The sequence below is a fragment of the Rhinolophus ferrumequinum genome, chromosome 4, assembly GCF_004115265.2.
Source record: "Rhinolophus ferrumequinum isolate MPI-CBG mRhiFer1 chromosome 4, mRhiFer1_v1.p, whole genome shotgun sequence".
Lineage (NCBI taxonomy): Eukaryota > Metazoa > Chordata > Mammalia > Chiroptera > Rhinolophidae > Rhinolophus > Rhinolophus ferrumequinum.
Window position 1 is genome coordinate 69,232,005 of NC_046287.1, and position 132,428 is coordinate 69,364,432.

Here is a 132,428-nt window from a genome sequence, read left to right on the forward strand (position 1 = left end):
GTAGTTTATGTAAGATGCTAAAAATACAGTATATGATTGCTATAACGGTGTTCTAAGTGAAAAGCCCTAATGAGGACAACCTGAGTAGGTTAAATAGAGGTGATGCTGAACAGATGTCTAAACCCAATTGCCCGCAATGAGTACTGTCTAACCAAGTACAGTTTACTACTCATCAGTAAACTGTTCTCTGTTATGTGGGGAACACAGCCAGTGTGTTCAAGGGGCACTACCCTTACCATTCTTAATTCTTTTCTAACACTCTGAAGAATCTAGAATCTAGAAACACCAAGTAGGTATAGCTGGCTCCAGATAGAACTAGATAGCTCAAATGTAGCCAGCAGTAGCTGAGTTTAATAAGCGTTCATCTATATCCATTTACATAAACAACTTGCTTCAAAGAATGATTTGGAATTTTGTAGGATAAACTTGTTTGTGTCTATCGGAAAAAAAAATAGAGCCATTTATATGTATAAGGAAAGTTTGCAACTGCTGAGATGGTGTGTGTGGAAAAGCACTGAGGCCCAAAACCCTCTAACCCAGAGGGCAGCCACCTGGATTCAGTATGCCCATGGGCAAAGTTTCTCCAGCTCTGGACGATGAGGGCGTTGTAATATGTACTTTCCATAGTCCCTTCCAGCCCAGAGAGGCTGTAGTTTCTGAACACATCCCTGCCTTTTGATAATTTTCGAGGGGAAAACCAAGTACGCTGGGCCCACATTTGAAATCTTTAATCTTGTAATTAGCCCCCTGTGGGCCTGCCCCCAGAGGGGCGGTGTCTACATACTCATGCTTGCTTCTGTCTGGGGCCTAGGTGGGGTCACGGAGTTGGGAGAATCGGGGTTGCATGGCATCCTTGTCCTGAGGGGGCAGCTGTCCAGGGATGAGGACAAAGGGCGAAAGGATGCACTAGGTCCCAAGGGGCAGGAGAGGGTGAAAGGCGGCCCCGCGGGGTCATGTAGGTGGGTGATGGCTCTGGAGAAAGGTGGGCACTTGTGGATCACCATTCAAATGGAGGGATGAAAAAGAGGAGGGCGGTGAAATGGCGAGTCCTGCCAGGGAAGGCCACTCCCGAGCGCACCACCCCATCTTGGTGCCTTCGGATGGATGCCATTTCGGATCCAAACTCTTAGGTTCGTCTCCAGCTGGCACGAAGGGGCTTAGTAGTGGGTAATCAGCGCCCCCATACACTTGCTAGCAGTCCCTGCCCTGGTACTCTGGAGCAAAAAGGAGCCCTGTGCAGATCATGGCTCAGCCATCTGCCCGGGAGGCCTGGGGAGGCAGGCGGTCTGCTAGGTGAGGTGCGGTGAGGCAGGGGTGGAGGAGCCTTCGAGAGCTGTCTGGTCCCAAGGCAGCCATGAGCGGCGAATGCACGTTACCATATTACCCATCGGATAGCAGCGTGCAGGTAGCACAATGTTTAATACCTCCATGGGAAACGACAGCGACAACTGTACAGGGTGAGAGTGTTGTATCCAAGTGCATACCGGTCTTTGAGAATGACTTTATCCAGATCCGCAAAAGAGAAGTGATCGATGTACACACCGGGTGCAAATGGTGACCTTGAGCCTCGTATTCACCAGCCTCCCAGTATCTGATAGTATGATGCTGGCACAGCCAGCTGCATGCTGGGAGGAGCGTGCCCGATGTGGCCAAGACACCCAGGAAAACATCACCGGGCTTGCAAAAGACCTTGGAGCTAACTAGGCAGCGGAAGCCCAGAGGGAGACAACACCAAAGGACAGAAGTCACTCCCAACACCACAGGGCTGGAGAGGACGAGTGAACCCTAAGACCATCATCATTCTGCTCGGTAGCCTGCCACCACTGGGGGGGAGGAACAGGAGAAAGCCCCAGCAACACAGGGGACAGAGGATGTAACTCCTCCCCCATGAAAATGCCAGCCTCAGCCCCACCACAGAAGGAGGCTGTTAACTCACAAATTGGGAGGAGCCGAACTAGGACAAGTTCAGAGTCTTCAAGCAGAAATGGCTTGTCATGAACTTCAACGCCTGCCTTACTGCACACAGTGGAGAGGTGGACATTGAATCCAAGCCAGTGGAGGAGAGCAGGCAGCAGTCAGAGGAGGCCACCATGTACACAGAGTGCGGCAGGGCTGGGATGACTGGAACCACAGCTGAGACCAAGGAGACAGTAATTTTGAAGCCCATAAAAACTGGGGTTAAAACATGGAGACCTAGAGGTTTCCAGTTTAGCTTGCCATAGATTTAACTAAATAATTAAACAAATGAATAAAATACATTCTAAGAATAAAAAGAAACCATAAAGCACAATTCTAAGGCACATCTCCCTTGATCGCGAAATTCATGTGTCGGTGAGAAGAGTCTGTGGTAGGTGAAGGAAGACTATACCTGCCTTCACATGCAGTGACACGGGGATTCAATGGGCCTGTGCTGGACAGAAGAGGCATCTCTTAGCTTCTGTCTGACTCTGTTTGGGCTACTATAACAAAATTACCAGAAACCAGTGGCTTATAAACAACAAACATGTATTTCTCACAGTTCTGGAGGCGGGGAAGTCCAAGATCATGGCACTGGCAGATCCAGAGTCTGGTGAGAGCCCTCTTCCTCACCGATGACTGTCTTCTTGTGTCCTCACATGGCAAAAGGGGCAAGCAAGCTCCTTGGGGCTTCTTGTCTAAGGGCACTGACCAATTCATGAGGGCTCCACCCTGGTGACCTAATGACCGCCCAAAGGCCCCACTTCCTAATACCATCACCTTGGGGGTTGGGATTTCAACATATGAATTTTAGGGGGACACAAACATTCAAGGTATGGCACCTTCCTTTTCTCCAAAATGCACACATTTCATTACTTAGCCTAGGGATTGTCAAAGTGAAGTGGACTTAAGAATCACTTGGGATGCTTTCCGAAATGCCAATTCTTGGCTCTAGACAAACTGAACCTGGATCTCTTAGATTGGGACCCACTTGAGTGATTCTAATAAAGATGAGCCAAGATCTGCACTCAGAACATTGGTATATGGTCCGATTTAAGAACTGACCTTGAGTGTCAACAAGTAAGCCCTGCAGATTTTCAAGTAAATGTGCTCATTTTTTGGAACTATGTACTGTTTCGTTTTAATCATACCTACTGTAGACATTCATTCATTAATATTGGAATAAGAGCTTACTTTGCTAGACACTGTTTTAGGTGCTCTACTAGTTCAACCTTGTGATTTCTTGAAGATATTTTTTATAATGCTGCATACAGATCTACCTTATTTTTTTCAGCTGCTGCCTAGTATGCCATGGTATAGGAAAATGCTATATCACCATTCTTCTAAGGGAGAGGGGATGATTTGGAGAAGAGAGATGATGGCCCTCTTTATTCTTATTCTTTTGATAATTACCTAACAAGGTATGGGACGTGCACTGACTTTCCAAGACTTTGTAATGTTGCCAAAATATTAATATAAATATACATAAATATGCCATGAAATGTGTAAGAAACAATGGGTGGGAGAGAGATTGTGAAACAGTGGCTACGCAGTACATAAGAAAATTACAAATCATTCTGTTGTTTTTAGAGGGTATCTAAATTGGGAAACAGATAAAGTTAACCTTCTTCCCCTCTTAACCAATGACGGGAAACGAGCTTATAGGAGTGGAACAGCATACATATTTCAGGAGAGGAAATAAAAAATCTTATTGCCTCAAGACACCAAATAATTGCTTCTTTCTCACACTATTACCTTGTCCCATCCTTGTGTAGATTGCAGGGAAAGAACGTCTTTTAGCAAATGATAGCCACCTTTGGAAAATTCATTTGCTCTAGTTTTATATACCAAGAGAATGAGAGGTTTACAGTGTTGATATGTCTGGTATAAGGCCTAAAATTAAGGCCCAATATTATGTGCCACCTTGACCTGTGGTAAAATTGCAAGGGTCTTGAATGTCCAAATGGCAATTTCCCTTCCCCACTCTGCGCCTGTGGATGAGGTCCCTAGCCAAAAAACACTCCGTATCAAGGAAACCAATGGCAATTCCTACTTATTGTGGAGTAGTGAGTTTCAGTTCTCCGCCAGCCAATCAATCCTCTGAGGGAACCAGATGCCACCTCAGTCTCTTGATACTACAAAGTCTGCCACCCACAGCCCCTTGGTAACTCTGTGGCATGCAGTGTCCTTCTCTGGGCTGTGAGTGTATGTCACTAAGAAACCGCTGGGAATTTCATCTGTCCAATGCTGGGTGTCATGTGTGCCATCTCCATAACTCTAGGGCAGGAATCCTTCCCTCATCAACGGGATGAATAGCAGGTGATTAAAACATGTTTTATCCACCTAAATAGAATCATTAAAATAGAATGAACTTCTATATGTTTAAATAAAATAGGCTTGAGTGCAATTTTAGAACACATTAGAAATCAAGTATTTTTTCACCAATAACCAGACAGCCAGAAAACTCAATCTACTTGGACACTTTTTTTTTTTACTCAAAGCCTGTCCTTGTGAAGACTAGCAGTAAAAATATAAATGGTTGGTCAGTTGCATGGTGTCTGTGATGGCCGCAGATTATCATGGCCAGAGCAAGCCCTGAAATTAGAAAATACTGGGTGAAGGAAGGAGTCATCATTTCTCAGGAAACAAACTAAGCAAATATAAGAAACCGGGCCTCCACAAATTTATTTATGTGCGGGTTAGGACTGTGATCAACACCTATTGTTCACTTGACCAAAAATAAGAGCTAAGCTCCCGGGCTCACACAGGACATCAGACATTATGGCTCCAGATGAAAAATGTGAGTCGGGGGAGAAAAGGGAAGAGAGAAGAGGTATTATCAAGTCACTGTTCTCACCCAACTGCACATGCCAAACGGGCACAGGACCCCTTCACAATGTCTCCCCAGGAATGATTTCCTCCCCCTACTGCCAGATGGCAGGCAGTGAAGGTCCAGGTAGGCTGCGTAAAGATTATGTTACGTAAAGGATGACCTGGCAGGTGAGGCCAGCAAGCACCAGGGAAGAGGCCTTCGGCCCACGGAAGACAGTGCTGTGGGTGGGTGGCTGTTTCGGCCTGGGTCTTCTATTATCAAACTAGCTACCATGTATTAGCTACTAGGTGCCACACACTAGTACATTGTCTCCTTGAATCCACTTAATAATTTTTTGAGATAGATACTATTTCCCACATTTTACTAATGAGGAAATGCATTAAATAACTTACTCAAAGTTGTAGAGCCTACATTCAAACCAAGAGCCAAGGTTCTTAATGGCAACCAGGATGTGTCTGAGCATTTTGGAGAGAAGGGAGGAGAGAATGAAGCTACCGAAGACAATCAACTTCACGCGCAATGGTCATAAAGAGGTCTTGGCTTTCGTACAAACACAGACAGTTTTGTTTTAGGAAAAACAAGAAAACAACAACTAGGTGTCCCACAAGCACATATCATTGGAGACTCGTCCGAATACAGATGGATCCATGTGATAGGAAATGACAATCCAGGTAGAGAAGATGAAATAAATGCATATCCACATTCTCTTTCGATGCCACTTTCCAAATAGCTTGTAGCTTATCACACAAAGTCACCTAAGTCGTATTTCGTATGGTAGATAAAGCAGAATCCAAAGCATGCGTGCTCTGAAGGGCACTGATCAGCAGTCGTCACTGCATTGGTTGTGTTTCTCTCTCCTTTCCTTACATAAGCACATTTACATAACAGGCACAGCCAAATGTTAGGCTGATAGATGGGCATAGAGAAGTCCTGCGGAGCTCAGCACTTCGGGACAGCGCCGCCTTCTGGTGGTATCTGGCAATGAGAAACTGCTCACCTTGAAAACACACCTCCTGGAGATGTGTAGTTGCTTCATCTCCTTTTACTGCTTCTTTTGGGTTGATTGTAGCCTATCTTTAATTTCCATTTATTAACTAGGTTTTGATTTAAGGGATTATATTATAACATTCTTCAAAGCTTAAAAAAGGAAATGACCTGGCTGAATTCGTAATCACCTACTTAAAGGTCTTTTGTAAAAATTCATTGTTATAAATTTTAGATATAATGACTTATAATAGCATTTATAAAGCTTAACATTATTAGGTCTGAAGGATTCACTTGTAAAATAATACAGATTTGCTCATTGTATTACTTCAGAAAAGTGTTTATATTGACATTGAATCACTGTGTTTTGGAAATGCTATCTTACACTAAACCTGACCGTGGTGAGACCAGATTCCTTCGATCTCCTGCATCACGTCAGCACTTATTTTAGTTAGTATTTATATCCACTCTATAAATATATAATTATTTGTACATATCTGCTGTCTCGTTTCTAATTTGCTTTGACTCTTTTTTATTACATTGAAAGTGTTTTTTTTTTTCGTTTTTTTTTTCAGAGTGCATATATTTCTTCTTCCTCTCCACGCCTCAAAACTCCTGGCAGAATACTATGAACATTGTGAACACACACACACACACACACACACCAGAATGTTGTCTGACAGTAAGACTTTCAAGTCAATTAACAATCTGGTGCATGTGGAAATATCTCATAGGAATCAAACCTGAATGACGTCTTCCTGATACAAGCCATCTCTTGGGTAGTTTCTTGTCTTAGAGTAAAATATTTCCAACAACCTGTTTATCTAATCGAATAGTCACATACTCCTCTGAGGGACGTTAGAAGGAAATTCAACATCTAAACGAGCATTCATTTGTAAAAGATCTTACTATATTTTAGAGGCTGAAGGTAATTTAAATAGATAACCTAAAAAGAGAAAGCTAAAGCGAGAGGCTTTTATTTCAGATCAAAAGGAGTAGCTATTTGGAAAGTGTTGATTTGGGCAGAATCCCAATAGTGTTCTGATTAGGAGACAAAGGCAAGGGGTATTTATGAGAAAGGATAGGGTAACAATCACATCAGTAGAAGGAAAGCATTTTTATTGGTGCAGATTAGCTAACAGAGTGACACTAATTCTAAACAACGTCTTTAATTTTCAATCCTGTAGTCATCAGTCAAGTAGTCATAATATATGCTTTTTGCTTTTCCTTGCAAACAGGTTTTTGGGACACAATGTTACTTTAGGCCCCGTCCAAAGGTTATTTTGCCCTGTTTTAACATTCCAGAGGTTTGAGGCATAAAATGTGCAAGGCAGTTCCTCTGGGACTGCAGCTCAGACACCGTTTTAAAGTGGCTCCGTTTATATTATTTTTTACATTTTCCCCCTTTTGATCAAGCTCTTTCCTTGAAAGCGGCAGTGATCAGTTATTAAAAGCATCGTTGGTCCTCCATTGTCAAGAAGGCCCATTCCCGTGTGTCGTCTCCCACATTGGAGGGAAAGTGGTTTTCATTTTTCTTAGGAGGCTTAGGCCATATTTGAGCAACACGAGTGCCAGAATAGAGGAAGGATTTACCGTCATGTTTCTCGCAGGGCAAACATCTATAGTTTCTTGAGGTTTCTTATATGAAGTCTCATAGGCCTTAGTGATCATCTCAAACACGTTGAGGACCATTGTCAGGGCGGTGGGTTTGTTTTTTTTTTAAGGAGGGCGCAGCTCACAGTGGCCCATGTGGGGATCGAACCGGCAACCCCGATGCTACCAGCACCACCCTCTAACCAACAGAGCTAACCGGCCACTCCAGGTGGTGTTTTTATAACATTGAGCTAAGCAAAACAAAGAAGGTGGGGAGGAACACCAAACACTGGAAACTAGATGAAAATGGATAGTGAAAATGGATAATGATCTTAACTTTCTTCTTTGTGCTTCCCTGAATTTTTTCAGTTCTAATATGAACTTATTTTATACTCAGGAAAATAAACCATAAATGCTATATTTTTAAAAAATAATGCCTTCATCAATATTTTATAGGACAAACAATGTTACAGCAATGCCACAATTAATCATTCATTATTTAAGAACTATTTATAGAATATGTTCTAATGCCAGCCACTTTCTTGACACTGGAGGTACAGCAGTATCAAAGCAAAACAAAGTCCCTTCGTCGCTTGCACTTTAGAAAGAGGGAGAGAAAGATAATAAATATAAGTATACGTGATATCATTTGGTAATAATGTCATGAGGAAAATTAAAGCAGCATAAGAGATCAGGAGTAATGGAAATGGTAGGTGCTATTTCATAGGATGGCATTGTTTTACTTTTTATATTCTTGCAGAGAAGAGCATCTAAAACAGAACACTTGCAGCTTCTGTGGTCTTTCGATTCTTTACAGGAATTGGCAATAATCTAAGATCTATAAACTCAAGATAGACTTTTAATTATTGATGCTTATCAGACAGCTGTATTTTCATTTTAATACTGTAACTAAAATAAGGCTCAGCAGGAGAAATCCCCAGGTGGAGCAGATGAAACTTGAAGGTTTAAAAAATAACAACAACAACTCTGATTCTTGCGGATTCTTTTGTAATGAAAAGTGGTTTTAAACCACTTTTATTTACACTGCTGTCAAGTCCCCCTGCCTAGAGTAGAGAGCCCCACCCAGACCTACTGAATCAGAATCTTGTTTCAACAAGCTCTTCAGGTGATTCTGATGAAAGCTAACATCTGAGAACCACTGTCCCAGAGACTAGATGATCGAGTGTCCTCAGAGCGCGGGTACAGTTTTACCTTTTGATAATCACAACAGTAGTTGACGCTGACATTAAGAATCTTCTGATTGAATAGCTTTATATTAACTGTGCCAACATGAAAAATCGTATTTTGGAAACCATTCTTCCAAGTTCAATCAGTTCAAACATCAAAATAATTTCACAGAACAGATTGAATCATTACTTTGTTCTTTAAACAAAGCATGCAAGATACCAATAAAAGAAAATATATGAAAGTAAAGTGTCCTGATTGAGATTAAAGGGTGATGGTGGTGGACCTAGAACCTTACTTGTTGACCTCCCCATGGCCCTAAATCCTGTCCCTTAGGCAGCAGCCCCTAAGGCACCTCTCCAGAGATTCTGCAGGATACACTTTGAAAATCACTGGTTCTTAGACTAGTTATTTGACCCTTAATTACATACCGCCCTGGCCTCTTATCTTTTGGAATGTTTTTCTCATACTTCTGACACCAAATGTGTGGGTATTTTCCACACCAACAACGAGCTCTTCAACTCTCTGGACACAAGCTGGATGCACTACAATTTAGTTCAATTTTGACCCTAACTACCCGGAATTAGTGTTAGACTCCAAGGGTTAAGGGCCACTACCTACTTCAGTTGCCAGTTCCAAGTCTCTCAAAACGACCCCATTTCAGATGCTAATTGCAAGTCTCAGGTTGCCACCTACTTCTCTCCAACCAGCTATAAATCAGGGATTCCCAAAACCTCTCTTTAAGTTCAATAATTTGTTAGAACTACTCACAAAACTCAGAGAAAGACTTTACTTACATTTACCAGCTAATTATAAAGGATACAACTCAAGAAGAGCACGATGGAAGAGATTCCTATGGCAAGGTATGGGCGGTGGAAAGGAGATGCATGGAGCTTCCATGTGCTCCCGGGCATGCCACCCTCCCAGGACCTTGACGCATTTACCAACCTGTAAGCTCGCTGAACACTGTCGTTTATGGAGGTCCCATTGTGCGTGAGTAAATCATTGAACTCAACCTCCAGCTCCTCTTTGCTTTCCTGATGACCAGGAGTGGGGCTGAAAGTTCCAACCCTCTATACACATAGTTGGTTCCTCTGGCAAACAGCTCCTATCCTAAAGCTCTGTAGGAGTCACCAAGAGTCACTTTATTAGCATAACTTCAAGTATAATTGAAAGTGGTTTGTTATGAATAACAGAAGACACTTCTATCACCTCCATTACTCAGAAAATTTCAAGGGTTTTAGAAGGCTCTCTTTGGCAAAGTGACCTTTCAGTAGAATCCCAAAGGTTTTGAGGCAGAAACTGTAGGGATAACTAGGGAAAGAATGTCCCAAGAACAAGACTGGAAGTCCAAAGAACCTGAGGTGGGAGTGGGATCAGCATGGTGGAGATATAGTAGAGAAGTTAAAGAAGTAGAAACTGAGTGAGCAAAGGGAAGGAATGGGAGATGTGATCAGAATGGCAGGAAAGAGGGGGAAACCATGGGACGTAACAAAATCACATCACTGAGTAAGATGGGAAGCCTTGGAAGAGTTCTGGGAGAGAACTTCATCATGTGATTTTGATCTCCGGAGGTTATGCTAGCTGCCTTGTAAAGAAGAGACCTTGGTTCAGTGAGCGTGGAAGAAGGGAGACTAGTTGAAAGGCTACTGCAATACTCCAAGCAAGAAATAATGGACACTGGACTAGAATATTCAGATTTGGGATATATTTCACAATATGCTCCTTTGAAAAATCCAAAACAGCTCAAGGCGATTATAACAAAAGATTCCAAATGGGGAAATAAAATATTATCCCAAACTTCTAGGTCTTATTTGGGGGAAACTTTGCTTGTTTGTATACATGTTCAAAAAAGAAAAAAAAAAATTCTTCCTGGCATGGTAATTATTCAGGTTGGCAAAACACTAATCAGCAAATCTCACTTTTTTTCCCCATAGGAAAATTTTGTTTGTAGTTGGACCAAATTTCTGTTTAAATAAGGAGCCACTCTCATTGAAAGACAAGCTTTGTATGTTTTGTTACATGATGTCTTTTATTTTTGAAGCTCTCAACAATGTTTCCATAATTGCAAGTGGTCTAGGTTGATGTAACCTGCTCTATCATGTCGTTTTTGAAGTGCATTCGTATTTCCAGAGCACAGAAAGTACATAATGAGCATTAATGAGTCTTCCTGTGCAATTTTTAGCTCACTCCTGGCATTGATCAACTGTTATGCTTAGTGTGGTGAAACTTTCTTCCAGATTAAACCAGACTTTGGCCCTGAAGTCTGTTTTTCCAATGTCTATTAATCAGTTTTGCAAGCTGCCTCAAATTCTTCTTGGAGATAGACTGTCATAAATAAGTAAAAATAATCATTGGTTAGTCCGGAAGTGGAGACGTGCAAGCTGGTCTACGTGCAAGGCAGCATGACGGGGTCACATTCATGCATATGGGAAAGACTTATTCTTCCTTGTGGTCACATGGGTCATACTGCTTGTATATCACCCTCTTCTCAGTTTAAGGAAGGGTTGTACACAGATGTGATTAAGGTCTGTTATCAGAACAAATACATTTCATGAGATGTGAGCTGTCACTTCACTCTAGCAATGACTGGAGTTCATTGGTTAGGGTTTGTATAGACTGTTTTCATAGAGGGCCTGTATCTGCTATAAAGAATAGAATTTACAGGGGAAAAAATGATCGGGGCTTTTTAAATAGAGGTTTAAACTGGCTTCCTCACTCTTGGAGGGCAAATAAATTATATGGCTAAGGAGTATGTATATAAACATATATTGAGAAAATATTTGTACTTTGTATTAAAGTTATTGTGTGCTGTGTGTGTTCAAAATATATTTTTAAGTATTTCTAGAAGGAGAAATAATTTGGCTTATCTGACACCTCAGATAAAGAAAAAAAAGAACTGACCACAGGCCTAAGATTGGGAAAAGTCCATAAAATTTTAATGACCTGTGGACCAGAAGGAGAGGGCTAAGATCAAACTCACATTCAAAGCACTGTAGACAGCAAGCCACCGAAAGACAGCCCACCTCTCCCGTCCTGACTGGGAGTGTAGGACACTGGAGGTTTGAGGGCCTAATTCTTCGTGGAAGGTTTAACTCACTTGAATGCATACTGCTGATGAGAGAATTCTGTGAAACGAACCCAGCAAGGCAGTTGCCCCTTGCCTGTCAAGAATTAAGGTCGATGGCAGTATGTTTATGATCTTTGGTTAAGAACGTGAAGAACAGGAAGGTATGAAGGAAGAGAACATAGTCCAAGGTTCAGGTACAATCCCACTATAGCCATTACAAACAGAAGGCCACAAAACCCACAAATCCCTAAACATTAAGTGCTGCGTGGGTGTCTATTCTACACTAACCATATAAATAACAAATCATGTCAGGGGTTTTAAGGAGACTAGCCCTAGGATCTATGGAATGTAACTATTTTATCCAGAGATGAATCTTTTAATTTGAAGTAATTTAATTTGAAATATTGAAAGCAATCACCATAATATTTCACATACAGTATAACAACTTGTGTGTGTGTGTATAATTTAATAATTTAATAATTTCACAAGAATATGTTAATAAGTAATTAAACAATCTCATAGTTCAGACTGGGTCTTGTCTTTAAAAAATATAATTTCCAAAAACTAAATAGAAACCAAACCTTTTTTTAAAAAAACAGCATGTGGGAGGGAGAAAACAAAATAATAAAATGCCATGAAGGTGAAGGAGAGAAAAGCAAGCCCCTATATTCATATTTTTACAGACCCCAGAGAGCTCAAGACTTTTTTGAGCTCAAGACCTCTAGCACCCAGACTTTCAGTGTCTTGGGAACGCAGCTCAGCTCTGTGCAGACCAACACCTGGGGCTTCTCTACAGTCTCTGAAAACTTTAATGTAAGTTCTAACTAAGTTTGCAACTCTAAAAATCCACAAGTACAGCAAAGGCAGTTTTAAAGTCAGCCAGGCCCTACATATGCTTAGGGGTCTTCTTTTTAACTCTTGCTCTTAAGGGTAACACTCTGTAGTTGTTTATGTTCTTATATGGAAAAAGAACGTATTTTGCCAGAGAAAGACAAAAATAATGAACTGGATTTATGGCTAATTTCTCTCAATTATCTTTCTCCCCCAGACCTTAATCCGAGGGTATTCATTGCAATAATGTTTCAGTTCTAGAGATAGTTCCTAGAATTGCAAACACTACATAGGAAACAGATATTTTATTTTTAGGCTGCATGTCATAATATTCTAAACTGCCTTCTTCCATCAACAGCTGGGTACTACATTTCTGATGAGGAGGTGACTGAAGCAGTTACGGGATCGTGGTGATATTGTATCATTGTTGACTTCCGGATTTGGTGGCTGTCCTTTGGTTATGTAAGACAGTGCCTTGTTCCGGGGAAATGCATATTCAAGTGTTTATAGTTAATGGGGCATCGTGACTATGATTTACTCAAATGGCTCAGGAAAACAAAACAGCAAAGAGAGAGAATGCTATAAAATGTTAACGACTGGGTAATGAAATCAGGAAGTTTTTTTTGTATTATTCCTGCAACTTTTCTGTAAGCTTGAAATTATTTCAAAATAAAAAGCAAACCAAATAAAAAAGGGCACATTTTGAAGGCTATCCAACGGCCAAATTTTGGACTACCTGAAGCTCGAAAAAAAGGACTGTAATTGTAACCCAACGAATAAATAAGAATCCATGAGTCCACAATGATACTCTAAAAAATGAAGGAAGGAAGGTAAAAAAGAAGGAAGGGAGGGAGTGAGGGAGGAAGGTGTCAGGCCATATTTAGGCCAGGAACAGGAACCTGCTTATCTTAAAAACAATCTTGTCTTGCTTTGTACCTTGTACCTGCTGGCTTGTGTTTGCCTTAGGCCTGGAGAAGCCACCTGGAATGTAGAAACCATCTTATCCTGTCTTACTTTGTACTTTGCCTCCTAGGAGCTTGTGATTAGCAGGCCTGGGCAGGCCTGGGTAGTCTGGATGGAGGTCTGGGGGCCAGGGTGTGGAGTCCGGAGGGCTTGGTTATGCCCCAAAAACCCTTTGTTGCTAGAGAAAATGCAATGAAAACCCCCTGAAGCATTGAAGGGGGAACAACCTTGGTTACCCCCTCCTATAAAACTCCATACCCCTTTTTGCTTGGGGAGGTTATGGTCTTTTCTAGCCTGACCTCCCTCAGCTCAAACATGCCAAATAAATTCTAATAGGCCAATTTTGGTCTCCTGCGACTCATTCCTCTGGCAGTGCCTAACAGAGGAAGGAAGGAAGGAAGGAAGGAAGGAAGGAAGGGAGGAAGGAAGGAAGGAAGGAAGGAAGGAAGGAAGGAAGGAAGGAAGGAAAAGGAAGGGAGAAAAAGGAAGGCAGGGAGAAAAGAATTACTACCATCACAGGCTACTGATATGTCAATGTCTTAATCTACATTTTCTAGAGAAAAAAAATAAGCATTTACCTAGTCTTTCTGAGAGGAATGATAGTCATCATCAGTTGTTGAGTGAAAGAAATATTTTCTTTTCAGAAGAATGTCAGCTCGATACGTTGAAGAAATGATAGACTACAAATCATTTAGCAACCACCAATGAAATAATCAGTTATACAAGGATCATTAATGCATGCTGGCAATAAAAAAAAAATGTGTGTGTGCTCGTGTCTAAATACTAGAAAGAGTAAAATGTTAACAATATTGAACCTACGACGTGATTTTCTCTGGAATATTCTTTCAACTTCTTTGTATGTTTGAAAACCTGCAAACATACAAGAGCTTTTCCAGTAGCAGAGCCAGTCCATGTTTGACTATAGAAACTCAGTTCTGACCAGGAGATAATCCATTCCCTCAGCTATTAAAAGACTGTGGTATATGTATTACTTTGCTTTCCTCCTCAACCACAAAATACACATAATGGAGGGGATTTTCTGCTGTCTGCTGAATTTAACTACAGAGCTTAATTCCTAAGAGCTGCAAGACGATTTGCTTGGCAGGTAGGCTGAAGAATTCGTGAAATAAGAAACAACGGTGAAGCAGGGCCTGGCTGGCACCCCCATGGCAGAGGTCTGGAAAGGCCCCCGGGCTCACTTTTCCTTGACCAATTACTTACAATAGATCATCCCCCTGTGGCTTGAGTTCGGAGCGTCCCAGTCCCAGGTCCCTATTTTACAAAATTACCCTGAAACTTATGATTAATACCCTTCGGCTTATGGATCACAATCTCCATAGTCTAGTTTTCTTTCCAGGCTACTCCCATCATTGTTCGTGGGTTGCTGATGCGGCCACTAGAGAACCTCATCGCCAGAGGGAAGGCTCCATGCCGATACCTGGACCCTTCACTGTAGCCTCTGGAGGAATGCCAAGATTTCCCCTTAAATACTCTAAGCCTCTGAGGATGTTAAGGCCGTTTTTGAAGGTGTTAACCTGGCCTTCTCAGATCCCCGAGCTCTGACAATAAACTCATCCTGTAGCCCAACTCCTGTGTCGGTCTATTGGCGGAGCGGCGCAGGCAGCGTGAGCCCTAGACTCGTTGCCCTCCAGTTTCAGGGCATAGGCGATTCTGTTCTCAAGTTGCCCAGGTGGGTACCACTTGTCAACAGGTAGAGAATCAGGAATTTCTGAAACCAGAAATTCAATATGCAGTTGCACATCAGACTTGACATTTTAGAGTTGCTGTACTCGGATAATTGAATTTCTCCTTATTTTCTATCCTTGTTTATACATACCTGTCTCAAGAAACATCTGAGGAAATAGTTAACATTCGATTGTGTCTTGTAGTCATGGATCACCATTCTGGTCTTCTCTTCAGCTATGAACTATCTCCATGGTAGTAGGGGTCAAAGAGAACAGCATAACTCAAGTGCTGTCCTCAGATCAACAAATCCTCTCAGCTCATCTTCAAAGAAAATGCCCACTGTTTTTGAAGCCATACAATAGAAAGTTCTTACAGTAAATAAAATTATTTTTGCATAAACGTGACAGTGATTTTTAATGTTTCTATTCTTATTGCAAAATATATTTAAAGTGATTTTAATTATATTTAAATATCTTAATCAGATCATATATCTACATATGACATGAGATGACCGATCCTTGTGGATAAAAACAGATCTAACCCACCACAGCACTGTTTCTGTGGCCACACATCCCTCTGGTCCCTGGAGACTGAGGTCCACTTCTGTGACAGCATTTAGCAAACTGAAATGCATGGCTATTATATGCCCATCCATCATGGGCGCGCCGCAAACTCTCAGCTGGAATAAGCCAGCTCTGCAATCTTGTGCAGCAAAACTACCAAATGATGTAGGCGGAGCGCAGTCACTGAAAAACCATTTTGCGTTCAATTGTAACTTCCAGGGAGAGTTTGTTGGGGAGGCAGAACAAACAACTCTGTGAAAGACTTTCAAGGACGTCTGCTTTATACACATCAATCCTTAAAGTAATGGGTTTGGAGGAGCTTGAGTTTCAGCTTTCTACAACTGTTTAATTATGACTTAAGGGAGTGTGTCCAAAGTGAGGTACGCACCGCTGTGGTTGTGCATGAGAAGATTTACAGGAGAATCTATTTCTGTTTCATCTAAAAACATGCTGGAAAGGAAGCTTCCCTAATATTTTAATACACTGGTTGACATTGCTGCAATCCCTCCTGCTATACTTGTGGCCTATTGGACACCAAGAAGAACACACGGGGGGCGTGGGGGTTCTACCACACACACTCGAACACACATCTTCGGCTTTCCGTCTATTTGGATAAAACACCGTTTTGTTCGACCCAGTTAAGTTGGGTCACACATTGCCGATTGATGTGCGTGGGCATTTTGAAAGACAGTTAATATTCAAACAAATGTACAAATACTTCATATGCCCAGACTGAACAGTGAATCCATGATTCGATGTCACTTTCCAGTCACTCAGATCTAAAAAACTAAAGGTGGTAGAACTACTTCCCAAGGGGGTTGAGTAACATTTATTTCCCTAATCCACAAGCAGAGCTATACTAGTTTTGATTATAGTAGTTTTGAATTGTGCATGGTTCACTATATTTGGGCAAATTTCTATATAGATGGGACATATCCATGCTAACTAATTATAAGGACCAAGTGAGTCAGTTTCACCAAAATAACTGATTCATGAAACAATGGGAGCCCTGAAATCATGGTTCTCACTGGAAGAGATAGCAGGGCAGCCAGTGCCTTGAGAACGACAGGAGGCTGGGCCAGCTACCTTGGGAACCCTCAAACACATTTCAGGTGAGCTGAGCAGCTTTTGATTTTGACTGAGACACTTAAATCACTGCAGTTTACTTTAAACTACCCTCTGATCTAGGAATACTTTGGAAAGGCACATTTCTCATTCCAATCATTACGTTCCCCAAAATTTATACCCTGTATGACAGAATGTAAGAAAACAACTGCAAATTACCTCATAGCTGCTCTATGTATGGCACTGTGGTTAGTTTTACTCACGTTATCTATCTCATTATGCAACACTTCTAAAGACATTTTATGACTCTGACTATGCCTCATCTTAAAACAACCATGACTTAATGTCTTAATTCACATAAGCCAAACACATGTGCAGACTTTCTATTCTCTGATAACTACCATAAAGCCTGAGTTTTCTCTATGCAGATATTTCAGACGTGTTTCAATTATTCCAGTTTTTAATAGATTGCTAAATCTGCTTTCAATTTCTTCTACCCTAAGCTTTTCAAAATATAGTATATGGACCACCCTTCACTAGCACGGCCATCTCTCCAAATGAAGCCTAGCTCAGGGATGAGGTGAGGCCAGTGGTGATTCTCAGTGCCTGGGCCCTGCTAGGAGTGCTCAGAAATGCAGCTCAACACAAGTGGTAAATGCCATCTAAGCCATAGCCTGGTTTAGTAGGGACACTAGAGACTCACAGAACACAAATGACCTCATTGGAAAAATGTCTTCTCTGGAAAGAGGAGAGAGGTAAGTATAATGACCATTCAGGAGAACTGAATATGACCCTGTAGTTTGCTAAGTGCTAATATATTTATTATCTCTCACACTTGCAGGTTCTAGAGTCACCCAATCTGACACAATCCTGGTACCCCACTTACGATCTGGGTGACTTGGGCCTCTGTTTCCTCATTAAGAAAGGAGGGATAACAATAATATCGACTTCATAGCATTGCTATGAGGATTAAACAAATCATTTTTTTCTGATAAAGTGCTGAGAACATGTCAGTTATATAGTTAGCTGTCCAGGAAAATACTCGTGTTTCTCCTCTGCTGTATATTTCTACCTTATACTCTGGTCACCAACTGTGAGGGAGGGGTTTCCCACACTAAGTAATTCTGCCACGTTAGCTGGGTGTCCTAACAATTTAGTTCTGACACCATCTACCTGAAGTTAGCATCAGACCCTACAGGTTAAAGACTCAGTTCCACAGGACTGTCGCCCCTCTCTGCCCTCCTCAGACACCAACTGTAAAGTTGTCACCTGAGCTTCTGACTAACTGGCTATACATCAGAGGTCCCCGGGACCCTGTCTTTGGTTTTGATTAGTTTGTCTGAATGGCTCACGAACTCAGGAAACACAGTTTACTTACTAGACCATCCCTTTATTATTAAAAGGTGTAATTCAAGAACAGTCACATGGAGGACATGCACAGGGCAAGGTAGTTGGGAAGTGGTGCAGAGCCTCCATGCCCTCTAGGGGCACACACTCACCCCCAGCACTTCCCCTTGCTCACCAACCTGGAAGCTGTCTGAACCCAGTCCTCTGGGTGTGTTGGAGCCTTCATGATGTAAGACAGGCAAGTAAATCATTCGCTATCCTTGATTGATTCAGTCTCTAGCCTCCTCTCCCCTCCCAGGAGGTCTGGGGTTAGGGTGAAAGTTCCAACCCTGTAATCACTTGGTTGGTTCCCCTGGTAACCAGCACCCATCCTTAGGGGCTTTCCAAAAGTCACCTCATTAACAGAAACTCCAGTGCCATTGACAGCAGCTTGCTTTGAATAACAAAAGGCACTTTTTCCATTCTTTTCACTTAGAAAATTCCAAGGATTTTAGCCACTCTGTGCCAGGAACAAGGACAGAAGACCAGTACCATGTGTCGCCGAAAATAAGACCTAGCCAGACCATCAGCTCTAATGTGTCTTTTGGAGCAAAAATTAGTATAAGACATAGAATTATCTTAATATACGACCAAGTATAATGTAATATAATATAATATAATATAATATAAAATAATATGCTTTAATATATAATGTAATACTCGGTCTTATTTTAATATAAGATCACATTCAATATAATATAATATAATATAATATAATATAATATAATATAATGTAATATAATATAACCAGGTCTTGTATGTATTAATGTTTGCTCCAAAAGACACATTAAAGCTGATGGTCCAGCTAGGTCTTATTTTCGGGGAAACACGGCACATACTTCTTAATATGAGTCACAATATCACTTAAGCAGTCAACATATGTTGGTTATTTCAATCTAAATCCTCACAACAACCATAAGAGGTGGATAATATTATTTTAATTTTGCAGTTGAGGAAAGAAGCTCAGAGTTATTAAGCAATTGTCTTGGGTCATACAGCAAATAAGAGATGATACTTCTATTTGTACACAAAATCAAGTTTTTTTCTCTATACCACACAGCTCCTTGAGAAAAAAAAATACACGCTATAAATGAGAACCAAGCAGAACCTTATAGCAGAGAGAAGGCAATCTGAGTGATGTCTGACCTTCATTGTTGTTCTGGTCAAAGTATCTGGAAATCAGGTTTGATCTAAGTCCTTTTCAGAACAGAATGATTATGACAATGAATAGTGAGCTCTAAATTTTGAAGAGCTAATTTCTGAGATGTGGGAAAACATAATTATTCTTTCGAAGATATATAATAGTTATGTGTGCAATGTGACCTTGGAGTTTTAAGTTTAATCATAATAAAACTTCTATTCTTATTATTGTTTATATATAAACCAATTTACATATTTATCCCTTTTATAAATTACTTACTTCCTGTAAGCTTTTTTTTTCCTTCTGGTTTACTTCTACATATGCTTGTGTGACAAAGACTAGAAAAACTAAGGGTTTTTTTTTTTTTAAGACTTATAGATGGTTTACTTCTATAAGCAAAGAATCTATTGCAATTGAGAGCACTAGCAAGTAACAACAATGTATCATACTTTTCTTTTTGCTTTCTGCCGTAGGTAACTGGAATAGTTCAGGCACCACATCTAATCTCTTACATAAGTCTTATGCAAGAAATGTGAGCCAGTTCTTTCCTGAAACAGCGCCAGTGCTAATTCAGACGTTGAAGGGCCTTTGCTTCCTAATATTCCTGGTAAGCATGGCATACACTCACTTTACTTAGTTCACTTAGGTTATTTTTAAATCACTTGGGTAAACACACACACACACACACACACACACACACTCACACATTTATAAACATTCTTGCCAACACAGTGAAAGCTCATATTGTGTTTGTTCAAGTATGCTTAGCCTGGGCGGGGAAGGGGAAAGGGAGAGAAAGGTTTGAATGATTAATGCTACTTCTTTAATCTTTCGTAGAAACATATACAATAACTGAAGACAGTTTTACAACAAGCTATTGTTATTCATCGGGGATTCTGTAGGACAGACCTCCAGCCCAGGAGGCTAGCAGTCCAGTTAACTGGCTCAGGAATTTTATTTTTCCCTATTTTAAGAGTGAGGAAGAGTGGGGCAGCTAAGAGTTGAGTGATTCTACTCAAGGACAAAGAGGAAATCAGAAACAGAGATAAATTAGGTCTCAGAGATACTGTTTGGACCACAAGAGCAAAAAGTAGCAAAGAGGAAACTTGGGAAAAAAAGCAGAAGATATAATTCAAGGACATTCCTACTCTCCCGATTCTTAGCACAGTCTTTTTAGCTAGTCCTCTTACTCTTGGTCTTACTGGTTTACTGCACTTTAATGCAGAAGAATTATAAGTGATCTTTTTGCTTCCCTCGGAGGTACTAGCGACTTTCTGCCACTCCTTTTAGAATATTAATTAACTCAAGATTGCCTCAGGGCAGCTATTGTTCTAGTGGCAGGGGATGTGGCATTGAACAAACTCCTCTTAGTTCCTGCCCTCTGGGGATTGATGAGGGGAATATGGTTCAGTGCAAAGGTTCTCAACCCTGACTGCACTCAGAATCAGCCAGAAGCTTTTATAAAATATCATTCTTGGATCCCACTCCCCTTGGGAATACTTACGCACTTGGCCTGGGGCGGAACCTGGGGGCAGCTGTGGTTGAGAACCACTGGTCCAGTGAAATATTGCTGTGGTGTAGGCATCTGCTAAGCAGGATTTATGTTATCATGTTCTTTAGTTCTTTATGGAAGGTGTTTTCCCAAAGTAAGTATCCATACGTCAGGGAGGAAAGAAATTTTCCTTCTATCCTTTGAGGTTCTTCTGGCTGGTTTAAGAATTAAAGTCACACTAGACAGGTTAACAAGAGAAAACACAAATTTTGATTTTGTATATACTTAGGTCTCATCCATATGGGACCTAAGAAGTGGCCAAAGCAGGCAGCTTTTATACTTTTTAGACAAAGAAACAATCAATACATTTGTGAGGAATTGACAAGACAAGGAAATTTAGGCTTTGGTACTTCGTTAGTGAAGAATCTAAGCCGTGTTTGTTTACACAGCCTTCTCAGCCCTAAATATCTCTCTTGCAATGAGGATGTCTCTCTACCTTCTGGTACACGGAAGATACCTTTCATATGAGAGATTTATTTCCTGCTTTCAGGAGAAATGGAGGAGGGTCAGAGTGTCCGTTTGCATTGGTTGCTTTTCAAGTAACTTTAATTCAAGATAATCAATATGCAAGGTGACATATTTTGGGGTGGCCGGCCCTATACCCCATGACTTATCTATAATGATGGTGAGGTAAGTTTAGGTCGTTCAGAAATGAATATTTTCTTATCCACAGTCATGTATTTTTTTGTATGTGTACTTAAAAAAATATTACGTATACTTAAAAAAATTCAAAAACCCTGGAATGTCAAATTAGCAAATTTACAGATATTTTTGCTCTGTATGATGCTATGAAAGTCCTTTAAAATAAACAAATTGAATTAAAAAGTGAGTCAGTTTAAATAAAAATATTAAATAAACAATAGCAGTTACTATGAGGATATTGCAAAAAATAATAAAGTTAATATGAGAATGACCAAAAATTAGGATAGACTAATATAAGCAGTATGAGAAAATCAATGTGCAGGTCAGAGTATGTCATGGATTGTCTAAATTATTCTTGATGGTGGCTCCCATGCATACATCACCTTCAATATAAGAAAGAAGCTGACTCTATTCAGTTCCTTAAATGACCATTTAACTAGTAGCAACTTCACTGGATGACCCAGTTGCTGAAAGCCAATTAATTACGTGATCACCTAACCCATTGTCCAAATGAATGCTTAGAGACAAATATCTTAAACCAGGTTTTTTGGTGTTTTTCTCTAGGTTGCAGAAACAAATGGATGGGAAAGAACTGGGATAGGCCATAAGCCCTCAAACACAGAGAAGAGAGTAAGTTGCACTGAAGTAAAACTCACTGTCTCCCAGTACACATTAGAGAAGTATTCTAGCATCCGAAATTGGAAACACACTTGAGATTCACATTCAGCTGAGCTGGACTTAGAAATTCATGGTGAGACGACTGCTGTGACACTGAGGAGAAGCTAAAATTAAAAAAATAAAAAACCCTCTGTGATGTCACAGTTGATCACAGTGAATTGATTTTTGCTGAAATGGCTTTTAACGCTTAGCTGCTTGACAAACTGGCTTTCCGCAAAACAGATTTGCTTTAGAATAATAGCTACTTCCCTTATGGCAAACAGGAATACATTGTGTGTGTGTGCGTGTGTGTGTGTGTGTGTGTGTGTCTTTCTATCTTTTCTAGACTGCTGACTTCTGGAAATATTGTGTCAGAACTTTGTAGCCCCTAACCCCTGACTCGTTGTGTTAGCTGGCTAAGCAGAAACAAGCCCTGTTAAGGTATGTTTGGGTAGAATGTCCTTTTTCTCACAGTGTAACTTAGGGCACACAATCTCAAATTCAAGTACCAACTGAGTCCAGCTAATTTAAACAGCTACTTATAAATAGGAGGGATGAATATGAGATCTATTTATCTATCTGTGAATAGATGAATTTCAACTAGGATTAAAAAAATAATTAGTTGAAAAAGACTAATTAATACTATACCTCATGAACTATATACATTTAATTATAGAATATAATTAATAATTTAATTGAACAATTTTTAATATACAGTGAGAATTCTAATACCAATGTCTGCCTTTTTTCCCAACAAATCTTGACTTGTTGACTTCCTTCCTAGATGTGAACAGAATGATTTCTGTTCTAGTCTGGTCAGAATTCTTATCTTACATTGAGCCTCCAGGTTCAGTTGTTCTTTTTATATATCTTCTGTGTGATTCTAATCCCGGGGTGCTTTGTACTGAGGTTGTCACTCTCATATAATTAAAGGTAGAAAATAGCCTCTTGTATTAGAAATGTTCCAAATGCTGGTGTTAGATAGTCTTCACCAGCTATTAAAAGGGTTGTTTTCCTCAAAGGATCTCTGGGAAATGCCTGCCACATAAGGGGAATGTCTCCTCTCTTTATTTTGTGAACTTTCATTTCTCCCTCTGATTCAAACTTCTGTATTCTGCCTTATTCTGGCAATGAAAACATTAAAAACTTAGAATTTCAAACAGGAAGAGTAATTTCCTGATCTCATCTGAGCAGACATGATGCTTGTACTGATGTTGGACAATGAAGGTCAAACATCATTAAGTGCTCTCCCTGGCAGCAGAACTTCAAGGTTTTATTATTTAACCACTTCATACTCACTGTTACATGGGCCTCATTAGCATTATGTGGCACATAGTACATGCAGAATTAATGTAAAAAACTTTCCAACTTGAATATAATGTCATATCTGTCTAAAAATTTGATCCCTGTTTTTCATGTTTTCCTCTAGCCAACCAGTGCAGCCAGAATAGAACCAGCTGTTGACACAAGAAAAGAGGGGGCCACCCAAATACCATGGTTTTGAAAGAGTATGGGGTGTACTGCCTATCGCAAATTTTCCTCCTGAAATTTTGTTTGGAGTTCAGTACTGTTGTTCTGCAGACAGAGCTAAGGAAACAGCTCATTGATTCCCTGGGTCTACAGTTAATTATTGAGCGACTGCTCTGTGTTCAGCACTATCTGAAGCAGTGTGATATATGTACACGAAGGTCTGGCAGTTCAGTTCGCGAACTCGTCCTAGAAAAAATGCCACATACCTCATTGCTGAATATCACTACGGTCACCTTCCAAGTACTCCCCTTGGGAAGCAATGCACCAATGCCAGCGCCTAGTCCACCCTTCAGTGCAATTTTGGAACTCTTTTTCTGGAATGGCCATCAGAGCTCTCATTGTTATTATCCTTGATGTCCTGAATGTTAAGGAGGAGAAAATACAACTAAAGTATTTATTGAAATATAGTATTTATTGACATATTGATATTCTTCAATGAGGTATGTAGCACTTTTTCTAGGATGAGTTCGGGAACTTAATTGTCTGACCTCGTATAGCAGAGCTACATGGTATAGACCTGTGTTGTCTAATACAGTAGCCACTAGCTACATGTGGTTATTTATATTTAAAATTTTAAATTAAAAATTCAGTTCCTCAGTTGCACTGACTTTGCTCTATCTTACTTCATTTTAAGACTACAATTTGTAATACATATAACATGGAAAATATGTGTTAATCAAATGTTTATGTTACCGGTAAGGCTTCAGGCAACAATAGGCTATTAGTATTTAAGTTTTTGGGGATCCAAAAGTTCTACACAAATTTTTGACTGGGTGAGGAGTCAGCGCTCCTAATCCACGTGTTGAGTACCTACTAAGTCCTGAGTACATTTATTAGCATTTTAATTCTAACAACAGACTTTCTAGATAAACATTAATATTCTTTAACATATGAAGAAACAGGTTCCGAGAGGTCATGAAGACGGTAAAAGACAGTGCTGGAATTTAAAGCTAGATTGTCTGACTTTGAAGCCTATATTCTTTCCACTGAAGGTACCAAACATATAAAAATATTTCTCAATTATATCTATGTCTGCTTTTCTAGATCAACCCATACCTTTATAACATTTTATTAGCATGAATAATAAAATTGTCTCTCACTCCATCATTATCTGTACCTATCTCTCTATGTGATACAGCCAAAAAAAGTGAATGATGTGTACAGAAGAAGCGGTTCTCTTAGGAAACACAACTGGAATCATAAAAGGCATGGACAAGGTTATGACGAATTGGGTCATAATGGCTCCTAGCACTCAGGGGTACCGTTGCTTTTAAAGCTTGTTAGGTAGGACAGTTGCATATTCCCATAGCATGCTGCTTGAGGTAACTCTTCTTAGCTGAACACCGGAATGGATTGACCCTGGTATGACTCGGTTCAAATCCTGGGTTCTTATGATAGGCCGTGAGCAAATTAAGGAATCGGAATTCGATATAGAGCTCAGTTGTGAGCTAATAATGTATTACTTCAGGGAAGGTCTCCGGCCTTACCTATCAGTGTCATTACATAAAAATATTAATTGCTTAAAAATGTAAGACTTACGAAAATCAAACATAAACAAAAGTATTCAAGTAAATTCATGAGAAGTAATATTAATGTTAGAGAAGGAAGAAAAGCATGACTCAATTGACAATACAGTTCTAAAGAAAACCCTAATTAACAAAGTTTTAAATGTCTGTTCAGCTGTCAGATTTAGTCTTCTTGAACCAGCACATTTAGATGGCCGTAACATGAGCCAAAATGCAAAAAAAAAAAAAAAAGAGACTAAGTACCCAATTAGAGCCACAGGGTCAAAAGAAAGCAAGGTTTCTGAACCAGCAAGTAAGGTCAAGGATCAGCTATTTTAGGATCAAATGTACCCAGAAATGTGAGCTTAAAGGGAACCCTTAAAACTAATACTTAGTCCTCAAGAGAATACCAGGCAATATTCAAAGTCAAAGCCCATGGTACCTGGCAAATTAAGAGTGGGTCAGACAGTCATAAAAAGCCCAAGCAGGTGGGAAGTTGGCATTGACAAGGTAAGGGGTGCTGCAAGTAAGGAGAAAATGAAGTCGACAACAGAAAAATCCAGTCCCTGGAGAGATTATAGTACAAGAGAAGAAATAAAGTCTCTGAGACGACAGCATATGCTGTGATATAAATGTTTGTGTTCCCCCTCCCACAATTCATATGTTGAAATCTTAACCCCTTTCCCACCAGGGTGATGGTGTTAGGGGCTAAGGTCTTAGGGAGGTGCTAAGTTGTGAGGGTGGGGTTCTCACGGAATTAGTGTTCTTATAAAAGAGACCCCTCAGAGCTCCCTCGCCCCTTCTATGCTGTGAGAACACAAGAAGTAGGCACTGGCTATGAAGCAGGAAGAGGGCTGTCACCAGAATTCGACTATGCAGACACTGGATCTTGGAGATCCAACCTAGCCTTCAGAACTGTGAGACATAAATGTGCGTTGTTTATAAGGTACCCAGTCTGTGGTATTTTGTTATAACACAGCCTAAACAGACTAAGACAGTGTGGGAGCTTAGCTACTCAAGAACTAGAGTTTTAAAAAAGAAGCCAATTCTAAGTCCTGAATATACAGTTGAAAGTGAGCTAAATGTAAAACTGATGCATTGCTGAGCAAATGAGCTGTTTAAAGAGAAGCCTCAGTTCAGTCTTTAAAGATGGTGAGACCACTTGATGTGTAGTCTTACCGAGAAGGGATATTAGCCCTAGAAATCAATACTAAGGACATCTTTTCTTGTGGCTGACTGAAAAAGGTAGAGGTGCCAGGGACCTTACTTGCCCATGAATAGACGTGAAATGGGGCAATGATAGCTTAGCAGGCAGCAAGGAGGACAGTAATCTAATTCTGTTACCGTGCTAAGGTCCACCTGCCTGCCACATGAAAAAGTTAAGAATCGAGAGACAAGGCTGGTGGAAAGAAAAGCAGGTTTATAGAATGCCAGCACGCTGAGAGGATGGCGGACTCCTGTCCAAAGTCCACCTCCCCGTTCCTAGAATGGGCAGAAGGTTTTCTGGGTACACAAGAAGAAGCAGAACAAAGGAAAGGGGGAGTTGGTCAGGCAGATCTGAGGGCTGAAGTAGCTTCCCAGGGCCTGGTCTGTTTTAAGATAATGTTATCTCTGGACTTGGCCGCCTCAGCCAGGCTTTATGCATCACCAGTAAAAACTGCAAGGGAGTTGCAAAATGGATTCCAGCGTCCCGGTGGCTGAGGAATAAGAAATTGCTCTTTTCAGGTTAGGGTTCTGCTGATTAAATGGATTAATGAGATATGTGTAGTCTCGAGAAAGGGAACAAAACAGAGTTCTTAAATCAATCAGTGAGGGGAGAAACAAAGAGAAAAAAGCTGACTATCATGGCGGATGAAACTGCAAACTATAGCTAAGTCCAGTTACGTTATTGATTCCCTGAGTTTCACCCTTACAGTTCTACCTTCCCTCTCTCTACCTACAAGCATCATTATCGAGTTAACCAGATAGTTTCACCCCGGTCGGTTTAAGGACACCCTTTGAAACACGTAGGTGTTTTCTGATGCCAACAGCAGGTGATCCTCTTTTCATTTTAGTGTCCTCTTTCTTCCCTGTGAGAACCTACTGTACAGTTTCTTAGGTACCATCAATTTGCCCCCAGGAAAACTGCAGAATGTTCCCTCTGTTTGCTGCAGGGATGGGGAGGGCTGTGAATTCAAAAGGCTACACTTCTCCTACACTCCAAGATAAAACGTCACCGGTTATCTCTGCCAATGAAGCACAACTCACATGACTCAGTGCTCTTCCATGGTATCCATTTAGTCCCGTTCAATTTGTGTTTACTGCGTCCCTATCCACGCATGTAAAAGTCATAGCAGCTGCACTTAAGTGTTTAGCTTGTTTTCTTTATTTGAAAGGAGCCTTGGCTACTGAGGGGAGTCAAGGATGAAGAATAAACGGGCGGGTGAGAGATATCTGTCCAAAAGTCAACAGTAAATTCTGCTGTGCCCCTTCCCACCTCAATTTTCCATAGTCTTACATATGTTTGATTCTCCCTCACAGCTCTCATAACTCATCAGGTTTTCATTTCTTTTTGAAATCACGAATCAGGCTAGAGTCATAGGACACTGGAGCTACTTGACAACCAACCAATCAGTCTGATAGCTATCCTAAGAAAACCATTAAAACCAGCAAAGCATTTTAAGGATATGCCTGGAGAAGTTTATAGATATTTTCTGTAATAAAGAACAAAGTTTATATTCTGTCTAGGCACATATTATGCCCAGGAGGTAGCAAAGATGCTACTGAACAGTGAGAAAGAACATTGCAGAAACTTTTCCAGAGTCATGCTGTTTTAAAGATTGTGTTCTTAGATGGAGATAAATCTAACAATTGCAATAGTGTTTTCTCAGATCTAATTTAAAAAATGTTAGCTCCTGGAAATCGCTTACTTGTTCCATTGTTTATCCTTATTTTGAATATTTGCTTTCTGTTATCTATGATGAGATTTGGAAAAAGCAGGTCTGGGTCATGGGCTGAGGGCATGACCTGCCTTTGCCCTAAATAGCCATTTGTTGGGTAAATTGATGCATGATTTTAAAAAGTTATCAGAAGTAAGAAGGGTAAATGAAACTTCCAGAATGAAGAGAAATGATAAAAACTCATTTTTATAAATGGTATTTTCTTATATAATGCCCTGGAAGACACCCAGTTCCTATTTCTAAGAGCTCTTATGAGTCAATTTGTCATTTGATATTCTGTAGAGTTTGCAATAAATTGGAAGAAATGAATTCTCCTACTAAACTTCAATGGTAAACTAAATTGACTCAATTTTACACGTTAGCTCCTTAAGGGAAACTATTTTATCTCTTTCCTCTCCTTGTCCAACACACTGTCAATATCTAAAACAGTTTCTTACATGTACTAAGCACCCAATAAGTATTTGTAGAATTAAATTGAATGTTAGAAAATTTTCCTTCTCTTGGAAATGGATCTAAAAAATATGAAGCCAGAAAGTTTTGCCAGGACTCGCCCCTCGTATCAAGCCTGCGATGCCCCAAACATCTGCCCCTCCTGTCCCTGACTCCCCCTCCTCTCTCTTGTTCCTTCTCTTTCCCCTCTTCCATGGAGATTCTAACTGAGAAATCTATACTCACAAAAAACAAAAAGCAACAGGAAATCAAGATGCCAATTTCTTAATAGTTGGGCAAGGAGTCAATCATCTCAATGCCAGGTAGATTTGTAGAATAAGGTTTAACTAAGGAAGGCTTCTCTTTGTTTCCTTGTTCCTGAGTCTGTAATTATTGGGGAGTCCACTTAGCACCCAAAACACATCAAGAAGGATATGAGAAGGTCTTACTGCAAGACAGCTGAAGCCCAGAGCCCACCATGTGGACACAGAAAATAGAAGTGGAGCCACTCAACTGGACTTGTTCTTTAACACAGACCATAGGTAAACAGTAGCCCAGGAAGAGTCTCATGTTCTCTCCAACCAGGAAACCAATTGGTTCTAGGTTGGATGGAAGCTAGTGGAGGACTAGAGACGGAAAGAAGGAAGGGAGTGCTTGCTTCCCTCGGGGACAGAGATAGGAAGTAGGAAGTGGGGACTGAAGGTTCCCAGACGGGGAAGCATGGACACAGAACGGAAAAGTGAGTTTAGGATTCTACTCGATCTCCATTCTCCATAGGAAACCAGGTCACAGAACTCGGATTTTTTAATTCAATTCATGTAAATTGTCACCACTGGGCTCAATTCAATACATGAATTGTCATCACTGGACTTCTGCTGGACTCCCACTTACTAGCTTCAACCTCTCCATTTTATCTCCCTCTGCTCACCAACGTGCCGCCAAATTAGACTCCTTTTAAGTTCCTTAAATAACTTCTGTACTTTTCTGACTCCATGTCTTTGATTACTTTATCCTCCCATCATGCTCTCATACATTTATAGACCCTTTGAGATCCAGCTCAGATACCAGTTCCATAAGACAGTCTGCAATTGCCCCAACCAGAAATAGTCAAGCCCTCGTTGGAGTGCCCAAAGTGTGTCTTCTGGAGCTAGGAAATGGCAGTCTGAGTCTGAAACCCCGCTCCCAGCTTTCTGCCTTTGACCTTGAGCTAGTTACTTACCTCTTTCTGTTATTACTCAGTTTCCTCATCTATCCTACAGGGAATTGTCCTGTAATAGTAACTGGAATCCAGTAAATTATAAAATGCCAGACACACAGTAAGTCAGTCACCAAAATGAGAGACTACAATTACTGCTTGTAGCCATGTTTTAGCCTTGATGACAAAATACTGTGAATTATGTGTATTTGTAGCCTGGCGTTATCCCCTCCCACTGGATAATTCACTTGCTGCAGCAGCAACAGTACGTGTTCATTTTTGTATCGCTTCCATTACCATCCCAGGATCTTGCCCAGTGCTCACAAACAATATATGTCTGATAGATGGAACGGACTTTAATGTGCCAGAATAGACTTGACTCTCTATATCAGTTCATAACGTACTAAATCATTGATTGCTACTTACCTAAAAAGGGCAGCATATAAATGAACTAATCAGTATTGTAGACTACTACGTGTATTCATGTATTCAAAATATCAGACGGCCTAACTTTATTTTTTTGTACATATCAAATGTGTTTTTAAAAACAGTGCTTCATTTGAATACAGTATTATATAACCTATTAATTATTTATCCTAACTTTTGCTTAGCCATTGCCAGAAATTCAGACCTTGCCAAATTTTTTTCCTCCACTGGTTAAGAATAATATTTTCTCTAGATTCAATCTGATTTTCTATTACGGAATACCCTTCTCATCAAAGTACTTTTATAGACTCAAAAACGAAATACAGTTTGTTGAAATGTCATTCATAATTGAGGTAATGATGATTCCTTATAGGCCATATCCTGTGCCTTTCTGCTTTACCAGGGCAGGCTTAATGCCACATCCGGTTTGGAATTGCATCTAAACACCCCTGAGGAGTAGACAGACCCCTTTTGTAAGTGCCTGTTAGTTTCACCCATGTGCCATTTAAGCTCAGTTTGGAAAAAATAAAATTAAAATTGTGCGTATAGGAAGTTTGTATCACATTAACTCTACACCATCTTTAAAGGCAGAGATTCCTTCAGGATCTGGAAATAACCAACGGTGCTCCTGTGTTCTAGGGGTGCACTTCTAAAAGAGCGATTCCAACCCTAACAGGTCCAAAGGGGTACACAGTTGGCCCTGGGCCAACCTGCCAAATGCCTAAAGACCGTTCCCAGGAATCTTCTGCTGCCTCTGGCTAAAGTGTTGACAGGCTCTGGAGCAGAAGACAGGCTGTTAATAGAAATATATAGATCAAATAGTCAAATCAATCTACTTAAATTTCTCAGACCATCCTCTTGTTCATTTCTCTCTTCCAAACAATCCAAGTACAGATCATCCATTTTAAACCTTCCTTCTGTAAAGTACCATCAGGCTTCCCTCCACCTGGGGAAAAATAAAACCTTGAAGTTGCTTTACGCTAACTGGAGTCATTGCCCCTCCCTCTCAGCTCCTCAGCTCTGCAGGATTCCAGGGGAGGCGGGAAGGGCAGCGGTTGGCAGTGGCTCCCTCCCCGTCTGCTCTCAGCTCCTCGGGCCTGTCCCTCACCTGATGCGCTGTATTGTCTTCCGAGGCCTCACAGGGAAGTGGAAAGCATTGTTCGCTTACAAAGAATGTAGGAACCCCTGCACTCCACGGATCTTTTTATTTTATTTTCTTCTAAAAAGCATTTGATGTTCTAAAAACACATATAATATAAGCGTATTCTGATGGTTTTAGGCACATCAATGCCTCAGTGCTCAAAATATTAATGCTAAATAATTAAGCTCTAAGTTTGCACATTTAAAAATTAATGAGAGATCAATTATAGCAGAATATACCGGGGGTGGGGGAGTTGAGACAGCGAGAGAGAGAGAGAGAGAGAGAGAGAGAGAGAGAGAGAGAGAGAGAATGCTAGTTGCCCTAATACTGATTTTCCTCTTCTTCTACAATAATAAAACCCTTGACATTTACCTGAGGTACCTGACCATCTGGCATAGAGACTTCCTGTCTCAAATTCCGTAGCAGCTAAAGAAAGCCATGTAACTAAATTCTGGCCAATGCGATGTAAGAAGGAGCTCTAGATGCATTTCGCTGAGTATGTCCCTAAAGTCCTGGGGGCATGCCCATTCTTTCAGCCCTTCCTCAATCCTGCTGCCTCCACCAGGGACTTGGTGCCAAAGGGACCATGCCAGGGATGACAGAATAACAAAATAGAGGGAACCTCACCCAATGCAGCCACAACACCATTCCTGGAGTATCTATCTCTGGACTATCAGGTGAGAGAGAAATGCATTCCTACCTTGTTTATGCCACTGTTAATTTGAGTTTCTATTTTATTTCACGTAGCCAACCATATTTTAAGAAGAGGCAGATTTTCCTGAAGCTAATGAAGCGTGCGCTTCATAAACCTTTACTTGCCTGCGGTACTCCAAGGCGTGAGAAGGAAACTTCATGCTGAGTTCTCACAGTCATTTTGTATTCTTTTCCCAGAATGATTCCCCCAAATTTAATAGGCCCCCACAACCCTGAATCCAGCCCTCATCCTCAATAATTCAGTGAATCTCTTCATGTGTGCCTCTTCTGGTTAGCCAACTTTAGACATACCGTGTTTCCCTGAAAATAAGACCTAACCAGAAAATAAGCCCTAGCATGATTTTTCAGGATGACATCCCCTGAACATAAGCCCTAACGGGTCTTTTATAGCAAAAATTAATATAAGACCTGGTCTTATGTTCGGGGAAACAGGGTAGTATAGGAAGTAGTTCAAAGTTTTCTCTTGCATTAAGTAAACTTCAATGTACTCGGTGAGATTCAGGAATATCACAGCCTATTATTTCTCAAAGTATATTCCTAGATATTAATGACTGTGATAAGAAAAAAGAGCTTCATGATCAAATAATTTGGGGACATACAATATCAGCTAAAACATTTTTGTCTATGTTTTTAATAATATCTCCCAGAGGATTTAATATGCAAATATATTTAGAACATCTCCCAAAGAAAGAGAACGCTGTGTTTCCTAAACTTCTGGGACTTCCTCCTTTTTGAGGAGAGGGTCATGGGCTGCTTTTCTGTGGAGCACGATTTGGAAATACTAGCAGGTTTCAGCAGGAAATATTTGTAGACCATTTCTTAGGACACACTATGTGTTTTATTTTTATAACATTAGTGGACAAAGGTGCTTTTTCTTCCTCATCTTTTTAAATTGCTCCAAATCATATATCTTTTTGAATAAATAAAAAGAAATTACTTATAATTCGCATTTTTTAAAATATACAGCATCTTATAAAATATGGGGATAAAAGGAGATTGAGATTTTTAAGGAAGGATTTTTGGTAGGTAAAATGTTTAGAAAAGGGTATGTTACAGGGGGAAGGCTGATTGTAAGACTCTTTCATTGACAAATGAAGGCAGTTTTCCAAACACTTTGTTCTATTTCTACTTAAACCAATTACTTAAGCGCCTTTTAACTACACCCTTCTAGCATTTCCTGTACAATACTCCTCCACTGCTTAAAATGTAGCTGGTTGATTGATTTCTTTAACATTTCCATATGTCCTGTGTCATTTTAATGAGTACACGGAGTGTGACTTTGTTCTCAGCACTTCAAGTAAACAGAGCCAAGACACTACAGAGAATAATTTATATATTCAAGCAAAACCACAGACAGGGCAGAATGCGTTCATAATCCAGTAAGACAAAGCCTGGGCGGGCAGAATCGCTGTTCCTGAGAGATCTCACACCCCTGATCAGAATATTCTACACCAGGAGACCATGATGCTCTAGTGTATTTGTTGAAACAATCTGCGCTTGCTTACGGTGTCATAAGCCCACATGGTTTTCCCATGCTCTCTGGACCCGTGAGAACATTAGTAGAAATTGCATCCCTGACCCTTCCTTGGTGGTTTCTATCGCCTTCCCTAAACTTAATTTGATATGATCTTACTTACCACACATTTTTTCCTAGGTCCTTAAAACACAGCATTTTTCACTCCCTGTGAAGGATGTCCCACTTCAGGGTGGGGTATGCTTCCCTTTCATCCAGAGACTCAATGCTAAGCAGCTCCTCATCTTTACTTTTTTTCATTAACTTGTCTTAAAAAGCAGCTCATTGCCTTGAAAGGAGGGGGTATCACTTAACATTCTCTGTTGGAGGGCTTGTGCAGTGAAAACAATGACTCCTTAAGTGATTTTTAAAATGTGAACTTTCCTATGAAGTATAACATACACACATACCGGTGTTAAAGGCACAGCTCAAGGAAATTTTATGCACTGAACTCACTCATTGGGGCCACAGCCAAAAGAGAAATCAAAATTTGCCGGCACTCCAGAAGCCTCTTGAAGGCCTTTCCCCATTCCTTTCCACTTCATTCCATCCCAGAAAAGAACCATTTTTCTGACTTCTGTTACCATAGATTCCTTTTGCCTTTTTAAGCAACTTAGGCAAATAGAATCAGGCAACACGAGTATATATTCTATTGTACCTGGGTTAACATTCTGTTTGTTGAGGCTGCTGAAACAGTAACTTGTTCATTTTTATTACTCACTCTTACTCTGTGGTATGAGAAGGCAACAATTTATTTTTCCCTTCTATCTTGGATGGACCTTTAGGTTGTTTTTAATATTTGACTATTAAGAATACTGCTGCAGGAAAATCATTGTGCATGTCTTTTAGAGAGACATGTACACATCTCTGTGGAAATATATCAAGGAGTATAATTTCTGTGTGATAAACCGAGATGCTGGAGCAGGCTTGTACCAGCTTATAAGAGTCCACTGTTAAATCATTAGGAAATTTGCAATCTAGTTGTTAAACATAGCCATTATTAAAAGGTAAGTTATATAAACTTACAATTAATTATTTAAAAGTAATAGTAATAAATACTCAAAACCCTTCATTTCTTAATGGTTTTTTTACTACATTTTGCCCTTATCTGTGCTCTCAAGCCTACTTGCATTTATTATATCTATATGGTCGAAATATAATATAATGGTGTGCTACTATGCATCTCTTCTCAATTCTGCATTTAAGAACGCCACGTTGATAGAACATTACATTGGTTTTGGTGGTAGTAAATACACCATGGAAATTGGCAATCACTAAAAATCAGGGTTTAATTTAGTGTTTTGCTGCTTACTAAGACTTAAGAAAGATGGAGAAAATATTAATAATGTTGATTAAATATAAATGTGTGTTGCATCTGTAGGTATTACATTGTAAATAGCATAAAAAACTGAGAAAATATCTTTTGAATATTTGAAAACTATTATCCAATTCAGGAAAGAATTGTTCATATAATTGACAAGTGAGTGAAGTTCCAAAGTATGTCTTTTTGGTTTCACTTTTGTCTTACATGTTAACATAAACAAAAATATCAAGATTTATTTTGGAAATACACTTGGAAAGTGCTAGACATTTATCAGCAAACCACTGGTCAGACGGCATAATTATGTTCAGTTTTAGTAGAAAGGGCCAGTTTTCCAATTTCCACTCCCTTTCAGCAAGAAGTATGTATATGAGAACTTCAGTTGCTCCTCATGTACGAATATTTTGTAGCAAGTACTTTTTCCCTTTAATTTTAGTCATTATGGTTCATCTGTAGTGGTATCACACTATTGTTTTTGCTTGCATTTCCCTAATGACTAATGATGCCGATCACCTTCTTGAATGTCTATTAGCCATTTGGATATTCCTTTTGGGAAGTTTGTTTTTTTTCTTCTTTTTTTTTTCATCTTTTGGGCATTTTTAATTGTTGGGTTGTTTGTGCTTTTCTTATTGCTTTGTAGAAGTGCCTTACATATTCTTTGTTAGATATACATCAAATATCTAATACCTCATATCTTCTATATATCTTTGTCAAATATACATCTGTCCATTTGTGGTTTGACTTTCCTTCTCTTGATTGTGTCTTTTAGATTTTAATTTTGGGGTAGTCCCATTAGTCAACCTTTCTCTTTATGGTTCTGTTGCACCATTAAAAAAAATTTGCCTATCCCAAGGTCATGAGGATAGTCTCCTATGTTATCTTCTAAAAGCTTTATTGTTCTTCATATTTAAACCCATGGTGCCTGTGGAGTCAATTTTTATATATGGTGTGAGATGAGGATCAAAATTACTTTTTTGTCTACATAGGTATTCAAATACCATCTAGTTTTTCCATATAGATATCCACATACAATTTGTTGAAAAGGCTATCTTACCCTTGGTGAGTAGAGGGAGATAAAATGGAGAGGTTGAAGCTCGTAGGTGGGAGTCAAGGAGAAGTCCAGTTCATATGTTGAATTGAGCCCAGGGCAAAATCCCAGCTCTGTGGCCTGGTTTCCTCTGGAGAATAAAAAGAGCTAAGAATAACCAAGACAATCTTGAGGATGAACAAAATTAGAGGACTTACACAACCTTATATCAAGACTTATTTTACACATTGTGGTCTTGGTCCATGGAACAGAATAGGGAATCCAAAAAGAGATACATGCATCTAGAGTTTGATTTGTGACAACAGTTACTCTACACTGCAATAGGGTCTTCAATCAATGGTCTCTGTCTTGATTTAATAATAATAATAATAATAATAATAATAATAATAATAATAGCCTTGTATGTGCAAAGCACTAGCCACAATACTGTATTTCCCTACATTTTTGTTTCTTTTCCTTGGTTAGAGAATGGTTAATGGGATGTTTTGGGCAATGTGTGCCAGAAAGGCTTTTCTTTTACTCCAATTTTATCTCCTCTAAGCCTCCAGTCTCTTTCTCTGATTCCAGAAGGTCATCTTTAGCCTAAGCTCCTCTCTTTGCTGTAGGACTTTGTGAAAGCTACGAAAGTCGATCATACCCAAAAGTATCCTGACTCAGTTCTGCTAGTTCTTTCAATACTACATTCTATCCTATCTGTGACCAAAGTTATAATAGGTGATAGGTAGACTAAATGTTTTACAACTGCAGAGCAAGAGTCATCTAACCTAAAACAAAGGAGCCCTACCTCCTCCATTCAACTGCTTTCACACATTAAGGTCTGTTCCTCACAGAATCCCATACCTTATGTTATTTTATGATTGGACCACAGTTCGTAGTAGCCAACAAGGAAAACCAACTCTGTATTGTTTAAACAGAAAAGGAACATGGTGAAAGGATTTTCAGTAGGCACAGAATTGCTGTGTGAGCCAGAAAACTAAGTTTAGAGGTAGGTCACTTGGCCAGAGACAAGGGCCAAAATCCTGCCTTGGAACAGGATTGGTGCTGACAGCACTCATGTCGTTGACGAGCGTAGATGCTGCATGAGAAACTGTTAACACTAGTGGAACGGGATACCGGCTGTCCCTGCTAGCACTGCAGCTAATATTGACCCAGGAAATTTGACTGACATTATTTTGGGGCCACATTGCATTGTGGTCTCATCCCCCAGAGTTCCAAAAAGGGGGCAGGTCATAAAAGTCTCTCCTATTTTGGCTTTCCCCTCATCATATCTATCGCTTCTCTTCCCTGTGCTACATTGGCCAGAGAGTAAAAGTTAAAACAAAGATGATGAACTCCCCTTTTCTGTTCCTCTCTCCTTTCCCCTCTCAGAGTTCATCTGGTTTAGAAGGAGCTGGCTTTGTCTTCATAGTCCTCTCTGATGTCTACATTTGCACATTTTCCTTTAAGATATTTGGTCTCACAACTCAGCTAGCATGTGGTAAGGGTTCTTAAATTCTTCCTAAACCATGGAAACAAGCCTATGGCCTGAGTTAACCAGGAGTGACACTTGATATGGTAACCATGGAGTGACCCCAGAACTAGTCATTTCAAATGATAGAAAAATACAATACCCCCCAAATATTATTTCCCAATATTCTGTATAGGTTTGCTATTTCCACAGAACATTCTTTAGAAAATGGCCAACTAAGTGACTTAGGTTCATGTGTTGGATGGCCTCAGGCAGAGCTGAGCACAACAAGCATGGTTGAGGATTGTAAGAATATTGACAAATGTTAATTCCGATTGGTTATCAGCATAACAGTAGCTGTAATAAGCAGCAAAATCAGTAATATAAATTCAGTACACATAAATGATCTTAGCAATTGCACATGTAATCATTCTAATAGATTTATCTGGCTTGAGCATTGGAAAACAGAGTTAGTGGCTTTATGAAGATGTCCTGTTTCAGGTGTTGGAGAATTCTCTGGAGGTTTAAAATTACTGGGTGGGAGAGGGTGGCCCTGGAGCAAAGCCGAGGAAGAACTTTCTGAGAAGCCCCCCAAAACAATGCTTCACGTACCACAAGGGATAAAGGAGGATACAGACTCAGGCAGTGACTCGGGAGCTGCTGTACATAGCAGGTGTTTGTTTGGATTCCACCACCTCACTGTGTAGCAGTCCCTCAGATGGTTTGGGGGAGATTGTTTGACACCTTCTCCTTACTCGTGGGTGAGGGTGACCACCCGGAGCACTGTGAAGAGGACGGGGGAAGAGAATCTACCTGGGACCTCTTCAACAGCCAAAACCTAACTAAACACTAAGTAAGTAACCATATGAGCTTCCGTCTGGCTGGTCACCGATGGGAAGCTACTGGACAGAAGAGACATGTCCCCTTTTGGCAGATGTTCCTGCTTGCTTGCTCCTTCCTGAAGCAGACTGAGCCTCAGCCAGAGCCCCCTTCCTCTGGGCAGCCCTAAAGCCTGCCTTGCCTGTTGGTAACGGCCATTTGTATTTTTTTTCCCCTCCCTTTTCTTCCCCTTCCTATTTTGTTATGTACTGCTTCGTAGCTGAGCTCAAACCTGCACAGGCTAACCACTGGTTGGTCACACAGGACCTGCAGCTTCACTTGCGAGCCTCGATACAAGGCTTTTTGTGTTCTAGATGATACCTTCTTTACTTCCCAGAAGGAACAGAGTTCCATAAATCCTCCAGCCCTCTTCCTGTGGAATGTCCTTGTAGCTATCCCTTTGCAAATTTGAACAGCAACTCTCATTGCTGTTAGCTAGACATTTTGCAGTATTCTTTGTCTATCTCCATTTAACATTAGCATTGCATTAAAATCCCTTAATCCACCAGCATAGCTGGGCATCATTGCACCTGCAGACACATTTCTCCAACTCTTTCCAAGGCAGGAACATTCAGTGATTATGGAAGTGTCATTATTGCTGCTTAATATATGCTTACATATACGACATTTTATGACTCCAGTTACTAAAAGATATCAATACAGAACAGTAATAATGAAAGCACTTTATCACATGATAGAGCCTTCCAAGCTTGAGAGTCAGTACTTCCCTGTTTTACCAGTCACCACAGAAAAATTGAAAACCAGAGCGTGGAAGTGGCTGAAATACTAACTGGGTCTTGAGAGGACTGAGCAGGTCTGCTGGGCTGACCCCATGATTTTGATCAACATGTATTATTGATGTCATGCTTTGGTCTCATACCAGTAACTCTACATGGGACCTGGTAAAGAGAAGAAAAGAAGAAACAAGGAGGGGTGGAGAAGAGATCAGGCCCTGTCTGAAAGTCATATGCTTACTCACCCCCATTTCCTGTACATGTTCCTCTGAATCATAGCATGATAATGGTCAGGTACTAAAGAATTTGGTAAATGGGAAGGGCTGTTTTTATATGTCTGATGACCTGGTCAGTAAAATGAGGTGTCCAGAATAAATAATCTTTGAGGTTCCAATCAGTTCAAATTATTGGCTCAGCATTTTGTCATTGAGTCACGTATTAGAATACTGCCTATGACATTTTTAGGTACACTGGTCTTTGCTGAGGCAAAAGTGAGAAAGAATGCTGGCTGAATTTTATATATGCAAAAAGTGAAACTTAAATTGACCTGCTTTAGGGCACAAAGGAATTAGTGGAAGAATTAACCCAGTCTAGAAACCTAAGTCCCCAACTCCCAGACAAGTCCTCTTTCCATGCCTGGTGGCTGTTCTTATTATTCATGATCCTTGTGCCCAAGATATTACTGGATACTATGTGTTGGTAAGCTTTGCTTATTTTATTGCTTATTCTGTTTACTGCAATATAACCAATGGGCCTTAACATTTTGACTTATAATTGATTTTGGATTATAATTTAACTTTGGATTATAAGGAACAGAACCCAGCTTGGGGTGCGAGGGGGCAGAGAGGAAAGCACATTTATTGGATGAGGGAGAGATGGCCTCAGTAGTGATTAGGACGAGGGACTCAAATATCATCCATTTTTCTCTCCATTTATTGCCTCTGATTTTCTCTTCATGCTGGCTTGATTATCTCCCATTCTAGCTCTATTTTCTCCAAGTAGCAGCAGATATGATGGATGGCAGCACTTAGGCTCACTTCTTTATAGCTCAATAATCCAGAGAGGAAAGAGATTCTCTTTCACAGCTCATTTCTAAAAGAAATCTTTCAGGGAAAAAAATCTCTGATTGTTCTGATCTTGGACACATGGCCAATTCCCCCACAAAAACATGTTGACAGGGAAAATATGTTATTATAATTCGCCATGCTGAGAAAGATGTCTACAGGTACACAAATCATTGAGGCCCAAAAGGGAGACAGCTATTGTATAAACCGCATGCAGAAGGGTGTATAGTTAGTGAGGAATAGTTGCCTAAAAGATGTGAAGAGGTCCTCAGTATCAGAATATTTATTTGAAATACAAGGTTGTATAGGGAAGCAAAAGTCAACTTAGAAGTCCTCATGAACAAACTGTTCACTCAGGTAGATTGTCTCTGATTTTCTTTTCTGATGTTGAAAATAACTGACAACACAATGCAACACAATGGAAATAAATTGAAAAGAGAAATCACAAATCATGCAAAAGATGCCTGGATAAAAGAGATCTTGGGAAACTGCTCGAATCATACACAAATCCTTTGATACTGAGAATTGGACAGAGTAAGATCAGTTTATGGGTGAAGAAGAGAAAGTCAATGATGACACTATACAATTTCAATATGAAAGTAGTAAGAATGGCCCATGGAAAATCGATGAAGTCCTAGAATTCTTAAGCAAAATTATCCTCATTTTGCCCATGGTACAAATGGGCATAGGTTGCAAATTGTACAATCAGGCCATCCCACATTTTTGTCAGAAAAGCAGTGTCCAGAAAAACTGTATGAACACTTCATTTATTCTTTGTTCATTCGAACAATTAATACATAGATACAATGAAAATAAAAATTTGTTAAATATAAGATAAAATAACCTTATATTTAGTATTCCTCTGGCTATTTTTCAATATTAAATTTTAAGGAAAAAAATTCTAACTATTTACTATAAAATTTCAGTCTTCCTTTTAAGTTGATTCCCTTTAATTGATATTTTTCCATTAGCAGCATTCCAAACTAGATGATCTTCCCCCCGCAACCTCTTCTTCCGCCTCCCCCTCCCCCCACTCTGGTTCAAGCTGTCTCTCAATCTAGTTGTGCAGGATACAGCTCCGGGGCTCATGCTGGTATTACCGTGTTTTCCCGAAAATAAGACCTAGCCCGACCATCATCAGCTCTATTGTGTCTTTTGGAGCAAAAATTAATATAAGATCCGGTCTTGTATTATGTTATATTATATAAGACCCCGTCTTATATTATATTAAAATAAGACGGGGTCTCATATTAATTTTTGCTTCAAAAGATGCATTAGAGCTAGGTCTTATTTTCAGGGAAACTCAGTATGAGCCTTGTACTTGAGTGCCGCTCACTGGCCCATGTAGGAATCAAACCTGCGACCTCAGTGTTAGGAGCACAGCACTCCAACCACTTGAGCCACCAGGCCAGCCCAAACTAGATGACCTCGAATTACTATTTCTAGAGCCTTCCTTACTAGGCTAAATGATCACAAAATGTGCTTTAGGGCATTTTTAAGTTTTTATTTCGCTCCTTCCTCTAAGTAATCGTGCCATTTCAGCTTATCCTACAATGGCTTCTTGGAGAGTTCTACCTGACACACCATCTTTGTACATTTCCAGACAGATAAGTTCAATTTCATTAATTTCAATTAAATTTGATTACAATGGATTGAATTGCTTCAAAGCAAGTAGGTCAGTGTTTAAGCATCTTATTTTTGGTGATATATTTTTAATTGATTGTGTGACCTTGAGAAAGGCATGCACTCTCTCTGAGGCTCATCACTAACAACTCTTCAGGACAGTTGGGTAATACTAAATGATGCAGTCTCTGTGATGCCTGGCTCACCGTAGACAATCAGTTGATCTTGACTTTGTTTTCCTGATTACTAATAAGAATGGTTCATGCATAACAATGATGAAATTGCTCAAGGAGCTTTGGCTGACTCAGGTCTCAAGGCATAAATGGTATTAAATAAAACAACCAAAAAAATTGGAACTTCTCCAAGTAACTGACAATATGGTGCAATGTAATGGAAAACAATTGCCAAGTAAAATCACAAATCATGAAAGAAAAAAACAATGCCCTGACAAAAGTGATCTTAGGGGAAACTGCTCAAAGAATACACAAACCTATCAATAACGTTTGTTATTCAAGAATAAAATATGCTATATGTGTTTCCTGATGGAAGGATCATGGGTGTTCGAGCACAGGAATGTTATGTCAATGGCACTCTGAAGAAAATCGCCATTACACTGCTCCAGTACTTCCTATTACTTTCAGTTGACCGCAACCTATCATGAGTGTTCGCTCCATAAATGAGTTTTTTCAGGACCTAGTTTCTGGATTGATCTTACTCTAAGTCTTGAGCTGAGAGAACAAACAGAATATAAAGAGCTAAAAGCAACCGTAAGTCTTTCTAGGTCAGCAAACCTGGTATCAATGCTTTTCAGGTGCCCTCTTAAAATTTTTTTTCTATTGAGATAAAATTCACGTAACATATTTTAATCACTTAAAAGTATATAAGCCAGGGTGGCTGGATGGCTCAGTTGGTTAGAGTGCGAGCTCTTAACAACAGGATTGCCAGTGTGATTCCCACATGGGATAGTGGGCTGTGCCCCGTGCAAAACGGCTACTGGACTTGGAGCTGAGCTGCTGCCTGCGCAACTAGATTGAAGGAAAACGACTTGGAGCTGATGGGCCCTGGAAAACACACTGCTCCCCCCCCCATAAAAAAGTATATATTCCAATGGTTTTTAGTATAATATATTCATATTGTACAACCATTATTATTACTACCTAATTCCAGAATATTTCCCTTACCTCCAAAAGAAATCTCTTTTTTAAAGTGAATATAATTCTTGAGAGGCAACACATAAAATCCACCACTATTTATACATTTTCAGATTTTTAAAAAATTCCAAAGACAATAAAAACTTTAATTCAGTAGGGAAAAGGGCTCCCTTGAAACAGAGAGAAAAAAATATTGAAACAAGTATCAATAATACATTATTTTGGGTGGTTACGGTAGCCTGTCTACAAAGTAGCTTCCAGTGATCTCTGCCTCCTGGTAGCCGTACCGTGTCACCCTCGTCCTGTATCATGTCAGGATTGATCTGTGCAACCAACAGAATATTGCAAATGTGATACTATGTCATTTCTGAGGTTGGTTATAAAAGACATTGTGGTTTTGCCTTGCTTTCTCTCTCTCAGATCGCTCTCTCTAGGGGAAGCCAGCTGCCATGTCATGAAGATGCTTCAGCAGCCTACAGAGTGGCTCATGTGTTAAGGAAATAAGGCCTCCTTGCCAGAAGCCATATGAAGCAGCCATCTTGAAAGCAGATCATCCAGCTCTAGTCAAGCCTTCAGATGACTGCAGCCCTGGCCAACTCCTTGATTAGAGCCTCCTGAGAGACCCTGAGACAAGCTGCTCCTGGATTCCTGAGCCTTAGAAACTATGTGTGATAACAAAGGTGTGCGGTTTTACAATGTTAACTTTTGAGGTAATTTGTTACAGAGTAACAACTATGATAGTAGTAGTAAGGTAATAATTCAGCAAAGCTACCAGCACAAGAAGAGGAAGTACCGGTGCCACATAGAGCAAAGCATCTGAAGCTCATAGAGATACAATCAACGCATAAACCCTTTAATTGGCACTAAGTTTGAACAAGTCAGACAGCAACTTCCTTTACATAGTCCTTTCCTTGTCACCAGGATGCTCTGTTGCAATCTCTTTTCCCAGACAAGTCAGTCTTGTTCAAATAAAATCTATCTCATACAGAAATCAGTACAGAGGCCTACGTGGTGTGATTTTTCTCTGGGGCCCATTTATGCCTAAACATGAGGATTTCGATCCCCCTCAATTTTCATAGGTATGGTGCTAAGAGAAGGTTGAGCTAAGTACTTACCAGAAAGAGCTTCTGATTTTCTGTTTGTTTTCACGGGATTTTTCTGAAAGAGGAAAAATAAAACAATTTAAATTAAATGCAGGGGCCAGCCTGGTGGTTCAGGTGGTTGGAGTGCTGTGCTTCTAATGGTGGCCGACTGCCTGGGGTGGGGGCGGAGAGCACAAGGCCCATAATACCAGCACAGGCCAGGGAGCTGTGTCCTACACAACTAGACAGAGAAACAATGGCTTGAACCAGAGTGGGGGGGGGGGAGGTGGGGGGAGGCAGAAGAAGGGGGAAAAAAATTACATGCAAATAAAATAGCAAACCAATTTAAAATAAGTAGAATGGGTCAAGAAAGAGCGAGTTGAAAATATTAATTCATCATTCCTTACTTTTCTAGAAAAGGATTAATTTCTCCTTCCCTGCTTAGAAATGCATTCAGATCCTCTATTCTTTGAGTTGCTTAAACCATTCTACAGTGTTTTCTCTTGGCACCAAAATATGTTTATATAATTCAAACTTCCAGTCTGTTTAAATCTTGTTGAAACTTGTTATGCTTTGCTACCTCTTAGTAAAGCAAATGCATTTTTAGAGTTTGGGCCATACATTTAATCCACAAACTGACAAGATATGTTTGCCTGATACCATCAGTTTCTGTCACCTTGTCAACAAGTTATTGGATGTGTCATTTTGTTGTTGTTTTTGCAGGAATGTGACAAAAAAATGTGGTTAATGATCCTGGGTCCTGGTTTTCTTGGATTTGCAGTGGCTCTTAGATGACAACTTTGAGAATAAGCCGGGTGCTATCCAGTTACTAACATCAGCAGTTGGGAGCCAGAGCAGCTCATCTCCTGTTTCATCAAATAAAAATACAACACAGATACGTTTTGTTGATTGGGCATGAAGGCCAGACACTGGGTCCATGGGCCCACTGGTTTTTAAAACAGGCAAAAATGTAATCAAGACAGTGTTCTGGGGGTCTCTGAATCAGGTGTTCAGACAAAGCGATGATGTCTTAAAGCCTGACTTCTTTCTTCATCCTCCTCTTTTGTTTCTGTTGGCCTTTTGAGCTGTCCTTTGTTGGTGAGCATGCTTAGTAATTAAAAAAAAAAAAAAATGTTGCTTACATTTTGAACTGTTTTAATGATAAAGAAAAACCCAGAAACAACATAACAGAGACCTGTGTATGCAACATCAAGATTGAACGACTGTCAAAATTTAGATTCTGTTTTTGGAGCGAGAACATATTCTAGTCCAAGTCCAAGGCTCTGACCCTGTGGGGATACACCCTAGGGTTACATCTAATGACCCACACTCTTGTATAGTCCCCTCCCCTGAGTCACAGAACCCGTGAGTTGTTTCTTATTAATAGAATGTGGCAAAGATGATGGAATGTCACTCTCTTGTTTAGGTTACATTACATAGCAAAAGTTATGTGATTTTATATATGTAATTACAGTCTCTAATCAGTTGAGTTTAAGTTTGCTAACGGAGAGTATCCTGTTTGGGCCAAATCTAATTAGGGAACCCCTTCAAAGAGGGTCTGTAGACCAGAGACTCATAGCAAAAGAGAATCTCTCTCTTTGCTGGCTTTTATAAAACAAAATGCCATGAATTGTACACCTGCAAGGGAATGAATTCTGCCAATGACCCAAGGGAGCTTGGAAGCAGCTTCTTTTCTAGTCGAGCTTCCGAATGAAGTCACGGTGTGGTTGACACTTTGATTTCAGCCATGTGCGACCCTAATCAGAGAATCCAGCTAAGCCATGCCTGGACTTCCAACGTGCAGAAACTGTGAGGCAATAAATGGGTTTAAGCTATTGAGTTTGTGGTAATTTGTTATTCTGAGATAGAAAATTAATACAAGACCTAATCTCATTCCTCTATCTTCTTCCTTAGAGGTAACCATGTGAAATAATGTTCAGCCTTACTAAAATGAAGAGAAATATGAATTAAAACAATGAGATGCCCTTTCACTCCCTTCAAATTGAGAAACATTAAAACGCCTGAAAAGCGCAAATGTTGGAGTGATAGGAGTTTCCACATACTGGAAATGGAAATTAAAATTGGTACCACCATTTCAAAGAGAAATTTTATCATGTCTATTTTTAATGAGTTTTTATACTTTTACTACATATATTCTAGATAGGTTTTATTATATATTATCCGTAAACAATATTTGGTGTTTTTGTGTGTTTTAAATTTTACATAAAGAGCACAATTTTGCAACTTGATTTTTTTATTCAGTATTATGTTATTAAGGTTCACCTATTTTTAATACATATATTCTTTTTAACTCAGTAAAATATTCTATTATATTACAATACCGTGGTTTATTCATTCTCCAAACTACACTAGTAAAACACACCTGTATTCATCTTGGGGACAGTTTCTCTAGAGCATATATTTAGAAGTAAAATTGCTAGGTCATGTAGGCATTACAAAATTTCTCTCCAACATGACTACACAAATTTTCATTCCCAGTTCCAGTATATGAAACTTTCTCTTACCCCAACTTTTGAGGTGGTCAGGCATTTTTCGTTGTTGTCAATTTGATGGGTGTGAAATGGCATTGCTTTAATTTGTATTTGCCTTCATTCTAGCAAGGCTGAGCATCACTTCATATATTTTTGGTGATTCTGGTTTCTTCCTTGCCTGTTCATGTCTTTTCCCATTCTCTTCCAGGGTAGTTATTTTCTTTGCTTTCTTATAGGACATGTATATACATTCACCAGTTACATTATGCATTGTAGATGTCTTATTCCAGTCAGTTCCCTTTCAAAAAATATATTTATGGTGGACCTTGGTTTTCTTAACTGCAAAATATGGATTATACCATGTAACTCACAGATAAATGAGAGAATATATATGAAAGTTCCTGCCCCAGTGCCAGGTACAATTTAGGTGTTTAGTGAATGTGAGTTTCCTCCATTTCTCTTTTAATGACTTCTGGATCTAGCAATAGGGCAATGGCTGAGATAATGGGCTCTGGAGTTGGACTGAGGTCTTATTGAATCCCAGCATTGACACTTGTCAGCCCTGTGACCTTGGACCACATTGCTTTGACCTCTCTGAGCTTCTGTTTGCTCACTTGTAAACTAGGGATTGTAATGCTTGCTTTATAGAGCTATTGTGAGGAAGAAAGCTTTAGCTTGCATAGTACCTCTCACATAGTGAGCCCTCCAAACAAAGGTAGCTGCTATTATCACTATCATTATTGCTGGGGAAGATGAGAGTTGCATAGGAATAACAAACGTGACCTAGAATATGATAAAGCCTCTCTATAAAAGACGTACTAGCTAACTGCTATCAGGATGCATAGGTAAAGGAGAGATTATGTTTAGCCAGGGTTGATGGCAAGTGGGGAAACCTTCACAGGGGAAATTTCATTGAATGCATCTTGGAAGAAGAGTAGGTGGGCTATAGATAGTCAAAACTGAAGGAGAAAACAATTTTTGCAAATAAAACAAACCAAATAAATAAAACAAACCAAAAAAATGTGGATGTAGTAAGCAAAAAAAAAATAAACAAAACCCCTGCTATTCCAGCTGTGCAATAGAGTGAAAGTGGACTATCGTGAGAGGATGTTGTAGACTATTTAGAGAAGAATGTTCAGACCGTATCATGGAAGCTCTTGGATGGCTTAGGACTTTGAAGCTAGATAGTGGTAAAAGGGCATTTAATCTTTGAAGATATCAAAGTACGTTTTGCACTAAACAGTATCCCGTATCCTTAAAAAGACCTTCTCTGTGTAACTATGGAGTGCTTTTGCTTACGGAATAACATTCGTCACACAGGAGTCAGTGAATGAATTGTTCAAAGGTGGGAGTGGGGAGGATGGAGGCCGTGCATGGGCTCATGTAAAGGAAGCCAACGGGTATGTCAGGGCAACGGGGCACTGTGTCAAAGGCCCGATGGAATCCAGCTGGACGCTGCTTGGTTATGACCATCCTATACCCAGAGATCAATGAGATGCGAATTGTTTCCCCTTAGCAGGGATCAGGTCCTAGATAGGACCAGAAAAGGCAAAGAAGTACATAGCCTTCTCCCATAGGCTTTCCCTATGGATCTAGATAATAGTTTCAGCCACATTTTTAAAAAAAAAATGTGGATGAAACACATTTCTTTCAGAAAGTTTTGTTTTGGACAGAATGTGCACATGTATTTTTTAAAAATACCTAACTCATAGAATTTGGGTATATCAAGCTATATTGGATTTACAAATATCTTTTATTTCCTGTGTGTTATACGGATCTTTTTTTTCAATTTGCTGTCACATGATCATTAACTTTAGAAGATTCATTGCTCTTACTTATATGAGGAATCTAAAGTAGTCCAACTGACAGAAGCAGAGAGTAGAAGAGCTGCCAAGTACCAGGGGAGAGAGGGAAAGGGAAGGTATTATATAGTCAAAAGTTTCAATTGTACAAGACGCATAACTCTTAGGATCTACTATGCGGCATAGATCCTATGGTTAACACTGTATAGTGTACTTAAAATTTGCTAAGACAGCAGACGTTACGTTAAATGTGCTTGTCATACACATACACAAAATAAAAGGGTGAGAGGAAACTTCTAGAGGTGAGGGATATGTTTATGGCATAGATTGTGGGGATGGTTTTACAGGAGTATACTTATTTCCAAAAGCATCAAGTTGTATATATTAAATACGTACAGCTTTTTGTGTTTCAATCATACCTCAAAAAGTGGCTTAAAATGTGCCTGGGTTATATATTATTGCTTTCATTACAATTAAACATTCCAAAACTTATCTACTCTAAGAATACAGACTTTCAAAAGATTACTAGATAACAGCTGCAAAACCCTACGCATCCAAATTATGAGTCTCAAGTTAGAATGCTCCTGTTTTTAAAGAAGGGTCTAGGCTTCAATGTAGTGAACGTTTTTCCTCATGCAGAAAATGGTGAGCAATTCTGTTAGCAAGACCTGAAATAAATCATGCCACAAGAAGTTACCATCCCTTGAAAAATGGAGAGCATTTGCTATAAAGTTACCATGTCTTATCTTTCTTGATCCAAAATGATTCTGCTATTTTTAACTTCCCAGTGGTCCCAGATGGAGCTGAAACATTCTTTGTGATACCAGTAAGTTTTCCTCATTTCCTACCTGGACTTTTGTGGCATCTGGCAAGAAGTAAGTAAATAGCAGTTGTACTCACCATTGCCTATTTATTTGGGGGGATCATTTCTTAAGCATTTCGATCTTTCCGCTCATCCTAATCTAATTTGTAGAAATCATGAGGAGTTTTTTGAAGCAAGATTATTATAATAAAATTTTATTTACTTGGGACTTTATAAACAAAATGATTAATTCATCAGAACATCCCATCCTTGTTAAAGCCAGAAAAAAAAAAAAGAGGTATGAGTTGATAGCTAGTTTTAAAATATTCACTTCAAAGGACTTTTTAGTTAGGTTTTCTTGTATTAAAAAGTTATCTCTATTTTATAAAAAGGTAAATGGGTTTCTGGGAAGTTACTTGGCTTCTAACAATATAGAGGTGATGGTGATTCTAACGAGAGACACAAGTCTTATGACTCTTCTTCTATATTTGTTGTCCGTCAAATCATGATTCACAAATGACACTTGAAATGCTATTTTTTCATCAAGAGAATTTTATCTCTGTTAATAAATTAACTGAAGCAATTTTTATTTCTAGCAATTTGCTGTAATTTTTCCCCAAGTAGCTGCTCCAGATGGCATGTTAGAGACCGGAACACAGGGTTTTTAATGTTTTTAGGATATAATGCCATCTCTAATAATACTTTCTTCTAGATAACATGGCCAACCTTTTTCTTCCTAATACCATTTAATTAACCAAGAAGGGAGCTGCCAGTTGGAAAATTCCTATATTCTCTTCATAATTAGGGCTTTTTTTATATAGAAGTCTTTCAGCATCTGCAAAGCTTGGGCAGAAACACAGCTCACATTAGTGAGTAATTTGGCCTTGTTGGTTAATAAAACATATATACTTCTAATCAGTTTTACTTAAAATTAAACAAAATTATGTTCCAAGTGCGTGTAAAGGCATTGTTTTGGCAAGGTAGCTTCACAAGCTGAATCACCGGTGTTTTATGATACCGTTCCAGGTAGTACAAAGTAAACACTTAGGCCAACACTTTCTTGTTATGTTTTACTTTATGGTTTTTCTTTTTTTCTTCTTCTTTGGTCGAAGTCCTAATAATTCATTTGAGCACAGGACTCTGTTTAACAAGTAATTCTCTAATCAGATATGGCATAGGGACTTGTCTCTGCTGTCATGGAGACAAAATGGCTTATATTGTCGGCCCTCCATGGACAGAGTTGCAAAAAGCATCCTTAAATTAACTTACGCAAAAACTTCCCCAATACTTTCTGTTGTTTTCAGGAAATTCAACACTCTTAACATCATGCCTTTAAAAAATGGAAAAGAAGCTTATTTACTGGGTATGATTAACAAAGAAGGAAGTAGAACCCATTGTTCTCCGTGGTCTCCTATCCTTGGCTGTGAGTGGTGTACTCTCACTGTTGGCAGAGGAGCCTGGGACAGATGAGATGTTAATAACGACTCTTGGAACATGACTTGGCTGTGTTTGGGCCTTGTTTTCAGCTTCTTGGCTGCTTACTTTGGTGGAAGGCATTGGGACTGAGTTGGGTCTAAAACATCATGTGAACAAGCTCAGGATGCTGCAGCAGCTTTATTTAATCTGTGACCAGAGCTAAAACCTTCCATTGACTTACCCTTTCCCCCACTTTGTGGGGGGATGAAACAAAACAAATCGCTAAGGTAGCTTAAACTTAGTCCAACATAAAAAAATAAAACAATCCTTTTTGCATTAAAAAAAGAAAAGTATCTATTGGATAAAAATATTCTGTCTCTCAGATCACTCCTTTTCTCTCAGACTTCTCCCAAAGATGGTGGAGTTGGTGTAGAAGATGGTAAAGAGTGGCCACAAAACCTCCCAGATTAGGGGAGAAAAGGATATTCTGGTCTTGTGTTGAATCTAAAGTGTGATCTGGCAACATCCACTGGCTTCTAGAATGATGCTGTTTGATCAGCTGCTTCCAAACCCACTGTTTTCGGCTGATCCACTCATGCGTCTTTCTTTTGGGCCATGCTTCTGGGCAGCACCAGTCAACTATAGGCTGGCTCAGCTTCTCCTCATCTCCCACTGCCTGCTGACTCCTAGGTCTCTATTTTATCTCCATGTGGTTGCCTGGCCAGATAGCTCCCCCTTAGCCCCTGCTGTGGGGTGCTTTGCCTTAACCCAGCAACCCCATGTCAGGTCCACTGGCCCTCAGCACAGTCCTTACCCAATGTGAATGGCGAGTAGACTGGGAACCTGCACTTCAAGCAATCTCTCTACCTGACTGTGTTGCACCTCCAAGTTTATCTGGATGGGATGTTTCCTGTCTGGTATGTGGCTGCTTTTGAGGTGTTCTCCCCCCTGAGATGCAGACAAAAGCAAGAAAAAGAGTCATGCCCTCAAGTTATATAACACATTTCAGAGAGAAGAATCAGGGCACATCTATCTGGTTCTCATACTTTCCTCTCTCTCTTTACATAATCGTGTCCGGGCTAGAAAGTTCAGGTTTCTCCCCTTCTCTTCCCCTCCATTTGCCCCTTACATAAAACTCTAAGCTAAAGAAAAAAAATAATTTAGCGAATCTTTCTTGAGGCAAAAGCCTCACTTGAAAGGCCTTTGTTTTGCTTCATCTAAGTTACATTTCTAATGTCTTTTAAAGCTCTAAATGTTTTGTTTCATTTAAACTAAACCACAGTTTAAATGACAGAAACTGAATGTTATCTGTCATTTTTTCTGTTGTTAGTTTTGTTTTGTGTTCTATTTATGAAAATCTTCATCTCCTTCCCTCTGGCAAATGGGTACCTTGGGTGTCGTAGGACCAAGGCCATGTATGAGGAAAGGCAGAAGTAAAAAAAAGTACATACATAATTTTCAAGCTATTTCCCCCATTACGTTTATTGTACCCCAAATCTTCACAGAAATTTAGCAGAATAGGTATAAATTTTGATGCTATTCTATGAGGAAACTAAGCTTTACCTGAACAGATTTCAAACTATCTAACTGGCTCCCACACCCACACGCCTTCTTTCCTGCATGCCGCACTGCCTCTGTCGAAAAGTTGGAAGTTCAGACATAGGTCGAGAGAGAGAAGGGGAGGTCAGGAAGGAGCCATGTAAATGGCTCATCTTCCTCGACCAAAAGTCAGGGGACAGGACAGAGACAAATGTGGCTCCTGTTACCGCTGTGCCAGGAGATCTTGGGTGCCCAACAGTTCAGGTAAATACTGGACTGTTCAGCAGGAGAAAAGATCCGGTATTTCAGATTGCAGAACTAACAGATGACTTCATTAAGATGGAACAGGCTTTGAGGCGCATTCTCTGAATTCTTGATGTCATCTGGGAAGCTCAGGAAATTCATTCCATAATGTTGTGGAGAGAGAAAGAGCAGATTCTGCTGTTTAGACTTCTGTATCTCATACCGTCTACCAAGTCGCCTCTCCTTGGGCGAATGTCAGACGTTTTGAGTACAGAGAATTTAAAGCTTACAGTGCTATTAACTTGATAGCTAAAAAATGCATTTCAAGCCTGCTTCATATGGTAAACACATTGCCGTGTTTTCCATTGCAGAGTATACTCCATGTAAATTTTATTTTCCTCGTTTTCACTGATTTTATAAAGCAGGGTCACAAATGAACAGGTCTGCTAGAAGAAGAATGAGCGCCCATGCTTGGGCAGGGTAAGGAGGGTATGCCCTTGTTGGGGGGTGTTAGTACCTGAGGAGGGTGGGAAGGACATCCTCAGAGAGAGGTGGCCTGGTGTGGGATGTCGGAGCTCAGACTGAGTGGGGACAGTGTCTGTGCAGGAGGGTGGCAGCCTCGGGAATCAGAACATCGGGAAAAAAAGGGTCCATGGAGAGGCAGAGGAGGCAGCCAAACCTTGGGGTGTTGGGCCCAGATGTGGTGAAGAAAGCATCCACATGAGGAAATGGGTGGAGACAACAATCAGAGATTGTTTACCTACCAGGGATTTGACTGAATAAGTAGAAATATTAAGGGTAATGGGAGACAGATTTCTTTCTCACTGTTAGAGAGGAGGAGAAAACTACGCGAACCCAGTGGTGTTGGATTAGAATTGATAGTATCAGTGTGACCATATGGTTTTTCAATAAACAGAGAGGTAGCTAAAGAAATATAAATAGATTGAAATGTGCACACATCTATCACCTGATTGCGCACTGACGGTCTGGGCAAAGTGATGCCCCAATAATGGTGAGGAAAACCCTTAATGATTCAGAAAAGAAGGTCTTTGTGCTGCACTGACAATGGTAAGGTGAAAAAAAATCTTTAAGTAACATATTAGATAATAGATATATATGTAAATAATTCAAACAAAAGATATTTAATGTAAACTTCAGGCACAGACCCTGACATATTTATTTATAGAGCTATCAGAGATAATTCGACAAAACTGCCCACCTGTACTAGTCTAATCCGAATCAGACAAATGAAGCTAATATGAAGCTTCAGGTCTAGTTTCTCTGAATTATTATTATTATTATCATTACTACTTTTAAATTTAAACTAATTGTAAATGTATAGAAAAGTTGTAAGAATAGTACAAAGAACTCCCATATATACCTTTGAACTTCACTGAGATTCAACATTCGTTAACATTTTATATTTGATTTTTCACCTCTCTTTCTATTTTTTTTTTCCTGAAATATCTGATAAATTGCAGATATCATGCCCCTTTCTCGTTAAATGCTTCTGCCTCTGTCTGCTAAGTACAAGGATTTTCTTTAGCAACCACAATATAATGATCAAATTCAGGAAATGTAGCATTGATACTATATATATATATATATATATATATATATATATATATGTATATATAGATATACACACATAAATATATACACACACACACACATATATATATATATATATATATTCCTTATTTTAATTTTGTCAGTTATCCCCATATTTCCTTCATTTCCAAGCGCAGGATCCAATCTAGGTTGATATATCATATTTAGTTGTCATGTCCCTCTAGTCTGGAACAGCTCCTAAGATTTTCTGTGCCTTTCATGATATTGAGATTTGTTTTGTAAACTATCCCTCCATGTGGGTATGATGTCTTCTCTGGATTATTTTCCTTTTTTTCCTCCCCTTTTCTGTGCCAGTTTCCCCATGTGTTATAGATCTCTCTCTCTCTCTCTCTCTCTCTCTCTCTCTCTCTCTCTCTCTCTCTCTCTCTCTCTCTTTCTGCTTTCTTGAGTTACACCAAATCCCAGAAATAGACACTGTTTTGATGGATGGATTGTTCACAATGTAAGCTTCTTCTTATTTTTCTTTTTCTTTTTTACATTGTTGGATCATATTACTTTAGTTTTTTCATGGATCAGTACTGAAGAAGTTCAATAATTTAAAATTATATAAGGACAACAAATGGATTAGTTGAGAAAAACTAAATTCACAGTTGGAATAAACTAGTTATCATTGACTAAACAATTAAGAGTAACTCTATATAGTAAAATATAAATCATGGACTTGCAAACCATCATGTCCACAGTGAATTTGGCATTAATTACCAATTGCATCTTTCTTCAGCATCTAGAAACTCTTCGGGTGGAGGAATGAGGGCACTGTTTCTGTTTTGTGTGGGCCTTCCTTCATTGTGCTGGCTTGATGTTGAGCTTTCACGCTGGTTCCTTCCCTAATAATAGCACACTGTTGTATTATGTGGAGATTTGTGAGTACGTGAAGTGAGAAGGTATAGAACTAATTGTAAAAGAAAAATGAAACAACCTGAAAACAAAGGGGTTATTAAATGGGCTTGATTTCAGGGAATGTGGGGTAGGATGAAAGCATAGGTAGAAGGATTATGCTAAATATAGAAATAGACCTACATGAAACATACAGGAATATGCTAATTATGTAACAAAACGTTCAGCTCATTTAGCATCATTATAACCTCCCAACGTTCTCACAGTGACAGTATTTTCATCTCTGCCAATATGGGCAACTGTTAGCTTATAAACTCTGAACATGATTATGTACAGTTTAATAACATTTGGAATATTTGTCCAGCTCAGATTGTTGCCCTAATCATATGCATATTTCTGCTAGATTTTTTGGATAAATTATACCATGTAAATTTAAGCAATATTAATACACATATCCTTCTACTAGCGTGAACCACTCTTTGGCTGTTCATAAAAGTTTAAGCTAGCATTTAATGAGTTAGTATTACTTACGAACTTTAAAAAGCACTCTCCTAAGAATAATGGTATTTTTAAAAATCTGTTTCAGATACAAAATAGAAGACTTAATAGATATTAGCTGGTCCTACTTCATTTTAACTTCCGAGTCCGTGCTGCCACCTGGTGTTCTCTGAGTGCCTTCATCTTTTAGGCAAATGAGTTGGTATTTCCTGCTGCTTGTGGGATGTGTCTCCTCTCTGCAACTTCCTCATGACTGACTAGATGCCTCATCGTCTCATACCTGACTTTCTTATTCCTGCCATTGTTCCCAACACTTCGTACAATGCCTGATACATAGTGCCTGACATATCATATCTATTAAACGAATGAATGATGCTTGTCACCCAGACTAGAAAATGTGAAGCCATTTTTAATTCTTGCTTTGTTCCCAATTAAAGGGCTCAGACCCTTTACCCATTGCCATCGCTGAGTTCAAATCTTTGTGGCTTTATGTCTGGACTAGTTCTCATTTATTTGTCTCTTTTCCAACTGAAATCTCCGCTCCTCTACTTTCTGCCAGTATCTGACTTTTCTTGAATGCTGCTAACTCTTGCTTTCTATACCATAGATTTAGAAATAGGGTAGTCAAATGGATAAGGCTTTAGAGTCAGGAGATGTAAGTATGGATTTCAACTTTGTCACTTACAAACTGGGTGAATTAGGTACATTAATCTCCTTACTCCTCAGTTTCTTTATCTGTAAAATGGGAGTAATCATCTCTGGTTCCAGAGATTATGTGTATATGTAGATGTTTGTGCAATGTGGGACAGCAAGAATCCTATTTTTAGATTACTTCCATTTGAGTCATTGGTCAACATAGAAGAATACTTCTTAAAGAGAGAACTGCTCTTTTGTTTAGAAAATATCTTAACATGGCTTTCAGGTCAGAAAGGCAAAGCTACTTTTCTCATCCCCTCCCCCATAAGTTCAGATCATGGAAAAAGGTTGAATTCAAAGAGAACTGACTTTCTGTGCTTAGCATTTGAAATCCAGACATCCATTGTCAGTCCAGGAAAAATCGCATAAGGGTTTTGGAGAGAATTTGGAGAGAAAGAGGAATAAGTGGAAGAGGTCTTTACAGAGAAGAGAAAGTGTTAGATGGAAAATAGTCAATCTTAGGTTGTTTTCTACTCTGTTCTGTACTTAATGCCTCATCCCCTTTTATTCCCCTCTAACTTTCAGAAAAGTTTGTTGCTACAATGCACGTGTAGGAGTGATGTACTAGGGAATGAAGAAGCAGGGAAGAGTTTCGTGACTGGAATAAAGAGGGCAGAAGGAGGATCAGCACTGGACAGCTGGAGGGGAGTAATTGAAAATCAATCAGGCAGAAGGAATCTGGAGAGAGGAGTCAGGAGGTAGCACCCACCACCCAACCCAGTCTTACCCCCTTTACATACACACTCAGAAAGCCCCCAACATATTGTGGAATGTGTCAGACTTTGCACATTATGAAGGATGGAGGCTCAAGGCATGTTATCTCAATATTAAAGGAAATAGACCCGAGAAAGCCGAAGGACCTGGGAGCATCTGAGTTATACCCCAAAAGCATTTCACATAATGCCTAGGACAAAGTAAGCACTCAAACAGTGAGTAGTGAGAACAATAGCTAGATCACTATCAAGCTATTATCATTACTACTTATTCAGGAGTAAATCTTGTATGTAGGTGTTCTAGGAAACCTCTTAAAGTGTTGAAATGAATTTATGATTATCTCTAGTGTATACCGGTATTCTATCTTTACATGTGTTTCTCTGTAATACAGTGTAAACTGTGAGATCAGAGGTCATAGCTAAACCTTCTATACATGCCCCAAAGCTCCTAGTCTGATATCTTGTACAGAGTAAACTCTTAAATTTTGTTTTGACTGAGCTGTCCTGACATGTGGAGCTCTTTATTCATGCATTCCGTTGGTGGCGAGCAGGGACCCTGGTTGACTTAACTTCAGATATTCTCCAGATCTCAGATCCCTCCCCTGCCAAACCTTTAAGGAAGGGCTTCTCTGATAGAGAAGTAGAGGATTTTAGATTACATTTCTTGTCATTCTTCAAAATGCAGGGTGTGCTTGGGATTTTAAACTATCTGTTTCCTGGTCACCTCACGAGGATATACTGGGATCGTAGTGAAAACGTTAGTCCAACAAAGCTCAAGCTTGGAGCGTAGCCATGCAAGTCCATAAGCAAAAGGACTTCATGAAATAATAATAGCTCCACTCAGTCGTCCTGCTGTCAGTGAGGCTCCAGGCTGCCCTGCTGGTGTGAGGTTCCAGTGCATTTATTCACACGGGTGTGGTTGAAATTGCCTCCTAATCACCGATTGTTTTTTGCAATCTGTGTTCATGAGAAGATGGTTCTTTCACTTACTAACAGCTGGAGTCATCATCTATGACACTGCTTGCTTATTTCTCAGCTCATGCAAAGCTTTTGCTGCAAAAGAATCATCACTAATTCTCAGAAGTAAGGGCCAGAAGCAAAGGAGTGTATGGGAAGAGAAGTGGGAGGCTTTGATGCCTCTAACCTCTGGAACACCTAAGAATGATTATTCAATAAAATCTACAATTTAGAACCTCTCAAGTTACATTCATTTTCTTATCATTGTATAACAAGTTTATCATAAAGTATTAATGCTATAAATAAGGCTGTAGGGGAAATATTTACTATATCTAAGCACAGAGTAAAAATAAGGACCCCCCCCCCAAGTACTGTTTTCTAGATTAATAAAATCAGATTCTTTAAATGTGAAATTAGAAAGATTGGATTAAATATTTTTTAATTATGAGAAGTCATTTATCACATAAAATACACAGATTAAAATCCAGCACACATTTGCCGAAGCATAATATATGCACACATGATTGGATGTTTTCATATACAGAGCCTGAATTCATCCACAAAGTGACCTAAAATAGAGCAATGTTTCCCAAAGTGGGGTATGGGGATCACAGGAGACAAAAGATGGTTTTAAGTTGTACACTGAGCCCCTCCAATTAGCACAGGTGATAAAGCAGTATCAGCACAAACGTTGGAGAAATACAGACTGACTGAAGTTTGAAAATCACGGATGTGTAGACTAAATATTGTCAGCCAGGTTTCTAGATGAGGAAAGCTGTGCAGGAGGGTTGAGCTATAGCCTCAGGGTTACAGAGAGAAAGCAGCAGAGCTGTGCTTTGTGCCTACTTCTCAATCTAAGAACTGTGCTGACCTATCTTTCTTTCATTCCTTTTTCTTCCTTTTTGTGGTTAGTGATTAATTTTGAGCTATTTTAAAACAGAAAAATAATGGAACAGACATTTATAATACTGATCATACAAATTAAGGAAATGTTAATATTGAGGTATATTTGCTTCAGCAACCTCTTTACTTTCTTAAAAGAAATAAAACCTTCCAGATACAGTCAGAGCACCACCAGGTCTTTCCTTTCCCTTCCTCCCAAACGCAAGCACTCTTTTAAAGTTGGAGCCTATCCTTTTCATGCATTTTTTTCTGTTTGCTTTTATCATATGTTTACGTGATAAGAAACAATACCAGCAGTCCCCAAAAAATGGATATGTAAAAGGTGAGGTCTTGTTAATTCACATAAATTGTATTTGTGCAGATTCCTTAGCAATATTTTTTTCACTCAATATTGTTTTGAGATTTACCATGTTGATGTATATCTGCAGTCCATTCAAATGAACTGTTGCTTGGGAGTCCATTTTACGAACCGTATGTTCCTATTATTATTATTATAAATAGTGCTGCTGTGGACATCCTTGGTCATGTTTCTGGGGCAGAATTTCTCAACCACAGCACCATTGACTTTTTGGACAGGATAGTTCTTTCTTGTGGGGCTGTCTTGAGCGTAATAGGATGATTATCTTTGGCCTCTACCCACTAGATGCCAGTAAAACCCCTGTCCTGACATACCCACCCCTGCAGTGGGACAACTAAAAATGTCTCCAAGCTTTGCCGAATGTCCCCCGGGGGACAAAAATCTCTCCGTTTGAGAACCACTGCTCTAGAGTATACTTTTCGAGTTACTGAAATGCTAAGTGTGCACATCTTTATCTCACTTCAGCTTATTGCCAAACTGTTCTTTAAAGTTGTACCAATTTACACTTCCATCAGGCGATAAGGGGACTTGTTACCTAACATCATCAGCCACACTTCACGTTAATTGACACATTACTTTTGATGAGTCTTAGTGCTTTCATTACTAGTTTGATTGCTGATTCCTAGTGAGGTGAAACACTTCATGTTTTTGACCATTTGGGTTTCTTTCTCTGTGACCTACTCATACATTCTGTCCAGTCTTACATTGAGGTATTTGACTTTTTCTTATTTATTAGTAGGAGTTCCAAAAATATTGCTGAACCCAAATTCATTCATTCATTCAATAAATATTTGTTGAGCACATAGTAGGAGCCCAAAACCATTTTGGTGCCAGAAATATAGCAGTGAAGCAAACAGAAAAAATCTCTACCTTAATGTTTTTTGTAAAGAGAAACAAACCAGAAATAAAATAAACAAGTAAATGGTGTTTTAGAAGGTGTTCATTTCTACAGAGGAAAAGAGGCAGGGCACGTCAAGGTGGAAAGATTGTAATTTTAAATAGGGTGGCCAGTTAAGACTCCATTGAGAAGATGACATTTTAACAAAGCTAATAAAGGAGGTGATTTACAACCTATATAATCTGATGTTGGTTATTATTAGGTTGTACATAGCTTCTCCAAATATATGGCTCCCCTTTTCACTTTTGAGTATCTTTTGTTACCAGAAAGTTTAATTTAAATCTTTTCTTGTATGGCTTGGGCTACTGAGGTCATTCTTCTATAAGAAATTCTTCTCTACCATGATGTGATAAAGATGTTCTCCTATGTTTCCTTCTAAATTTTCAGTTTTGCTGTTTACTTATAAGTTTTCAATCCATCTTGAATTTGTTCTTGTGGCTGGGATATAGTGGAAGTCTAATTTAATTTTCTTTGTATGGCTAACGTCATTTATTCAATGCTGTCTTCTTTCTCAATTAATTTATACAATGCTTCCTCTGTTATTACAGACTCTAGTATGCTTCTGGTGTTTTAGAATGCTATTGGTTTTTGTGTATTTATTTTGTCCCTATCATCATTGGTGAACTCATTCTAATAGATTCTCAGTGTAGTCACTCGGTAAGTAGCCAAACATATGTCGTAGGTGCTAGATGATAAGTTGTTCCTTTCTTTTCAATCTTTATCTCTTTTGTTTTATTTTTCTCATTGTCGCATGTGGTAACAAACTAGAGTAAAATGTTGACTAAAAATGGAGATGGGCATCTTGCCTTACCCCTAAATTTACAGCAAGTACTTTCAAAGCTTCATCATCAAGTTGGATGTTTGTTTTAGGTTTGTCACATTTATGCTTTAACAAGTTAAGGCAGATTTCTCTATTCTTGGTTTGCTAAAGGTTGTGTCATGAATGGGTGTTGAAGTTTAGCATAATGACTTTTGTCAATTTATTCGTTTTCTCCATATTCATTAATGTGATGAATTTTATATTTTCTAAAGATCTTAGTGAACTTACTTTCCTGAGAAAACTTCTCCTTGGTCCTGATGGGTTTTTAAAAATACCATGGTGGATTTGGGTGATATATTTTATTTGCATCTCTGTATAAAAGTGAGATTGTCCAATGATTTTTCCATTCTTTAATGTCCTTGTCTTGTTTGGCTATTAAACACTTGAAATGTGGCTAGTCAACTGAGGTACTGAAGTTTAAAGTTTATTTAATATTAGTTAATTTAAATTTAAATAACCTCATAGTGGCCTCCATGTTGGAGAGCACAGTTCTCGTCATGATTACTGTTGTCACAAGAATGTGCTCACTCACAGACATTAAAAAGAGAATACAAAGTTTCTTTCCTTTTCTCTTTTGTTCCTTCCTTCCCTCAACAAGTCAGTCCTAAAGACATTAGATGTACCTGAGCATGTAGCCATCTGCAGGATGGGGGAGGGGTAAGCACCCAGAGTAGGGTGTCACAGTCTGATCAGTTATGGGACAATGACCTGGATATCTGATTATATTAAGAAATCCTTGTTAAAGAAATTTTAGATGCGATTATGATATTGTAGTTATGTTTGTTCTTTTTCTATTCTAAGAGCGTTTATCTTTAGCTATGTGTAATGAGACACTTGTGGATGAAATGATATGTTGTCAGTAATTTGCTTCAAAAGAATCCAATAGTATGTGGGAGGGAGCATTGGGGAGATAAAGATATAACAGTACTGGCTATATGAGTGGATAACTGCTGAAGCACAGGGATAGTTGCATGAAGGTTCATTATAGCACCCTTTCTACTTTCATATATGTTTGAAGTGTTTTCTAAGAGTCTTTTTAAAAGAAACTGTTTTAATCTGTAAAGAGAAAAGTAGTATCTTTGGCAAAACTCAGCTAAAATATGTATTTAAAGCTCTAAATGTCCTTCTAAGTGCTGCTTTAGCTGCATCCTTAGTTTTTATATGTGATTTTTTCATTGTCAATACAATCTCAATAAATTTTCTAATTTTCCATATAAAATTTGCTTTCATTTGTGAATTACTTAAATACATGTTTTTAAAATGTGTACGCACTGTTTTGCCAGTTATCATTTTACTTCTTTTAATTTTATAGCCTTGCATTTAGGCAACATGGTGTTTTGTTATTCATATTTTGGATTTTTTGAGATTTGCCTTTTGACCTAGCATATGGTCAATTTTTGTAAATGTTTCAAATGTACTTAAAAAGAGTGTCTATTCTCTTGTTTATTCTATATAGGTTCACTAAATGAAACAAATCTTGTATTTTTTATATATTCTATATCCTTATTAATTTCGATTCTGCTCAGTCTATCAAATAGCACATACTAAGGGAGGTGTGCTAAAACTCTAAAAATTAGTGACTTTTTACCATTTCTTTCTGTAATTATGACAATATTCTTTACTATTAGATTCACACAGTTCAGAAATATACCTTCTTAATGAATTGTTCCTTTTATTATTTGTTGTGAATATCTTTATCTCTCTATTCTTTTTCCCTAAAACTCATCTTATATGTATCTATAATTTTTCATTCTCTTAACTGCCGTATCTTTTAACCTCTCTTTAATATTTTCATACATTTTTTCTCTTTGCTGCATTACAGACAATTTCCCCATATTTATCTTCTAGTTCACTAATTTTTTTCATTGATTATGTCCACTCTAACTTTCTATAGGGTATCTTTTTATTTGTTTGTTTTTAAACCTTAAGCATCTATGGCCTTTATTTTGGGAATTTCTATTTGATCATTTTTCAAATCTGCCTACCCTGTCATCACAGGGTCTTATTCTTAAGAGTCTTGATTGCTTTTTCAGATTTTTAATTATATTAAAAAAGGCTTTCTTTATATTCTCTTTGAGATTGTTATTCCATTAAACTGAGTTCTCAGAATTATAAACTCACCCTGTGTTGTTTCTGTTGCCTTTCCCTCACTGTTTCCAATTGCAAGTTGACATTTTTTTATCAGGAGCTCATCTTTGTCAGAGCTTGTGGTGTGGGTTGTAAGAGCATAATTATAAGCAGTGTAACATTTGCTTCTGCTAATGGTCCTAGACTTTTTTCCCCAGATGACTTGACTGTTGCAATTCAGATCACAAATTCAGGTGAGGTTGTGGTCTGTGGAAAACATGAGTTGGGGCTTATGTTTTCATTACAGATCTCTACACTGAGAGAGATAAGCTTCCTTATTGTCTCTCCCTGCCAATGTGGGGATTTTTTTTCTGGTCCGACTTAAGTGTCACGGCTCTTCAGAAAGGCCTTGGTTACAACTCTCTCCTTGCGTGGTCCCAGAGTCTTACTTATCTCCTACCCCCACTCCAGCACTAAACCCAACTCCTTACACTACTTAGCCTGACATCCCAGCAAAGCATCAATATTAGGTTAATATTTGGTCTTAATTTCTAGACCTGATTCTATCTCAGCTATGCATTTTTTAAAAAGTATTTATTATTTAGATATACACCCACTTGAATCTATGTATCATGAGCCTAAGGACTTTGCCTGTTTTGTTCACTGCCATACCCCAAAGCCTGGATAAGCACCTGGCACAGAGCAGGAGCTCAGTAAATATTTGTCAAAAGAAAGAATGAAGGAATTTACCCCACTTTCCCACATACATGTGTGTGTATTTTGGAGGGGAGGGACATTTCTATATGTTTATAGTTGGATCCTATTCAGATTGTCTAGTCAGCACTATGAAGACAGACTGCCTGTAAAAATGGGGTTGCATTCTACCACATCACCCATTGGATGACATTCAGTAACACACTGATCCTATTAATTCGCAATCCAATTACCCAAACCCAGCCTCCATCCTTTATCCCTTAGTCTCACATTTCTAGCCCTCTTCCTAGTGACAGCCCCTTCCCCCAACTCTACAACCAACACCCCACCACCAACTCCAGCTCCACCTGAAACTTGACTCTCAGGCCCTTCGTTCCTCAATCTACTGCCCAGCCACAAATCCTACCCTATTCCCAAACAGGGTATCCCACCAACCACCCCCTTGAATCCAAGCATCACGAGACCAGTGGCTTAGTTCTGTTCACTGCTATACCCCAAAGCCCCGAGGAGTGCCTGGAAAAAGGGAGGAGGTCAGTAAATATGTGTTGAATAAAACAAAGAATAAATGAGTTTAACCATTACTCACACTGAAATACCACGTGGTATAAATATACAACATGCAATTAAAATCTTCAGCTTTAAACTAAAACAAAAACAGCAGAAATGTGAAGATTAAAGCCTGGTTGTACAATATTTAAGTGTCTTTTAAAAGTTTTCTAATATGTGATAATGTTTCAATATAAAACAGTTTCCAATATAAAACAAAATAACATACAAAACTAGGAAAACTAAAATCTTCTGACATAAAGGAGAACAAAAATAGCAAAGAAAGACTCTGCTGTAAAATTTAGATATGGCTTTACAAAATCATAACCTCTGCCTCAGTTTCCTATGAAAAAAACACAAACTAACCAAATTCCAAAAGTACAAAATGTTTTTATTTATAGACATCTTCCACCACATTTCTAGACCTCAAGTAGGAAAAAAGAAATAAAATAGGGACACTTTTTAGAAACTTGATTTTATTTAAAGTCCACATAGCCTCAGTTTCTAAACAAATAAACACAGTTTTCAAATAACATACTCCACAAAAATAGCATACCAAAGCCCCAAGGCAAAATTTTGCTAAATGTTTTTTAAAAACTTACCAAGCTCAGTTTCCAATGAAAACAAACAATAAGAACATACAAATACACAAGCTAACTTTTTTCCTTAAAGAGCCTCTCCTCTATTTTCTGAAACTTACCCTCTAAAAGTTTTTTAAAAAATATTTTTTTTCCAATGGAAAAAATCCTCTTTTAAAAAATAAAAACCTACCTCCTACTTGGTTGAAATCTCAATTGTTGAGATGAGGTTTATGTCATGGACGATGACACAGAGGATATGCTAATGATGCACTCTCAAATGCCACATGGGACACCTCACACCTTCATGGCAGCAGCAGTGACCACTTGCAGGTTTGAAGCCACTTTAACGATGTTTTCAACTTGATGAAGACTCTAGATTTCAGCAACAGAAAGGAGGGTATGCTCTCTTCCTTTGGAAACCACCCAAGAGAACTCACAGGCAAATGGCCACCAGCTTCGTTTGAAGAAAATTTAAGGAGTAAACACAGAGAAAATATTTGATATTTATATATAATGATCAATGTGACAAGAAACAGAAGTCTCACATTGGAATAATTGTCACAGCATTTTGATTTTGGGGCATCCTACGAAAAGTTTACAATGCTGCTGTTGTGAAAGTCTAGATATAGTGAGACATGCTCTGGTCCCTTTAATTCCATCTCAAATTCATTTTGATTAAGTATAAGACATCAGTGTACTTGTGGTACGGAGGCGATCTCATACACAGTCTCACTGAAAGTCATACACAGTGTATTTCTCTGTGGGGTTACACCCTCTGGGGTCCAGTGAGGCCCACCATCTTTGGAAGCCTCCAGCATGCCGTAGCACAAACCACCACATTTAGGTTTTTGAGATGACACATATTTGACATTATAAGTCCATTCTCCTTGATCTCTCATTTTGGATTACTGCCTGGGCCTTGTCCTGAGTCAAATAGGTCTTAGAATCACAAATGGTTTTACAATAGGGGCATTTTGCAAGCTGACAATTTTGAGTTAAAGAAAATAACATATGCACTCACATTCGATCTTTGTCCTTAAACAGCATGATAGTATTCATACACATAATTAATGCCCCTAAACCTCTTGGCATTTTTGCCACTATTCAATAAAATGAAAACAATTTTGGAGTAACATTCACTCAGTATCAGTAAAACTTCCCATCCCCCCCATGATATGCTCCTACTCACTCCCCAATGGTTCTCTGAAAGTACAATATCCAAGAGAGAGAGAGAGAGACAGAGACAGAGACAGAGACAGAGAGACAGAAAAGGTTGATTTTAAGAAATTTTCGTACATGTGTGGGCTGGCAAATCCAAACTCTGTAGGGTAGGCTAGCAGGCTCAAAATTTAGGCAAAATTTGATGTTGCAGTCTTGAGTTCTAGTTCTGCAGGGCAGCAGGGTGAAACTCAGTTAGGGTTTCCATAGTGCAGTCTTTAGGAGAATCCCTTCCATTTTGGGGAACCTCAGTCTCTGCTCCTAAAACCTTCAACTGATTGGATGAGCCCACTCACACTATGGAGGGAAATCTGCTTTACTCAAAGTCTACTGATTTAAATGTTAATCACATCTAAATAAAATACTTTCACAGCAATATCCATACTGGTGCTTGAAAAAAAAAATGAGAACCATACCCTAGCCAAACTGATACATACAATTAACCATCACAGAAGCTTTCGCAGGAGATTTTATACTAAGTCATTAATTTCTTTTTCACTTGCAATGAAATTTTGGGATGTCACTTTTGTTCTCAATTACTGAAGCTTTTAGATTTAAGGTTTTAGATTTAAGGTTTGTGTGTGTTTGTTAGTATTGGAAACAGTATGAGAGCGTTTAAACAAAATCATATGTAAATGAGTTTTTAACGCCATTTGAAAAACTTCTGTGAGGATTATAGATGCTTTTTCTTCTGCTTTTATTCTTCTTCAAATAAATAAAAGTACTTACTGTTGTGGACTTTGTCACCCCATGAGTATTTGAATCATAGGTTGTTAACCTATATAGGTTGTTGGTTTGGCTGCAGAAAAGGGACTTCGATAGGATTGGCTGAACTAGGAAGAAGATTTGGGGGATAGTGGGCATTGAGTGGGAGGATGAGGGTCCAGGAATGGTTTGAAATGGGGAGTTTAGTTGGTAGCATTGGGGATTGGTTGGCATGTAGGATTGGAGGGCCGCAGGACCCTGTTTGGCAACCATTATGAATCCTTACAACTTGTGGATTTGATCCTCTGATAATCTTCACACTAAAACATCTATGAATGCTGGCTGAAAGGTAAGATATATTTTTATAAATTAATTAATTAATTTATATTTTTAAATGTAGATCCAATTCAGAAGTGATGATAGAACTGAAAGCAGTGGCAAGCTTGAGTGGCGATGCTCTGGCTGCCCAGGGATAGATTGCTTGTCTCAGCGACCTAGTCTGCTTCTCCTCGGTCTCTAGGGCATCTAGGAGAAGAATGAATCCTTAGCCCATTGTCAGGTGGAAAGTTGGATCCAAGAGACCTACATAAAGGGAGAACTTTCAAAAGACTCCTCCCCTACGGAAAGTAAGGACTAGAAATAAATCCACCCGAGCAGCAGGACGTGACAAGGAGGAAGGTACATCTTGTTCCTTCTCCCACTGGGCTGAGACCAGACATCCTGAGATAATATGATCTCCTTTATTTGACACTTAGTTGTCCCTTGTCTTGCCTCTGATGCAGAAAACCGAAACCAAAGTACAGTATTATTTATCTGCTCTTACCGCTCCCTATTCCTCCAATACGCACCTCTCATTATAATCAGAATGACTTCCTCATAGCCAAATAAGCAGACTGCTCTTCCTAGACCAGAAACTCTGAGGTCGGAGGACTGAGTGCCTGTTCAGTGCAGCAGCCCCAATGTCAGTACATGGCAAACAATGTTGTGGCTCGGTATCTTGGATTCTAGTCCAGATGGTCTTGCCTCCTTTGTGTGTATGGGGATAGTTAATGTGTCATTTATTAGATTTATATTTATTATCCTATTTAATTTTTACAATAATTTTGGAAGGTAGATATTATCAACTTATTATACAGGCAAGAACACTTAAATTCAAATAACACATTGCTCAAAGCTAGAAAACAGTGGAGGAGGATTTAAATTTGCATCGGTGTCACTTCAAAGCACTTGATTTTTTTTCTACTATGCACGACTGCCTCTCGCATATCCTATGCAGAATATCAAATCTAGCTCAAGCCTTCTCATATCCACAACCAGTGATGTGCTGGGGTTGGCCTGTCAGAGCCACGTATGAGCATTTCTTCCCAACTCCACACTAAGGGACTTCACATAAGTAACTTGAAATGAGCCACAGTGGAAGTATTTACTCCATAAAAATCAGCAAATACTACAAATCAGTGCTTTTCAGAGAGCTAATTGTTGAACATTTACCAGCACACCACTGTCTTCAAACTATATTGATCTCTCCTCTTTCTTGGTTTGTACATTTTAGAATTAATTATATGGTCCTTTAAATTTTACACCAATAAGTCTTATCCATGCAGACCATCTAGAGGAGTTAGCAAACACTTCAATCTTTTAGGTCCAAGACGTTATGAAAACACAATTGGATTTCAAGCCGGAGAATAAGATACATTCCAGGTGTTGAATCTACCAGCAGGGGGAGCCTAATTCCCAAGCATATGCTCTTGCCTTCCCTTTTGGAATTCAGCAATGATCCAAATGAAAAATGTTGGACCTGGCTTTGATAAAATTTCTCAGAAACTCAAACATTAGGAATAAATACAGGTAAAGCCTATTCAAATAAAGTAATATTGGTGAAACAAATCTGCATTACCCATGCTAATGAAAATAAAAGAGAACCCTGTATAAACAATCTAGTAGAAACATCAAATGAAGATCTCGGAATTTTAAAAGGTCATGAAAGTTTTTCTGAAAAGAAAATCAAAAGCACTATGCATTTTGAATTCTCTTATCGAGGCCTATATATACACTATGTAATTTTCAGCAAGTTTATTAAACTATTTAAGGTCCTTAAAATAGCAGGATGGCATTTAAATACTGAAAAATAAGAATACCTTTTACAGAGGGAACTTGGAATTTCAGATTTTGCATCATACGATATAGCATAACAAACATGTGCCAAAACGTACAGACCAAAAGAACATAGATTGTGTAGACCTGAGTATTTGAGATTTGGTTAAAGTGGCATATCAAATTGGTGGCAAATGGGTAACTTATTCAACAAATGGTGCTGGGATAATTATTTTGGGACAAAAAGTTACATACTTCTCACCATGATATGAAATAAAGTCTGGATGGACTAAAGATTTAAACACAATATTTTATATAAGTATACATGCAATATATTATATATAATGCATATATACACTATATAAATACATATACAGTATATATATCCATCCTTCAGTGTTGTATTCTATGCATGGATATATACATTTCCTAACATAAACCAATGTACATTTTATGTAAAGGGATCATATGTAATCAGCTTCATTTGTGACCAGGTTCCATGTGAAGAAATAGTATCCTGCAAAACCCTGGTATGTGTCAGCACACTCTCTCTCTCCATGTATTGTCCCTATTTCCGCTGGAGGATGGTCTCATCATTTACAGATGGCTTTTCTCCAGTGATGGAGAAGATGGCTGCCAGCAGTTCTGAATATAGTGATCTAAGAGGAAACAGAAATATCCTCCAGCTTCAGTGGATAAAACCGCAGGAATTTCTTTTCTTTTATAATTATGAAAAACAATTGAACATTCACAGAAATTGAACATTTACAGAAAATAGTGTAACTATCTCCAATGTACCAGTCATCCTGCTTCAACATGGATGATTTTGTTGCATCTACCTTGAATTATTTTGATTCAAATATCAGATTTCAAATGATTTCATCCACATATATTTTAGTGTGTACATCTAGAGGATAGCGACAATACTCCCATCACACCTAAAACATTAGTTGTAATTCCCTAATATCATTAACTATCCAGTCAGCATTTAAATTTTCCCAATTATAATATAAACATTTTGTTGCTGTTTATTTGCATCCAGCCTCAAACAAGTTCAAGGACATATTCTAATCAGGTTGGTCTTAGTTATATGTCCATATCCGTACTAGTTACAGTGACGTGTGGGCACGACACACTATGATTGGCCAAGTGTGGGTCGTGTGCCCACACGTGTGCTATGATCAGGTAGAGAGGATTTTGTTACTGAAGTTGGGGGCTGGAGAGACACAAACAACAGTCAGGATAACCCATGCGACCAAAACTTAATCAATATATAGTGTTTCATTTTCCAATGGACTTTATCAGTCTGCCCCTATCACACAGAATTACACACCTTGTATAGTCTCAAATTAACTGATTGCTAGAAATTAGCGACCCTCAAGAATCCCCTCAGTCTTTCTGAGAGCTTTCAGGGGTTCTTCTCCTGTGTGTTCCAGAATGAACTTCTCTGTCTCTTGTCCCCTTATCGCCACCCCTTGCTGCTGCCTCTGGTGTGGTACGCATGTGGTGTTGTGGCTCTTTCAGGGGCTGTCCTGCACGAGTGACTGCTATTCATACGTTTACCCTAATACCTCTACGGGGGAAGGGGTGCTGTTCTCTGATGCAGTGAGCAGGCCCTCCAGCTGCTGGGAGAAGTGGTTACACATGGAATCTTGGGTCTCATGCTTACTAGCTCTGTGTAGAAGTCAGTGTTTTCATGCAGATTGCCTTACAGTCAATCCACTGGGTGTCTCTAAGTAATCCCTACTTATCCCGTAAGTACTGACATAAATTGACATAAATTGAATGGGTCTTTTCTTACTGTAATCTCTGGTCTGAGCAGTCTCTTTAGTCACCTGTCTTACCACACGTTTCTGTTTCTCTATGTCAGCTTTCACAAGTGTCTATGCAGCCTCAATTCCAGATTGGCTTTACATATGGATACTTCCTTTAACATTAATGTGTGCAATGATTCACTAATTAAAGATAAAGTGTTTCCTGAAAATCTGGAGAACCTAATAAGCATACAACACAGAATTATTCCAGGTGGAGTGAAAAAGATGCTCAATAGTAAATTTCATTTTCAGTGTTAAGAATACAGAGGAAATTTTGGGATGGACGGGTGGTTCAGTTGGTTAGAGCGTGAGTTCTGGACAACAGGGTTGCCTGTTCGATTCCCACATGGGCCAGCAAGCTGTACCCTCCATAACTAGGATGAAGACAATGAGCTGCCGCTGAGCTGCTGGGCAGCCGCATGGCTCAGTTGGTTAGAGCGCTTGCTCTCAACCACAAGGTTGCCAGTTTGACTCCCCCAAGAGATGGTGGGCTGCACCCCTTGCAACTAAGATTGAACAATGGCAACTGGACTTGGAGCTGAGCTGCACCCTCCACAACTAAGATGGAAAGGACAACAATTTGACTTGGAGCTGATGGGTCCTGGGAAAAACACACTGTTCCCCAATAAAGTCCTGTTCTCCTTCCCCAATAAAATCTTAAAAAAAAAAAAAAAGAGTCTATTTGGATCTGATTAGAAGTTAATGTAAGCCCAGAAGTCTACTTTAATTTTCATTCTGCTGCCTCTGGTAGCTGGTTAATAAAAGTTTATAATTTTATTAAAAGTCTAAGCTCCTAACTTATTTAGCTCTAAAACAAACCTACTGAGATATAAAACACTCTCGGTAGGTGTTAGTTTCAATTTAACAGTATTCATACCAGCTCATCAGCTCTGATTTTCAACAAAGGTATTCTGCATTCTCTGTCTTTGTTACTTGGTATAACTGTTCAGCTTACCTTTGTTGTGAAAAGAAAGATTAGTCTCTTGGGCCTCATAACAGATGGCTGGCCACATGTGAAGGCAGATCTATTTTCATTTGTGATGAAGCTGTCAAGAAAATTCCATTTATCTTATGAAAGACTCCACCTTCAGAACAAAAATCATGCATTGTTAAAGTGTTATAAATACTTGGTCTTGTTTCGTTTTCACTGTTAGTAAATTTTGAGTTGGCCCTGGGCTCTAGAGTTCAGACACTGGCTCAAAATCCTGCACCGCTTAAGGTTGCAGGTTCATGGGAATTGCTTTTTTAAAAAAACCTTTTCTATTAAAGTATAATTGACATACAATATTATAGTAGTTCCAGGTGTACAACATAGTGATTCAACATTTAATACCATAGAATGTGATCACTACGGTAAGTTTAGTAACCATCTAACACTATACAAAGTTATTACAATATTGTTGACTATTTTCCCTATGCTGTGCTTTACAGCCCTGTGGCTTATTTATTTTATAACTGGAAGTTTGTATCTCTTATTCCCCATCAGCTTTTTTGCCCATCTTCCCATCCTTATCCTCTGGCAACCATCAGTTTGTTCTCTGTATCAATGAATCTTTTTCCATTTTGTTTTGTTTGCTCATTTTGTTGTTGTTGTTGTAGTTTTAGATTCCACATATAAGTGAAATCATACAGTATTTGTCTTTCTCTGTCTGACTTATTGCACTTAGCGTAATACCCCCTAGGCCCACCAGTGTTGTTGCAAGTGCAAAATTTCCTTCTTTTTTTTTGGCTGAGTAATATTCCATTAATATATATATCTTTTCATCTATTGGTGGACCCCTAGGTTGCTTCCATATCTTGGCTATTGTAAATAATGCTGCAATGCTTCAATGAACCATAGGGGTGCACATAACTTTTCGAACTAGTGTTTGTTTTCTTCAGATAAAAACCCAGAAGTAGAATTGCTGGGTAATATGGCAGCTCTATTTATAATATTTTTGAGGAACCTCCATATTGTTTTCCATAGTGGCTGCACCTTAGGAGTTACTTAACATATTCACCTCATATATAAAATCAGGATCATGCTAGTCACCTCTGGGAGCTGACTGCTATTAATTGAGTTAAGACATGTCACTTGTATAAAACAGTGCCTGGAATCTAGAAGGTACTCAGCAATGTGAATTCCCTTCTTATGATCTCCATGGATTCATTAAGGCAGCATTTCCCAAAGTATGCTTGCTCAACACCAGATTTTAGTAGTTATTATGTAAAGAAAGAGTTCTGTGGTTAAATGCATTTGGGCAAAACTGGGTTTTACAAAGAGTAAACAGGTTATAGATTTTCTTTGTGTTTTTGTTTCCTCTATTAACTGCGGGACATCTAGGAAACTCTTATGTGGATCTTTAGTGCAGCATTTCCCAGTCTTGTTTGAATGTGGAGTCCTTTGTAGCACGGACACTAGCAATCTGCTGGGCATATTTAGGGCAATACTGCGTGACACTCCGTCAGAGAAATCAATCCCTCAACCACGACTGCTTTTCTTGTACCCATCCCACAGTTTTATGATGAGACCAGTTCTCCTATTTTTTAAAAAGAACTTTTCATTTCTTTTTTTTTTATGTTAATATACTTGAAGGAAAAAGACAATGGTTTACTATAAACAGATATGTTTCTCCTATTATTAAGACAATCAGAGTCCAGAATGTGATATATTTACACATTTTCATAGAGTTCCAGAAACTTTTGAAAAATGGAATAGCCTGAAAGGCTATTCAGCCTCATTCATCCCTGCCAGGGTGGAGATACTTTCACTGAAATGTTTTCTGACCCTTTTAGGCTAATCATTTTGTACATCCAATGCTAAGAAATGGAGTTTGGGCCAGCCCCGGTGGCTCAGGTGCTTGGAGCTCCGTGCTCCTAACTCCGAAGGCTGCCGGTTCGATTCCCACATGGGCCAGTGGGCTCTCAACCACCAGGTTGCCAGTTTGACTTCCACAAGGGATGGTGGGCTGTGCCCCCTGCAACTAGAAAACGGCAACTGGACCTGGAGCTGAGCTGCGCCCTCCACAACTAAGACTGAAAGGACAACAACTTGAAGCTGAAGGGCACCCTCCACAACTAAGATTGAAAGGACAACAACTTGGCTTGGAAAAAAGGCCTGGAAGTACACACTGTTCCCCAATAAAGTCCTGTTCCCTTTCCCCAATAAAAAATCTTTAAAAAAAAAAAAAGAAATGGAGTTTGCTCTCATCACTGAATCTGCAAATGGAGTGAGGCCTTTTCTTGTCTCTAACATGAAAGATATGAAGACTCCACCGATTGGGGAAGGTTCTAACTACTTTCATCCTCTTGCAAATGAGCAGGAGAGAAGAAAATGTAGCCTTAATGAAGGAGGGAGACGGCCAGGAGACAGGGAGCCTGTTGCCTGTGCGTGCGTGTGTGCTGTGCCTGGGGCTGAATGGCCAGGGCTTGGTTTAATGCTCCACTGTCATTGAAATTCTTAATCATTTTTCAACAAATGGTTTTACATTTTATTTTGCACTGAACCCCTCAAATTATGTAGCTGGTCTAGTGGGGGAGACACTGAGAAGAAGGTGTGAGCCTTTCAGGGTTTGACCCAGTGTGTGACGGCTAGGATTTAGCGCTGTTTGAGGTCATATTTGACCAGAGCTCTTGACCCAAATGCTACAGACAGAAAAAATAAATTGATTATGCTAAACTGTATGGCAGCCAAAGAACAAATTGAAGTGATAAATACATATTTTGTGAGGGAGCTTTTCAGAACTAATAAAATATTTGATTCATTTTCCCTCCTCTGAAGCCCTGAGTAACTTACTGAACCTGGAAGAGCAGCCTGGGGGTTATTATGCTCTTTACACAAACCCTCAATTTGCTCATCCATCAACTTCCCTTATGAAGAGTTGCCATGGTGAAGTCTGTCACTCCTGTCAATCACGTCTACACACCATTCATTTAGAGAGTAAGTAGTTGAAATTCACCATAAAAGGAAATACAAAAGAACAAGCATTTTAGGCAACTTGAATGAATTAGGATGAAAGTGTTCAAAGCATCTCAAGGTCAAAATAATAATTCCACTACTTTTACTCACTAAGAGTATTTTTGGGCACTACATATGCATAGTTTAAAACCTTATAGTTGCTGCTATGGCAGAGGAAAACTGCAGAACAAAAAAAGTATTTGTGGAATTTGATTTTTTAAACTGGAGTTTATAGCATGGAGCAAAGAGAAGATGATGTGTTTCCCAGTCAGTTTCCGAAGAGAAGTAAATAAAAGGGAAGAGCTTCCATATTCAACAAAGTTGGAAGAACCTGTGGCAGAAAGAAGTTGGAAGAAATTGAAATGTTGCTTACAGGGAGGTGTGAAGAAAGTCAAGAGAATGTCTTGTTATAGTAGTCAAAATAGGAGGACCTCACAGATGGCAAGGTCAGTGGTGAGAAATGCATCATCACCCAAGAACGGGGGGTAGGCCACATATGGAGCTGGTGGCTCATTCTTGCTTCTCTGCTTAATTTCCCTTCTGTCTGAGAGGCAATCTCTCTTAATCAATCAATCCTACCGGGTCTTGATGGCTTTTATGATCAAATACTTTTAAAAATTAGGCTTTTAGGGAAATGCAAATCAAAACCACAATGAGATATCATCTCACACTGGGTAGAATGGCTATCATCAAGACAAATAGTAACAAGTGTTGGAGAGGCTGTGGAGAAAAAGGAACCCTCATACACTGTTGGTGGGAATATAAATTGGTACAGCCACTATGGAAAACAGTATGGAGGTTCCTAAAAATATTAAAAATAGAATTACTATAGGACCCAGCAATCCCTCTCCTGGGTATTCACCCCCAAAAAATCTAAAAACATTTATCAGTAAAAATATACAGAGGGTGCCAAAACTTCTGCAATTACAAGAGGTGCTCAAAGTGGTTACCGTCAGCATTTAGACACTTCTGATTACGGCAAACTACTGCCAAAGAAATGTTGACCAATGTGTCCACTTGTGTACATTTTTTTGGCACCCCCGGTATGTATTCTGATGTTGATTGCAGCATTATTTACAGTGGCCAAGACATGGAAACAACCAAAGTGTCCTTTGATAGATGATTGGATAAAGATGTGGTATATATACACAATAGAATACTATTCTGCCATAAGAAAAGATGAAATACTACCATTTGCAACAACGTGGATGGATCTTGAGATTATTATGCTAAGTGAAGTAACTCAGACAGAAAAAATTGAGAACCATATGACTTTACTCGTATGTGGGATATAAAACTGAAGGAAATAAAGGAACAAGACAAACAAATAAAGAAACAAAAACCCATAGACACAGAAAACAGTTTAGTGGTTACCAGAGGGTGGAGGGAAGGGGGAATAGTAAAAGAGGGTAAAGGGGATCAAATATATGATGAGGGAAGCAGAATTGATTTTGGGTGGTGAACACATAATGCAATATATAGATGATGTATTACAGAATTGTACACTTGAAACTTATGTAGTTTTGTTCACCATTGTCACACCAATAAATTTTAATTAAAAAAAAAACACCTCCCGCTCAAGAAAAATTAGGCTTTGGGTAGTGAGCACTTGATGAAATATAAAAATTATATAGTATTATAAAATTGTACACTTGAAACGTACTTAATGTTATTAACCATTGTTGTCCTAATAAATTTAATTTAAAAAAATTAATGGCTTTTTAATAATTATTAATAGCTACTTTGCAAATTCCTTCAGATCTGTAGCTTTGAAGAGAAAATGTCTTAAGGAAGCTTTTAGCTGGAAAAGCCAAGTAAATACAATTTTAATTAGTTTCATTACAAGACCCTAGAATTTAAAAAGTTACTAAGCCATTAGTGGATTTTCTTTTCCCTTTTTAGATATTTGATAGCCAAAAACTTATTTTCTATCCACTGTTGTTCATATTTTGCCTCCTAAATATGTCATATATGATTACTTTATCATCAAGTATATTGTTTTCTATTTAATCTAATTTAATTTCCTATTCTTATTCTTAAATATATGTTCCATTTGTAGACATTATTCTTTAAAAACTGTTTTTGGCCATCTCTTCCAGTTGTGGGTCTTCCATTCAGTTAACATGCTGGGTTTCTGGTAAGGTTCTATGAAATGAGCCTGCACATCTTTGCCTCTTTTTATATGTTACCCTCTACTCTGTAGCTGATGTTCTGAAGGAATAAGAATAGCCCTTTCTGGTCTGGTTGAGCTGGAAGGTTTTCATATGTGGCTTGTAGCCATTCACAAGGGCTATTTTGACTTTGGATAATGGCCCAAGGTATATTTTGCTGGTCTGTCTTTGTGTGGGCACCCTCCTCTTATTTAATTACATAGCAGAGAGGAGGCGGGAAGTAGACTGCTCTGGAGAGCAGTCTACAGATGCTGAGAGTTAATGAATCATTTCTGCAACACTACCTTTTCTTCTTCACTCAGAATTGGTTTTCAGCATATGATTCTAAGACAGATTTGATTCCTGTTTTGCTTTTGTCCTATAATAGAACTGCAGATACTTGCTTTTTAAAAATCTTTTTCAGTTGCCCATCTTTTTCACATAATACAATCTAAGAAATCACAGTTTACCGAAACTACATAAAATAATTGTGCTCTGAAGAAAAAATTCAATTTCTATTAGAGTATAACCATCAGGCCATCAGATTCTGAGAGTCTCACTTAAACCTCTCAAGGAGTTGTGAGTCAGATGTGCTAAGAGATAATTTCACAGAACCCCCATATTTTGATGTTAATATAGTTATAATTAATATTGAGCTTTCTCATGATTAGTATTTCTGTGGTATCTCTTTTTCTAGCTAGTTGCATAGATCCTATCTGAGTCTTTATATTTAAAATGAGTTTCTAGACAGCTTACAGTTGGTTCTACTTTTATTAGACAGTCTAGCAATCTATCCCTTTTAACCTGTCCGTTTTTACATTTAATGTAATTTTACATTTTTTATGATTTGATACTACCAATTAAATATTTGTTTTCTATTTGCCCTATCGATTCTTTGTTGCTTTTTTCCTTCTTTTTCTAACTTCTTTTGGATTAATTATCTTCTCTATTGCCTTATTTAGTTACATCTCTTTATATTATGTTTTAGTATGTTTGTGCTTTTCTTTAAATTCTTGAACAGATTTATAATAGCTTTTTTAAAGTTCTTATTTACTAGTCCAGGATATATTTCTAGTAATTGATTTTTCTGCTGGATATGGATCATACATCCCTGCTTCTTCAAATAGTTTGTTGGACACTGGATATGGTGACTTATTCCTTTATAGAGTATTGAGTATTCTATTGTCAGAATCAACTTGGATCAACTTGATCTTTTTGAGGCTTATATCATAGGCTATTGGGGTAGTTATCCTGGAGAAGATTAGAAATGTGAGAATGTCATGTTTTTTACCTTATAGAGAGATAAAGGATAAGTATTTAACAACTAATTATAATCCACCTAAAATGTGCTATTTCCATATGTTGTCAGGATTATTAATCTCTAAAAATATCTGAGTATGCTAGAATCAACATTTAAAATGGATGAAAAGCAATTGAACTAATAATCAAATAAAAGTATAGTTAGCTATAGAGAATATTCTTTACTGAACTTTTTTTAATATCCTGAATTTAATCAGATAAAATTCTCATTGAGTATCATTCTATTAAAACCTTTGGAATGGAAGAGTTCTCTTTCAATTTGAATTTTGTATATCACTTTAATGATGGAACACAATGTCCTTTGTCCTTAGCTTAGTTATTTTTCAGAGGCCTTTTAGGTACAACATTTTAAGTACAAATAAAAATAAATAATCACAAGAAATTCATTTCGAAAGGAAAGACTGCAAGTAAAAACCACTCTAGTTCAGATTAATGGGAGTTAGTCGAATGAATTAGTGAAAATAGAAATAATTAGTTCATTTTAATTTTACCACTTTCAATTACAGAAACTAATTAGGAAGTGTTATCCACCTTTATATTATTTCTCCATTAGACAATTTGGTCACGTTTTAAACTCTGTAGAATTTTTCTGTACCATTGGCATCATCAGGGGCCCCATGAACAGAACATAGCACTTTTCCAAGATCTTAAACCAGACGACTCTTGACCATGATTTATGAACCTCTGCAATATGTGCCCTAGACTTCCAGGAACACTCGACTATGAAGCTCATGAGATCAAGAAAGGGGTTTGGGCTCGAGGTAGAGAACTGGAGACATTGGAGGCAAATGAAGCTAAAGGAGTGGGTGAAATTTTCCAGGGAGAAGTTAACATAAATAAATAAATAAATAAAGAAGAGGAAGGAAACCTTGGCTGTAAGCCTGGAAAGTATCAGAATCTAAGGTGAAAAGAGAATAATAAGAGTCCACAAAGGAGATTAAGGAGAAAGAGTCAGAAAGGCAGGAAAAAGTGGGGATCCCAGAAATCAAGGTAAGGAGAAATTAAAAAAAAAAATTAAAACAAGCTTGTATATCTGCTGAGATAGTGGTCATGGCACTTCTGGATACATACATTGTGAAGAGAGGGTAATTTTTAAAGTTTTTACTTAGGGTAGTAATTGGGATCCAGGAATATTGATTGATGTTTGCAAAATGTCTAAAACTTGTTTACTTTTGGATATAATATATACTATAAATAGTAAAAAAGCAATGAAAGTTCTCATATTTCTTCCAGGTAATTTATTGGAAAATATGTGAAGGTTTTCTCAAAAGGTCAGCAGCTTATTAGCCTCATAATCAAAAACCCAGACTGCATTTATTAGTATATTGTTGTTTCCTTCAAGCATGTTGACAAAGTCTCAGAAATCATATATTCCTCCACAAAATGCATATCTACTGCTTCTTACTCTGCCTATTAAAAACCGCAGTCGTACATGTCAAGAAAGTTCTGCTTTCCATCAGTAGAAGACTGCATTTGCTAGAGTTCAAATAAATGAAAAGTCAGTTAGTTACCTGGTGGTATGAGAAGGAAAACAGAGTCAATTCTCCTTTCTTCCTGCTCTGATTTCTATCAGTCATTCAACAAATGTTTAAGAATGTCCCTTGGTGACAGTCAGTGAGCTAGAGTTTGGGACATACAAATGGATAGTGAGATATGACTTTCAAGAAGAAGACACAGATGAAGAGAGAGCACCTGCATTTACTGAAGACCCGGCGTGTGCCAAGCACTCTGCCTGGTCCTTACCACACCATACCACCAGGGCAGATCCAGGATTTTGCAGGTCTCAAACATACCATTCGGGGTCTTCTTTAACAAAAAGAGTACAAAGTACAAAAACAAAATTAGGTACAGGACCCTGGAAGAGGCCTAAATCAGATCACATTCCTTTTTGTTACCTTACAGACCTATTAAAAAACATCCCTTTCACACTTGAATAAAAGCCAAACTTTTTCCCATGGCTTTGAAGTTTCTAAATCATTTGTCCCCTTGGAGAAGTCACTTTTGAAGCCCCATATTAAATAAAAGAGTATATGTTTCCCTATTTGAAGTGTCAACCAAATTGATGTTTGACTGACAGAGACGGGGAAGAAATTACTAGATAAATAGTTCCCCAAATTCGGTTTTTAGAAGATGATTGGGAGGACACTTTTACGGAAGGACAGCCCTGGCCCAACACCAGTCACAATGAATCAGTCTGTGTGGATGTGGCCCATGGATATGCATGTCAGCAAAGGGCACCCTCGAAAAGTCTGATAAAGTTTAAGATCACGGTTCTAAATCTAGACACAGGATTCAAATTTGAAAACCATTAACAGAAGAACTTTGGTTTATATTAATTATAAGTCAAAAGATGAAATAGTAGACAGTTCTCAATCCTGGGCTGCTCATAGAAATGACTGGGCTCCACACACCTTCCTTCTTCACTCCCAGATTCAGATGTAATTAATCTGAGTGACCTCGGATGTTATGTGCCCCAGATAACGTACAGCATATTTCAAAGACATACTATAGATACGGCCTAACATAAGACCAGGATGCTCAGTAATACCTTGCGTATTCTACTGCAACATCCCACTTTCTCTCAAACAGAAATTTGAACCAGCAATGGTATTTGTTTTAAAACTATTATTCTAGGATCTCTCAATAACGAAGCTTATAAACTTTTTGAGAGACACATAGTGGCCACTGGAAAAGGGGGAGGTAGGGAAACACCCTGCCAGAAACAGGTGGTGAAAAAGACTTAACACAGTACCGTCAGCCTTTCATAACCACGGGTTTGCTATCAACCAACCATGGATCAAAAACACTAAAAAAAAAAAAAAAAAAATCCAGAAAATTGATCCCTAAACAATATGGTATAACAACTCTTTACATAGCATTTCCATTGTATTAGGTATTATAAGTAATCTAGAGATTGTTTAAAGTATATAGGAGGATGTGTACAAGTTATATGCAAATATTACACCATTTTATATAAGGGACTTGAACATCCTTGAATGTTGATATCTGCAGGGATCCTAGAACCAATCCCCTGCAGACACTGAGGGATGAGTGTATTTCAATTAAGGAGGACGAGCCCTGCTTTGTGCCAGCAATTAGACCTCATTCATTTATTCTCACTGTCTTTGTCACGTTCACTCAAACTCATATCATCACTAAAGCCAGACTCATGTGCAAGTGGAATATTTTCTTTTATTGACAATGTCAAGTTCCACCTACCCCAAGACAGATGGCAAGCTGGTCGTAAAGAACAGAGAAACTATTAGAACAAATATTATCAAAATTTAACATTTGAGAGTTTGATGAATCCCACAGGTACCTCAGCACCAACAACCATCCACTCAAAGACAAGTCTTTTTTTTATTCACATACCCCCACCCCTTCACCTTGAAGCAGATATAAACATAGAAAAATAACTAAAAATCACCTAATATTTCAGAAAAATCAGTATCATAACAGAACAGCATTAAACTTAGAAGAGTTGACAAGTATGGAATCAAAGCGAGTAAAGGAAATAGAACAATGAACAAATTTAGAGGCTTTCAAGAAAATGTTAACCACAAGGCAAGAGCATCTCTTTGGCAAAAAAAATAGTTCAAAATAATGCAAAAGATTTTTTAAAAAGAGAACGTTTTGAAGTGTTAATTGAATAGATGACTTTTAACTTAACCTACAAACAGGTAAAGAGGCCTTTCCTCATATCTCCTATAATATCCTTAGAGATCTCGTGAATCCAAACTGTCAGGAGTTGCACATCAAAACAAGAATAAGCCTAGATTAAAGATGAACCTAACCTTTTCTACTCACACTGAGTATCTGAATCTTGACTGTAATTATCTGTTGAAACATCAAAGGTATTTGCTGGTAACAATGTCAACAGTATTGGGATTTTAATTTGAGACTCTTAGGAGACAACACCAGAAGCTGGGGAGATAGAAAATATAGTTAGTAAAGACACATTTTGGACAAAGTCATTATAACGAGACTGAAGTTTCCACATTAACCTACAGGCCTTCACACAGGGAAGTGATCAGAGACCTTAGGTACCAATTGTTTCTAACAGCTTACTACCCCAGATCTAGGCACTACCAGACCATAAAATCTGTGCTTTTCCAATACCCAGGGAAGAAAGGCCTATCACAACTGTAATTTCTTTGAAAACGTCTTTTTTCTTTGACTGGATCCCTATATGTTTTAAGACAATACGCATACATTGTCTCCCTCTTCCATTCTTTTCCTCTCTCCTTCCATTGATGGAGAGACTCAAACTTTGAAAAATCCTAAATTCTTTCCTACTTAATAAAAATGTCTTCCAAATTTAAACTTACTGAGAAATACTCTTCAAGTAGGAAATATGTCTGGGACAATGTGAAAAAGAAATAAGCATAACTCTTCAGGGAAGGAAGAATTAAAAATAAAAATATCTTGGCAGGCTTGATGAGTCTAACACATTATGGTAGCAGTAATGAAGAGGTTTTTTTGTTGGATGAATAATACAGAATTTCTTCAGCTCAGATTGTTCTCTCTGTATTTCTTCATTTTTCTTTTGTAAATAGTCATAACTTGGTTATCAGAATTGCTCTGCTGAGGATGTTGTTCAACAATCAGTTGTAAACTTTCCGGAAAAAAGTCTAGCAGGAAAATACATAGTGAAGATCTGGTCCTGAGTAAGAGCCACTTACCTGGAGTTCATTTCCCCTCCATCCTAATCATTGAACTAACAGCCCTAGGGATATCTAATTGTTTGAAATATGGCATTATTAGCCTCCTTGCTATTTGCTCTTCAGTCTTGCTCCAAGTAGAACTGAATGAGATGTGCTTAAGAACAGGAAGGAACCATCAAAACAGAATGGATAACTCAAAACCCAATCTTTATTAAGATTTTAAAGCTAAACCAAAGATGACAGAATTCTCAGTACTTTTGCCACAAACTCAGGCTTCTGGAGCTTTCCCACGAATTCAAAATATTTCTCTGATCTGAGATCTTGCAAGTGTCTACCCTAAGCGGTCTCTTCTGTACTTTGTTATTGGTGAGTAATCCATTGAGAGTGAGCCCCAGGGCAGACATGGATTCTGCAGGACTGAGACCAAAGGAGTTGTCCAGATTATTGTCTTTTACCTTCACCAGTGGCACCAGTAATAAGACATCTACAAACCATTTTTGGAAAACAGAACAGTAAACAACGAAGAACAGACATGGAGAAGTGAAGAAACTACTAATCTTTCAAGAGCTGTTTTATGGCTCTATAAAGCCTTCCTAAATCCCTCCCCACCCCCAGTGGAACTGACCTTTTTTATTCGAGGCCCAATGGTCCCCAAACCCTCGGATATCAAGGCATATGTAACCCTTTGTTGTATTTATTATTCATGCATGAATAAAAATTTCCTAATTAAAGCATTAAAAATGAACGAACACACAAAGAAAAATAAAGACACTTAGTATTCTTGCACTAAAGTTTTTTTTCCAAAAGAATCATAGAAAATTGGAAAAGGACCACCCTCAAAAAGCATAGGGTTGTAGCATTATGAATGATCTTAGTTTGGACATTGAGGGAAGAGCTCTCTGTCAAGTTCTTAAATAGTTTCAACTATTTCAGTGCTTTGCTCTGACTCTTGTTTGGCCCATAAACTCTTAGTGTGTCTCCTTCTTTATCTCTAGTTGGAACTTTGCTGCAGAGACAAATGTTTTACATATAATTGGAGTAAACTCCTATTTATACAGAGAATCCATATAGAAAAATTACTCTGAATTTTGGGGTTGCATGAATAAAGGCATGTTATTACTCAAGACCTTGATGTTTATCACCCTTTCAGAGACTTGAAAATTAGAAACGTTATATTCAACCTAGTAAATGTTAATTGCATCTTAATATGCCTAATTACTTGAAATCTGTTATCTATCTATAAAATTGCATGCTAATATGATTAATTAGAACATGAAAATATGAGTATATTTCTTTCTTGGGAATAATGACTCTTCATGAATTTTAGATTTTAAGAAATGGGTGTGTAATGGACCATTAAAGACCAATTCAACAATAGGTCAGTCACAGACCATCTGTTACGCTGTGGACTATGGAATTAGAGCAAGTTTCAGAAGTCATACATACCTCAGTTGTGTTCTTCCCTTAGGACTAGTTTTGTGTGTGTGTATGTGTGTGTGTCAAGTAGGTGAAGGGGAGAGATGAGTGGTCCTAACTGTGCACAGAAGGGGAGCGGGGACCAAGTTTTGGTCCAATGCTTTCAACTGAATAGTTTTTCTCATCTCATACTCTTTTCAGAACATTTTTCTTATTGTTGAATCCTTGAAACACAGTGAAGCATACTAGTCAATATTTATTTACTTACTATATACTTACGAGTATATACTGATGGTCCCTGATTTATGATGGCTCGACTTACAATTTTTTGACTTTATGGTGCAAAGCAATATGCTGTATTCAGGAGAAATCTTATTTCACATTTTGAATATTGCTCTTTTCTTGGGCTGGTCGTACGTAATAGGATAGTCTTTCACGGTGCTAGGCGGTGGCAGTGAGCCGTAGCTCCCGGTCAGCCATGCGATCATGCAGGTAAACAAGCGATACTCTACAGTGTAGTCATTGTGTTAGATGATTTTGCCCAACTGTAGGCGAATGTAAGTGTTCCGAGCACCCTTAAGGTAAACTAGGCTAAGCTACGATGTTTGGTAGGTTAGGTGTATTAAATGCACTTTTTACTTATGATAATTTCACCTCAGGGTGCGTTTATTGGGACATAACCCCATTGTAAATTGAGGAGCATCTGTATATTTATTTCCTATATAATATTTGTGAGTAACTGCTCCTATAAAGTTAAAACTCTTTGCCTATTTGGTTTAAAATGGAGTCTTCCCATGATGGTATTTTGGTGTTGTTTGGGGGGAATATATCTATTCATCTATAGGATGTTCTATAACAACATACTATTGCATGGCTCTCAAAGGGGGACTCGAAATGTGTATTTAGATTTGAGGGTTCTATGGGAAATGTTAAAATTTTTGTTTTTATTTTATTACAGTTTTTCTCTTGAGGAGGCAAATGTTTCTCTCAAAGGACATAGAATGCACTAACCACAAGAGAAAAGATTTATCAATCTGAATCTCATTAAAGTCAAATACTTTTTTTCAACAAAAAAACACACCATTAAAAGAGTGAAAAGGTATGCAAAAGACTAGAAGAAGATAGTTGCAATACATATATCTGTCAAAGGACTTACGTTTAGAATAGAAACCCTATAGTTCAATAAGAAAAAGGCAACCTAACTTATAAAAAATGGGCCAAATATTTAAATACGCATTTCACAAGAGAATATCCAAATGGTCAGTAAGCATATGTAAAGGTTCTCAGCATGGTCATCAGTGAAATAAAAATTAAAACCACAATGAGATATAATGCACTCTTCAGAATGCTTAAAATCTAAAAGGCTGAGAATACTCAGTCTCTCACACCCTGCTGGTATGAGTTTGAATTTTTGCACGATGAAAACTTATTTAGCGATATCTACTAACGTTCCACATATGCCTACCTATGACCCAGCGATTCCACTCCTATATAACTTATAGAAATGAGTGTATATGTAAAGACATCTATAAGACTTATCCATAACAGCTTCAAACTGGAAGTATGTCACCCACAGAAACAGATAAATAAGTTTGGGTAAATTTATAAATAGAATATAACAGCATATCAGTGAAAAAGAACAAACTACATCTGACATGGTTCAGTCTTAGAGACATAATGTTGAGCAAAAGCAGCCAGACCCAAAAGAGTATGTCCTGTATGATTTCATTTACACAACATTCAAGAACAGGCAAAACTAATCGACAGTGATAGAATCAGAACAGTTGTCACCTTTGCTGGATTGGGTATTAATTGAGAGAGGGTATGAGAGAAACTTCGAAGGTTCTGGAAATATTTTATATCTTAATCTGAATGGTAGTTACATGAATACATATATATATATATATATATATATATATATATGTATGTATAAAAGTAATTGAATGATAGATACACTTTAGATTTGTGCAGAAATATTTGTTATAACTCAATAAAATATTTTTTTAAGTAAGGATAGAAAATAAAAGCAGAGTAGGGTCTGTCAAGTTTGAGAAACTATGCTATAAGAAATATACTATATTTATGCATAAGAGAAGAAAAACAATAATTGAAGAGAAAATTATCTTAAAAAAACTATAAGTGCATACTCAAATAATAAATTAATTAAAACAGAAAAGCAACTGGCATAAATATTCACTGTTAGACTATACTCGTATTAACATATTAAAATAACATTTAGAATTCTCTTACAATAATAAATGCAGTTAGTTTTATGTGCATAACTTCACTTTAGTAAGGAGCTCACTTCTACCGTGCTATTCTAAAATAAATCTGGTTTTCTTCTCTGCATCATTTTCACTTCATTAATTAACATCTAATTTAGAAGCACCTCAACAGTTGAAGTATTTTTGCAAATACTAAGTAAGGACATATTTAAATATCTTGGCAATACAAATGGTCCTTTCCCGTTTGATTTAATTTCAACATCTCTTCCCCTGTGAAGCCTTTCTGACCTGCTTAATCATAGTCATCACACCATTCTTCATGTTCCTGTAACATTTTGTTCTAACCTCTATCATAACACCTGTCTCTTTATAAATAATATTTGCTAAATTGTGAGTTCTTTGAGGACAAAGAACAAGCCTTATGAATCTCTTAATGCAGTTTGTCTTGTACACTCTGGGCATTCAATAAATATCCATTGAGTGACTGAATGCATTAATAGACAATTCTTTCTAGAAACTCTGTCTGAGAGGTTTGGGATGCATTTAACAAGTTGGAAAATAAAGAACGCACAACTCAGCCATTGGTTTCCTGAATTCCCCAAATTTGATAACACTGTCCCTTCTGCCTGGAATGCCTTTATCCTACACATCTGTCCCCAGAGACCTTCTCTTGAATAACTTCTCTTCATTCTTCACGATCCAGCTCAGGAGGTGACAGCCTCCAATCACCCACCACAGACGGGATTAGGTGTCACTGGTGCGTGCTTCCAGGAAAGCACATGTGGCTCTCCAACCCAGTTCTTAACACACTGAACAGCTTTCTGCTTTATACGTATATTAGTTCCCTTTGTGCGCTCAGCTGGACTTCAAAACTCCAGGCCAGGTTTGAGGTCCAGCAAAAGTGTAAAGGATATTCAGAATAAAGGTACAATTGAGTAATCATTATCAGCAGGATGCATCTGAAGTGACAATCCCCCCACTGCAGGTAACAAACCCTGCAGACTGGAGAACTCAGAGCCACAGGCTCAGTCTCTCCTCTCTCCATGGGAAGGGCCATGCCAGCACTCAATGGGCTACCTTGTACCAGACAAGGCACTTTACTGCCACTGTCTCCTCAGTTCTCCTCAGGCTTTCGTGGGACCTGAAGGTAAGGCACTGAGCTCACACTGTCACTGGCCATTACAGGTCCACTACAGGTGCAGCGCTCCTTAGTTCAGACTCATTTTACGTAGGATCTTCCCATCCATGCCCCCAGGGAGGAGGAGCACATTCTCTTTACCCTCGGACCTTAGATGACATTGCTGTGGCTGCCCTTTGTTCCTGTTGCACTAGCAAAGGACTCGGGCCTCTTTCCAAAGCCATGCTCATGACTGACCAGCTCCACTACCTAAGCATGGCAGCACTTCGGCTGTAATGAAAGCTTCCCACTAGCCTATTTGTATGTCCTACATTACAGTGCAGTGAACAACTTCCACCTATTCTGCATTAGCTGCCTGCTACATGCCCAGGTTGGTGCTGGTCCTTGAAGACGGAGGCCACCACTGCTGGGATTCCACTTTCTACGAATCTTTCAAGGAATGAATGGGGGGAGACTTCTGGGATTTCAGAGAATGGCTGTGACAGCATGGCACCTGGGACAATGCTCAGGAAGGGGCCAGAGTCACTGCCAGCACCAGCCTTTAAGCTTAGGCCACTGTTCCCAACTATTGAACCATGTTCTCCTTTATCCAGACCTTCTCCAAATCCACCTGTGTTTTGGTTCTATTTGGTAAGGCCAAGAGAGGTGCTTGGTTGTGGCAATAGTTCTTCTACCTCAATCCCCTCCCAAAGCGCCACAGGCACTCGGGGCACAGAGTCTAGCTGCTCTGGGCTGGGGTGCTATGGGCTACAGGCACGCTGCCATGGTGGCCGGCAGAGCTGACCTTTATCCCATTCTTCTCACTCCCTGCTAAAGCACAAGTTACTCCTGCCAACTTTATTGACTCCAAATGAAACTAGGCAATAAATGGCTGGCATGAGATCAAAGATGGGAAAGAATGACAATTACAATTTGAGTTGTTTTCACTTTTGTTTTCCTCCAAGCCAGTAACGGGCCTGTGCAACAGATGTAGATATAAGCAATCAGGTAAGTGGCCTCACTTCCCTCTGCTCAGCCAGTCCTCACAGAGGTGTCCCAGGAGGAGTCTTGGGTGGGAAAAGAAAATGATAATCAGTCATGAGCTTGGTAGGAAGTTCATGAATTTGCCTTTTAAATATTAGCCTGGCACTCCAGACTCTACCTTCTAGCACATAATTCTGTGTTCTGCTTGGACCTAGCCAGCCACATCCCTCTATTCTTTGAGCTCCTTGAAGGAGCGAGAGCCACGTCTTGTGTCTCCATATTCCCAGTGCTTACCAGTGCACCAGGCCGAGAGGAGGCACCCAGGAAATGTTTCTTGATCAAATGAGTTGACTGATTGCTTTCAGTTCCTCACCCTAGGGTGGATGAGTATCTCCGGAGAAGGTGAAAAAAAACACCAAAACGTTTCATCAGAGGGTCACTGGGGATGGGGCGGAGGGGGCCGGGTTTCTCCTTTGCTCTAACATCCTGAGGTCTCAATTATGTAGCAATGGAAGCCTGAGCTTTCCCACTTGCTCTTTTGTCGGAAGTGATCATGATGAAGACCCTGCTTGTGCCCAGGAGCTCAGAGAAGCTGCTCTTGTCTACACGAGGGGAGGAAGCAAGGCCTTGCCGGGAGGCTGTTCCAGGGCTCTGGCTCCTTCGATCTTGTAGGCTTTTGTGCTGCATCACAAAAGCTTCTCTGAACAGTGGTTAGGCTGGCAAGTGGAGCACAGGGCCTTGGGGGGTAGCTCACTTCTTAGGTATGAAGTAGGTTCTGGCGATAGAAGTAACAGGAGGCCACCTGCCCCCGACTAGTAGGCAAGAGAAAGCTATTTTCTACCTTTTTTCCTCTCTAGCTAACCTGACAGTGGGATCCATCTGTGACCTGTGAGTCAGAGAATCGGGCTCATTATTTCTGCTCTATAAAAACTCCTTTTGAATCCTGGTTATTTTAGTCATGCTTTTGTTCAGTGGAACATAAAATGTCTAAAGGGAACAAAAACCCACGCTAATTTTAAATGCTAAGTGGACACACTTGATGTACAAAAAGGAGCATATTTCTGGGCTCCAAGGTACAATGAGCAGTTCAACATCGAGGTAGAGGATCAGTAATAATAATAATAATAATAATAATAATAACTAATGTGTAAATTTAATTAGCATAATTAGCAAACTCACCATCTCCTAGGCAGCACTCGTATTAGCCCACAAACAAGAATAAATAAATCACAACCTAACATCCAACCAACCAACAAAACAAAAAACAAGAAAGGATCAAAACATAAGTTTAACAGATCATTTAGAGCTAATGCACTGTAGCTTAATAACGTAGTTACAAAATGAAGCTATTTGAAAAATGAGATCTCTGCCTATAAAAACATAATTCTAATATTATGGTCAACGTTGTAATGGCTGCAAATGCAACTAATCTTAGGGAAAGTAAAGACAGAGTTATCAAATGCAAGTCAACGTACTTTCCTTATTCTCCTTAAAATTGCTATCTGCAGCCTCTTAGTGCTGTGAATGCTGAATTTTTGCTCTGGTGGATGATGTCCTAGGCAGACCTTACTCAGAGTACCTGATGCATAGATCTGATCACGTACAGTTCATTTACTCATTCCTTCCTCTCTCAGGAGGGCCCAGTACACATGAGGCACTTGTGGACCAGTGTCTGGATTCTGGAGCTAGCTCTTCCACTGATCGTGACTCAGACTAGTTATGTCACCTTCCTGAGCACAAATTCCTTCATTTGTAAAGCTACCAATTACCTGTAAAATTACAGAATGATATTAGAGCATTCTGTAATTTTTACACTCTAAAATTACTTCATTCCATGTTAAACAGAGGTAATACCAAATTTTTTTATAATAAGTTAGACACTAGAAAGACTCCATTTACTCTCTCTGGCCACATGACAACCAACCAGATAGGATTAGTTGCGTACCTGAGACTCTAATACCAACACTCAGTGACAAAAATTATTTTGTTAAAATAGAGAAACACTACTCAATTATCTACAAAAAGTGATAATGATAATCCCGTCTAAAGTATGTGGTACTTTTCATTAACATTAAAAAATATAACATGGCGACTATGTAGGAAAAACCTATACTACCCCTCCTCTCTGTGTGTTTCCTTTACTCTCACACTACCACCACACTCACAACACCTCTGACACCAGATATATGGGAGTTTTTTTCCCCCAACAAGCAATTCTGTGCAACACCAGCTGATTGCCCTACAATTTAACTCAAACTTGACGCTACGTATCTGGAGATATCATCGTCAGATCACAGAGGTGAAGAGCTCAGTCCTGCAAGACTGTCCCCTCCCCTCTCTTTGGACACTAATACCAAGTCCAGGTTGTCGCCTGTGCTTCAGACCAATCGGCTACAAATCTGAGATTCCCATGACCTTCTCCTTAGGTTTGACTAGTTTGCTAGAGGAGCTCGCAGAACTCAGGAAAACAGTTTACTTACTGTTTACCAGTTTATTGTTAAAGGATATGATAAAGGATACAGAGGAACATTCAGATGAAAGAGTTGCATAGAAAAGGTATGTGGGAAGGGGGTGTGGAGCTTCCATGCCCTCTCCAGGCACCACTCTCCCAGCACCTCCACGCAATCTCCAACCTGGAAGCTCCCAAACCTCATACTGCTGGGATTTTTTTTTTTTTTAATTTATTGGGGTGACAATTGTTAGTAAAGACTTCAGGTGTACAATTCTGTATTACATCATCTATAAATCCCACTGTGTGTTCACTACCCGGAGTCAGTTCTCCTTCCATCACCATATATTTGATCCCCCTTACCCTCATCTCCCACCCCCCACCCCCCTTACCCTCTGGTAACCACTAAACTATTGTCTGTGTCTATGAGTTCTTGTTTCTCATTTGTTTGTCTTGTTCTTTTGTTGTTTTTTGTTGGTATATATGTTGATATACCACATATCAGTGAAATCATATGGTTCTCTGCTTTTTCTGTCTTACTTGTTTCGCTTAGCATTATACTCAAGATCCATCCATGTTGTCACAAATGGTCCTATTTCATCTTTTCTTACCACCGAATAATATTCCATTGTGTATATATACCACTACTTCTTTATCCATTCATCTATCGAAGGACATTTTGGTTGTTTCCACATCTTGGCCACCGTAAACAAAGCTGCAATGAACATTGGAGCACACGTGTCTTTATGTGTAGATGTTTTCAGATTTTTTTGGTAGATACCCAGGCGAGGGATTGCTGGGTCATATGGTAATTCTATTCGTAATGTTTTGAGGAACCTCCACACTGCCTTCCACAGCGGCTGCACCAGTCTGCATTCCCACCAACAGTGTATGAGGGTTCCTTTTTCTCCACAGCCTCTCCAACACTTGTTACTATTTGTCTTATTGACGATAGCCATTCTGACTGGGGTGAGGTGATATCTCATTGTGGTTTTTATTTGCATTTCTCTGATGATTAGTGATGTTGAGCATTTTTTCATATCTCTACTTGCCATTTGTATGTCCTCTTTGCAGAAATGTCTCTTCAGGTCGTCTGCCCATTTTTCAATTGGGTTGTTTGTTTTTGTTGTTGTTGAGTTGTACGACTTCCTTGTATATTTTGGATATTAGCCCCTGATCGGAGGCACTGTTTGCAAAACTCTTCTCCCATTCAGTTGGTGGCCTCTTTCTTTTGTTGATGGTTCCTTTTGCTGCGCAGAAGCTTTTACTGCTGGGATTTTTACAGAGGCTTCATCACGTAGGGCATGATTGATCATTAACTCTATTCTAGTCCCTCTCCCCTCTGCAGAGGGTGGGTGTGGGGCTGAAAGTTCCAAGCTTCTAATCGTGGCTTGGTCTTTCAGGAGACCTGTTTCCATCCAGGAGCCCACCAACAGTCACCTCATTAGAACAAAAGATACTGCTCTCAGCCAGGAAATTCCAAGGGATTTAAGAGCTCTGCAACAGGAACAGGGAGTCAAAGGTCAAAGACTAGAACAAAAGATGCTCCTAGTGCTATCATCCCTTTGGAAATTGTAAGAGTTTTAGAAGCTCTGTGCCGGCAATTGGGATAGATATATATATATAGATATCTATATATCTACATATATGTATGTGTGTGTGTGTGTGTGGGTGTGTATATGTATATATATAATTATTATCTCACAGTAGCATTATAGAAGTATCAGCAAGTCTCTAACAAAGTAATAATAACACAGGTGATAGCTGTCAACTCATTTTAAATTAATTTTTCATGACCCCTACGTTAATGACTAATTTTACTTCCTATGATATGCACAGTATTCTGTTCATTATAAAGTAATAAATACATCAAGTTGATTTATGAGATTATAAAAACAAATTGATTTCTGTGAGCTGGTTACTTATTGATGAATATCAGGTTCATCAATAAGCATGGGCTTGAGAAATTACTTCTGACATTATGAAAGCAATTCTCACTTTACCTTAATCTTCTTTAAGGTAATGATAAATATTACTTTAATAAATAATATATGGAATCACTTCTTGGCCTTTTGGCTAAGATCAAATATAAATAATATACTGAAATCATATTTTGCCTTGCAATGGCTAACCTCCTCTTCAGAGAAATTTAGCAAAGGTATGACAACACTCCATCTAGGAATAACCCCTGGGGAAATCTCCCCATTAGAGTTTCCAGTTCCTTCCAGGAATGACAGGCATTTCAGCAAGTCAGATGTCATGTCACCCTCCAGACAGAAATCTCAACTTGTTTTAAAACAAAAGGGCGCCTTATGGCTCCATGACTTCATGATCCATTTAATGCTCCCACTCACGGAATAGCCAATTCTAAATGACTCCCGGCAGGGGCTGATATCTCCCTCCTCCTTTAAAGCACCATGTAGGGGGTTGATCCATCCAGAGAACAGATTCAGAGTTAAGAATAGAAGCGTGGGCACAGAGGCAAGCAAGAGTACAAACAGCAACACTTCTAGAGGGGTCTAGTCAGTGTGCAAGAGCAGGGGTGAAGGGAGTAGGAATGCACGGGCGAAAGACCCGGGGTCACGAGACCGTTGGTGGGAGGAGCCAGCGGTCAGGGAGGTTCTAGTCGGTTCTGCCTCGTGGCAGCCGCTCCTTCTACACCGTCATGCCCCAGCCAGTGCCCAGGCCTGGAAACAGGCGCAGCCTCAGGTGCGCGCCCCACCTCCTGCCGCTTCCTGACCACGGACCCCCCAAAGTGTGCGAGCTTCGGGGCCTTGGTGAAAATGTGTAAAGTAAGCAGGATCGAAGTGTTCTGCCACCAAGGAACTGCTCTTCCTGAGGGAGTGGGTGGAGAGCATGGGAGGGAAGGGGGATAAAATACCACCTGCTACTCAAAAAACAAAATCAGAAGAAAGTATCAGTGAAGTAAAAACAGTAAGAAGGCGGAGGAAAACATAAAGACCAAGGAACCATCAAGTGAGAGGAAAGTGATCTAGAAATTGACGATGAAGGTGTGATTGAACCGACCAGGCACTGATGCCCCTCGAGAAATGGGAAATGAAAATATAGAGGTAACTGAGGAGACGATGGATCAGGCAAATGATAAAAAAGTGGCTGCCATTGATCCCTAACTGATGGTGACCTACAGAGAGCCATTGACTTGTTCACAGATCAAGCTGAATCCTCGCTGGCCATTGTGTCTGCCAAGAAAGCCAGCGTCTTGTCAACTTACAGAAGCCAAATGCTGCCATCCGAGCCTGTGACAGAGCTACTGAAATAAATCCTGATCAGCTCGGCTCTGCATGTGGCGAGAAAAAGCACACAAACTTCTGGGCCGTTGGGAGGAAGCAGCCCGTGATCTTGCCCTTGCATGTAAATTGCATTATGATGAAGATGCTAATGCAGTGCTGAAAGAAGTTCAACCAAAGGCCCAGAAAATTGCAGAACATCGGAGAAAGTATGAGTGGAAAATATGAAGAGTAAGAGATTAAAGAAAGAATGGAAGGGTCAAGAAGGCTGTGGAAGAACATGAGAGCTCCCAGAGGGAGGAAGAAGCCAGACAATCAGAAGCTCAGTATGGATGGCTCTTTTCCAGATGGTTTTCCTAGGGGAATGCCTGGGATGGGAGGGGGCATGCCTGGAATGGCAGGAATGCCTGGGCTCAGTGAAATACTTAGTGATCCAGAGGTTCTTGCAGCCATGCAGGATCCAGAAGTCATGGTGGCCTTCCAGGATGTGGCCCAGAATCCAGCAAATACTACGAGTATGTCAAGATATCAGAACAACCCAAAGGTTATGAATCTCATCAGTAAATTGTCAGCCAATTTTGGAGACCAAGCATAATGCCTTTCTGACAAATAAAGCCCTTGTTGAAGGGAAAGCAACTTAGATCACCCAGTGGATGTCACAATAATACAAACCAGTGTACCTCTGACCTTCTCATGCAGAAAGTGGGGGTGCTTTGAAGAGAATCCTTTCCCCTCTGCCACATACGCAGCTGCACCATTTTACAGTGGTTGCCATTGGGGCATTTGTTTTCCTGCTTGGAATTACAAACTTAAAACATGTTTAAATCTTAAAAAATATTTTAAAACAAAAGGGTGTGTTAAACCCTAAAGACAAAACAAAACTCAAGAGGGCAGTATCTGCGGTTTATGCATATTGGACATATAATCTATACTTCCTTATTTTCACATACATAAATAACTTCTGTTGCAAGATACAAAAGGGTATCATAGATTCCATTCTGTGACTGTGACTTGTAACGCTTCTTTTCATTAATCACAGCCTTCCAATTATTTGCCTAAGAGCAAAGGACAAAGAGATAATTTACACCACCCATGTTTAATAAATGATAAGAAAAAAAATATTTATATGATGCTTATTTTCTACCAGATACCTCCTAATTCCTTGCTAATTAGACTCTTGCTATCTAAATATTTGTTATAATACCATGCAAAAAGGCCTACCAAATCAAAACAGAAATCCACTAAAGTGGATCCAGGTATTCATGCAAGTGAAAATATTGAAATCATATGCAAGATATTTAAGTGCATACACATACACCCACACATGCACAAACATGTATCTATGTGAATCTGTATACATACATCTATAGCTTAGCTTTGTCTGCTGAGAAAGCCTAGAAGGAATAGAATGATACCTCGATAGCAATAAGTACACTTAGCACCCATATGGTTTCTTAAGGGCATTGTCTGCCCTTCTTTCTTTAAATACCAGGGTAAGGTCCTGAGATTTATGACCCTTCCCCACTTTGCTGAACATGTAGGCTAATAGATTAAAAACTAGAGGCTAAGAAATGCAATGACACAGAGCTAGTAAATAGCTGAGCTAAGATTTGAATGTAGCTCTGCCTGACTCCGGTGCCCAGCCTTCTAATTATGAAGCCTTGATACCCTTTGAGAAGTATCTGAGAAGTATTTGAGAAGTATCAGCCTCTGTCGTGCTTCGAATCAGCACGGATGAATTCATGTTGCTAGATTCTGTTCACTATTGGCTTCACAATCAGTGATTTCTCCCAATATTTGTGGGCAATCTCATTATCTTAACAATTTAAAAGAATGTGAGGAAGCTGATATAGGAAAACTTGTATTTCAAAGTTATTTCTATGAGATCTGGCACTTCATTTAACTTCTAAGAGTCTGAGGCTTTTGGATAAAATATGAATCACAAGAAAGAAATCATGTGTTTAAGGTAAAAACAGGCTTGTTTTTTGAAATCCAACTAAGTGGGATTCAAAATTTCCCTTATTTCTTTTTGAAGCAAATACTAATTCTCACCTAAATCTGAGCCCTTACTCCACTCCTAAATCCCCTCATTGATTTCATGTGAGCAGGAAATACTGTTCTACTGAGAAACTAAGATTTGGTGGGGTGGGTGGGTTGTTTCATAGCAGTTATCCTTCCATAATCAATACAGAAATTGGAACATTGAAATGAAGCACCACTTTAACAAACACCAAAATGTCTGACTTAGCATTCAGGCAGAGGGAGGTGAAGATACTGAGCTGGGGCAAAACATGGAAACCGTTGCCTGGAATGACCTGGAAAGTGGTCTGCTAGCTGCCAACTGAAGGACAGAGGCTGGAAAACAGAACGTTAACAGGGAGTGTTGGCTGTTACAGGCTGTGATTATTTCATAGAGAAAAGGTACACTTAAGCAAGAATTGGCCTGTGTGCAAGCAGAAATGAAAAGGAATAATCTAGAAATGTAAGGCTATGCAGGGTAGGAAAAGCTGACTGGTTCTAGACCTCAAATGGTAAAAAATAAAACTGACAAAGATTTTGAGTGACAAAGAGTCAGTAATGCCCAAACCCAACTAGACTTTATATTAGTAAAAATAAATTTCTATTTTGTGAGGCCACTATTTGCAAGTTTTCTTCTTTCAGCAGTTAATGTACCCTTAACTGGTATACATATTTAATCATGGGAACACCAACTCTTCCCATCCAGAAGTTATACATATCTATATTTACAATTAGTAAACAGGCTTTGTAAGAACTGTATCCTAGCTGAATGAAATCATTTAAATTTTAATAGCCTCACTGGCGGTATGAGGCTTTGTATTAGTGACACTCAGTATTTAGTACTGAGATTGCTGTGATCCTTGATTTTGATATCCAACATCTTCTATTTTCTCAGTTGCTAAACCTGCTTGCTTTCTTGTCAACGAATTCAAAAGAGTAACTGCTTAGCAATGTCATATATCCTGTTTTAGCTTAGGGAGTGTGAAAAGAAACATTTAGTTTGAAAAAAATAAGTAAGAATCTTCCTATCACCATCTTGTTAAGCTGTTTAAACTAGATTGGTAGGCTGAAGGCAAATATATTATAAAAGAAAATGATAAAAAGACTGCAGAAATGGCTATAATCATTTTTCATTGTAATTTTAGTGATTTTAGGGTTCTGGAGTTGTTGGTGAGTTGATATTTTATGGTAAAACAATCCTATCACAGTCATTTTGCTCTTTAAATGAATAATATAAAGGGATCTTCCTTCTTCTAATTATGGTGGCTTCTAAATAATATGAAATAAAGAATATGATGAATGTGATCAATACAAATGGTCAAACTGATTAAAAAATAAATACATTTTGAAGCCTAGATTATCCCAAATAATGTTTTAGGTAAAGACCATGTTTTCAAATTAATAGACATATAATAACTAATTCAGCGACATACATTAAAAAGGGAAAACATTTTTAATATTTTCTGAAATAAAACTGGTCTTCATTAGGAAGGCTGGATTAACAGACTACAAATTTTTCAGAAGAGCAAAATCTTACTAAAAATATGTCATAAATGTTTGTGGTTTTACTTATATTGGAGATGAGTTTCTTTAAGTAGTTATTCAGAATTTATTCCCTCTGGTGTCAATTCATTAGTGTCCGAAGCAGCAGGGCAGTGTATCACACCTGAGGCCGGGAGAAATGTGTCTCAACGAAACTTCCAGAATCTGAGCACTCCTCACTCCTCATCAATGATACTTCCCTGGTGTGAGTCACCTCATCTCTCCTCTCAGCAGCTTTTCAGTTGGTGACCTGCATTTTGTCCTTGCCTCTGCATGCTATGCTACACAGCCACCAGAGAGGTCTTTCTAAAATAAGTCAGATCAATTCCCGCCCCTGCTCAGACCCCTCTGATGGCTCCCGATTTCTCCTGGAGAAAAAGCCAGTGCTCTTAGCCATGGCCCCAAGGCACTCCAGGATACTGACTGCACCCCCTTCCCTCTCGGGCTTTTCTCTTTCTGCTCTCTGCTCTCGCTGCTGCCATGGCAGGGAACATTCTCCTCGGGCATTCACATTGCGACTCTCACCTTCACGTCTTGCTCTGGTGTCACCTCTATGCTGCCTTCCCTGACCACTGCATCTAAAATGCAACCTGAACTCCCTGTCCTGTGCCCACCTCCTCCCACTGCCCACCTACCCTTTTTTCTCTCCTTCCACAGCACCTTTCACCTTGCAACAGACTACATTAGCATCATTTATTGTCTCCGCATCCCCGCACTGGAATATAGGCTCCATGAGAGCAAGAATTATGTGTTTTGCTCACTAATGTATCCCCAGGTCCTCAAAGTGCTTGACCCATTATAGATATTCAAAATAATTTGATGAAGGAATGAATTACTTGTTATTAATAAACCATTTTACGTCTAAAATTAAAATAATGATTTATGCAGAGCACCCTTGTTCGCAGAAGGCCCTAGTACATTTTTCTTTGTCAAAATGGGAATATCTTTATTATTGCAAATACTTTCCCTGATATCCTCATTTCTTAAATCGTCATTTCATCATTGGTCATTTCTAAACTCAAGGTCAGCAGATGCTGATGTTTTCATATATTTGAGTTAATGCAAATATGTGACGTTCAAAGATATCACATTGATCATTTGACCTTTGAATTGATTTTGCTGTATCTTCAATTTCTTTCATTCTACTGAAGGTACAAAGTGTTGATAATAAGATGCTCCTTACAACTTGCAAAATTGTTTCTGTCATCCTGGTAAGATATTTTTTTTTTAAATGTTCGCGTGACAGCACAAAATTGTGCTACAAATAAGTTTTGTGTTGTTGGCGTTGTTTTTGTTTCCCTTTTTCTTTGTTAGGCTTACCCTCTAGTCATTGGTCTTTATGACATTTGATTCTAGGACTAAAGGTCATTCAAGCATGTAATGATACTCTAGTATTGGTTTCTCAAGAGGATTTACTATTTATTTGCATATATTCTCCAGAATCCAGGTTTTTTTTGTCATATTCATACATACTGCCTCTTAGGTAAGAAATAAAATTTTATAACTTAATTTCTTCTGTAAAACAGTATCATTAGGAAATGCAAGGAGGTAGTGCTCAATATGGCATGATGATACATACGTTCCACTTCTGTGGGAAGTCTTTGTGCATTGCAATCTGTCCTAAGAAAGAGCAGATGGGCTGGAATTTTCTAGCTACCTGCAAACATTTCTTAGTGCTAGTCACCCTGTAGATGATTAGAAAATATTTATCGTAAGTGTACTTTAGCTAATAGATTCCTTCCTGGTTGCAACTGGCACTGACTTTTTCCCCAAAGGATATGCGTTTACTGACACTAGGGGAAGAGGTTCCAGAACTAGCAAATTTCGATTTTTCTGACTTTTGAAGGGCTGCATGCCAAGGTTGAGAGAAGATGGCTGTCAGTAACGATTTGCTGTATGCATATGCAGTGCAGTTTGTACCAGTTTACCAATCAGGTTGCTAATTGTCTGGTTTAGACATTTCCTGTTGTCTTCTTTCCTAATCTTTATGTTCTAAATTGCACTAACCATTGATTGTCTTTGATGTTCATTTTAATCTGATATAACTAGCCTAAAATGGCTACATTTGGGGAGCAGTGGTTTTCTTTTTTCTCTGAGCATAAAAACGTCCTAGGTGGTGAAAAGAGTTTTGGATTAAGACCCAGAAGAATCTGAAATAATGGGTTGACTTTGTCAACATGACCGTTGACACTGAGGGTCTGAATCGTGTTTCAGATGATGTTTCCATTGATCTGCAAAATCTAACACTTACCAACCCTTTCCCTTTGCCCTCCAGGAGTGGATTAATCTGGAGATCCTAACTTAGAGTGGCCTGTCTCAATGCATTCTCCATCACCAAGAGCATCCAGTATGGTATCTTTCACTTACTGCCGAGAAGTCAGACATGATAACATCTAGTCCCTGTTGGAGAAAACTTCAGAAGGACTTCAAATGCAATTAAATGCTCTTCGATATAATTCTAAATAGAGCATTATGTTGTGAGCTCATTTAAGTTATGATTCCCAAATCCATTTAAAGATAGTCCCTTATTGGATCAGCATCAACCCAGTATTTCAGTTTAAACTATGGTCGCTTTGTAACCAGAGGGTTGAATGTTTACATCTCCCCCAAATTCATATGTTGAAATCCTAACCCTCCATATGATGGTACATGGAGGTAGGGACTTTGGGAGGTAATTACAGTTCCATTAGGTCATGAAGGGTCCTCAGGATGGGATTAATGCCATCTTTTTCTTATCTAAAGAAAAAGGGACATAAGAGACATAGGATCTCTCTGTCTCTGCTTTCTACAAGTGAGGACAGAATGAGAAGATGGGTGTCTGTACACCAGGATGTAGTTCTCACCAGACAGCAAATCTGCTGACACTTTATCTTGGACATTGCAGCCTCCAGAACTGAGAAATAAATGTTTGTTGTTTAAGCCACACAGTCTGTAGTAGTTTGTTACAGCTGCCCGAGCAAAACAGCAGTTGCTCTGTTTCAGCACGACTTCCAACTCCTACCCTACCCTAACAATACCTTCCCTTTACACTGGTCTTTCCTTGGATTCACTGACGAATGTCACAAGTAAAAATTACTGGTAAGAATGTAAAATGATTCAGCCATGGTGGAAAACACTTTGGCAGTTTCTTAAAAAGTTAAACATAGAATTAGCATATGACCCCATAATTTTACTCCTAGGTATATACCCAAAAGCACTGAAAACAAGTACTCAAATAAGAACATGTACATGTGTGTTCATAGCAGCGCTATTTACAATAGCCAAAAGGTAGGAACAACCCAAATATCCATCAACAAATAAACAGATAAACAAATTGTGTTATATACATTAAGTGGGATATTATCCAGCTATTGAAAGGAATGAAGTACTGATGTATGAATGAACCTCTAAAACATGCTAAGTGAAAGAAGCCATACACAAAATGGAATCACATGTTGCATGATTCCATTTATAAGAAACATCCAGAATAGCTCAATCTATAGCCACAGAATTGTGGATTCCAGAGGCTGGGAAGAAGGAGGAATGGGGAGAAATAGCTTAAAGAGTATGGGTGTTACTTTGGACTGATGGAAATGTTTTTTAACTAGACAGAGATGGTATTTGCAAAAAATTGTGAATGTACTAAATGCCAATGGATTCTTCACTTTAAAATGATTAATTTTATGTTATGTGAATTTCACCTCAATATATTATTTTTTTAATTACACAAGTAGAAGTTGACATTTTAAAATTCTCCAATGTATTTGATCAACATTGATGCTAAGGCCATCAATTCAGGTGCAATTTTTACTCAAAATTTATCACATGTTCAGAATGTCTTTTTCAATTAGCTAAAAGAATTGAGCAAAGAAAAAAAATTGTTTATTTCATTTCAGTTGAGCACTCTTAACACCAGTTACTTTAAAAAGGAAAAGAGGTCAATTTATTGGATTAAATGGACAAAGGAGGAAAAAAGGAAGGTTGGAGAAGAATCAGGATTAGCCACTTATTTTTCTACCACTTTCCTAAAGCAGGATATGCTCATGGTCTCTGCATTTGTTTTTCATGGGGGAAGATACAAGTATGCTGGAAATGAATGGGACATTACAGATCTCTCTTGGAGAGATCTATAGCTTGACTATAGCTAGGCTCCACTTTAAATTGCGTGTTTCATAGAGAAACAAATAGCGATTGTGTCATTTGAACTTACCATATCTGAAGTAAATAAAATGTATACCACTGAGATGGTTAATTTTGAATATCAACTCGGCAAAAATATGGTACCCAGTCGGTTAGTCCAATACTAGTCTAGATATTGCTATAAAGGTATTTTTTAGATGTGATTGACATTTATAATCAGTTGACTTTAAGTAAAGAAGATTACCTTCTTGAATGCAGTGGGTCTCATCCAATTTATCAAAAGCCTTAAGAGCTAAGACTGAGATTTCCTGGAGAAGAAGGAATTCTGCCTCCAGATTGCAACACAGAAATTCTCCCTGAGTTTCCACCCTTCAGACTCAGTACTGCAATTCTGGCTTGCTCTACAGCTGAGCCTATTCCTTAAAACAAATAGATAGGTGGTGGTGGTGGGGGGGGGGGGAGAGAGAGAGAGAGAGAGAGAGAGAGAGAGAGAGAGAGAGAGAGAGAGAGAGAGAGAGATTTTATTGGTTCTGTTTCTCTGAAGAATCCTGACTAATCCTGTACAGCCACTTCACCATGACCCACTAACACTGATCTTGGGCACGACTTCTGGTTTGTTAAAATAAGGCCACCATCACCTTGCCAATCTCCCCACTGAGGCCACTATAGCAGAAATAAAAGCTTAGCCCTCACAGGTTTATTTACCTTAGACTCACTGAGAGAAACCAGGGCACAATTATCATTGTTCCCTGATTCATCTTGCTTAGCAAGACAAGGTTTAACAACACCAAAACCACAGGACATTGATGTCATCCGATCTCAGAGACAGCACAAAATGATGGTAGGTTTTAAACGAAAGTATAATCAATAGCTAAATGTAGTCAAGTAATGTTAATTCCTCAAAATGAATAAATTACAACGTTCAGAATGAAGTATATGACAGCCGTTTTCATTACCTTCCAAGAGGAGATGATAACAAACAGAATTTTAAAAAATATCCTATATACAACCTGAATTAAATGAATTTGGAATTGCCCAAAGTTTTATTTCATCTTATTCCAGGGAGACAGAAGATATATAACTCAGATACATAGGAAAAAGAGTAAAGATCTGTACTTACGTGTGTGGTGCTTGATAACTCAACCAGTTTCCTCAGGGGGGACAAACCTTCATAAGAGACCAAGAGAAAAATATGGTTCTTAGTGTTCTTATAAAATTCAATAAAGAAGTTTTTTGTCTGAGATGCTCAGTGTTATTAGTAGTCAATAAAAATATAAATTAGAAAAAACAATGAAAACATTATCACCTATAAGATTTATAAAAATTAAAACATCTATAACATCCAGTACCAGTCAATATGTGGTAAAACTAGCACCTTCACACACTGCTGATAACAGTTTCAATTGCTAAAACGTTTTGAAAAAGAAATCTGTTCATTATTATTTCTATTAACATTTACAATGGACTCAGTGACATAACAACCCCATGGGAAAGAAAAGCATTGGAATGTGAGGATTTATGTACCTGGATATTTATTAAAGCATATGTGTAGTTATTTCGAAAGAATAACCTATACACTTATAAAAAAAAGAATTGGTTGAATAAATTCAAATATCTATCCTATAAATATTAAGCATCTATTAAAAATAATGAGTTATATCTACAAGTATTAACGTGAAGAGCTGTTAATGAAATGTAGTCAAGTGAAAGCAGAAGTAGCAGAGAGAGGTATAGAGCGTGAAACCACGTTTATAAAAAACAAAACCTCCATTTGAGTCAACATGTCTGTTTGCACAGAGAAATGTATGAAAGAGTGCACCCTAAAGTGCTAACTTTACTATGGAGGAGATGGAATTGCATAAGGAGTTGATGAGGGTTTGGGTGCGATCATTAACGTTTCATTTTTAGGCTTCTGTATTGTTTGACTTTGTATTGTTTATATTTTTTTAAATGTTGTGTATATATGATGTTTTGACATCTTAAAAAACATTTTTGGCGGGGTAGAAACTAGCCAATTCTTAGAGATAGTAAAGGGCTCAGTCAGAGAGTAAAACCGCTCTATGTGGCCTGTGCACTCCAGAAGGCGCTCTCTCTCTGCCTTAATTACCCCAGGACCAGGTGTCAGGCGTCTAAGGTCCACCCCTGTAGCTTAGAGCCCGCAGGAATTACAGTAATCCCTACTTGTCTCCGGGGATATGCTCCAAGACCCTCGGCGGATGCTTGAAACCATGAATTGTAATGAATCCTAGACATACCTACACACTATGTTGTTCCTAAACATACATACCTATGATAAACTTTAGTTTATAAATCAGGCATAGTAAGAGGTTAATAATAATAATCAATAACAGAATAGAACAATGTAATAAAAGTTATATAAACGCCCCCCCTCTCAAAATATCTTATTGTACTATACTCACCCTTCTTGTGATGATGTGAGATGATAAAATGCCTTATAAAGTTAAGAACTTTCACCTTTTCACTTCAAGGCAGCACTTTACGGCTTCTCTTTGGCACATCTGAGTTGCCAGCATCACTACTCTTGCACGTTGGGACCATTATTAAGTAAAATAAGGTGACTTGAACACAAGCCCTGCAATACCACAACAGCCTATCTGATAACCCTGACGGTTACTAAGTAACTAATGGGCAGGGAGCATCTACAGCAAGGAAATGCTGGAAAAAGTGATGAGTCACGTCCTGAGCAGGGACTCGCGAGATTTCATCACGAGACTCAGAACGGGTGTGATTTAAAATGTATGAGTTATTAAAACTTATGAATGTTTTTTGGTTCTACTTCTTGGAATTCCTATCCAGATCCCCACTGTCCCCCTTACAAATAACTATTCAGCAGTCAAGTTCAGCATTTTCAACTTTTATTCTATGGCAGTTTTACCAATTATTGCGTGACTACAATGAAAGCACCAACACTGTTGAATTCTACAGTTTCCAGGAAACTTTCTTCTTGTTCTTTCTAAGCTTATGCTCCCTGATGGACTAAGTTTCTAAAAACAGTTTCTGTGACTCCTCTACATTCCAGCTGAGAATTTCTGATCCAGTGAAGACACGTGTCCTTCCCAGCTCGGACTACCAGCTCTCTAGATTCTTTCTGAAAATTCGTGAAATTACCAATATCATCTCTGTTTTTGATAGTCCTCCATTTGGGTACTCAGCCTACTTATGAAGCTCTAATAACTCTGACCTTCACATTGACATTCCATAAACCATTTAATAATTTTTTTTTCTCCCTGAAGTAGGTATGTTCACAAAGAGCTTCTGATTTCAGAAATAAGAAGAGGAAAGTTGGTGAACCTGTGGGGGTAAATAAGAGGTCCTCCCTCCACCTCTCCCTAAGGTAAGGTTTGCCATATTGTGCCAGTGGGAGGAGCTTTGACAGGACAGAGTGAATGCGGTGCTTGCATGTGGGTGCAGACCTTCAGACTCACCCTCACACAGAGTTGCTGTGGTGGGTACAGCTCTCCATGTCTGTCCACCCCTCCCCAAACCCCCAGCACCTAGCACGAAACGGATGAGAAGAACCTGAAGCAAACACTTGCCTACCCTCACTGTTATTTTCCATCAAGTCAGTGAATGGACTTTCTTCATGTAAATATGACATTTGGGTTTCGGATTGGGGTGAAGAAGGTAGGCAAAGGAAGTCTTTTGACTTGTTTTGGTTCTAAGCAAAAGGCAAAAGTAAATGTCTCAGGTCTAGCTTTTTTCTCTACATTGGGATAAAAATAAAATATTCCTTTGCCTTGTGTAATCGCACAAGAACCTCATTTCTTTAGCATGCATTCTGCTTTAATCCAAGCTAGCTGTTTAGCTGGATAGAACTCTGACTCACTAGCATTCTTTCCCCAGAGCCTCCCACCTGTGCACATACCATACAACCACTCCTTTTAACCATTAAGCACTTAGGACATTAGGTTCTAGTCAGCGTCAAACTCACTGAAGAATAAAGCTTCATGTCTGTCAGCCATGACCAAGATACAATAGCCAGACCTCAAACTAGAATAAGGTTTTAGTCAAACAAAGATAGCTTCTCGGCCTCAGTTATGTTTAAGCTCCAGACTCATGAAAGTGGAACAGCCTCACGGACCACATCCCCTGGAAACCAGACCGAACAACGCCATGACTGACAGCAGGACCTGAAGCCATGATCAATTGCTCCCTGCCTTAGCCCCAACCAATCAGTAGAGCCCACAACCCCAGCTCCCATAGTAACCACGATTATTGATTTTCCCCTTATATAACCTAGCCCCTAGCGGTCATCAGGGAGCCAGGTTTTTGAGAGCCGTAGTTCACCTGTGTCTCCGGGCTTGGAGCCAAGTCCTTAAATAAACCTTTACTTTCTTTGCTGCAAACTCCAGCATATGTCTTTTTTTGGGGGCTTGGATGCGTGCAGGCAAATAGACCCTTGAGTTTGCGGTAACACTTGATTTGTCTGTATGACTATCATCCTTATGAAGCTGGTGAGGAGTGGTGTCTGCTTGAGGACCAGACTCAGATATTTAGTCATTTCTCTTTTTATTTATGAATTAACATATCCTTTTAACATTTTTCTGGAGTAGCTTTCTAATAGCCACTTATAAGAAAAGGGTTTCTGAGTCTGTATTTTAGTAATATTAAAAAGTAACAAAAATATTCTTTTAATATATGGAAGTCTCAATCTTTCTAAGTTCAATTATAAAATATATGGCCTTATACAAAACTTTTATTAACCCACTATGTTATTTCATAAAGAAAGATGGATGTATAAAAAAAATTAAATCCTGGTAACATTTTTGAATACAAAATTTTTAAGTTGCCGAATTTATGTTATCCTGAAATGTATAGGAAGAAGAAGAAGAAAATGAAATATCAGAGATCAAATCAAAGCTTTATTTGGTCAATGTATATGCTTCTGCACAGATGGAGAAAGTCTGGGATGGCAGATCACTGTTCCTTACAAGCCACCAGTGACCCTTTTACATTTGGGGCATTTCTGAATCAGACCCCTTGGTATGTCAAAAGGAAAGTGTGACTGAGATTGATAAACTAGCTCAGTGGACCCGTCTTGGGGCACGTAGTACATCACCATCTCCTTCCATGTTCCAGGGGAGGACTGTCAAAGAAACGAAATTTGGCTTTATCATCTTCATCTTCCCTATCCCTCTGTGCCCTCCATTCCTTGCTCCTTCCTTTCCTGTTTAGTCTTCTATTTCAGCTAATTGTCAAAATATGTAGAAATCTCCTGTGATATGTAATTCACATGCAAGGATTTGTGCATTTTAATAATGGCTTTCCAAAAATCAAAAGACTTTTAACTTTTATTGATTTTATTACCTAAGTGATAAATCCTGACATTTCAGGCATCAGATAGCGGGCGGCCAGTGAGAGAAGGATCTGAGGACAAAGTACACCCTACCCCATCTATAGGTGAGGAGAGAGAGAAGGATTATAAAATGTGAGTGGCTAAAGAAGCACTGTGAGGTCTTCTCTCAAAGGTGCCCTCATCACCTGACTGCGTCCCTCTCCGTTAAGCCCTTGCTACAAAGCTATCTCATTAGAAGAAGTATGAGCTGCTGGTGGAGATGTTTAATTTTAGTCTCTCATGCTTCACTTTTTGTATAATTCAGCCTATTTGTCTCAAGCTCTTGGCTTCATTTGAGGAAGCAGATGTTTACCCTCCTGTTCCTTGAGCTAGTAATCTCTATAATTAAGAGTTCTGAAAGACTACAGGAATGGGTACAACCTAGTTCTTGGATAAAATTATATCTGTGCGTGGGAAATGTATTTCCTTCCGATTACTTTAATTATAATCTTGAACATCTACAGCATTTGTGTAGCATTTAAATTTTAACAACAAAGCTTCACTTGAAAAAAAATTGCAGAGATTCTTTCAAATTCATCTTTTATTTTCAGTTACATATTTACAGCCAGTGAATTTTTATGGACTGTTTTCAAGTTTTAAATGTTTGACAGACTAATCTAGGCAATGGCTCAGCTGCCACATGAACGACTCAACCCTGAAATTTCAACAGCTTTAATATAATTGCAGCTTCACAGAAACTGAGGTAGATCAGTTGTCTGACCTCCATTTTGAAAGGACACCATTTAGTGCACGAGGCCTCTAAGGTCACTGTGGAGGGCACGAGAGGACGGAAGGAGTGTATGGGATCTTTTATGCACCAGGATGTAGTCACTTGCTTCACTTTTCCCCAGATTTTCATGGGTCGACCATCCGCCCAACCTAACTGCAAAGGAAGCTGAGACATGTAGGAGAGTGGATGGATAGTTCTTAATCCAAAGGTTTTATCCAAAGAAAGGAATAAGGAGGTAGAAGACAAAGAGGGGAGTGATGTTTGTTAAGTACCATCACTTTCTACATTAGATAAAAATGTTCAAACTAAGTCCACAAAGCAGAAAAACAGAGCAGGAAGAGGACTATTTTAACAGCATGCTTTTCTGTTTAATGTTGCTTTAACACTATATTGAAATCCACTAAGGATCCTGAGAAAGGTGCGATTCTTTCTTGGGGCACGTGAAACACTTATAATTGGGTGGTTACTGTGTGCAGCAGGCAGTGAAGATGGATTCGGTTTAGAACGAAGTGCAAGTTATGAGTGGCCCCTGTGAAGGAAGAGATCAAAGGAAAATAGGCAGCTGGGTGAGGATATGAAAAAAACAATACTTAAGTAGGATGTATTCTGGAACAGACAGGAGTAGGTAGACTTTTCAGTTTTAGAAAATTTCCTTCACACATTGTTCCTTACCTCATTCTTTTTTTTCCCCTCGTCACTATAAGTTTGTTAAAGCTCCTTAGAGTAAAAATATTCCTCTTTTCATTTCTCTACTTTCCCTCCTCCTCCTAATTTGTCACAATTTTTAAAAAAATGAAAATTTAAGCCAAGAAAGAAAGATGTATTAGAGGCAGGCTAATATTGCCCCAATTTTTATAAAAGAAACAGAAATACATCCAGAGACCTCAGAAAATTAAGCATGAGGTCCACTTCTGTCATGAAGGATACCAAGATGAATAAAAATATAGTCCCTTTTCTCAAGTATAACGGTTCACATTGAATAAGAGAAGATGAACTGTAACTAGCATGTAATATGACATGGGACCTCAGGGCGCTATATACAAAGTACAATGAGAGTTTAAAGAGCACAGTAAACATATCTGCTTGGGGGTACAGGGACTTGTCACAGAAGAGACACATGCAAAGTCAAAGAAGCCTGAACTGATATATGACTTGGTCTATCAGAGTGAGCTAAGTTGGATGTTGGAAAATGACAGGGGACAATGCTGAGAATATAGGCTGGAATCCAAGTGTCCAAGTCTCCAAAAGCCAAATTGAGATATTTGTGCATTACTGGGCAGATGATAGCCAGCCATCACAGGTTGAAAGTAAGGAAGTAAAATAATTATTTGAGAAGCTTTCTAAACTTGTATTTATATAACAATATCCCTCACCAATGTTTGTGGTCAACATGGTTCAGGAAACATATCATAATATATCTCTTTCTTGGAGAATCACAAAAACTCTAATGAGCATAATATACATTGCGAGTTCCTGAAATGAAGAAATGTGTTAACTTAGTTCAGCTTAGTATTTCCAAAATAAAATTATGTGTATTAAATTTCAGCAGCAAATTACCACAAGCACAAGCTTAGCAACTTAAAACACAACTTATTTATTCACTCACAGTTCTGTAGGATAGCAGTCCAACAAGGCACGATTGGGTTCTCTGCTCAGGTTAAACTCCAGATGTTGCCAATGCTGAGTCCTCATCTGGAGCGTCTGGGGGAAAACCATCACCAAGTTTATTCTTATTGTTGGCAGAATTCAGTTCTTTGCCATTGACGAACTGATGTCCTCAGCTCTCCGCTCCTTCAAGTCTCTTTCAGGCCCCTTCCACATAGGCCTCCGCCAAACCAGATGGCTTGCCTTTTTCTCGGCTAGCCAGAGCACAGCTCTCTATCTGCCCTTCTCTAATCAGGGGCTCATGTGATTAGGTCAGTGCCACCAGGATAATCTGCCTATCTTAAAGTCAACTGATTTGGCACTTTAATTATATCTGCAAAATCTCTTCACGGGAATAAGCAGATTAGTGCTTGATTGAATAGCCAGAGGCCAGGAATCTTGAGGACCCATTTTAGAATTCTGCTTACCACAATAAGCAACGTTTTTTTTTTTAATGAAAAATCTTTTAGGATACTGCAAAATAATGTTCTGTATTTGCCTAGTTTTGTAAAAATTTGATTGATGTTGTATAAAGAACTCTCTGGGGAGAGCACTGGAAATCAAAGGTGTGGAAACATGGAGATTGGTTAAGAGGCTATTGTGGTTATAAACACCAAAAAAAATGAGCATCTAAACTAAAAGTATTTGGAGACAAACTCTATATAACTTGATGAGCAAACAGATAAAGTAGGAAATTGAAAGCTTTCTGGTTTTTAGCCCAAAACATTAAGTCAGTTATGATGGTATCAAACATAGTAGAAATTCAGGATAATAAATGGGATTGACAAGGAAGAGATCATGAGTTTGTTTTCAATATGTTGAGTTTGAGGCCTGTGGTATAATGGGCAGAGAAAAGTTTGAAACTCTGAGGAAATACAGGGACTGGTGTTATATGAGTATATTTTGGAATCATCACAATGGATTTCCTAATGGGTGAATAGAAGAGAATGGGATAGAACTGGGAATGGAGTCAACAAACAACTTCATTAAAACATAAACAATGCTAAGTTAAATCTATGAAATCCTTTACTTATTAGGGCAGGAGAATGCTACAGTCAAATTTATCTTAATATTAACACAGAATGTTATAGACTATCCCATGAGATCTTCCAGGTAGATGAACGTAACACAGAGGCTTTGAGAGCTGCATACATATCTGTATTCAAGCAGTGATGATTCATGATTCTTTGTCAAAGGAGTCAGTGGAAAAAGCACACTGGTCGTGGCGCCAGGGGAGGATCTGGACTCTTCTACTAAAAGTGAGTCCACTTAGTGAACTAAACAACACACACACACACACACACACACACACACACATTTCTTGAATAAATGAAATACTAGTTGTATGTTCTTGACCCATTCAACCTACTTTCCTGGTCTCTGTGTCTCATCAAAATGGATGTTGCGTTAGATATTCTAAAAAGTCCTTTTATCTCTAAAATTCTAAGTATTATAAACTGCAGAAGGTGGAATGCCCTCTTGCAAAGCATCACATACTTCTTGTCTTTATTCTGCTATTTAACATTTTTATCTATGATAAGTACATTTTTAGCACCCACATGGTTGAAACAAATGTGAGAGACGTGGCTAAGTGACAGATGGTTGGCAAAAATCTGGAAACAAATACACAAATAATTAGCCAATACTTTGACTGAATAAAGATTCTTGTTGGAACTTAGAATGTACTTCTCAATAAATATAATATTAAAGATTTTCAGCCAAACCCCTACTGTCCCACTTAGCCAATTCCCGAGCTTTGGGCCACCCCAGCTCATGTTCAATGGTGCCGACATGAGTTGCTAAGCAGGAATATCACATCCCTCTTCCCTGAGCATAAGCAGCGTGTGCCACTGCTCTCCACCCTGTAGTTGCCACGCTCTAGAATCACTTCTTCCTCATTTCTCTACATGACCTGCCCCTCAAACCAAAAATTTCATCTCATTTTGAAAATTTCAGAATGTTCTAAAATATTTTATTATTTAAAAAAATTTTAATGATCCTGTTGATACAGTCAAGTTAACACCTTTCATGTAAGGGGTGGGAAATGGGTTCTAAAGTCAACATGTAAAGATAAAATATCCTATAGTCAGAATTACCATTGAAAATTCTGTAGGAAGATACCACATTGAACACTAATTTTAGGTTATTTTGTAAGTCCAGCACAGCGGCTCATCTGTCACTGGATTAGATTGTTGTTTTGTTAGTTAAGCATCAGATGACGTGGTTGGTTTGCATTCAGGGGCCATGTTGTAGCAAAAATTACTCATCTTAAAACCCTTGACTCACACAGAGCACAGACAGAGGCTCATTCTATAGGCCACTTGGCTTCCTACCTCATCCTCACTCTTACACAGACATTGAGTAAAATGTGACTGAAATGAATTAAATCAATATCTATCTATCTATCTATCTATCTATCTATCTATCTATCTATCTATCTATCTATCGTCTATCCATCTCAAATATACTCCAAAAGGAAGTGCATTGTACAGGAAGGAGATTAGAGGAAGATGACAGATTGAAAAACCTATCCTTCTGACATTAAGTATATACATAACTTTTTAATGTACTGGAAAACAAGATAGTATACTCTCAATTGAACAGAATTATCCCTAAAATAAGAGATGGGAGGTTTGATTGAAGGATCACAGCACAAAACCTAAGTAAAAGCACCCAGCTGTGGAAGTTGAATTTAAGTTCACCTTGGGGTGGTTTATTGGAGAGCCGGAGGGAACTCTGGGAAAACTACCAAGGTAATACTGTGTTTCCCCGAAAATAAGACCTAACCAGAAAATAAGCCCTAGCAGATTTTTCAGGATGACATCCCCTGACAGCCCTAATGCGTCTTTTGGATCAAAACTTAATATGAGCCCTGGTCTTATTTTTGGGGAAACGTGGTAGTAGTGGAACAGCAAACAGAGCATCCAGGCCACTCAGCCACCTCCTGCCTCCCACTTGCTCCAAGCAATGGACTGTGGACTCATCTGTCCTCATGCCCAGAAGTCAAACACTGGCAGTCAGGACCCAGCAGCATAACCTATCCTTCCCTGACAATCCTTGTGGATAAGCTATGATTAAAAAATAAATAAATAAATAAATAAAATAAAATTATATATATATACATACACATACATATATATGTACAAAGCTCACTATTAGGTAAAAAAATCAATAATCATCAAACATGAAATGTATATCAAATATCAAATTTAACTTTTTTGCCCCTAAATTTAGCAATTTAAAAAAATATATAATATCATACACAGATGAGAATGTGGAGAAATAAGTTCTTACAGTAGCGATGGGAGTAAAATTATTACAGACATCTTTTGTGGGCCATTTAAAAAAATCTAGATGCATATTCTTTTAATCCAGCAATTTCGTTCTTGGTGTCTATTACAGAGAACTTCTCACACACATGCACAAAAAGAAATGCTTACATCTGTACAAAAGAAATAATCAATGTACAAGAAGTCTCATTGCAGCATTATTTGTAATAGCCCATCCACCAAAAAAAAAGGGAAAGAAAAGAAAAAACAGGAACAACATAAATGCCCATTATCAGGGCAATTGTTAGATCAATTATGGTACATTGTTACTATGTGTGTTAATTTGCTGGAGCTGCCATAAAGAAGTACAACAGACTGGATTGCTTAAACAACATAAATTTATTTTCTCACAGTTCTGGAGGCTGGAAGTTCAAGACCAAGGTGTTAGCAGTATTAACTTCTGAGGCCTCGCTCCTTGGCCTGTGATTGACTTCTCCACATACCTTTCTCCTGTATCTCTGTGTCTTTTCTTTTAAGGACACCAGTCATACGGTATTAGGACCCACGCTAATGACCTCATTTAACCTTAATGACCTCTTTAAAGACCTTATCTCCAAATACAGTCACATTCTGAGGTAAGGAGGGTTAAGATTTAAATATGCATTTTGGAGGAAGAAAATCCAGCACATAGCACTGTAGAATATTACGCAATAGTTAAAAAGAAAGAGGCTCTATGTATAGATGCAGTTCTCTAAGATATTAAGTTAAGTTTCAAGTAAAAATTGATCCCATTTACTTTTAAAACTTATATTTGTTTGTGAGATTATAGAATCTGTCCAGAGTGGAAGCTGAAATAGGAGAGATGATCAAGGGGAATATTGTTTTACATGTAATTTTTGAATTTTTATGAGGAGAATATTTCCCTGAATTACTTCTGCATCTCTCTCTCTAGAAAAAAATTTTCAAAACCAAAACCAAACAAAATAACACATTCTCACTGTAAAATTTAATTCAGAAATATAGACAATAAAGAAAGAAAGTCCTCCCCTTCTGCCTTCATCCAGTGCAGTTTTGGAATGGACCCTCACAGACTGCTCTCTACGCTTATACAAACGTAGACGTACATAGACAGGATCAGGTAACCACAGAATTTTTGCCCAAGCTGGGACACTTTCAAAAGTGGAAGGGGACACTATTAATAATTAGACTTGGAAAAAAGACACAAACCAAGACTATTCTAGAAAATCTGGAAGGAAGTTTACTCTGCACGTATACATGTGTTTTTCTTCTATGTAAATGAGATCCTATTATCCATATTGTACTGGAACTATTTTTCTCATCAGCTTCACCTCTCGGAATCCTTTTTCATCAAAACAGATAGGTCTTCCTTACCTCACCTTTTCCAATGGCTGCAAAATATTTCATGGTATAGATGTACTGCAATTTACTTAAACTGTTATCGACAGGAGTGACCTTTTAAAACTACTTTAAACTATTTTTTTTCCATAGAAATGATACCTGCACATGGTAGAAGAAAAAAAAATTCAAAGCATTTAGAAGCTTGTTAAATGGGAAGTCAGAGTTTCCTCACCTGTTTTCATTCTCCTGGCATAAGCACCTTTACCAGCTTCTACTTCACAGGGCTTCTGGTGGTTAATTTCATAACCTAACATAATTTCATTATTTATTGATTTCCTGCACTAAAAACTTAGTATCTATGAAAGATTAAAAAAAAAAAGATGATAAATATTACTTTCCGCCACCTCTCCCTGAGTCCAATGCCTCATTATATTGAGAAATTAAAGGGATTAGAGTAAGTCCCACTGATGTATGAATGAGAGTAGGCACCCATAGCTACCTGTATTTAAAATGTCTTAATGCAAACTGATTTTCAACTGATGGAAAGATGAAAAGAATCAAAGAGAATTTTGGAACATCCCTTGGGGAGGCTCTCCTACTTGGGGCTACTTCTCATTGCTCTCCAGAGAAGCAGCCCTTCCCTACTTCCTCCAACCTCATCCGCCTCAAACACAAAGGCATCCTTTCGGAGATGTTCCTTCTAGCTTGGGTGGGCGGGTCATTTGTGTGAAATTTTTCATGTATCAGCTGGGAACTTTCTTTACCAATGTATATCTGTCTATCCATTTATAGAGAGTACGGGGAAAAGGAAGGAAAGACTCCCCCAAACGCTCTCCATTATCTCTTCAGTTCTTATTGCTTGTGCACACCTGTAGGCAGCTGATCTGCTTTCATTGATTCTATTTTACTGAAATCAAAACCCGAAAGCATTACTGATATTTCCTCTTTGCCGAGAGGTGGGTCTTGCCTAGTATTAAACTTTCCTGTCAGAGAAGGAAGATGACTCAGGCCCTAGGTTTGTCACAGTAATTAGGTTTAGAATGAATGATTGCATTAAAGTGATTACAACTCTTTTCCATTTCCTTGATTTAATCTCTTCTATTAACTTAATAGAACTCTTGGTCGGAGAAATCAACCAGGAATACTACGCCATTTGCTAATGAAAAAATTGCATTAAAATAACAAAAAAGTTATGATCCAGCTGAATGTATACAGCTCCCTGCACAGCATAGCAATACAGTCTTATTTGTTCTTTTCTACAGATTTAGGAAGGGAGGAAAGGAGGAAGGGAGAGAAGGAAAGAGGAGGGAGGGAAAAAATAAAGAAAAACCTCAGCTCAAGAGGATTTCTGAGCCATCGTCACTATTGATTTTATGTAGCTAAAATGGTGCCTTGCTTCATCCAGCCTTCCAGTGAAAGTGGATTGCAATGTAATATCCTAGATGTTTTATGTCCCTTGACTATCCTGATTCTACGATTTGCACATGGATGTATTTTGGGGGCCTCTTTATACATGTGCAGTTTGGTGATGGCCCAAGGAACATGTTGACTGGGCTGAGAATTTTCTTACTAAGAAAATGTCAACAGACCATGTCCTTAATCCAAAATCTGTGGACCCTGAACTCAAAGAGGAGCATGCTAAACTTGGAAGGTGATATTTAGGAACTGGGTTACATCGTCCGGAACGTAGAACCGTGTTTTTTTTTTTTTTTTTTTTTTTTTAATTTATTGGGGTGACAATTGTTAGTAAAATTACATAGATTTCAGGTGTGCAATTCTGTATCACATCATCTATAAATTACATTGTGTGTTCACCACCCAGAGTCAGTTCTCCTTTCATCACCATATATTTGATCCCCCTTACCCTCATCTCCCACCCCCCAACCCCCTTACCCTCTGGTAACCACTAAATTACGTTCCCCAGATTAATTTTCAAACCCTGTGGCCATCCTGTGGTCACCGACTGCCCTCCAATCTGTTTTTTTTTTTTAAAGATTTTATTGGGGAAGGGGAACAGGCCTTTTTATTGGGGAACAGTGTGTACTTCCAGGCCTTTTTTTTTTTTTTTCCAAGTCAAGTTGCTGTCCTTTCAATCTTAGTTGTGGAGGGTGCCGTTCAGCTTCAAGTTGTTGTCCTTTCAGTCTTAGTTGTGGAGGGCACAGCTCAGCTCCAGGTCCAGTTGCCGTTGCTAGTTGCAGGGGGCACAGCCCACCATCCCTTGCGGGAGTTGAACCAGCAACCTTGTGGTTGAGAGGATGCACTCCAACCAACTGAGCCATCTGGGAGACAGCTCAGCTCAAGGTGCCATGTTCAATCTTAGTTGCAGGGGGTGTAGCCCACCATCCCTTGTGGGACTCCAGGAGTTGAACCGGCAACCTTGTGGTTGAGAGCCCACTGGCCCATGTGGGAATTAAACCGGCAGCCTTCGGAGTTAGGAGCATGGAACTCTAACCGCCTGAGCCACTGGGCGGGCCCCTAGAACCGTGTTTTGAATTTAGTGAAGCAGTCTCTGAGCACACTCTGTTTTGCTGTGAGAAAACAGAAGCTTTGAGGGAAGGAGTGGCCTGAGTATTTTTACATAGAGAACTTCAGCTTGCTTCCTGAGATGGTAAGACCTAAATGCAAAAGTTCTATTCCAAAATTGTAAACTTCAATGGATTCCAAATTTTGGAACTCATAACTATTTGGTTTCTTCTTTATGCTTCAATATTTGTTGATTTCTTTCTACCATGTAAGACATTATGTTGTGAATTCCAGGAGCTAGAAAAATGAATAAGGCAGAGGCCTTCATCTTCAAGGAGAGTGTGGGAGATGGGTCTGAAGTGCAAGGAAGGAAACAATATTTAGGGTGATTGGTGGTGGGGCAGAGATGTGTAGAGTGATGACAAAAGTAATTAGCAAGCCAAGGTTCCAGATTACAAGCTTAATAGGTAGGTGCAGCTTTTAAGTATTATTTTAGCATTTGCTTATTAATGGAGTGTTTTCTAGATCTCAAGGCTGAAAAGAAGATTGAGTAGCGACATGAATTTAAAAATCCATTCCAGTGTCTGAATTACATGTACCGAATCCTGCCAAGTACTGTCAATGTCTTGAATCAATAGTTACTTTCCATCTCTGTTGGCAAGTAAGTGCTTCAAATGTCATAATCGACGAGGAGGTGATGAGAATTGAAAAGAAGAATCCGACCCTACACTGAATCCCTCCAACAGTTTCCACTTCAAGGTCTTCACAGATGGATTAGACAAATGCATTTTAAACATGTCCTTGCTGGAAATCATCTGACAAAAGCATCTCTGTGAAATTCCTGGAACCATAAGACTAATAGACTTAAATATTGTACCGCTTTCAGGTTTGAAGTCTCTCGGAACATTAAATTTAAGCTAGAACATTAAGTTTAGGCTTTTCAATCTTTTAGCTATGGGGTAGGAACTGACTGATAAGGACAGTGAGATGACAATGAAAATATACCAAAAGAGCCTTTTGGATTGTCTTTACTATACTTTGGTCCATCAGCGTATTCCCTTATGCTTGGCTCCCAAGGCAACCAATATAATAATCAGAACCCCCTTGTGAATCCTCATCAACCTTGTGGAGAGGGCAAGGACCAGCAGGATGAGTAAGATGGCTTATTTGGGAATGCTTTCCCATTGTGGATTAGATATGTTCCATGATTGTTCTTAAAACATAAAAAGATAAATCACAAAAACTGAGATCTGAAAGTTGGGAAGACTAGGAACTGATTTTTATTGATCAAATTCTATGCATCAGGCACTAAACTAGGCACATCACATTTCATATCTCATGTAATCATCCAAACACCCTTACAGGTAGACAGTTTTACTAACTTGTTTATGGTACAAGCTTAATGTTTTTGTCCTTTAAAACTCCTCAGGTGTTATTTAGAGAGTGTAAATTCTGATCACCTGAGGGCCCAATGTTTGCTGATCTTAATTTGGGATGCAAGTGTAGAATATATTGGAGATGCTACAGCAAAACTCCTCTGCTTAAGATAAAGAAAAATAGAAGGAATAATGAAGGATAAAGGAAAAGAACGTGAAGAAGAAGTTGTCTGAGAAACCATCCAAAGATGAAAGGAAGGAAACCAAGAGGCTGGCCACTAAGAAGAGATGTCAGGAGGGAAAGAAATGTTTACAGGATTAAAATAATAATAATTTACTTGCTTAATGTTTGTACTGTAAACCATTTCCACTCCCCTTCCTACCCCTCCAAAACGCCTATTTTTAATAAAATCGACATCGGATTTGCTCAGTGGATAAATGTTAATTCTTGCTTCAAAGAGGGCATGGACTAAGAAAGGAAGCTGCCCAGTCCAGAGGGGTGGGGAGCAGCAACTCTTGAACTTCATAGAGTTGGGGCAGATGAGACTCTAAGAGTTTTAGTGACTTCCTCATGATATCATAGCTAGGAATTGGAGCCACGATTTGATACCAGAACTGTATGATCACAGAGTCCATTTCTCTTTTGTCGTCACTAGTGGTTCACTAATGTAGTCTCTGGGCCACCAAAAGCAGCAGCATCCTTGTGTGGGAACCTGTTAGAAATGCAAATTCTCTGGGCCCCACCTCAGACCCACTGAATCAAAACTTGGGGCAGAACCCAGCAACCTGTATTTTAACAAGCCCTCCAGCTGATTCTGATTCATACTCAAATTGGAGAACCACTGTTCTCCAGGATGGACTCTAAACTATCCTGTCTCCCCCAAGGATTTAGGAACCATCAAGTTCAGCTCCTTCATCTCACAAACAGAAAGTTAAGGTTCAGAAAAGTAAAATGACTTTTCCAAAGTTTGATAGCTAGCTTTTTTTAAAAAAAATAGCTGTAACTTGAACTCAGATTTTTAAAAAGTCTTCATCCAGTTAACTTTCCATAGTCTTGTCAAAGTCTCCAGATAACACAATATTGACAAGTCCAATAGGAACTTCTCAATTCCATCCAACCAGGCCTCTTGGCGTTATTGTAAAGCTTGATCACTCTTCCCTTCTTGAATCATTTTGATCCCTTGGTTTTGATGATACCGCACTCTCCTGGTTTCCTCTGAGAAGGAGAAAAGTAGCGTCTGCCACGAGGAGCCAGCCTGATGCTCAGGGTCAGGCCCTGGCGTTGCCAGCAGCCGGCCCTGCACTTGAAGCTGAGCCCTGGTGTTCTCCTCTTACACATAAACAATTTCACAGAACATCAACCTCAGATAAGGCCACTCACTCTGTGACCACTAGGCCTCGAAAGACAACAAAACAAAACCAAGCCAAGACTGCTTTCTAATGCTCTCTTAACACAGCCCTACACATGAACATTGTCCAAACCTAAAAGATGCTACATCGCCTTACCTGGCTAATCCAGGGAACTGCTGCTTCTTTATCAGTTTCAGCTTTACCCTCACTCTAGTCTTTCCCTCTCCATAGATATATTCAGAAATCCAATCATAGAATGATCCTCTCTTCCTGATAGCATCCAACCCAGACCAAAGCCCTACTTCACTGTCCCCAGGGAAATCAGAGACAATGAAATGAATAGGAAACTCACAAGAGAACTATGAAGCACAACAGTTGCTCTACCTCCTTAACAATTAGGAAAATACAAATTAAAAGAACAGTGACATTTTTAATCTAGAAAATCGGCAAAAAGTTATCAAGATTTTTAACAAGATTTCTTGTTCAGAATTGACAAGGAGCACTGTAAGACACTGTAGCTGGGCCAGTAAATAAATAGGTGGAGCTTTTGTGGAAGGTCATTGAGTACCATCTATTAAATTTTTAAATGTACTATACAGATATTCCACTTTTTACTTTCCAACCTGCAGATATACTCATACATGAGCATCAACAGAAAATCATGCAACGATTTTTTTATAGCATTTCATAATAATAAATTCAGAAATAGTGTAAATCTCTATCAATAAAGAAATGGTTGGGTCAGCCCTATGGCTCAGGTGGTTGGAGAGCCGCGCTCCTAATGCGGAGGTTGCTGGTTGGATTCCCACATGGGCCAGGGAGCTGCGCCCTCTACAGCTAAGATTGTGAACAACAGCTCTCCCTGGAGCTGGGCTGCCATGAGCAGCGGGAGGTTGGCATGGGCTGCCATGGCCAACCTACGACTGGTGACTGATCGCCTCAGCTGGGGGAGCGCAGGGCTCATAGTACCAGCATGGGCCAGGGAGCTGTGCCCTACAAACTAGACTGAGAAACAATGGGTTAAAATTGTTTAACCCAGGAGTGTGGGGGGGTGGGGAGAAGAGGCGGAAGAAAGGGGGGAAATAAAAGAAATGGTTAAATAAAACATAGGAAATCCACATGATGGATGTCATAGTAGCAGTTAAAGAAAATGAGGCAAATCTATGTGTTTGGGTGTAAAAGTGTTTTCGAGACAATTGTTGAATAAATGAAACAAGTTGTAGGGTAATATGTGTAATATGATAACATTTATGTAAAAACTGCTCTCCATCATATCCGTATTGGCAAATACGGGTTGACAATTGCACAGAAGTCTAAGGGAATAATGCACACCCTTAACAGAGACCACTTGGCGGAAGGAGAGTGCAGCTGGGGTGGGAAGGAAGTTGTGAAAAGGGTCTTTTTCCTTTTTTCTGTACATCTTCCTTATTGTTTAAACTTTAACCAAAATATACTTGAATATAAACTATATTAATAAAATTAAACTGTAAATGCAAATGCTTTCGATTTTTGTATAATATTTGGCAATACATATATATTTTTACGTGTCAGGGCATAATTTGGGGCTGTTCAGCTCAATTAACAACCAGGTGGGCATTTCCAGTGCGTTGTTAGGTTTTCTGAAATTAGATTGTTTATACTTTGCATAATGGCCATATCTTAATAATTAATTCCATCTAATTTTGATCACCTTACTCACATGATAACATATTTCTTGATTTTATAATTGGAAAATAATTTGTGTTTTCTTTTCTATTTATAGTACAAATTAATGAGCCTTCAGTAACAGTCAGCAGCACTGATTGCCACCTCCCTAATTTCTCCCCAGATAATTATATCTCTGTTTTTCCACCTCCAAACAAACATGAATTTGTGACCAATTATAAAAACCACAAGGAAAAAGGAATCTATGATAGACAGACTCTATAAATGCTGTCTTTCCTGAAATAACGCAGCGGTATTGATTTAGAGCAGTTGAATCATTACCGTCTCTTCTGTAAATACTTCAGTCGGACGGAAATAGCATGTGAGAACTGAACCTCTTCCTGCTCAAAACTTGCGTGACTGCAGGGTATGTAGGAATCGTGAAAGACTTGAAATTGCAACAAAAGGAATTTAGGTTTTAAAGATACATTTCCCATCTGTGAAAGTTATTAAATATTTGAAGAAATAATAAAACTCTGATAAATATCTATTCTAAAAAAAATTGTACCTCTCTCCATCATCATCAATAGCCCTTTAGCCCCATGAACATTTTTTTAATGCCTCCCATGTGCCGAGTTCTGTGCCTGTCACTGGGAATTATAAAGATAAATGAGACGTGACCTTACACACAAAGAATTTATCAAACCTATGGGAGAAATGAAATGTACTCATTCATTCATTCATTCATTCATTCATTCATTCATGTATTGACAAGTATTACTGAGTGCTAATAAATGCCAACCATTGGGCTGAGATTAGGGATGCAATGGTGAGCCATAGTCACCTATGATAGTGAAATAAGGAAATAAAGTTCTATAACCGTGTAGAGTGGAGCAAGCATATTCTGCCTGTGATATGAAACAAAGCTTCATACAAGGGACATTTGAGCTGACTTGTATGTTTTTACTTCGTAGAAAACATGGAAGGAGGGAATTTCAGGTTGAAGAAACAGTAGGAGCAAAGGGAAGAGAAACATGATAGTAGAGAATATATTGGCATAGTGCCTAAGTCATAAGTGAGACTCAATACATCATAAACACAATAGGATATTAGGTGCTAAAAAAACAAACCCCCAATCTCAATAGCTTACATCACATCACATCACAGGTAGCCTGCCACATGGAGATTCATGGACCTATGAATCTAATCGTTCTGTCTTCCATATGAATTTTTTTTGTGTGTGTGTGTGTTTGCGTGAGTGGGGCAGGGGGAGGTTATAGGGAACAAGGATCAGGACTAGTAGGGCATACATTACTTTTTATCCATATTCTATTGGCCAGAACTAAGTCACACAACATGGTCCCACTAAAGTGCAAAGGAGACTGGGCTGTGTAGTGCCCCCATGAGCAGGGGAGATAAATGGACCTGGTTTGTTAACTATTTACTATTTCAATTATTGATACATTTGACATAATCACCATCATGTATATGCAAGCAAATATTGAATAACTATTTTGCAAGATCATGTGCTGGACTCTGGAAATGCAAGAAATGATAGACTATATTGAAGGAGCTTATAATTTAGAAAGGGATCAGGACTTACTTATGAGAGAAATAACACAACGTGATACATGGTAAGTGCCAACATACAGAGCAACAGTTTATATAGCCTTAGTTCATGACTCATCCAACATTACTTACGAAAAAGCAGATATAATGTTTTCTGGATATCCTTACATAGCTTTAAGGTAGGCTTATAGCGTTCTCCAAGCACAGAGACAAATGCACAGTATTGCCCTTTGAAAACGCAGAGCTGCAAGAAAAAAATTTGAAGAATTTGAACAGAGAGAAGTGTCTGCTCTCGGAGGGAAGATGCAATTCATACAGCTGTCATGGTGATTTATTCAGTGAAGCTTCTGAAGGAAGTTACTTGATCTCCTGACGAGGAAAAAAAAAGCTCTTGACATTTTATTGCATCATTAAGAATATTGGCGTTAGAGTTAGAACCAAAACCCTTCAAGTCATAACCCCACAATTTATTGGCTTTGGGCAAGTTACTTAACCTCCCTTAAGCTCAGTTTTCCCATGTGTTTTTTTCAAAAAGGATAATATCAACAAAAACAACAATAAGAGTAATAATGCCTCGGGCTCTCCTGAGGATTATATGAGTTAATGCATCATTGTACTTTGTCCAACATCCAACATTGTACTTTATCCGACATGATAAATATTTTTTAAATTAAATATTATGATAGGGTTAAAATCAGTGTTTTTGGAGATTACTTAACAACATGATATGTTGCACAAAAATACAATTTAAAGTAAAAACGGATGTAATGTCATCCCAATTTTGGTTTTAAAAATATCAAACACATTAACACAGACAGTAAGGAAATGCACCAAAATGTTAAAAATGGTGTCTTGAAGTGATACAATTATGGATTGTTTTCTTTTTCACACAATTCTGAATATTCAGATGTTTTTGAGTAAACATTTGGTTCTTTCATAGGTACTCTATTATCTCAAAAATTCCTTACATATTTTAAATTTTGTATGCACACATAATTGCTTTATTAACATGATGTGATTCTTTTATATTATTTTCTCAAAAAGACAAGAAGACTTTCCTGAGAAAACTCTTCGTTTTACTCTTGTATTAGAATAATGGGCCAGCAACATTAAACATTAATCTGCTGAAGAGCAAATAATTGTATTTTTCTCCTAGATTTTTTTTTCTCTCAGTCAATAGTAAAAAGCTAACATACCTTTTAAAATCCTTGTTTTCCCCCTTTTTTCTCTAACATGCACCTGGATCCTTAATCAATACATGTTGGAATAATTCCAAATAACTTCTAATGTAAAATTTCACTAACAGCTGAACATGACAAACAGAGGTATAGAACTCTAGCACTCCAAACCTTTCAGACTTTCTTTAAAGCTGGAGTTAACATGTACTGAATTTATACAAGTACTGTAGTTTATGAATTTAGGTGTAAATTGAATTTTTGAAAAACAAATGTTCATTTTTATTGTCATGTAAGATGGCTTTCTCTTTTGCACAAACATTTCTTTAATTAAGAAATGTTAACCCTTGTGCAAAGAAAATTCTTTTAACATGCATTCAGTTTGGATATAGGGAAATTGTGCTTGACATTTCTCTTAAATTTTTCTCTTCAGGACTGGCCTGGTGGCTCAGGCGGTTGGAGCCCCGTGCTCCTAACTCCGAAGGCTGCTGGTTGGATTCCCACATGGGCCAGTGGGCTCTCAACCACAAGGTTGCCAGTTTAACTCCTCCAGTCCCGCAAGGAATGGTGGTCTCTGCCCCCTGCAACTAAGATTGAGCCCGGCACCTTGAGCTGAGCTGCCGCTGAGCTCCAGGATGGCTCAGTTGGTTGGAGCACGGGCTCTCAACCACAAGGTTGCCAGTTCGATTCCTTGACTCCCACAAGGGATGGTGGGCAGCACCTCCTGCAACTAAGATTGAACACAGCACCTTGAGCTGAGCTGCCGCTGAGCTCCCGGAAGGCTCAGTTGGTTGGTGTGCGTCCTCTCAACCACAAGGTTGCCAGTTTGACTCCCACAAGGGATGGTGGGCTGTGCCCCCTGCAACTAGAAAACGACAACTGGACCTGGAGCTGAGCTGCGCCCTCCACAACTAAGACTGAAAGGACAACAACTTGACTTGGAAAAAAGGCCTGGAAGTACACACTGTTCCCCCAGTAAAGTCCTGTTCCCCTTCCCCAATAAAATCTTAAAAAAAAAAATTGTTCTCTTCAGGTTATACTGATTTAATTACTGATCAGATAGAACTGAGCTCATGAGGGAAAGCTACCTATATTACATCCTATATTACATTATACTTGCTTGTATGTGGCTGCAATAGTAAGTGTGGAGAAGATTTTGCCTTGGAGAATGAAAGAGCCACTGTCCAAATGATGGATGAGCTTGCTTCTGCAATAATAGAAAATGAACAGGCCAAGGATCTTCCTACCTGTCTGCCCTTTGGCAGTGACTCATCCTCTGGGTCATTTCACTTGCAATCTTCCCCTTCAGAAGGCATTTTCTTCTGTTTTGTTATTCTTGTTGGGTAATGGCTGTTTATTTTGCTTTTAGACAAAAACAAAACAACTTCTCCCCAAACCCAAACACCCTTCTCTGGCCTTTTGTGGCAAATTTGATTGCTCAGTTAGATTTTTCTTAATGCTTTTAATCACCTTCCTACTGATTATCTTTATTTGCTTATTTTGTTTCCTTTTTTTCTTTCATGTTAAATGGGCAAAAAGCACAAATTCCAGATCAGCCGGTATGAGCACAGTCTTATGCCAAATCAAGGATGCTATTGTCTCTCATTATGTCTGCCCAAGTTCTTCGTGGTCTCTAAGGCATAATCCCTGTTCTGGTCTCAGCTGAACTCCTTAAGTAATGGCATGAAACCAATCCTTAAACCCTTTCCCATCTTAGTTTATATTTTGGCTTGACTATTATTTCCAAACATAACCATGATACAGAAGATGAAACCATCTGGAGAAGAAAAGAGAAACACGAGTTGCAAAGGCTGTGTTGTGAAAATACCTGCCTCATTCCTTGTACAAACACCTGAAGAGACTTTGTGTTCTGCCATTTCTCAACATCCTTTGTCAACACTACATCAAAGGATCCCAGCCCTGGAAGGACTGAGGTATCTCTGAGATGTGACCTCCTCTCTGAGGTAGGATTCTCTCTGTAAAAATCAGCAATAAGTGGGCTGACCTTTTGGTCGGCCTGTCAAGAGACAAAAAAACTATACTTATTGAGGAAGCCCTGCTTTCAGGCAGTTTAAACTTTAGAAATCTCTTCCTCTTTGTTGAGTCTAAATGTTCTTTGTAACTTGCTTTCGCTGGCCCAAGTCTGTCCCCTGGAGCCTCTCAGAATAAGCCTCTTTCCTCCTCCATATTGTAAGTTCTTCCTAAATTCTTCACATGAATTAAATAGAAGCTACTAACAACTGTTAACTCCATATTCAATTCTTTGAAATCCAGCTTGGAAAACAGGAACCTTGTATTCAATATTTAGATCACAAATGAATAAGATAAAGAAAGTACCAAATCCCTTCTTCATTTTACAACTTTCTAAATCCAAGCAAAAATGCTTTTTGTTTTAAGAACTATGAGGGACCTCAGTGATCATGTAACCCATCTCCCTCACTTTTCAGGTAAATAACCGAAGATTCAGAGATCTTGGTTGAGATCAGGTTCTTCTGGTAACACATATTAATATCCAATCTTAAATACTAATTTATTTTATTTTTTTCAGAATGTTCACCTCCTACACGTTTTAAAATATCATCAGAGAAAAATAAAAACAACCACTTTAAAATTTACCCTCCATTTTCCCCAGAATACCAAATATCTAGGACACACACACACACACACACATATACGTGTGCATGTACACGTATGCACAAGTGCTCACATGTGCAGACATGCACACACAACATAGAGTGAACCTACTTCTCCTTTTTTCCTAGGTCTGACTTTTAAATTAACTCAAGATTACCATTACCAAGGTGGATGCAATCAAGATACTTAGCCAAGGAGCAGACATTTGACTTTGTAAGTTACAAACAGCATGTACTACTACAAGTAACTTAGCTACAATATAAGATGAGGTACATATGTCTGTGTCATTGACATAGCCATGAATAGTTTTTTGGTACATGAATGCTGTGGTGATTGTGACTTCTATACTTAAAACAACTGGACTTAATTGCAATGCTGCACTTGAAAATTTTAAATCATATTTAAAAAAGAAGAATAAGAGGGCTTTCCATGTGTTGATATGCTTCTCACACGTTGATTGGTAATAAGGATATAATAAGAATAAAATCCATGAGGACAGAGTTATGGCTAAAAATAGGGATATGCTTTGCTCCAAAACTACATATAGTCTCTTTTTCTTTAACAAAAACAAAAAAAGAATATAAAAATAAAAATTCCATCATCTAGAGAAAATCACTGTTAACATTTTGGTATACTTGTCCAGTATTTTCCCCCTACATATATGTAAATGTGCAGTATTTACAAAATAGTGATCAAAAAGCTTTTTCAAGTAATGTATTGTTTTCTAGGTCATTAAATTGTTTTCAAAATCACGGCTCTCTATTTTTCTACATGCTAGATGTTCAGGCCTTTTTATATAACATATGCTCTCTGTTGGAATTTTTTAGTCTTTCTTTCCCTACCTTGACAAATAAGGTCATCTTCCCCATTTCCTGCAAATTCCAAGTGAAAAACAAACACATACAAAAAAAAAATCAGACCTGAGATTTTGTATCTGAGAGTGCTTCTTGAAAAAGAATTATGTAATAGCACTATTAAAAAAAAAAGGTAAAATAAAATAAATCAGAAGACATGTGTCACTTTCTGTTCCAGCAAAGAGCTGACTCCAAAAATTATAGGATCACAAGTAGAAGATGATGAAAGAACAACATGGCAGACATGAAGAGAAAAGGAGAGGATGATCCAAGATGGCAGAGTAGATAAATACTGTGCCTGCATCCCTCCATTAATACATTAAAATTACAGCTAAATTATAGAACAATCAACCTGGAGAACCATCTGAAGGCTAGTCAAACAGAAGTCCTACAACTGAAAATATAAAGAAGCTATGTTGAGACTGATAGGAGGGACAGAGATGCAGAACAGGCTCCAAAACTCCATGTGGCAGTTGAGAGTCAGGAGGGTTATCTTGACCATGGATACCCCTGGAGGAGCCAGGGACCCCACCCCACACCAGGCTCCCCAGCCTAGAGTACTTGTGTTGGGGAGAGGAGGTCCCACGATATCTGGCTGTGAAAAACAGTGCAGATTCTGACCATCCAGGTGGGATGGAAGGCAGAGGGAAACCCAGACATCCTCTTAAATGGCTCAGACTCACTCGCTTGGAAGCACTCACCCTGGGCTCCAGTGGAGAATGGTGACTCAGTGGTGTTGGAGGGGCAAACTGAGGTGTGTGGCGTTGGGGCAAGGGCTGAAGGACAGTCACCATTTTCCCTCTGGGGGTCCTCCTCTTGTGTAGCTGGCTGGTGGGTTCCATCTTTCCTGTGTTGAGCCCTCCCCCACCACAGATAAATTTGAAATCTGATTGGTCTGGTGAGCTCTGCTACTCCACCATGCTGATCACTGGGATCCCGCCCCACCTAACTCTGCCAATGCCAGAGGCACTTTCTCCACACGAGCAGCCACCCCCCACCCCCCACCCCTACACCACATTGCACTCTTTCATGGAAAACTGTCAGAGTCTGGCAGGCCCTAGGTAGGTAGTGACTGACCTTGGTGTGCTCTGAGAATTTTGCTGAGTAGCTCCAGACTCAGCACTAACACCAAACAAGAATTTACATTAACCTGGTGACCACAACTCTACCCAATCTAGTGACTCCCTGAAAGACCCTGCCTCACCCAACTTGTGTACCACATGAGGCTTTATCAGAAGTTGAACCTTGCAGGAGCTGGCAGGAGGCAGCAAGCCACAGGGTGTCCTGGATTTTTGCAGAGCTACCCCAGGCCCAGCACCATCCTTGGTTGGTGGCGGCCATCCTCGGTTCCCAGCGTGGCCTCTCCCAAGCACCTTCAGGTATAGCATAGGCAGCGAACAATTGCAGATGGCTTTGCAGCTATTACCAGGTAGCCCCTGTCCAGTCACAGGCAGTGGTTGACCTGGGCTTGCACTGGAGTCCCTCCCAAGAGATCCCAGAACCAACATACCTGGAGGTTGGCTTTACACCACAGCAGAGCACCACCCAATTAGCCCCACAAGCAGCAAACACAAAGGGTGGTCTCAACAGGCACCAGAGCCAGCTGGGGTGAATCCCACTCAGTGGGGTAAGCCCCCCTGTACAGTAGCCCATGAGCTGTGGATATGGGAAACCCCACAGCCAATCAGCCTGAGTGTCAATCCCACCCACTGATATGCCAATAGCAATCAAGGCTTCACAGTAACACAATCCATAAAAAAGACTCTCCTGAAGCACCTGAAGCAGATGACCAGGGAGACTGTGCCAGGGCACCTACCACATAAGACCACCGAGCAAGATTGGGGGACACCAGCAGATCTACCTAATACATAGAAACAAACACAGAGAGGCAGCCAAAATGAGGAGACAGAAATGTGTGCCAAATGAAAGAACAGGAGAAAACTCCAGAAAAAGAACTACCAGAGACAGGATGCTCAAGGAACTTAGTGAGAACTTCAATAGAGCGATAGCAAGCATAAAAAGGACAGAGAAACAACAAAAAATAACCAGTCCGAATTGAAGAATACAATAACTGAAATGAAGAATGCACTGGAAGGAATCACCAGCAGACTAGATAAAGCAGGTGATTGAATCAGCAATTTGGAAGACAAGGTAGCATAAAATACCTAATTGGAACAGCAAAAAGAAAAGGAAGAATCCAAAAGAAGAAAACAAAAAAGCGATGAGAGTTTAAGAGACCTCTGGGACAACACCAAGCGTAACATTCGCATCATAGGGGCACCAGAAGGAGAAGAGAGAAAGCAAGGGTTTGAGAACCTATTTGAAGAAATGACTGAAAACTTCCCTAACCTGGTGAAGGAAATAGACATACAAGTCCAGGAAGCACAGAGAGTTCCAAACAGGATGAACCCAAACAGGTCCACACCAAGACACATTGTAATTAAAATGGCAAAGGTTACAGACAAAGAGAGCATCCTAAAAGCAGCCAGAGAAAGGCAACTAGTAACTTACAAGGGAGCTCCCATAAGATTATCAGCTGATTTCTCAACAGAAACTTTGCAGGCTGAAAGGAACTGGCAGGAAATACTAAATGTGATGAAAAGCAAGGACCTACAACCAAGACTACTCTACCCAGCAAGGCTATCATTTAAAAATTGAAGGACAAATAAAGAGCTTCCCAGACAAAAAAAAAGCTAAAGGAATTTCTCACCATCAAACCAGTATTACAAGGAATGTTAGAGGGACTTCTTTAAGATGGAAAAACAAATCAAAATTATGAATGATAAAATGGCAATAGCTACATATCTATCAATAATTACTTTCAATGAAAGTGGATTAAATGCTCCAATCAAAAGGCATAGGAGGGATGAATGGATAAGAAAACAAAACTCTTACATATGCTGTATATGAGAGACTCACTTCAGATCAAAAGACCCACACAGACGGAAAGTAAAGGGATGGAAAAAGATATTTCATGAAAATGGAAACAAAAAAACCCCAAAAAGGTTGGGGTAGCAATACTAAAACCAGACAAAATAGACTTTAAAACAAAGGCTGTAAGAAGCGACAAAGAAGGACCCAGTAATCCCACTACAGGGTATTTATCCAAAAAACCCCAAAACGCTACTTCAGGTGGAAGTGTGCATCCGTATGTTCATTGAAGCATTGTTTACAATGGCCAAGATGTGGAGGCAGCCTGTTTGTCTGTTGATGGAAAAATAGATAAAGAGGAGGTACATATATGCAGTGGAATATTGCTCGGTCATGGAAGGGAAAGGGTTCTTGCCATTTGCAGCAGCGTGGATGGACCTGGAGGGAATTGTGCTGAGTGGAGTGTCAGAAAAAGACAGATGCAATGGGATTTTGCTTATATGTGGAACTTAAAGAACACAATAAACAAACAAAACAGAAACAAACTCATAGATACAGAAAACATTTTGATGGTTGCCAGATGGGAGGGGGTTTGGGGTGTGGGTAAAGAAAGGGGAAGGGATTAAGAAGTACAAACTGGTTGCTACAAAGTAGCTATGGGGATGCAGGGTATAGCATAAGGAATATAGTCAATAATATTATAATAACTATATATGGTGTCAGATGGGGACTAGATTTGTTGGGGTGATAGATTGGAGGGGGGTTGGGAGACAGAGTGAATAAGGAGAAGGGATTGAGAAATACAAATTGGTAGTTACAAAATAGTCATGGGGATGTAAAGTAAAGCATAGGGAATATAATCAATAATATGGTAATTACCACATATAGTACCAGGTGGGTACTAGACTAGTTAGGGGATCACTTCTTAAATTATATAAATGTCTAATTACTATGCTATACACATAAAATATAAAATTATTTTTAAAAAGAGTCAGCACTGAGCTACATGTTGCTAAAACCAAAACAAAAAAGAAGAGGTGGCGGGGAGAAGGCTGCAGAAGCAATACTCAAATAGCTACAGAGATGGAGAGGAAATAAGAAAATGACACAGAGGGTAGTGCAGGGTGACATAGTTTCCTGTGTGGCAAAAGAAACAATGCTCTATTATATTTTCGGCAAACATCATGAACTGTAAGAAACAGGGATAATGTACTTGTGCTGGTGAGAACAGCAAAGAATTAGTGCATATTGGAACTTTCGCCATAAAGTAAAGAACGTTCTTGATAATGCTACGAAGACAACAAGCATTTACATGTTGTCATGCTGGCAAAGGAAACAGGATGCCTTTGGAGATAGATGACCTGTGGATTTGTGGTAATGGAAACAAAAGCAGACAGCTTCAGTGGCAGTGTGTTGAGAAGAGCATGGGAGGGAATACCTACTGTGTATTTCACTCAATACTGAGCAATGCAGAAAGTGTCATGCAGTCACATGTCAGAAGTAGATGGCTATGTTCCGTCAACAAAAACTTATTTAACACTTCCATACGCACAGCTCTTAGATAGACTCTGAGGGTACAAAGATGAACCCTATACCTGTGTCCCCTGTAGGAGAGATAGGGGCCACATGAACTCTCATGACATTCTGTAACTTTCCTTCCAGATGCTTGTTTCATTTTTGAATTGCACATTTTATTTGTGATACTTGTGATTATTTGATTAATGTCTGTCATCACATGAGACCATAAGTTCCATAAGGGTAGGTATGTTATTTGTTTTGTTCACTATTGTTTTCCTAGCACAGTGCCTGGCACATAATATATGTTTAATGAATACTTGTTGAATACATAAATGAATGAATCAATAAATGCACCAAGACATTATCATGCTACACTAGTTAAAAATCACTCAAAAATATGGAATGACTTTGAAAGGAGGAGAAATGTGGATAAAAGCACAGCAATATTTTTTAAAGTCTCTATTATAGTAAGAATAGATAAGCACCCAAATTAGTTAAATAGCCAGTACTTAGACCAGGGCTTTATATAATAGATGGTCAAAGTTGAAATGAATGAAATAATTACAAAAACATCATGCAGCACATTTTGAGGCTTATAGAAATACATGCAAATTCACAAATTCAAATATATGAATTGAGCGCTAAGTGCCGAGAACTATGATATAGTCAATGAGGATAAAATAAATAAGATAATGGTCAAAAACCCTAGGAAAATAACACCCCTGAATTTCTACTTCAATGCCATAATTTAGGAAACTAGAGGTGTGGAGTTTAGGGCTGCACAAACTGGAGAAATCTTATGATCTTCTTTGGGACCATTGAGATAAGGTAAGTTGGGGCCAGGCTGTGATGGGCGCTCACTCCTGTTTTATGGTATTTGTGGTATTTCATAAGCAAAGGACAGCTGGTAATGGACCTCAAGCAGAAGGGGCATGAAATAATTTGGTTTTAGCATTTACTGATCATATTTTTCTTCCATATTTCCATTAAATAAATGGTTAAAAATAATAGCTGCTGAATTCTAGATATAATTTTCATAATGTCTAAGGAAAACAATGTTACTTTTGTGGAAAAAGATTTTGTTACAAAAATATGTCAATTGGAAAATGTGAGTTGATTTTTAAAAATTTGTTTTCAGACAACATCTCTAAAATGAAGGTATCTCTTCCGTTTTATTAAGAGGAAAGACCACTAAAAGGATAGAGCCATGGACAGGGTAGTTATAGTTGTATT

The 132,428-nt window shown here is 38.9% G+C and overlaps 1 pseudogene; it reads left to right on the forward strand.

The window, feature by feature from the left end:
- Positions 1 to 1,354: 1,354 nt before the first annotated feature.
- LOC117021187 (hsc70-interacting protein-like) lies at positions 1,355 to 94,298 on the forward strand (annotated as a pseudogene).
- The last annotated feature ends 38,130 nt before the right edge of the window (positions 94,299 to 132,428 follow it).